This window comes from Schistocerca cancellata, chromosome 4, assembly GCF_023864275.1.
Source record: "Schistocerca cancellata isolate TAMUIC-IGC-003103 chromosome 4, iqSchCanc2.1, whole genome shotgun sequence".
Classification (NCBI taxonomy): domain Eukaryota; kingdom Metazoa; phylum Arthropoda; class Insecta; order Orthoptera; family Acrididae; genus Schistocerca; species Schistocerca cancellata.
Window position 1 is genome coordinate 494,841,065 of NC_064629.1, and position 144,179 is coordinate 494,985,243.

At 41.7% G+C, this 144,179-nt stretch overlaps 2 protein-coding genes across 2 annotated transcripts; one reads left to right on the top strand and one right to left on the bottom strand.

The window, feature by feature from the left end:
- Window positions 1–19,992: 19,992 nt before the first annotated feature.
- On the bottom strand, window positions 19,993–34,828 carry LOC126184281 (mucin-22-like). The gene is made up of 3 exons (XM_049926657.1): window positions 34,822–34,828; window positions 22,926–23,013; window positions 19,993–22,768 (listed from the first exon to the last, which is right to left on the bottom strand). The coding sequence occupies exons 1-3, from the start codon at window positions 34,826–34,828 to the stop codon at window positions 19,993–19,995; spliced, it is 2,871 nt and encodes a 956-aa protein (XP_049782614.1).
- Window positions 34,829–35,009: 181 nt separating this feature from the next.
- On the top strand, window positions 35,010–106,017 carry LOC126184282 (mucin-17-like). Its single transcript, XM_049926658.1, has 4 exons — window positions 35,010–35,082; window positions 61,358–61,621; window positions 103,198–103,285; window positions 103,443–106,017. The coding sequence occupies exons 1-4, from the start codon at window positions 35,010–35,012 to the stop codon at window positions 106,015–106,017; spliced, it is 3,000 nt and encodes a 999-aa protein (XP_049782615.1).
- The last annotated feature ends 38,162 nt before the right edge of the window (window positions 106,018–144,179 follow it).

A 144,179-nucleotide genomic window follows, 5' to 3' on the forward strand; every position in this document is an offset into this window, starting at 1 on the left:
TGCAGATCTTCCTGCATTTCGCTACAATTTTCTAATGCTGCAACTTCTCTGTATACTACAGCATCATCCGCGAAAAGCCGCATGGAACTTCCGACACTATCTACTAGGTCATTTATATATATTGTGAAAAGCAATGGTCCCATAACACTCCCCTGTGGCACGCCAGAGGTTACTTTAATGTCTGTAGACGTCTCTCCGATGATACCAACATGCTGTGTTCTGTTTGCTAAAAACTCTTCAATCCAGCCACACAGCTGGTCTGATATTCCGTAGGCTCTTACTTTGTTTATCAGGCGACAGTGCGGAACTGTATCGAACGCCTTCCGGAAGTCAAGAAAAATAGCATCTACCTGGGAGCCTGTATCTAATATTTTCTGGGTCTCATGAACAAATAAAGCGAGTTGGGTTTCACACGATCGCTGTTTCCGGAATCCATGTTGATTCCTACATAGTAGATTCTGAGTTTCCAAAAACGACATGATACTCGAGCAAAACACATGTTCTAAAATTCTACAACAGATCGACGTCAGAGATATAGGTCTATAGTTTTGCGCATCTGCGCGACGACCCTTCTTGAAGACTGGGACTACCTGTGCTCTTTTCCAATCGTTTGGAACCTTCTGTTCCTCTAGAGACTTGCGGTACACGGCTGTTAGAAGTTACTCAAGTAACTGGCCACTGACATTCGACCAGTTTAATTCCGATAAATTTACTTTTAGATTTTATTTACGTAATAGCATTGCAGTTATTCAGGTGGCATTAATTACTCCGTTTTCTAATTCATCGCAGTACCTGCTGAGCTCCCCGTTACCTTATGAGATCTCTGTCTCGGGCCAGTTACTTACATAGTAGGTGAGGTTCTTCACAGGTACACAGGCCGGTTTCAGCGTCCTGACGACACGATATTTCGAAGGTCGAGCTGGCCGCTATCTTCAGGTGGATTTGCAGGTGCACATCACGCCAGAAATGAGTTTACATCAGTTACGGCGTCTTCTTTATACCCCGAGAACAGGCCGCCGCGCGTGCTCGAGAAGCGAAAGGACTGTCCTGTGTGAAGCGAAGAATCGCAGCTCTGACGGCGGTAGAAACTAACAAAAGGGGTGAATCGCAAATAAAACTGCAGCCGGTTGGAATCCAGTCCATTTTTATTTTATGTTTGACAAAGTACGATTCCTCATCTTGCCTTTAAAGGGAAGCCTTTATGTCTGTTAATAATGTCATTGGATGATCGTATTTCTATCGATTCCTCAAGTATAAACCCTAGTAACGAGAAGCCAGAGCAATAATTTGTGTATCTCTAAATGTCATATAATGTGCCTCATTGAGACAGTGTTCAGCGATGACAAATTTTTCAGGCTGGAACAAAAGGTAGTGACGCTGAAGTTCCACACATCTGTCATGAACCGTACAATTGCCTGTCCAATGTATGCCTTACTGCGATGACAGCTAATTTTACGCACTCCAGACTTCCTCAACTCCAGATTATCTTTAACAGATCCAAGAAGGGCTCTAGCTTTGGCCAAAGGCAAAGAGACACTTTTAACATAATATTTTCTGAGGACATGCGAAACTTTAGAACGAATATTCTCCGAAAAGAGTTAGACAGCAATTGACTTACAAGTGTCCACTCGTCATTCTCACTATGGTACAAACTTAAACGCACCAACAATTTGATGAACAGGATATCTGTTTCGCCTGGAAACAACTTTAAGCTTCTAATAATTGGACACAGGATCTTCAGGTTGTTCACTTTGTCGAAAATTCAAAGATTCCCAGAAAAGTGTCCTTTTGCTTTTCGTCAAAACAAGTCCCCTTCCTGGATCTGTTAAAGATGATTTGGGATTGAGGAAGCCTGGAGTATATAAAATTTATCGTCATTGCGCAAACGCTTATACTCGGCAGACTTTTCGTAGAGTTTATGACTGATGTATTGAACATAAACGTCACATACGTCAGCCTAAAAAATCTGCCGTCGATGAACATTGTCTTAATGAAGGACATAATATGTCATTTAAAGAGACGCAAAATATTGCTCCTGCTTCCAGTTAATGGGATTATGTAATTAAGGAATTCATCAAAATACAATTATCAGATGACGTTATTAATAGAGATAAAGGTTTTCCTTTAAGCAAGATGTGAGGTCCCATTTTATCAGATATAAAAATACATCAGTATGGTTTTCGACCGGCTGCATCTTAATTTGCGATTCATCGCTATTGTTAGTTTCTACCGCATGCGACGCTGCACTTCTTGGCTTCGCAGAGGGCAGCCCTTTCGCATTTCTTTGCTTTTGTACCAATTTTGCTTGTTTGCCTTGTCTGTTTCTTTCATTTGTCTCTTCCAAAGTTCTCACCCAGCCGGCAGGTGTGGCCGTGCGGTTCTAGGCGCTTCAGTCTGGAACCGCGTGACCGCTACGGTCGCAGGTTCGAATCCTGCCTCGGGAATGGATGTTTGTGACGTCCTTAGGTTAATTAGGTTTAAGTAGTTCTAAGTTGTAGGGGACTGATGACCTCAGATGTTAATTCCCATAGTGCTCAGAGCCATTTTGAACCTAAGGGAACAGGCACCATCTACAACAACGCACGCTTTTATACCACCTTTTCGACAGTTTAGTGAACAAGACGAGGAAATGCTCGAATGGTTGTCCCAGTTTGAAGCACACATAGAGGTTCACAATGTACCGGGTACTGCGGGACTTCCATATCTGTTACCCACGTTAGGAAGTGCAGTCTTCCGCCTCATTCGAAAACTCATTCCAAACGTCGCTCCGAGTTAACTTGCGTATGAAAACGTTATCGAGTCAGTAACTAACTATTATGACCAACACTTGAATGTGGTAGCAGTTAGGTATCAATTCTTTAACTGTAAAAAACGGTCAGAATAAACTTATCGGGAGTGGGTAATAGATTTGCAGGGTATGACAAGGAAATGCAAATTAAAATGTGCTCGTGATGCTTTATATACAGATGTTATGTTACGTGATGCGATCGTGTACAGTATACCTGATGTCAAACTCAGAGAACAGATTTTGAAGCAGTCGGATCCATCATTTCAGCAGGTAGTGCAAATACCAGATCAGTACAATACCGTTGCTTTGTAGGCTTATACATTTGAGCAGCCTATTTGTGGAATTGAGTCCCTCGTTTCCGATCGGCCCCTTCAGCATCGGCAAGGGCTCGCCACTCTGAGTAAACAACCCTCCACGCCGGGTAAGCAGTTGACTAGACAGGCGGCTACATCGCGAGCAGTGACAGTACTACATTCGCGTGATTGTGAGAACATATTTGGTCTCGATTCAACTGATTAGATTGGCTTCAACAAGTCAGGATAATGTGTTGTCAGTGTCTGCTTTCCATGCAAAAGACGGTGTAGCTAGTTTGCTAAAAGAATTCCCAGAACTCTTATCCGAAGGTTTAGACAAAGCTAACAGTTTTGTTGCACATATTACGCTAAAATACAATGCTCAGAGGGAATTTTGCCGGGCCAGAACTGCCCCAATGCACGACGGGACAAATTCGTTGCTGAAATTAAGGAATTACAAGATAACGGAGATATTGCGCCCGTATCCCCTAGTCAGTCGGCAAGTTCACTGGTTTTCCTCCCCATTCTTTCTGGTCGCATTCGCCTGTGTTGACTTGAAGTCTATAGTCAACCTCTAATTGATACCTGTCCATTGCCACGCCGAGAGGTTCTTTTGGACAAATTAGGCGGTAGACGCTACTTTTCTAAGACTGATTTGCACGACGCGTATCTTCAAATACCACTTGATGAAGAATCTCAAAAAGTGTGTGGAGTTTATCCTCATTTGGGCTTGTTTAAGTATTTGCGGTTGCATTTTGGGCATTGCTTCCGCAGCCGCCGTTCTCCAACGGTATTTGGAACAGCTGACTGCACAAGTGCTAAACTGTTCAAACTATTTGGACGATATTGTCGTAACAGGTCGTACACCTGAAGAACATGTTGCAAATTTGCGTACTTTGTTTCGTGTGTTATCTGAGGCTCAACATCATAATGCGGACTCGCTATCACGGCTTCCGAGTGGCCCTAATACATACTTTGACACTTCTACTGCATCTTGTTGTCACATCGATGCCCGTGATTTTGAATTGCTTCAATCTTTTTGCTGAACTACAAGAAACTTGCACAGGCCACGGAAGCTGAACTGGATTTGAACGTTTGGCTATCATACGTTCGCACATCTTGATCTTGTTCCTTGCATAGCATTAGGAACTCAGCAGTGTGCCAATACTTTGCACGACGGCATAGCTATGCTGGACAGGAAGGTGTGATACTTGTTCAAAATTACAGTGGTCAGTCACTTGTGTTGATCCCTAAATCGTCGCAATAAAGAAGTGATGTAGTTACCTCACCAAGGACACTGGAGGGTTGTTAGTATGTAACAGTTAGCACGCCGACACTATACTTGTCATGGTATGGTTCAAATGGCTCTGAGCACTATGGGACGTAACATCTTAGGTCATCAGTCCCCTAGAACATAGAACTACTTAAACCTAACTAACCTGAGGACATCACACACATCCATATCCGATGCAGGATTCGAACCTGCGACCGTAGCAGTCCCGCGGTTCCGGACTGCAGCGCGTAGAACCGCACGGCCACCGCGGCCGGCTCAGTGTATGGACACCCAAGTAGAACAAATGACGTGACAGTCTCACGCATGTGAGGAAAATCCGTCCGCTCCACCACAGAAATTCTTTGCTAGGCCTAAGTCATGATCACCATGGCAACGTGTGCACATAGACTTCGCGGGACCATTTTGGATCACCCGACTGTTGGTTGTGATTGACTCGTATAGTTAGTTTCCTTTTGCGATAACAATGAACTCGACAAAGTCCCGTAGTACAATTTAGGTGTTGTCATCGATTTTTTCCCTCGAAGTTGTACCTGAAGTAATAGTGTCAGAGCCGCGTTGAGTTGCCGCGCGGTTTTAGGCGCTATGTCACGGACTGCGCCGTCCGTCTCGCCGGAGGTTGGAGTCCACCCTCGGGAATGGGTGTGTGTGTGCTGTCCTTGGCATAAATTAGTTTAAGTAATGTGTAACCATAGAGACCGATGACCTCAGCTGTTTGGTCCCTTAGGAATTTACACACACACAATAGTGTCAGATAATTGACCACAGTTCACGTCCGATGAATTTGCAACATGCTGTGAACGCAATGACATACACCATCTAACCAGAGCACCGTTCCATCCACAGTCAAACGGCAAAGCGTAACGTCATTCTGTCATCGTTCAATGTGTTGATGCAGCATGCTTTAAAATTAAAGGAACTTATATCTAACATGAATTGTGAATTGCGCTATATTAATTAAATGCCAAATAAATCCATACATTTATCAAAATCGACTGTCTACTGAAATGCCACAGAGATATAAGCGCCACTGCGCTCTCTTTCTCAGAACCTTTCTGTCACAACAAAGTCTCCAGCGGCGCTCCACACATTCGGAGTCGAGTACCACACCGAAATTCTGTAGGGCTGTGCATTTCATCGCCAACGTTTTTCAGGAACAAATCTGTTGACGTTCGAATCGGGTGTAGATTCCAGAAAACAAACCTTGTTCCAAAACCACTCAAGAACTGCACTGAACTCTTCCTCCAGTAGAATCGATACAGCCGGCCGTTGTGGCCGAGAGGTTCTAGGCGCTTCAGTCCGGCACCACGCTGTTGCTGCGGTCGCAGGTTCAAATCCTGCTTCGGGCATGGATGTGTGTGATGTCCGTAGGTTAGTTAGGTTTACGTAGTTGTAAGACTAGGGGACTGATGACCCCAGATGTTAAGTCCCATAGTTCTTACAGCCATTCCAACCATTTTTGGAATCGATACAAACAGATCTAAACTATACAGTAAACATTTGATTTACAGCGTTTGCAAGATCGTCGTAAATTCTACAATGATCCTGACACGTTATTCAAGTCGCACTAGATACATGCATTTCGCGACAGACTCCCAATCGACTTTATCGGCAAATTAATATTTCCTTTTAATTTAAATAACTCCCTTAGACTCAAAACTAACAACAAATATGAAGAAACCTCACCCCTCGTTTAATTCCGTGCAGTGAAGCTGCGTACGCAAATCGATACTCCATAGAACAATAAATTATTCCCCCAGAATGTTCTCAGATATGTAAGTAAACATACATCTGTCTTCCTAGTTAAGCATTATAATTTTTCATTTTCCAAATTTCTCCAACCACCATGCACCCAAATTGGTGCGACCATAACTTATAATTTGGAAACTACAACAAACTTGAAACCATTGAATAACTTAAACATAGCAACATACATACTCAAATAAAGCCGTTATATACCCCCAAAAAGTTATATGTGTTCTGCGCACTGATTTTTGACTAGATACCGTTCACCAAATAACTGAGTTCTCTGACCTCCTCGCACCCAAATGTGCGTCCTTCTCAAAGTACAGTCTCAGTTTTGTCACATTTCTTAATCCTAGAAGTCTTCCTGAAACAGTGTAGTCGAGTCGGTAGGCAATTGGGTGCGATCATTCTGCCACTACAAATGGCCCATAATATAGCTCAAAAAACTGTTTTTAATTCTCCATCCATTTCGCTGGACTTTTCTTTCGTATGTACTAGGACTTTGTCTTCTATTTTTTATTTAATTCGTTTGTACTGCCCATCCTGCTGTTTCTTCCTTTCCGCTGCCAACTTTCCCATACGGGATTTTACCGCCTGCTCCCCTCAGTGCCCTACTCAGCCAGGAGCTGCGGGAACTCCACAATTCCAGGTTCGAATCCGGCCTTGGGCATGGATGTGTGTGATGTCCTTAGGTTAGTTGGGTTTAATTATTTCTAAGTTCTAGGCGACTGATGATCTCAGAAGTTAAGTCGCATAGTCCTCAGAGCCATTTGAACTCCACCATTTCCTTCAATAGATATTTCGGTTTAACTTCCGTCATCACCTCCAAGGGCGAATATCCAGTTGCGTTACTTTTCACGCTGTTTAGAACGTCCTCAAACAACGTACGTATACCAGCCACTTTGAGGGTCTATCACTCCATCACTGACATAGTCATCCAACTTCTCGCATATACCACCCGCAAGGGTTACTCGACGGGTGATACACGGATATTTTAGAGCGTTTTATGCCCTCGTCGTTCATAAATTTGTTCCAAACGTTTCATGTTAACTGCGATCCGTTGTCAGATAACAGCCTTTGTGGTTTGATTATTATAAAGAAATCTTTTTCTAATTTTTCTTTCAGCGTCTTGCTGTTAGCTTTCCGTATCGGATAAAGCTTAGTAAATTTTGAAAAGAGGTCAACAACAACAAATATGTACTTCATACCGCCACGTCCTGTGGGCAGTGGGCCAAAATTGTCAACCGCCAGTAACTCTCATACCTTGGTTGGTATTATATTTTGCATTTCCCCTTGTTGATTTCTAGTGCAATATTTTACTCGTTGACATCGATCACAGGCGGCCAACTGTGGGTGTACTCGTCTGTCGAGGTAATTAATATGGATGTATTGCTCTATAAGTTCCGTACACTTCTGTTCCCCGTAATGACCGTGACTTACATGGACGTAATCTATCAGCTGTTCCACGTAAAAGTCTGGGAAGCACAGTCTCAGTGATCTGTCTTCTCGTCTCTTCTGCGAAACAGCCCACCCTTGTGGATCTTGAAATAGCGGGGTATTTATTCCTAGCCCTTGCTGTCAAAGTTGATATTGATGTTCTTCAGTTCAAAGTTATCGTTTGGCACTCTCTGCATATCCCTGCAGGCAGTGCGAATTTCCTTCTCCCCCGGTACTCCTTTCATGTACAGCAGCTGATTCTTCGTTCTTTGCCTCCTCGCCTTCATCGTCTTCCTCTCCAAAGGGAAGCCGCGACAGAGCATCGGCAATACAATTCTCGGTCCCTTTAGTTTAGAGAATCTGGTAACTAAATTGCTGCCAAAACATTGCCCAGTGCATCAAACGATCTTTTAGTGTTCTATAGTCTAGCAGAAAGCTAAGGGACTTATGGTCACCTAGTCCTGTTACCTCTCCACCTTCCAAATACATACGGAACTTTTTCAATACATACACGATTGCAAGCAGCTCCTTCGCTGATATGCTGTATCCGTGTTCGTGTTTGTTGAGTATGCGGCTGGCAAAAGCAACACGCCGGTGTTGTATCTTCCTGTCGATGTTGTTTTTCTTTCAAGATTTCGCAGCCTATCCCATAATCTGAACTGTCCGACGACAAACAGAATGGAAGTGTCATGTCGGAATAATAAAGCATCTTCCTCGCTCACAGTTTATCCTTTATGTTCTGAAATTCCTTTTCACATTCCTCGGCCCATTTCCAGGATGCGTTTTTCTTTAGTAATTTACATAAATTTTCGTTACTCATTCCTCCATCCCCCAAGAATTTCAATAAAACCAACATAATCCGAGGTATGATTTTAATTGCTCTCGGTTTGTTGGCCTTTCACTATCCTGATTGATTTTGGTTTCTGGGTACTCGGTAAAATTCCTTCAGATGTAAGGGTGTGTCCTAGAAACTGAATTTCCGCTAGGAAAGGTTCGCATTTGGCAATCTTTAATGCCATCCCTCCTATTCTTAAGACCACAAGCATATCCTCCAGCAGTTTACAGTGTTCTTACCAGGACTCCGTCGCTATCGAAATGTCAACCACATAGACATCCAACTTACTCATTAAGCGTTCTCCTAAAACATGGCTTAGCGCTCTCACAAATACTGCCACTGAAATTGTGAGTCCGAGCGGTACAACCTTAAAGCGGTAGCTTCGTCCTTCGAATAAGAACGCTGGGTAATGTCTGCTTTCTTCTGCCAATGAGATTTACCAAAATCCTAAGGTCAAGTCAACACTAGACATGAATTTTAGGTTCCTGAAGTTTTGCAGCAGTTTCTCCATATTACCAGGCTGGTCGAGTTTTCTCACAATTACCTTATTTATCTTACGTGCTTCTAACACGATTCTAATCTATTTGTCTTTTTTCAAAAAGTGGTTCAAATGGCCCTGACCACTATGTGACTTAACTTCTGAGATCATCAGTCCCCTAGAACTTAGAACACACACATCCATGCCCAAGGCAGGATTCGAACCTGCGACCGTAGCGGTCGCGCTGTTCCGGACTGTAGCGCCTAGAACCGCTTGGCCACCCCGGCCGGCATTTGTCGGTTTTCTTTACAATTACAATGGGATTACACTAATGGCACCTACACTGTCCTATAATATTCCATTCCAACATTTGCCTTAACCTGGCCCTGACGGCTTCCCGATCAATAATAGAAATTATATAAGGCTTGCACTTAGTCAGCCCGTACGGCTTCACTTAGAGTATTCGAAGTCTGTTACTTTACCGGGACGATCAGAAAATATGTTCTCATAACGGCACAACGTTTCACATTACTCCATTATCTCTACCTCCGATATGCCCTCCAACGCTTCTACCGTTGCCTTTATCTTGTCACACGTATTGTTCTCTTCATCCAAGCCAAGAGTAATTATGGTGTGCGCACTCTGGCTGTCCCCCGTCAAATGTTTCTCAAATTTTGGTTTCCTTTTTTCACCCTCAATTTCAAAATCCAAGCACCTTCACCTGCAGTGAAGCGAGGTTTTATATTTACATAAAAAATCCTTTCCCAGCACCACGTCTTTGACAACTCCATTTACTACAATGCATCCTATACTAAAACGACTCTCCTCGCACTTTAATTTTTGAGCGAACGGAAGATGATAATGTCCATAAACTACGCATTTTTGAAATAAGAATGAAAAGCTCTTTTCTATAGACCAAGAAGTTTTTTTTTATTTTTGGTAATTTTCACGAGCATGTCCCCTTAATGTCTACACAAGAGTTGTTACACTGTCTCACCGAACCGGTTACCATCCATCCTTCGAAGTAAGTGCATACAGTGCCGAAGTCTAGCGAGTTCGCGTTTCTTCGCTCTGAGAAGAGGAGCTGTGAAATGCCCGAAGAAAGTATTAATGGAGGAGGGTTAATACTCCCAGTGGGTAGGAAACCACAGGTTGTATTTGATGGCAGACCCAAAGAGTCGTTATTTGCACATGTTACAAGCAGGGAAAGTGAAATGGCACACAAAGTTTGCTTCTGCAGGGTCAAGAATTAATACTCAATGGAAGTCGTTGTGAGATATGTGAATCCACTTTCCGCTTACCTCGTACAAAACAGGAACCATAACCATCAGTAAGGTCCATTCCTTAATTTATATAACTTCCCTGTCTTCCTTGCTTTCGCCCCTGAACAATTTTATATCTTAATGATACCATTGACGAGCACCCAGTAACATCTCTGGATCAGATGATCGTCACACAACATGGTCGTGTTACCATGGTGCATCTCTTGCAGCATGTATAAAGCTACTGAAGTAAGTAGCGGTAGCAACTGGTAGTCAATGGTTCATCAACATCAGCCGTTTGTGTATTCCTTGTGCCGATCGGAATTATGTATTCCTTGTTCAAGAGAAGAACTGCCCCACCACTCCCAGCCTTCAGCATACAGATTCGAACCGCTCTGAATGGCAACCCCCCCCCCCCCCCCCCACCACACACACACACCCGGACAAGGCAGCATAATAAGTGAACATTCACGGAGGGAAAGACCAAGTCTGCACATCGACCATAACGAATAATGGTGTATAAGAGGGAGAGAACTGTGGTGTAATTAGTGGTGGCAAGTTACAAGATATAGTTTCAAAGGAAGGGAACAGTGTAAATACGTAAAAGTTCAGTACAGCTAGAGGGTTCAAAACCACATAAATGGAGTAACGTGTAAACAGATGTAGTGGCAGAATGCAGGGACTCATTCATTCCATAAAACTGATAAACGTAGAGCGTCGAATTATTTGCATGATTAAGTTAGTTAAAGGGAGGAGCTTTACAGTAATTAAGTTACTTAAAAAGTGAAGGAATGTTGGGAACCGGAAGTCATTCGCGTACTGCACTCTGTTGTGCTGTTTAGTGATATGGTACCGTGGCCAAAGTTCGTCGGCGGAGAGCCAAGTTAAGCAAGGCAAAGGAGAACACTGTGTGATCCACTAGCGGATGACGTGACACAGTGTAAACAGGCACGAGACTCCAGTGCCTACGGCCGAATTCGAACATGGGTTCTCTGCTGGGCGTTGTTGCTGGGGTCCGTCCTCGGATGGCTCCTGATGACAAAATAACCACATGTATTGATCAACTGCAATACATTGGTTGTTAGCCTGAAACGGTAGAGTAGTTTCCGCTCTATAAGCAGCAGGTTTCGATGCTCGCTCGCACGGGGAAACACAAACAGAGGAGGCTCCACCGCCAATTTTATTGCACGACGCGGCTGGCCGCGGTTGCAACTGAACCCATGTGGACGGGTGGAAAGAAATGTGTTAGACTTCATAATACTTATTTATATGTGTTGTTTATTATGCGTTTCTTGTACGTGAATGTGAATCTGCATATGAACTTTCCTAATCCTCCTCACACCTTTCCGTAAAGCGTGGCCAAATCTTAGTTGGGAAGTAGTTCTGTAGTATAGTAGTGCCAACCTCACTCCTGGGTAGGGGATCAGAGAGACAGCACAGGTAGGTAAGAGTCAAAGACGTTCCATTGTCACAAGATTTCGGGTGGAGAGGTTGCTCACGGCAAAGTGGATCGACCACCCCCTCCACCGGGGCCCAGGAACACCTCTGGGTGCCCGCCATATTCGTGGAGTGTTACAGAAGATGGGTAAGTGAGCAGACGTGCCCTCAGTGCGACTGTCTGAATGTTCACGCATGGAAGAGAGGTATTTGAATATTTGTGCTAATTCTTTTATTTCCTGCTTCGGATTGTGTGAGGAAATGAATGTTCTCGTTTAATTTCGGAAATTTGACCCCCTTTGTTAATGTATCTGGTCCCCAGTTTGCCCGTTATCCTCCACACATAGTGGATGTCCCATGGATAATATTGGGAGACTTTGGTGGTATACATTTGGCCAACGCAATTCCGTCTTGCCTGTAGAAATGTGCGTGCAGATTAGTATATAATATACCCGAGCTGTAAGTTGTAAAATTGTAATATCTGTGAACTGAAATAAATGCTGCAATCGCTGTAAAGTCGAGTGATAATGTTTAAAGTAAATAGGTAATCAATTGTCATCAATCTTTAACATACCTTAAAAATCACAAAGAAGTCAAGTTAAAGGAATTCATTTAAAATAAAAGATATAGAATGCAGGAAACCACACATGTGCCTGTAAGCCCTCCAGCCCTATGGCCTAGTATCATACAGAAAGGGCACGCTCTATAGGTAGTGCTCTCAAGCTCCCCTCGCCAGTTATCCGTTGCGAAATTTTCATTCTGGGCTTGACGACATCAACTTCCATCTGGCGTCCCTAGGCAAGGAGGTTAGACAGGAAGCTTTCATCTGGCCGACCCTTTCCCATGATTCTTGCGAATACGTTAAGACTCTGAGACACCAGTCAGTGATTAATGTTCAAATTGATTGTAGTACGCTAAAGATTGAGCGATTTTAGTAAGATAGTGTTGCATGTAAATTATAGCGTGACTACTCATTTAGCGAGTACAGCAAATCAGGATATGCGCACGATGCGCTCGCACTCACGTAGCTTAGCAATAATGGACCTCGGCTTGGCTGAATCCGGCAGCATGCCAGAGGCGGGAGCTGGAATGTCACAAAGCCTCGGCCGACCGGAAACCACTAGCGTGGGGAGAACTGGCCCCCGCACGCCGACAGTCTCGGAGAACAGCGGTGAAACCGCACCCTCGCACGTGCAACACAGAACGGGCTGTGCAAGCCTTATGACTGGTCAAGAACCGCTGAATAACACAGTCATAGGAACCGCAGAAAATACGCACGAAACTTCGAATAACAGCACAATGATAGACGCACTAGCGAAACTGCTCAATGAACGTTTCACTGAGCTCGAGGAACGCCAAGACAAACGTTTTGTTGAGATAGGAAACAAGGTCAAACAGGACTTGGAGGAACAGACAAAACGCCTCCAAGGAGCGTTCGACGCTCGATTTAACGAACACGAGACAAAACTGACCGAACAATCACGAAAGCTCCCAGAACTTGAAAGTCGAGTAGGATCACTGGTACTGGATATTCAAACCAGCAATGAAGTTCTACGAACTGAGGTTACGGAAGTGCGGAAAGGTGTGAACGAGGTCGCAGAAAGAACAGAGGCACGATTGTTCACTATTGAATACGATCTCGCGAAGAGGCAAGAAGTTGTAGTTGGCCCGGAGATCGTAAAGAATGTAGTAAATGGTGTTTGCGAAGAGCAGTAACAAGCACTCGAAGAGGTGTGAAAGCAGGTCACACATTGTGAGACAGCACTGCAGAATCAGATGGGCGATGTGCGAAAAAGACTAGGGGCGCTCGCATCAACAGTCGAAAATTGAACTTCACGCGTGGAAGAGATTTCGGGTAGCACGCTTTCCGTCGAGGTCGGCGAGAGCGACGAAGTGCAATCCTTGTTGCGGTTCAAACAAACGCAAACTGCAATAAATGAGCGGATCCTCAAGGAGATGCGGCTCCGATGTCAGGGCGAGACGGCAGGACGCGTAGCAAATGTCCAAAACAACATACGCGATTCGGAACCGAGTGCGAATGCAACAGACGAAGACGATGAATTGCGTGAACTACAGGACCGTTTATGCACTCTACGGAGAGGAGGTGGAGACTCTGCTGCCACGAACATTACCGCAAGCACGTCAGAGAATTACGAAGAGTGCAAGAAGCACTAGGTCTCGGTGTTGAAATATTCTACGTTCCTCGACCACTTAAATCAGCAACACGCAAAAGCTTGGGTTTCGCAATTTCACCACACACTACCGGATTCATGGGGAGACGCGCTCCGAATTCTTTTTGTGTACAATCATCTCAGAGATGAAGCAGCTATTTGGATGCAACCGTCGCTAGACTTACGTAAGACGTATGCGGATTTCCGTGCTGCGTTCATTAGAGAGTCCTGGTCTGTCACAGAACAAGAGAGAACGAAATTCTCGATATTAATATCACCAGATTACAACTATTGTACCCACCCTGATCCTGCTATCTTCTTCCGGGACATGGTGCGAAGGAACCAGTATCTTGACGCGCCATATACAGCGCCGGAATTAATCAGGATCTGCATGACAAAGTTACCTTCGAAACTTCGGCGGGAGATAACGATTGCAGGAATAGGATTGAACGACAATACCTCCTTCCTGCATCTCTTGCAAGAACTAGGCAAGCCTAGGATGCAACAAAATAACAATCAAAGTAGAAGAAACAAACCCCTGCCTCCAGCGGGAGGGGCGCAACAGTCATGGGCAGGCCAAAACGGATCACGTGGAAACACGGATCGTTGGGGACGGAATCGCGACCACGGCAAAGGGCGTAATAGTCCGTTTGCAAGGAACAGGCCGCGAAACGGGGAACGCACGGCGCCTGTACAAAACCACGAGTCGCGAGAGGTAGTCGAAGTACGCTCACCCGATCCTCGGCAAAATGAGGGAAGGCAAAGGGACAACATAAATGCGCAGCAAAAACTGACAGAAAGCACGGAGGGAAAAGAAACCGAAAGAACGGAAGTAGGAGGCAGTACGGGAATATTTTTTTATTAATTTTGAAGATATAAGGGAAGTACTACACGAAGAAGGGGACGAGATAGTATCCGTGAGGTGCCCAGTTCTGAACATTAACATAAATAACATCACCGTACCCTCTGTGCTAGACTAAGGCAGTCAGGCCTCAGTTATCCGAGAAAATATTTTACAAAGACGCACAGATCGCAAGTGTACGTCACTGCCGTTGCAACGTACGAAAGTACGTGGCGCGGTGCAAGGTAAATATGTAGATGTAAAGCGACAGGTACTGGTCGACTTTACCTGTCAGTCACGATTATTCACGGTAGTTTTCTTTGTGTTTCCGTCGCCTGCTGTGGAAGTAAACCTCGGCATCGACTTTCTGTGTGCACACCAAGCGTGCATAGATTTCCGCCTAAACTGCGTAACATTAACTCTCGAAGGAGAGAATGTGAGGCTAGATTTCGTACGTGGACCAGGCGAGACAGACGTTACTGATCTGTTCAATCTTGACAAGCTTTTTAATTTGTATGTGGGACCATTCCACCCGAACGCGGTGCAAATTGAAACAATATGAACGAGGAAGAGTCGTGGATTGCACTACATCGCGAACATTAAGCTGTGGATAGCACAAAAGTAATAGCGTAGGCAATAGGCAAGTTCAAACGTAAACAACGAAGGTCACAATTAATACAACATTCTGGTCATAAATAGTCCATCACTGGCAAGTAAACTGCTCCACTGAATCAATTGTTTCTTTGGTTGTGCTCCGACAAGATTTGTCGTAATAATTCCTCGGCCTCCAAGTTAAATCTAGACAGGCTTGCGATGGAAGTACTCTCAAATAGGTTGGAACCACGCAGAAACGGGATACACTGTCATAGATACTCTAATAGAGGGGAAACGGAGAAATGAACATATGTAGTGTGGTTTAGGTTATGCTGTAGATGCCCGTCTATAAAGACGCTGTACACTAGTCTAATGAGCATGAACAGCCCGTAGTGGAGGCTGTGTGCACCTAAGTGTGCCATGAATTTTACATTGCAATGTGATTTTGTAGAAGGGACCCTGATAGAAGGAAAGCCCTGCAGTGTGTGTTTCAGGAATGCGCTGAAGGCATCCGATGTATAGAGGAAGGATAAAAGCAAGACCGCAGTAAAAGAGGAATCGATGCAGGCGAGTAATAACGCCAATAATCTGCGCAAAGAAACCAGAAACTAATAAATGGAACAGGGAGTATACATACATCTTAAAGTAAATATCTTTTAAATGATGAGTGTAAGCTAATATACTGTTAGAACAGTGTGCTTTATATGTTGGTGATCTAATACACCTAATAAGAATACATATTTGTATGTGTGTGAACTATGCTTACAGAGCCAAAGGAATGAGCGAATAAATGAATCTAGGAGACCAAGACCTGCTAAAGAATCGATAAGTCATTCCCAACATCCCACTGACAAAATGAAGTAAGGGTAATCATGTAATTACAGGCTGGAAACCTTTAAGAGGCCAACACAAAACAACTGTGGTAAAGCTGGTATAGTATTGTGTCGTTCCATGACAATATATATATATATATTTTTTTGCCCTTAGCGTAAAACGGGCGCCCACTGAATTTTATGCTTAATTTATCCTTTAACAGTAACTCCATGTACGTATCTTAGACGCATGAAGAAGAGTTGGTGATTTGCATTAGATGTGCGTAGTAACACGATGAAGTTAGTCTAAGTTTTAAGCAGTGGCATTTTTCATGTAATCACGCCTAAATGCTATGTCGAGTAGAGTAGAAGTAGTTGGCTCAGTTCAATATTTCTTGGTAGTTGTGGTAGTAGCTTTGAACTAAACATAGAGTACATAGGTGATGGAATTTTTCCAAAACCACCTGACACCATTTGATCCCATTTCCAATTTATGTGTTGTAACTGTCAACAATGTCATGCTACATTGGCAGAAGTATTTTGTTTTATATGTCTTCAACGACGTATTTATTTTGTACATCAATGACACTGCTCACAACTAGAACCATTTAAACTTAATTATATTCATGACTGTTTGGTGTGTGACCAGCTGTGCTTATTGTCAATAGAGATATTAGTTCATATTTATGTTGGGTCAATGTTGTAGCTTTAGGAACCTAAGAATAGTCACATAATTTCGTCTTGCCTAGACGGCATTGTTATGTATAAATAATAATAATAAAAAATATATGTAATCTTTGTGGAAACATGTTACAAGTTTCTCCGCGGAGATAGTACGCCGCGAGTCCACGGCACCCCAGCTCACACCAGGCGTCTACGCCGAGCGTGCCGGGGCGGGAGCAGCGCAGGCTGTTACGGCCGGTTCCCACTAGGGCGCGGCAGCGCGTCGTGCGGCAACGGCACTGGCAAGCGTTTTCCGCTTTGACGCGGAGGCTCTCGGAATTGTCGTTCCCATCTGGAAGCGGCAGACGCTAGCGGTAGCCAACGACGGACAGCCACTGAGGTACGGGGCGGGACCCACTGAAACGCCCGGTGCGTTTGATTAACAATATCTTACACCTACATGAAGGAAAGACGAAGTTGGGTGAACACATACCAGTTTTTCATTTTCTGTACAATGTACTCTTTCACATATTTCATTATTCATGTTTTCTCATTTCACCATAAACAGATTTCATGACTACCGTTCACGATTGTTCACTATCTCTTAACACATTGAAACAATGTAAGACAAAAGATATAATTCAGAGTGTTAAGCGAGACAAAAATTTAAATTGTGATATGGTAGCAGGTACAGGAAAACACTAAGAACGCAAAGGCTTGGGGGAAAGGATGAAGCCATCCTGGGTGCCCGAGCGGTTCTAGGCGCTACAGTCTGGAACCGCGCGACCACTACGGTCGCAGGTTCGAATCCTGCCTCGGGCATGGATGTGTGTGATGTCCTTAGGTTAGTTAGGTTTAAGTAGTTCTAAGCTCTAGGGGACTGATGATCTCCGAAGTTAAGTCCCATAGTGCTCAGAGCTATTTGAACAATTTGAACCTCTTCAGGAACCACACGTTTGTCTGGCCTCTCAACAGATACCCCTCCGTTGTGGTTGTACCTACGGTACGGCTATCTGTATCGCTGAGGCACGCAAGCCTCCCCACCAACGGCAAGGTCCATGGGTCATGGGGGGGGGGGGGGGGGACGTTTGCTATATCTCGATAAATACTTCAGTTCTCTTTAGCTTTTGCCTGGTCCACAAAGATAATTTACTGATGCAGTGTTGTTAAAAGTAAGAAAACTAGCGTCAAAACTGTCCACGGAGAGATAAAATTTGATCTCAGTTATTTAAATAAACAACAATGTCAATATTTTGCCAAATGCAGCTGACTTAGCTAACCCATTTACACTTACTGATTAGACTATAACTTTTAATTCACCTTCGCATGCTTTTTTGGGCTGCGACTAATGATCTTTCCCATTGAATGGAGACAATTACATTATTTTCACGAGTTTCTGGTAGTTTGGTACGCATCTAACAAAAATTACGTTTCTATGCAACTAAATAATCAAGCTGAATTTCTGCTTTGCATAGAAAGCAGAAATTTAGTTTGATAACTGCCGTCAACAAACGATAGCTCTCATTTTGGGAACGTGGTTGTTTCAGACATTAAGTAAAATCCAATAAAGAATTATTCCCTTTGCTTTAATTAATTCAGAAAATGCCAAGCAGTGGCTACTGGAAGTATGCTCCAGGTCTATGTAGGATATTGTACCATCAGATTGAATATCATACAGTTAGTGTCAGCTCTGTACGAGCAATTTTCAGTTTTAGCATCGCTGTTCTTTCATCGGAACTCCGTAATTTTCGATAGTAACAATGCAGTCGGGAACAGTATCCCATCTCGGTCCATTTGTTCCTCTCAGCGCCCTGCTCTCATCTCAAGTTCTCCCCCCCCCCCCCCCCCCCCGCTCCACCGCACACACTTACTCATGTACACCACACTTACAAAATTTGTGTACTTTTCTCGTCTGAGTGCTATTAACAGTTTACCATTACCGATGACTCTTGTTCTTGCATTATATGCCCGTTATTCAGAAAGACATATAATTCGCTGTGGTTGTAGTACAGCATCACTGTTTCTTATCAGAATGATTTACTTCACTGCTGTTCTCTTACACATTAAAATAATTTCATTCTTTAATTAAGCCAATAAACAGAAATATGAAGTGAGCCTCGCCATTGGTCATTAAGTTTTTAAAATGTTTTCAGATTTATTTTCCTCCCATCACCTGGTGGTCTTACTAGCTCAGATTTTAATTTACTTACAAATTACAGCTTTAATTGAGTGTTGTCTTCGAATGTAGTTTAAAACTCTAACAAGGAGCAATTATGAAGCAGTTTGAATGTAACAAGAAGTATGTAATAAAAGCACTATTGTATATGAAGCTTCTTTTCAACACCAGTTTTGTTATTAACTGAAGGTTTATATCATTTATTTACATGTAACAACAACTTAATAAACATTTAAAAGGTATTTGTAATTGCCTGAAGAATGTTTCCTAACAACCTAGACGTGAAACTGTTCACAGATTCCATTATGACGAATTGTGGCAGTGTTTAGTCAATTTATATTCATCGACAGCTTACAAGATTATGTTCGACAGTAGCTGCAGCGAAACTCTTATTTAGATAGAATTTCAAGGAAGTGAATGATTGTATACTTCAGAAAGAATTTTAATGCTTTTTTATTTATTTTTTCTTACATGTACAATACATAAATTTAGCAAACAAAGACATTTTATTTTTATAGGTTTTGTGCGGTGTGCGATGCAAATATTTAGCCATTCAATACACTAGCAACTACAAATATCAAGCTTCAAAATATCTATGGTCCAATGGTTCAGTTGGCTTCACATAATAACACTTTTCATGTTGAGAATTGCAACACAAACTTAAAATGTGTCCATACTCATAACTATAGTTCAAAATGCAACAATAGACAGAAAATCAACACTTTAAATGCCAACTGTAAATTCAGAGTCACCACAAAAAGTCTTTATTTAACAACGCCCTGATAATTATCCCATCAATGCTCAGTGAATTCACTTAATATGCAACAACAGGAACGATGGAAATTTCGAAATTAAATTCATCAACATTTCAAATAAATCATCAGAAACTACATTCCGTAAGCAGACTCTCGAGGATGAAAGCTACACTACAGTGGACGTGTTCACCAGGACGTAGTTCAGATCGTAAACCTTGTATGTCCAGTTAACTGTTATCATAGTAAATAGTAAATGGTTATCACGAGTTACGCTACACTCATCAAAATTGCGAATGCTGTCACTGACATAACTGACTGTACTGAAATTGTTCAACTAACGGTGGTCGAGTCACTGAAAATAGTTATCACTTGAAGTGTTGACACCAGGTGCCCACATACTTGAGGACACCATACTAATTATTCTCTTCACGAGAGAGCAAATCTCGAAATCTTATAACGGGCTCTACGGAAGTAGAAGCCTGAGATGTGGAAGGTTGACCTGCTTCACGAGGTTCAGCAGTGTGAGGAGAAACTGCTGTGCGGTCGCCTCGTCTATGTTTCCTGCAGAATTTGAATCCAATGCTGATCAAAATGAGAGCTACTACCGCCCCTAAGGTGATAGACATTGTCTTGAGCATTCTAACGCGTAGTTTATACAACATTAGTAATTCGTCAGGAGAAGATCCAGTGTATGATGGATAATGGCTTTTAGTTTTGTTGCCATCCACTGCTTCGTCCTTAGAGATAGTTGTAGTGTCTTGTTTCGCTGTTGTGTTATATGAAGTCTCTTCATTAGTTGGCGGAGTCGTTGTGACATCTGGCTCGTCACACATCAGCGTGCGGTTATCATTAATACCAGCCAGTATTTTAAAAATCGCTAAAAATGACATCGTGGAGGGCTTTTCCTGGTTGGTACCAAGGTTGGTGCCCTTACATTTAACGATTTGCAATGTGATATTACTATCGTTAACAGGCTGTGGGAACGATGGTGTGGTAGTAGACTCATCTTTATTAGGTTCCGGACTTAAGGTGATATTTGGTCCACCACTGTGCTCTTTAATATTGCCACCATCCGCAGGTACGGTGACTGGCGTTAGTGGTGACATGGTGGTAAGGTTATCTTCCGGATACACAGCAACCGTGGTGTCAACGCAATCATATTCCTGCTGTGTGCAATTTTCATCATCTGCTTGCTCTGCCACTGGTACTGAGGGTAAGGTGCTGGTTGGTAAAATGTCGTGAGATGACGAAGGCATGTTAGTGTCGAGTTCACCAGCCTCGTCCATGAAATTCTTGGTGCCAGTGGGTGGTGTAAAGAGTTCAGCCGGGGGTGTAGTAGGTTCCATACCATCATAGTCGGTCTGCGGTGTTGTGGCGGAGGATTCAACATTCTTCTGCGTAAGACCCTCGCCATCATTAGGAATCGTCAATAGCTTTACTGGCGAGGTGGTGGTCATTCCAACACCACGGGCTGATGAGGCAGGTATAGCGCTGAAATCATCATCCTGCTCACTGGACTTCTCGGAAACAGTGCGGTGTATGAAGTCAACATACTGTGGTGTGGTGCTCACTTCAGCATCATTTTCGCTCTCGAATGCTGCTGTGGTGTTTTCTCCTTTCTCCTGCGTGTCACTCACATCGTTATTAGAAACAATGAACAACTTTGTTGGGGAGCTGGTAGTAGTCCAGATTTCTTGAGCTGACGAGACCGTGGTAGTGTTGAAATGATTGTCCTGCACTGTGGAATTCTTGGTACTAGTGCGCGATATGAAATCATCATTTTGTGGTGTTGTGGTCACTTCAGCATCATTTTCGCTCTCGAATGCTGCAGTGGTGTTTTCTCCTTCCTGCTGCGTGTGACTCACATCGATATTTGAAATAGTGAACAACTTTGTTGGGGAGGTGGTAGTAGTCACGATTTCTTGAGCTGACGAGACCGTGGCAGTGTTGAAATCATTGTCCTGTACTGTGGTACTAGTGCGCAGTATGAAATCATCATACTGTGGTGTGGTGGTCACTTTAGAATCATATTCGACCTCGAATGTTGTGACGGTGGGTTCCCCATTTTGTTGCGTGCCACTAACATCTTTATTCGGGATAACAGACAACGTTTCTTGAGCTGATGATTCAGTAGTAGTGATGAATTTCCCATCGTGTTCATTGGGATTATTAGTACTAGTGTGTGATGTGATGTGTTCATAGTGAGGTGTGGTTGACCCTGCAACATCATAGTTAGCCTCAAATGTTCCAGCAGTGGTTTCAACGTTCTTCTGCTTGAGTCCGTCTTCAGCACCAAGAACTGATGGTGAGATGGTGGGTGTTCCAGTTTTCTGAGACGACGAGGAATTAGTACCGTTGAATTCATCAACATCCTCCTTGAAATTATTTGTATCACTGCGTGGTATGTAGCCCACATCCTGGGTTGTAGTGGTCTCTGCATCATTGTGATTACTGGCCTCAACTTTTGTGCCGTTGTGCTCACCACTCTGCCACATCACCTCATTTTCATCTGGAGTCATGAATGATGTCGATGGTGATCTCATGGATGTCTCAACATCCTTAGCTGGTGAGGTTCCACCCTGCTCCTTGAAGTTTTTGATATTAGCAGGAGGTGTGAAGGGCACATATTGGGGAGTGGTGATACCTTCTTCATAGTTGTCCTGTAATGTGGTGGTCTGGTATTTGCCATCATGCTGTTCGTGATTCTCAACTTCTCCAGGTGTTGTGGGCGACGCTGATAGTGAGATAGTGGGTGCTTGACTATTGGTTTCAGTGTGAGGTACGAAGCTCACGTACGGATCTTCGTAATTTTTACTATCATTACGCTGCATTAACTCTCCTTGTTGCGATGGCAAGGTGTGCACGTGTCCATAATCAGTCCCAGTGTCTTCCGTATTCTGCTGCAGGAGGTTTTCATTGCCACTCGGTAGTGCAAACAGTGATGTGGAGGTTGGCTGTAACTCGGGGACCGATGGAACCGCTGTAGCGTCATTTGCGTCAGTCTTTCCATCATCACTGAGCTTCAGGGACCCTGAAAAAGCGCCAGTAGTCGATCTGTTTTGGATACTCGTTGGCGGTGTAGGAGTAGATTCACCGTTTTCAGGCGCAGAATTCCCGTTACTAACAAGACTTGTGAAATGTGACATCATCATGTAACCTTCATCTTCTTTAGCAGCTGTGGTCATGTCCCTGAAACAATGGAAACAAAAAATTATCAAATTTAGAATTTTTCTGCCTAGACTATTTTTCTCAGTTAACACAAAAATTAAATAAAAATAATAATTAGACGTGTTTCAAATGTAGGGGAGCAATAACATACAGTTACAAAGGCAAAAGCGACACTTACACTTTTCGTTGATTTGTTATCTCTTCTTGGACAGAATCAGCTGTACCTGTCGCATTTTCAGCTGACAGCTGACTTGTTATCGGTAGAGCTGAAACAAAAGAGTGATTATAAATCTAGTGTCCATCAGTGATATCTGTCCGGGTAAGCACATTTGGGACCCCTATAGAACTAGACAATTTCATAACTGAATCTCTGTGACAGATGCGTTACAATTACTCACAGGTTCGTGTAAAGATACTGAACATAAACAAATATACGACGAAATGAAATAACGATTCGTAGCTGAATGCAATATCAGAACCTACAAATACTTTCTGAGAAATTTACTACAATTCGTTGGCATTTGATGCACTGTGTAAGACATTTCTGTCATGAATGAAAAGAGATGCGGCGGACGTGTACCAAGTTCGCTCTGATATCGGACATAAATAATATGTAGTAGTTTTTCGAAGAATGTTGGTTATTTCTCCAGCGTGCACATCGAATCACAAGCCAACTGTATGGATTGGTGCATTATCGTCTTGGAAAATTGTGTCAGTGGTTGAGAAACAAATCGTAGCATTTACTTGTACAGCATTATCGCCTAAATCAAATCAGCTACAGAGATAGATGCATATTACATCGCTGTGTGCACTGAAGATAAACTTCTTCAACTGTAAAAACAAGTGACAGTCGCACAGGGCAGCTGATTAAATATTCAAAACAATCTCTTTTCCTGACAAAATATTTAATTATCTTATTAACCTTAACTGAAAATATGTCATAAAATTTATCATTTTTGCCTCCTAGAAATACGAGTCCAATTTCAGATAACGGTTTGATGAAATTGTTCTCGCAGGTGGCGTTCTTTCGTTGTCACCTTTAATACTGTAGAAAGTAGTTAACAACAGAGATGACTGAAGCCTTAAGATGCTGATTTATGGGCTCCTACACACGAAAGTATCTGTAAAACTTCATAACGTACCCCTATGTTTAATGATAATTTTAGATCATAAATTCCTGTTAATCATTTGAATATATACATCGTTAAATGCCGTTTAGCGTTGTTTATAGCAAGTACGTTCGACAAACGGTGAAACAAAAGCCCAGTACACAATATCTGTGTCATGTATCCTAAAAAAACGGAATAAGTGGACATTACGCATTGGAGGTGTCTATATCAATGTGTCTATACATGCAGAGAAATATACCCAATCTATATTCTGTCTCCAAACGAGAAACATATTGGTGAAGCTCTTATTATGCGCGGCATGCGTGACGAAATATACGATGTGTGACAGGTGAAAAATAAACAAGCTACGGTGATAACTGGAGGAAAAGACGATGCTTAAATGTGCAACAGAAACGTGCAAAGCGAGCTCAAAATAACAATGACGGTTCAACATCGAACGAAGTGCAAGGATTGTACCGTGAAGTTCGCCGAACATGAATGTCAAGATTGCAGCTGAAGTTACGAGTTGTATCCCAAGTTTATTGGATTTTTATTTAAAGAACAACTGACAGAGTGATTGTGTCAAGTGAAAGTAGGAATTAATTCGGTGCTATAAATCCTGACCCGTGAAGAATGTACTACAACATCAGCAGCGACACTATTCCGCACACATGGACGGTTCACCGTGCTACTGCTGAGTAAGAAACATGAAAAAGCTATGAGCAGCATAGAGATAGCGAAATATTTTATACATAGCGCCTTCACGTTGCACAGAGCTCAAAGTCAGTGGAAACGTTAAGGCGTTTGTTTCGATTGGTGAGTGTTTGTTTCAGATGAGGAGCGAACGTCTGTGGACGTTGACGATAACATGAATACATAGCTGAGAGAAATGAAATATCGTGACATAAACGATTAGGGAAATTAACCATATGCACGTTGAAACTTAATGATGTCACTGAAATTTCCCACACACAACGGCTTTTACTGACAGGTCATATATCATGAACGTAACAAGATTTACGAATGGGCGTCGTCTGCGAAACTATTTCACATTTCGATTGCACATTTCGAAAAATAACACAAACACTGGGCTAAGTTGAGCACATAACAAATCAGAACGAGTTGTAGTAGATCGCTGTAATGGTAGACGACAGTGAAACCAAGAGTTAAACAGACACTCAATATAGCAACAGTATATTTATACAGAAAACGAAGTACTGAAATCTGTTATCATTGCATCTTTGCATGCTAGATGTAAACCAAAATTTTATGAAATCAATAACAGAACATATAATATGATTAAGAACAGCACACGATGAAGGAGGGCCTGTTAATGTAATTTCAAGATTATTATTGTTGTTGCTATTATGAGTGGGTACGACGATACAGTATCTCTTAATTGTGAAACGAAAGTGGCAAAGAACCTGTTGGTTCCACTGGGAAGAAAGATTTATCGGAAAAACTGGCCTACCACATTCGAAACACACGAAAACTTTCCAACTGAGCAACTATTATTTTCCCAGAAATAAATTATTTCGTAACATGTCAACACAAAATGAAACAGAGACGAATTATCAACACTCTAAATTAATAAATAACGCAAAATTGGTAACCAAGTCCGTGGTGTAGTAGCATGGTTACGGAATTTAAACTCACCAACAATATATAGGATGACCGTCAAGCAAGTGATAATCTTCATGCTGGTAGTCCTAGTTGTCCTCGCGAGCACACGAAACACTATTCCGGTCACTAGCAAACTGAATCGGCCACCGCTCGTGTGGCGCGCTTAAATACATCCCGGAGCGTTGTGGAGGGGAGGTCTCCGCCTCCCGAATATGTCAGGAAATGGAATGCGAGCTTCGTAACACGTCACCGCTCGCTTCTCAACACCTCGCGCATGCCTCTGTCAGACGATAACCGTCACTGAGCATTTGATATGATGAGTCAAGGGGCTACGAGAGATAATGGTAGCGGAAGGGAGTGGTTACGGGAACGGCGGAGGGGGCACTGCACTAAATCTAAAGCCTTTTCTCCAAGTAAACCGAATATGAGATTTTTAAGGTGGTGTTCCTTACCTGTTATATTCAGCGACACCTTTGGGTCTTTATTTTTTATTTATTTGTCCTTTACATGAGGGTATTGATTACCTACTAAAACATTCCAGATTGATCGTCGAGAGTATAAAGGCAAGATGGAATGCTTTTGATCGTATGTTGAAAGATTGCGAGTTTTGAGTCAAAAACACGTTTAAACCTTTTAGGTTAATTAGCATTGTCCCACAATTTATAATGAATGGTGGTATTCAAGAATAACGATTTTGCTACGTATGCAAATTATAAATCTTTCTTAACCTCTTCACTGAACGCTAAATATTTCCTAACAATAGATTTGTGTAGATGGTACAGAATGGACGAACAAACATTTCATGGTTTCAAGGCCTCACGTAGCTCAATAGCTTAGCGCCCACTGCTTCGCTCGTGTAGTCTGTATGTGCTACAGAGATGTTTTTTTGTTTATTTTTAATAGAAGTTTTATGTTATTCACAAACTGAAATCCCTTCTAAGCTTTTCACACTTATTAAGGCATTATAAGCACTGTCTTTTCCGAATGTACTTCTGACCAAATAAACGATTCTGATAGCTGGAGTCTAAAATTTTTGTTAATCGAGCCTTCTGCGCTCTTTCACAGATATGTCTGTAGCAGCTCTAATCTCCTAGCAAATATTTCTTAATATCTAACCGAGATATGAAATACCAGTTTTCATAAATTTAGTTTCAAAATTTTTTAATATAATGAAATAATTTCTTACAAATTTTCATGCCATTTTACACTTCCTTAGGAACTAGATTTCCAGAAACATTGAAACATGTGAAACTTCCTGGCAGATTAAAACTGTGTGCCAGACCGAGACTCGAACTCGCGACCTTTGCCTTTCGCGGGCAAGTGCTCTACCAACTGAGCTACCCAAGCACGACTCACGCCCCGTCCTCACAGCCTTACTTCTGCCAACGCACACTCCGCTGCAGAGTGAAAATCTCATTCTGGAATGAAACATGTGTTTGTTTTATTTCTGACTGAGAAGTCAGATACTAATTGTCATAGATGTAGCCTTCAAAACCCTTCAGTAGTTCTTCAGTGATTATTTATTTTCAAAAAAACTACCACTCACTGTTTACTTCCTTAGTGTTTGAATTTCCGTAATTTATGAAACATTTATTTTTTATTTTCTGATTGAGAAACTAAATACCAGTTTTCGTAGTTCTAGCTTCAAAACACCTTAATATCGACATAGTTTCCAAAGGCCTTTCATCCTCTGTTTCATCCCCTTAGGAATGCAATTTTGGACAATACCTTCTTGAACGATGCTTACAGTATAAGATCCACGTACTGTCCAAACTTCCAGTTTGTATCCTTAGCAGTTTGGGCTGGGCGATTAGGAGTCAGTGGATAAGTATGACCTTATTTCACCACATTAGGAGTTGAATTTCCAAAAACACTGAAACACATTTTTTTCATTTGTAACCAAGGAGCCAAGAACCAACTTTCAAAGATTTCGCCTTAAAAATGATTTCACAATGAAATATTTTCCTAAAACGTTTCACCCCCAATTTCACTCTCTTGGCGTTTGAATTTTCAAAAACATTGACATGTGTGTGTTATACAGTGTCTCTAACAGTGAACCCAGATGGAAATTTTCATAGATTTAGCTACAAGAATGGTTGCACAATGAAATATTTCGATAAAAATTTTCATCTCCTGCTTCACCCCCTTAAGGTCTGAATTTCCAAAAACAATGGAACACGTTTTTTTTATTTCTAACTGAAAATCCGTATTTAACTTTTCGTAGCTTTACCTTTAGCAATGATTTCTTAATATAATACTTTCATAAAAAGTCAACCTATTTCACCCTCTTAGAGGTTCTGTTTCCAAAAACAGTGACATACGTATTTTTTATTTACCAGTGTTCATAGATGTAGCTTTAAAAATGCTTTCACCCACTGCTTCTCCCCCATAGCATTAAATTTCCAAAAATGCTGAAACACATATTTCTCTATTTCTGACCAAGAAATCAAATACCAATTTTCGTAGGTGTAGCTTCAAAATTGCCTTAATTGCGATGTTTTTCTAATAATGCTTCGTCCCCTATTTCACCCTATTAGATTTGTAATTTCGGAAAATCCCTTCATAGACGACGCCTACGGTATAAGATCCACACCTTCCATAAATTTCAAATCTCTGTCCTTAAGCGGTTTGGGCTGTGCGATGATGAGTCAGTCAGTCAGCATTCCCCCTTTTATACACAGAGATTGCCAGTGTATTCTCATAGTTATATCATCCCGTTCAATGAACATCACTGTACCGTAGGATGTATATCTCGTTACCTATTTAATATAACTGTAATCGACGATGGTATAGTTCGACATTGTTGCTGATTTCATGTGAGGTTAAAATTTTGTCACATGCTTGACAGGGATCTTCCAGTTAAATTACGTTTACGCTTAACTATCTAAAAGTATATAATGTACGGTTATGCAGTTTGAAAGGAACTCAACCACATTACTTGAAAAAGTTGTTTAATCCAGCGTATCCATCCAATCAGTTTGACTACTGAGTAAATTTATTGCTTATTTATACTAAAATAAAAATATTTCATTTATGTAGTGCCATCACTGTACTAGTGAGCGAGATTTTCATGCTGAATTCCAATAAAGAATGACTGTGAAGATGAGAAACAGAGAAGTAGATATGCTCGGTGCAGTAAAGCAGCCTAAATCACTGAATAAAGACAAGGACTCTGGTCCGAATTGTATACCAGCCAGGTTCCTTTCAGAGTATGCTGATGCAATAGCTCCATATTTAGCAATTATACACAACCGCTCGCTCACAGGAAGTTCCGTACCTAAAGACTGGAAAATTGCTCAAGTCACACCAATATCCAAAAAGGGAAATAGGAGTAATCCGCTCAATTACAGGCCCATATCACTAACGTCGTTTTACAGTAGGGTTTTGGATTATATACTGTATTCGAACATTATGAATTACCTCGAAGAAAACGATTTATTGACACAGAGTCAGCACGGATTCGGGAAACATCGTTCTTGCGAATCACCAATAGTTCTTTATACTCATGAAGTAATGAGTGCTATCGACAGGGTATGTCAAATTGATTCCATATTTTTAGATTTCCAGGAGGCTTTCGACACCGTTCCACACAGGCGTCTTCTAACCAAACTGCGTGCCTATGGAATATCGCCTCAGTTGTGAAACTGGATTCTGCGATTTCCTGTCAGGAAGGTCACAGTTCATAGTAACTGACGGAAAGTCATCGAGTAAAACAGAATTAATATCCGGCGTTCCCCGAGGAAGTGTCACAGTCCCTCTATTGTACCTGATCTGTATTAACGACATAGGAGACAATCTGATTAGCCCTCTTAGATTATTTACAGACGGTGCTGTCCATTACCGTCTTGTAAAGTCATCAGATGACCAAACAAAATAGCATAATGATATAGATAAGATACCTGCATGGTGCGAAAAGTGGCAATTTATCATGAATCAAGATAAGAGTGAATTTATTCACATGAGTACTAAAAGAAATCCGCTAAATTTCGATTACGCGGTATGGCACACAAATCTGAAGGCTGTAAATTCAACTGAATACTTAGGGATTACAATTACTAGTAATCTAAATTAGAACGATCACATAGATGATTTTGTGTGTAGAGCAAATCAAAGACTGCGATTCAGTGGCAGAACACTTAGAAGGTGCAACAGATCTACCAGAGAAACTGCTTACACCACACTTGTCCGCCCTATTCTGGAGTTTTCAGTTTTCTCCTCCGATTGCGAAAACATTCTATTGACACCTACCTACATAAGGAGAAATGATCATCACGGTAAAATAAGAGAAATCAGGCCTCGCATTGAAAAATTTAAGTCCTTGTTTTTCCCACGCGCCCTTCGAGAGTGGAACGGTAGAGACAGCTTGAAGGTGGTTCATTGAACCCTCTGCCCGACACCTAATTGTGAATAGCAGAGTAATCACGTAGATGTAGATGCGGTAGTGGACAGTTCAGGTCGTCATTCACATTGTTACTAAGCGTAAGCCCTTCGCTAACATGAATCGTGAATAGCTGAGTAATCACATAGATGTACACTCCTGGAAATGGAAAAAAGAACACATTGACACCGGTGTGTCAGACCCACCATACTTGCTCCGGACACTGCGAGAGGGCTGTACAAGCAATGATCACACGCACGGCACAGCGGACACACCAGGAACCGCGGTGTTGGCCGTCGAATGGCGCTAGCTGCGCAGCATTTGTGCATCGCCGCCGTCAGTGTCAGTCAGTTTGCCGTGGTATACGGAGCTCCATCGCAGTCTTTAACACTGGTAGCATGCCGCGACAGCGTGGACGTGAACCGTATGTGCAGTTGACGGACTTTGAGCGAGGGCGTATAGTGGGCATGCGGGAGGCCGGGTGGACGTACCGCCGAATTGCTCAACACGTGGGGCGTGAGGTCTCCACAGTACATCGATGTTGTCGCCAGTGGTCGGCGGAAGGTGCACGTGCCCGTCGACCTGGGACCGGACCGCAGCGACGCACGGATGCACGCCAAGACAGTAGGATCCTACGCAGTGCCGTAGGGGACCGCACCGCCACTTCCCAGCAAATTAGGGACACTGTTGCTCCTGGGGTATCGGCGAGGACCATTCGCAACAGTCTCCATGAAGCTGGGCTACGGTCCCGCACACCGTTAGGCCGTCTTCCGCTCACGCCCCAACATCGTGCAGCCCGCCTCCAGTGGTGTCGCGACAGGCGTGAATGGAGGGACGAATGGAGACGTGTCGTCTTCAGCGATGAGAGTCGCTTCTGCCTTGGTGCCAATGATGGTCGTATGCGTGTTTGGCGCCGTGCAGGTGAGCGCCACAATCAGGACTGCAGACGACCGAGGCACACAGGGCCAACACCCGGCATCATGGTGTGGGGAGCGATCTCCTACACTGGCCGTACACCACTGGTGATCGTCGAGGGGACACTGAATAGTGCACGGTACATCCAAACCGTCATCGAACCCATCGTTCTACCATTCCTAGACCGGCAAGGGAACTTGCTCTTCCAACAGGACAATGCACGGTCGCATGTATCCCGTGCCACCCAACGTGCTCTAGAAGGTGTAAGTCAACTACCCTGGCCAGCAAGATCTCCGGATCTGTCCCCCATTGAGCATGTTTGGGACTGGATGAAGCGTCGTCTCACGCGGTCTGCACGTCCAGCACGAACGCTGGTCCAACTGAGGCGCCAGGTGGAAATGGCATGGCAAGCCGTTCCACAGGACTACATCCAGCATCTCTACGATCGTCTCCATGGGAGAATAGCAGCCTGCATTGCTGCGAAAGGTGGATATACACTGTACTAGTGCCGACATTGTGCATGCTCGGTTGCCTGTGTCTATGTGCCTGTGGTTCTGTCAGTGTGATCATGTGATGTATCTGACCCCAGGAATGTGTCAATAAAGTTTCCCCTTCCTGGGACAATGAATTCACGGTGTTCTTATTTCAATTTCCAGGAGTGTAGGTGCTGTAGTGGACAGTTCAGGTCGTCATTCACATTGCTACTAAGCATAAGCCCTTTGCTAACATGAATCGTTACACTTGATGTCCTAGTCATCACTCCTGCTCTGTACTGCACATCGTGTCGAAAGAGGCGAAATTCAGTCGTTTTCTTGGAAATTCACTCTCAGGATTGACATTCTGTACATCATTCTCTAACTTAATTGAGCATTCTACATACACGTCAACAGTGACTCTCCAGAGACCACGTAATGGTGAGTGGCAGAAGTACTTGCTCTACATTCCCTCACTTCCTTCTTTCATTTGTGAATGGCGTGTTAGACGAAAGACCATCGATGAACCTCCGTATTGTCTGACACTCATGCCCATGCTCATTTCGAGAAATGTTTATGTAACGAAGTAATATTTGAGTAAGTTTTCGTGGATCGCACTTCCTCGAAATTTTTACTACAAACCTTTTCTCGTCGAAAAACAAACCTCATGTAATATCTGCCGCTTAGGTTCGACGAGCTTACTGTAACGATATCGCGCGTACTAAAAGAATATGTGCCAACACACTGATGCGCTATAGAACTTGTCTATTGTACCGATTAAGGGTCCCAGACTAACGAGAAAATACTTAAATATTGATCAGTAAGTGGTTCATAACCCATTACTTCCCTGGTTGAATTATATTTTCTTAGGAAAAATACACTGATTGGTGCCTAATTTCTACTTTTCCTACGAGCAGTTTTACGTTATGTTATGTTAACCTGGGACCTAGAAACGACGGAGAGGGTCTGTCCCCGCCGCAGCCGCAGTGGTCCGCAAACCCACGACGATTACCGCAGTCCACTTCACCCCTCCGCCGCCCCACACCGCACCCAGGGTTATTGTGCGGTTCGGCCCCCGATGGACCCCCCAGGGAACGTCTCACACCAGACGAGTGTAAACCCTCTATTTGCGTGGTAGTGTAGTGGTGGTGTACGCATACGTGGAGAACTTGTTTGTGCATCAATCGCCGACGTGGTGTAGCTGAGGCGGAATAAGGGTAACCAGCCCGCATTCGCCGAGGCAGATGGAAAACCGCCTAAAAACCATCCACAGACTGACCGGCTCACCGGACCTCGACACTAATCCGTTAGACCGCACGGCCAACCGGGCTGGCAAGCAATTTTAAGTGGGCGTTTCACATATGAACGGACACTCCTAAACGTTTTACAGTCGTTTCGGTTTCTATTGATTTGTCGCCAATATTGTAATCGAACTGCAGTCGGGCTTTTTGCCTATTAATGCGCCGTAAGTTACATTTATTTACATTAAGAGACATGACCAATAATGCACTAGCTTGTCTCGGAGGCCGTCATCCGTTGTGCGGTTTTTTTATGTTGTACTTGTGTAACGTCCCCTTTGAACAATTTTACATGACTGTGTTTAAACTGACACACAATATTTTTAGCGCAACGCAATCTGACTTTCAAAAATCCCTATAAAAGAATGGCCCTGACTAACATTAACCTATACGTTTCACAAATCACTTACCTCACCAAAAATCTTCGTTACTCGAACTACTGCAATACAGCGAGCGCCACTACTGCCAGCTAAATAAAAGATTCAAACTACGGAAGGCAGTAACTACTGATGGGCATAGTTAGCAAATGAAAGATTTTAATAGAGAACAAACAATGTATTTACCTTAATAATCATAATACTGTATTTCCAGTAAATTGTCCCGTTTGCATCAATTTAGTGTAGGAAACTCTTTCGCAACGACGCTTGTATCATTTGAAAATAGAAATTTGGTGATCATGTAATCAAGTGTAATGTCATACTCACATAAACCGAGTTCATTAAGGTCCTAGGATATATCACTCTTTAATCAGCACTCAAGTCTTTTTCAAATTCTTGACTGGGGATATTACGTTCATATTCGCCCAAATTACTGTATAGTATTTAAGAAAAATCCCGGAAACATCCCACCTTTAATGATCTTGTCACCGTTGGGACGGTTTTATTACTTTTCGTTTATCTCTTGTACACATAGTACCTTCCGGTTGTCGGAATTCAGCCTGAGGGACAAGAGGCAAGAGAAATATAGCTAAGGTATCAATAGCGATCTTACTGGAGCAGTGAAAAAGTTTCCAGGCCTGACAAGAAGTACATATTTCCCACATCAGCTCTGTTATTCAGGGATTATTCATACAGTACTGTTACAAAGAGAGGGAAACGTGTCATAAAATACTATGAAATCGATGCACTCAGCAGACAACATCCATCAACATGCCCAATCTACGAATACATACTCTACTTAGAGGTTGGGCAATCTGTGGCAAATAAACATCCTAAAATTTTGCTACTTGTTTAATTTTGCGTTCTTTGCAGGCTATACATATTTTCCTGTGACATGTTAGCTACAGTAAATTAACTGCCTTGAATTGTTCATTGCGCTGCTATTGATAGCTCTGTATTGACGAAAATATTTCACAGTAGACATCTGAACAGATACAGCTGTAGTAACTTGCTCAAAGATTTAGTTCCTTATTCTCTACGTAGACTGTTGGATAGATGGATAAATATTTATTGGCGCTCTTTATCTTGGTGTTTAGCAACTATTTTGTATGTTTCGCGAATGTCAAGACAATGAATTATGAGGCCTTCGTATGTCAGCTTACCAATGATTGCGAAGACACGACCTGGCAATACTTCATGAAAGACATTAGTCAGTCTAACGGGTAAGACGTATGGTTGTCAAGGTACGTGATATTTTCTGCTGCAAACACATTACAATACCATGTTATAAAATATGCGTACTATATTAATCATACCACTTTTAACTGAACATTCCACAGGAGCAGAAATAATTAATGGGAAGAAAGATATGTGACCAAGATACTCAAATTTCTAACTTTTATTTGTTTCTCTGAAACTCGAAGAACCTCGTCATACAATGTATTTTCTACCTCAAACAATGAAAATAAAATGATATACTACAGATTTTCGGATTTCATGACATACTCAGTTTTTCTTTGCTTTCTTATTGCTAAAACACGACTGGTTGCTGGTTCTTTGCCCTGGAGCTAGAGGAGATTTCCTTTTGTAATACGAGCCATTTGTCACATTTATTTCCCTTGATATATACTGAAGACAAGATGTCTTAATCTTAACTAGAGGAACAATATGATTCATCCCAGAAAACACAGTTTATAACCACTCCAGCAGATGACATAAACTTAGGCTTCTATGGTGTTAATATATCGCCTTAAAACAACTAGTTTTACTGCTGTTATTTTCTGCTGTCTCATTCGTAGTGACAAATAAGCGGCAAAAGTAATTTACATTACGTTTACAACGCTCCAAACACCACTGAATAAGTAGTTCGCATTTTATTTTGATAATCGTTTTTCACTTACGACACATGTCTTGCACAACCCTTGTCCCTGACCAAGATACTCAAATTTCAAACTATTATTTGTTTCTCTGATACTCGAAGAACCTCGTCATACAATGTATTTTCTACCTCAAACAAGACACCCAGATTCCGAGAACTGGGAGAAGGCAGGCCAACGCTGTGTCAGCTAACATCGTATCTCGCTGGCCAATGGGAAGCGTCGCTAAGCGCAACGGAGTGAGGCTGCTGCGTCACCGCCTCCATGCCGATGGCTCGTGCGGGGGTAAGTTGCAAGTATTTCGTTTAGCTGTAATCTCCTTATTATTCGATGTATATTTAGTGTACCATTTCTAGAAGTTTTCATATATGAATGAGTTCGGTCATCCATTGATTAACCGTTGGTAATGAAAGAATGGGTCCTTATAAGACTTCACAACCTTTGAATGTGTTTGAGGATGAAATGTTCAAAGCACATTTTACTAAAACAAGAAACAAAGAATTATGCGTACAGATTAAATAATTATAGAGAATATTTTTCAGCTTTACGTGTACAAGTTACACCGTCTCTTTAACTACTGAAAACTTTATATCTCTAGCAGGCCAAGTGCCCGCATTATCATAGCGTTACTGAATAATTTTCGAACATTATCATCACTACTGTTTCCCCACACGTCCTTCAATTGTGTGCACGCTGATCTCATTATCCATCAAAACTAGGGAGTGACTGCGATCCTTATTTTCAAAAAAATGGCCAATTTCGACCTACAGATATATTTCTTTTAATTTATACATTTTGATGTTTTGTTTGAAAATAAAGAAAGCGATCTGCATACTGAAACTATCATTTTGGTTCTACTAGTTCACTCAACTGACTGTGTAATCCTCATTGTTTTCGCCGGCCGCGGTGGTCTAGCGGTTCTGGCGCTGCAGTCCGGAACCGCGGGACTGCTACGGTCGCAGGTTCGAATCCTGCCTCGGGCATGGGTGTGTGTGATGTCCTTAGGTTAGTTAGGTTTAAGTAGTTCTAAGTTCTAGGGGACTTATGACCTAAGATGTTGAGTCCCATAGTGCTCAGAGCCATTTTTGAACCTCATTGTTTTCGACAGTCTTCAGGATGTTAGATGGAAGACCCCTCAAAGTAACTCATGTAAAATGGCTTATATCATTCATTTCAGTTTTAAAACGATCTAAAGTTGAAAAATTGAACAAACTTTACTTGTAGGCGTTTGGTGCGCAAAGTAATAATTTGAAAAACATTCTAAATTGTATAATGAAGACTTTATATCGTTGTTAGTCTGGATAGGGGCTGCGTTATGAACGTTCACGCTTTCGCACATGGATGACACGAACACCAGTTGTGGTGTACACAATGGCACACATTTGTCTAGAGTTTTTTCTTAGGTGCTGTATATCGCAGTGTATTCCGCGCTAAAAATAAAAATATCTTGTCTCAGTAATAAATCTGGGTCAATATTTCATTCGAACTTTCTGCTCTCTGACTTCTAGCATGTGGTCTAACTGCGCAGCATAGAAAGAGGATCACTGGAGTTGAAAGCAATGGAGAGGGAATACTTGGAAGATGAGTCTGTGAGGCGGTCGAAAACACGCGCTCGTTGCTGTTAGGAAGACACCCACATTCCGAGAACTGGGAGAAGGCAGGCCAACGCTGTGTCAGCTAACACCATATCTCGCTGGCCAATGGGAAGAGTCGCTAAGCGCAACGGAGTGAGGCTGCTGCGTCACCGCCTCCATGCCGATGGCTCGTGCGGGGGTAAGAGCGGCCAAGAACGTATTGCACAACTGCTGTAAGATCCACGTATTTACAACCACACCTTAGACAGCAATGATGGAACTTAGTGCTACACATGAGGTTGACGTCTACCAAAATTTCTCATTACATATTTCTTAATTTAGAGCCAATACATTTCGTTACATCTCTCCCGTAAACTTTCCCTGCTTCTCGATGAGTCTTTCGTACACTTATCCGTCCAAGTTTTTATCAATCCTGTTTATTCCATAAATTGGTGGCTGGCTGTTATAATTTTATTTCGTTTCTATCCTTTACAGTGTCCTCTGTGTAATATGTTTACTGAATTTTTATTAACTCCATGTAGACAGCTATTCTTCTGTTATCTAAGTGAAGAATACTTTCCGGCTGTTTACAATTGTTCACTTTTACAATTTGCCGAGATTATGTTAGCCATATCTCTCTGAACGTTCAGCTTAACTGTGATATTCTAATGCCTTTGTGTTGAATCCTCTTTGTTGTACGGTCTCTGCGTGATTCAAGAGGGTTTTGCCGTTTAAATATTCGCTCACTTCGTGAACTACACGATGAAGTCTTGAGTGTTGGATGCTTCTAGTTCTAAGGTAATTCATAATATTCACCGCAGGACTGTATCCCATCCTTAGCGCACTGAAGCAAATGACGGCAATCAAGGCAGGAATTTTCTACGCTGTTCCAATTTCCTCAATGCTCCATGAGGAGTTCAGTAAACGTACACAACAATGACAAATATTTGGACAATAGAGGGCTTACTTAGGAAAACTTAAGCTCTTGTCAACTCGTAGGTTGGCTTGACAATCGCAATGATGTCCTAGGCATGGTCCTATGTGGAGTGGTATGCACTTATCATCCTACAACCTCACTGACACTGCTAGTGCTAGTTATAAGGCGAGCTACAGTTTAACGCAGACGTCGGGCTAAGGTGCATTTTTGCATTTTTCACATTACAAAAGTCATTTCCAAATGTGAAAAAAGCGATAAGTAATCGAGTCCGAGACCCATATATTTCTAGTAAAAGGTAAGATCGTAGGTACCAGGGCATATTAAGATGTTAACAAGCAGATACTGTAGCCATGGAAGCAGAAGTGTAGTTTGCAGCTCCTATGTATGATGGTGCTTCACTATTTGTTGTGTAAGGGATCAACTGTGTGCTGCGAAACAACAAAGAAGTCGTACGGGATGTGTCAGTTTTAAACCAGTTCAGGATTTCAAGTGATCACAGGCTAGTTAGGTACGAAATAAAACAGTACATTAAGTTAGGGAGTACTAAGACATAAAGCATAAATCTTGTTTTAGTTTTTCAAATAGTTTAGGCATAAAAATAGAAAGACACCAGTTGCGTTTTACGAGAAAATATCAGTAAGTACAGTGAGACGAACAGAAGTTTGCAAAAAAAGTCACTTATAATGGACAGACATAATATAAAGTCATGCAGGATGTCAGATAACACTGTTTTGACGAGCAAGGAGGTCATACTATAAGAATGAGTGCATTCCAGAAGCACTCTCAGGTGAAGTAGCCAAAGCAATTCATTGCGTGAAAATAAAAGGGAAAGAACACACGAGAACGATGGGATAACTGTAGAAACAATAAAATCAAGGAGAGAGGTGGTGAAAGCTAAACTTGAGCAATTAAACACAAAAATATTTTTAATCGAGAATGAAGGAAGCAGAAGAAGTTTAAGAACTGCCGACCCGACAGTCTCGTGTCTGCGATGTATACTTACTTACAGGAATCCTTGATTTTCGTCTGGAAAAAGCTTAACACCTCATCCAAGGAAAAGAGCGAGCTGGCTTTAGAAGTGGGTATATACGTAAAATGGACGATCTAAACGTTTCAACGACGTTTTAGGCACAATCAACAACGAAAACTTGCTAGTTTGATTGGCGTAAACAGGTTACGAGAAAGCGTTAGAGGCCGGCCGCGGTGGTCTCGCGGTTCTAGGCGCGCAGTCCGGAACCGCGCGACTGCTTCGGTCGCAGGTTCGAATCCTGCCTCGGGTATGGATGTGTGTGATGTCCTTAGGTTAGTTAGGTTTAAGTAGTTCTAAGGGACTGATGACCACAGCTGTTAAGTCCCATAGCGCTCAGAGCCATTTGAACCATTTGAAAGCGTTAGACTCTGTCACAAAAAAGTCCGTGTGGCAATATTTGCGCGCCAAGGGACAGCAGCTACCTACATCAGTTTGTGGAACAATATGTACGAGGGGGAATTGAAAAGAAATGGTTGCGAGTATTTTATTCTTTTCTGTAAATCGGATGACGTTTTACATGTCATGCGTATTACTCGGTCGACCTCCCTATTCCGCTGAAGCAAGTGGTAGCCCTCTTCCGCCAGAGGGCTCCGAATTGTAGCGTGTTATGTTGCGGTGTGTAACGTATGGCGGTGCGTGAGACACCCTCAGAAAACCGAAAGCACGAATTCAAAGAGTTCGTCGATACATGGAGCACTCTGACCTTCAACATAACAATGCCAGACTACACACGAGAGTCATCTGCAACAATCCGACGTCTTTGGCTCAGTGTCACCGATCATTCTCCATACAGTCCCGACATGGCCACATTAGAGTTTCATCTGTTTTGAAAACTTAAAGAACCACTTCGAGGACTTCAATTTCATTGTGATGTAGCGGTGCAAGCAGAGGTGAGCTTCTGCCACCGTCAACTAAGTCAAACATTCTATATTGACGGTTTCAACAACCTCATCTCTCGTTGAAGAAATATGTTCGTCACCAGGGTGACTACACAGAGGAAGAAATATACAGAAATGAAGAATAAATATGTAGAACGTTAATTAAGTTTGTTCTACTTAAAAGGTCTTTGCATGAAAAAAAATCGGAGGCATTACTTTCCAGCACGCCTTCATGCAGCAGAGATATAGCTTTCAGTCACAGTAGATTGTTATGTCCTTTTTAGTCTTGTAATTAATTTAATAGTACAATACAAATAAGAACTGTTCATAGTATTTACGGAAGTGTACCCTCCCTTGTGTTACACAAAAATGTCATCAAATAAAAGTAACAACAATTTCTGTCATCAACATAATCAGATGAATTTACGCTAGTGTGCAACTTTTTATGCACCATCTCGTTGTTTAAGGCTATGCATGTGAAATATTTCGTTGTAAAACAGTTGTGTTGTTTTCCCACGTCTGTCCATGTGGGATATTTTATTACTGAAATTTTCCCTTGAGCTACCAGCTCATACTTCATGTCCTACATTCCTCTGAACTCGAATGTATAGATCTCGCTTCCTCTAAAAAAACTAAAGGCTGGCATTCTGCCTTTAGTTTTTTTTAAGGAAGCGAGCTCAGAGGAAATGGAACATGAAGTACGAACTCGTGAGCAGTTGACACTATCTGACGATAGAAACGCGATTGACCGTCTGCAGGTCGACAGAGGTGTAACACGGCGACAAAGAATAATCATACCACTACGCAGTGACGTAATAAACAGAGCAGCGCTGCAAAGTAATACACAGCATAGGTTGACATTGACAGCAGGTACAAGCAGTGCAATACGTTTCAGATTCTGTCGCTGTTCAGTGGAGAAGTGGGAGATCTAGTGATGAAGAAAAAGACTATAAACTGTCAGTCTTGTCGGCTTAATTTCTTGGTCACAAATGCAACGCAGTCACAAGGTAATAAAAGAAAAACACATGCTCTTTTCGTTAAACACCTATTAACTTATTACATGCAATGTTACTGTGAGAAGGGGTAAGTTCAGAGTTCGTACATGGCTTACTACTTATGAAAAATAAAGAAAATCCTTGTTCGGCACTCTGCAATTGGTTTAAATATTTTTCCCACTAATATGTCGATGTTTGGAGTGAGATTCTTGGTCATTAAACGCATTGCCCCAGTCAGATGAACGTCAGTAAGACTGCGCCAAAGCTTCAGTTTAGTTAATTTCATTGTTCAGACAAGACATTCACACAAATGTGTGGTCCCAAACGTACTGCAGATTCAAGCAGCTGTTGGAAAGAATTGTGGAAACTTTTCTGGAGTGAAGATTTGGTAAACTACATCAATGTTATCTGCAGTGCGTAACCTCTGCCTGATCCCAGCGCTATACTGAAAGTCGGTGAGTTCTAACTGAATTCCAGGAGGCACACTTTCAGCGTCCACTGCAAAAGGAGCTGCAAGTCCAAATCAATTTAAGTCATTAAATCTACTATCAAAGTCTCCCAACAAAGTATGTAGCACTGGCACAAATTCATAAAAATTTTCTCTCAGTGTCTCTTTTTCAAGATTTAGTTCATTTATAGTTAGTGCAACATTCAAAAAGTTCGCTAGTGACCATAGCCTTATCAACTACAGCAGCTATCTTTTAACGATCTACACGGTGTCAAAAACTTCATTACTGTGTGTCTACAGTGCAAAGTTGTATCAAGACGATGAGATGCTTTGTAAGGTCAGTTAGAAATGCAAGACGTAATATCTGCTTCGGCTCATTGAACCTTTTTACTGGTGTTCCTTTCATGAATAATAGGCCCTCTGGCCCAGCAGCTGTTGTGGCTGAGCACGTGAAGGATAATTTGGAAAATATTTCGAGTAGATTTCCCCACCATGCTATAATTCTGGGTGGAGATTTTAATTTGCCAGATACAGACTGGGAGACTCAATAGTTCATAACGGGTGGCAGGGACAAAGAATCCATTGAAATTGTTTTAAGGGCTTTATCTGAAAACTACCTTGAGCAGTTAAACAGAGAACCGACTCGTGGCGATAACATATTAGACTTTCTGATGACAAACAGACCCGAACTATTTGAAACAGTTAACGCTGAACAGGGAATCAGCGATCATAAAGCGGTTACTGCATCGATGATTTCAGCCGTAATTAGAAATATTAAAAAAGGTAGGAAGATTTTTCTGTTTAGCAAAAGTGACAAAAAGCAGATTACAGAGTACCAGACGGCTCAACACAAAAGTTTTGTCTCAAGTACAGATAGTGTTGAGGATCAGTGGACAAAATTCAAAACGATCGTACAATATGCGTTAGATGAGTATGTACCAAGCAAGATCGTAAGAGATGGAAAAGAGCCACACTGGTACAACAACCGAGTTAGGAAACTGCTACGGGAGCAAAGGGTACTTCACAGCAAACATAAACATAGCCAAAGCCTTGCAGACAAATAAAAATTACGCGAAGTGAAACGTAGTGTGAGGAGGGATACAAGACAGGCGTTCAATGATTTCGAAAGTAAAGTTCTATGCACTGACTTGGCAGAAACTCGTAAGAAATTTTGGTCTTATTTCAAAGCGGTAGGCGGATCATAACAAAATGTCAAGACACCCTGTGACCAGAATGGTACTGAGACGGAGGATGACAGATTAAAGGCCGAAATACTAAATGTCTTTTTCCAAAGCTGTTTCACAGAGGAAGACTGCACTGTATTTCCTTCTCTAGATTGTCGCACAGAAGACAAAATGGTAGATATCGAAATAGACGACAGAGGGATGTAGAAACAATTAAAATCGCTCAAAAGAGGAAAGGCCGCTAGACCTGATGGGATACCGGTTCGATTTTACACAGAGTACGCGAAGGAACTTGCCCCCCTTCTTGCAGCGGTGTACCGTAGGTCTCTAGAAGAGCGTAGTGTTCCAAATGATTGGAAAAGGGAACAGGTCATTCCAGTTTTCAAGAAGGGACGTCGAACAGATGTGCAGAACTATAGACCTATAGCTCTAACGTCGATCAGTTGTTGAATTTTGGAACACGTATTATGTTCGAGTATAATGACTTTTCTGGAGACTAGAAATCTACTCTGCAGGAATCAGCATGGGTTTCGAAAAAGACGGTCGTGCGAAACCCAGCTCGTGCTATTTGTCCACGAGACTCAGAGAGCCATAGACACGGGTTCACAGGTAGATGCCGTGTTATGTGACTTCCGCAAGGCGTTAGATACAGTTCCCCACAGTCGTTTAATGAACGAAGTAAGAGCATACGGACTATCAGACCGATTTTGTGATTGGATTGAAGAGGTCCTAGATAACAGAACGCAACATGTCATTCTCAATAGAGAGAAGTCTTCCGAAGTAAGAGTGTGCCGCAGGGGAGTGTCATAGGACCTTTGCTATTCACAAAATACATAAATGACCTTGTGAATGACATCGGAAGTTCACTGAGTGTTTTTGCAGATGATCCTATGGTGTATCGAGAGGTTGTAACAATGGAAAATTGTACTGAAATGCAGGAGGACCTGTAGCGAATTGACGCAAGGTCCAGGGAATGGCAATTGAATCTCTATGTAGACAAGTGTAACGTGCTGCGAAAACATAGAAAGGTAGTTCCCTTATCATTTAGCTACAAAATAGCAGGTCAGCAACTGGAAGCAGTTAATTCCATAATTTATCTGCAAGTACGCATTAGGAGTGATTTAAAATGGAATGATCACATAAAGTTGATCGTCGGTAAAGCAGATGCCACACTGAGATTCACCGGAAGACTCATAAGGAAATGCAATCCGAAAACAAAGGAAGTAGGTTACAAAACGCTTGTTCTCCCACTGCTTGAATACTGACTGCTCAACAGTGTGGGATCCGTACCAGATGGGGTTGATGGAAGAGGTAGAGAAGATCCAACGGAGAGCAGCGCGCTTCGTTACAGGATGACTTAGTAATCGCGAAAGCGTTACGGAGATGATACATAAACGCCAGTGGAAGACTCTGCAGGAGAGAAGCTCAGTAGCTCGGTACGGGCTTTTGTTTCGAGAACATACCTTCACCGAAGAGTCAAGCAGTATATTGCTCCCTCCTACGTATATCTCGCGAACAGACTATGAGGATAAAATAAGAGAGATTACAGCCCACACAGAATCATACCGACAATCCTTCTTTCCACGAACAATACGAGACTGGAATAGAAAGGAGAACCGATAGAGGTACTCAGGGTACCCTCCGCCGCACACCGTCAGGTGGCTTGCGGAGTATGGATGTAGATGTAGATGTAGAATACGCTATGTCTTTCTGCAAGTTGAAAAAAACTTTCTCAAACACCTTGATTCCAGCAGGGTACTTCACAAAACTACGGCACATGGACACAGATACACTCTATCTCTTCCATTAAGGACTTAAACTGTCGATATCCCAAGCAGTACGATCTCAGGTTAGTAACGGTCTTTACAGCAACGTCCATGATGGCAGTTATTTTCGCACATTACCAGCAGATTAACACAATGCAGGGTGCAGTGTATCGCTGTATTTCCCTGTATATACCAATGTTTCCCCATTTATTTCTTAAAAAACTGTACCTCAGTCGTTTCAGGAGCTCCATCTGAATATCGACGTAAGTTTTTCCCAGCTAAGCCATACTATTTCTGCACAACACCCCAGACGCCAGTTTTCAGCAAGACATACAGGACCACAAGTTGCTGCACGAAGACGTGCCATCTTGGTATCACAAGATGTCAGCCTATTGCCCTGGTCCGCTAGATCACCAGACTTGTCGCCTATCGAAAATGTGTGAGATATAGTAAAAGGACGGCTGCAGTACTGTGACTCAATGCCAACCACCACAGATGAACTCAGGACCCAGGAATTGGAGCACGGATGACTATACTACAGGATGCCATTCGTGCCTTATACGCAACCATGACATCATGCATAAAACAAGTTATAAGGACCCTTGGCAGACCCTGTGCCTACTAGGCAACAGGACACATGCTGAACCGAGGTGACTGAAATGCTAATCATTTCTGCAGAACATACCAATGTAGATGCCCTATGAATATGAACGTCCCTTCTCTCGTCATTCATGGTGTTCTATTTTTTCTGATCATGAGTGTATTATACTGACGACTGTAGCTAGATAGGTGAAATATATCAAGTATTAATCATTAAAAAAGTATTCAACAGCTTGCTTACTTTCATTTTGGGAGATACTAGGTCTGTACACCGGTCTGTTCTTGTTACTTGTGTTTGTCTGTTCTGAATGTCAGGATTCGGTCACTCTAATGGAGATATCGCCTTCAGTTCAATTTTTAATCGAATATAGAAATTGTGGTTACATTTCATATGCAGGAAACTGTTAAGTAAAATAAGATATAAACTAGATGGAAATAATTCTTTCCACTTACTAATGTCTGGGTTACCTGCCGTTGATTGTCTGCAATCAAATCACCTTCCCGATTCTGGCCAGTTATGAAATAATAACTAGATTATTATCGAGCTATATTGTTAGATCCTGCCACGTGAAATGATCAGACTTACGAGGTAGCTGCCTCTAAACCGCGTGAGACAGACTGTGTTGTGTAGAAACTTTTCAACCAGTAAACCGTGAAAATGAGTAATTGATATCTATGAGTTAATGCTGTTGTTACTCGATACATAAACCCAATTTGAACCGTTTTTCCGTTTGGAAGCGATAAGATTTCTAGACGTTATAGTCTCAATAGTGGAAGAGTAGCGCAATCTTAAACGTATGACCAGCATAGAAACAGTGTTACCAGGGCATATGAGGAACACCTTGACTGAATAAAGAATTAACGAAATTCAAATCAAAAAAGCACCATCAAATCGATAAGTTTGTAGCTGCCTGAGAAGTACACGATTTTTATTGTATTAAACGTTGTAAACTCAATAAAAAACCAATGAACATGCCCAGTTCTCTGGATGGGGCAGTAATACAGTTTAGAGTACAAGAATCAAGAAATATATTTTAGATTTCCTTTACACGCTTGAAACGACATTCCATACTTGGACTGCGTCGTATGTTATCCAGAGACGCTCTACATGAAAGTGAATTCTACATTTAACCCTATTTTAAACATAGTTTTGTATTAAGGACATTAGTAATAGTATAGTGAGGTATGTAGCACAATTTTGATATCAAACTGATACGCAAATTATTGAAATTGATCAATTAATAACCTCAACCCACGCCCATCCAGGCCCACCCCCGCCTTCAGCCACGCCCACCCCCACCCCAGATGACATCACAGGTTTTTCTCAGCTGCAGGAGTGCCCCAGTCCCCTCCTACCCCTACCCCGCCTACACCCCGCCCCGTCCACCAATCTACCTTATTGGCGGGAATTTCAAATGTTGGCGGTAATTTCGAATGTTGGCGGTAATATCGAATTTTCGTGAGAATATCCTTGTCCCAGTGCTGTGCTTAAATCCCACCCCATCCCACACCTGGGAAATTAAAAATGGCTGTGTCCTTTCCAGGAGTCGAATCCTGATTCTACTGAATGGAAAGCCCAAGTCCACAACCAAACACGGAAACTGTCCAGAAGTGGGAGGGGGACGTTAGGTAAGTATACTTTATTTATTTTTGTCGGGAAACTGACGCAAGGATCGATCCTATCAACATAATTAATCACAAAGATTGGGCCTAATTACACAACCATATGCAAAATGAGTTACTGTTCTAATTACGTTTCGAAATTGTCATGAAAAAAACCAGCACTCGTAATGAACAGGTCATAATACAACACATGTCCTAAAAGACTGCAGGGTGCAGAGGGGGTGGTAGTTCAACGTGCAATCTTCTTGATGTATAATCACCAACAGCCGAAAACCAAAGCCTCCTCACCTTCCCTGACGGCTCCCTCTTCCCCCCTCTAGGATGCACAATAGAGCGTCTCGCGCCCCCGCTACCACCATCTAAGCCTCTAAGGCCTTTGCCCGCACTCGGCTTTCCACCATCTGGCCGCCGCCTTAAGGCTACGCTCCTATCCATGCACAATAGCGTGATTAGTCAACTAAACAATATGAGATAAAAGGACGACCACCTCAAGACCAACTTGTTTTTCTAAAATATAGCGACAGAGCGGCTGTGTCCGGTGACCACCACAGCAGACACGCCTCCTCGCCCTCTCGCCCAAGGGCAGCCCGCTGTTCGGTGATGGAGAACAATTGTATCTGACGTCAACGTATCTACAATCAAGCATCTATTAAAAAAAGGAAAACACATTTGCGACCATAATAAGTGTCCTCTTTCCACGAAAATTGGTACATTCAATTTTCTTTTAGTTTTATGAGAAAAATCGTTATAGTTTTTACGTTCCAATGCAGTCGCAGCTCATTATTTTGTGATATGCAGCGAAGTGTACCACCACCCTTCACAAATGATGAGCAGAGACATGCCCACCCTGTGTAAAATGAGGAAAAAAATTTCAAATACTTTGATGCGAGAACTACCGATCACCATAGAAGATCCTCGTTATTTGGAAACTGTCATCAGACTGAAGAGAAAGCTAGAATTTAAACTCCAAAGGAAAATAACTCTACATTAAGCAATTTCTTCGAGCTTGTTGAACAAATTACGAAACCTGAGAGCGTCTCTCTCGTTCAGTGTCTGCGAATAAACTGAGATGCTCTTGAATTATAAACATTGCAGGCAATCTTTCACGCCATTGGCACACATATCGGAAAAAAACACATTCATTTAGCGTTTGATAACAAGAAGCTATAATTCAAGAGAACCTAGCTCTTAAGTACACTATGACAAGTACCCTTTTACCAATTCGATGCTATATCCCATAGCGTTTACGAAGCAGATCGTGAGAGCTGTGTGTAGGGGGCGATTGGAATTTCGGTAAAAGATAGCCGCAAAAAAATAAAAAAAAACCGCTTGTGAAGCGTTCAGTGAATTCGAAAGTAAAATACTAGGTACCGACTTGACAGAAAATCCTAGGAAGTTCTGGTCTTACGTTAAATCAGTAAGTGGCTCGAAACATCATGTCCAGACACTCCGGGATGATGATGGCATTGAAACAGAGGATGACAAGCGTAAAGCTGAAATACTAAACACCTTTTTCCAAAGCTGTTTCACAGAGGAAGACCGCACAGCAGTTCCTTCTCTAAATCCTCGCACCAACGAAAAAATGGCTGACATTGAAATAAGTGTCCAAGGAATAGAAAAGCAACTGGAATCACTCAACAGAGGAAAGTCCACTGGACCTGACGGGATACCAATTCGATTCTACACAGAGTACGCGAAAGAACTTGCCCCCCTTCTAACAGCTGTGTACCGCAAGTCTCTAGAGGAACAGAAGGTTCCAAATGATTGGAAAAGAGCACAGGTAGTCCCAGTCTTCAAGAAGGGTCGTCGAGCAGATGCGCAAAACTATAGACCTATCTCTCTGACGTCGATCTGTTGTAGAATTTTAGAACATGTCTTTTGCTCGAGTATCATGTCGTTTTTGGAAACTCAGAATCTACTATGTAGGAATCAACATGGATTCCGGAAACAGCGATCGTGTGAAACCCAACTCGCATTATTTGTTCATGAAACCCAGAAAATATTAGATACAGGCTCCCAGGTAGATGCCATTTTCCTTGACTTCCGGAAGGCGTTCGATACAGTTCCGCACTGTCGCCTGATAAACAAAGTAAGAGCCTACGGAATATCAGACCAGCTGTGTGGCTGGATTGAAGAGTTTTTAGCAAACAGAACACAGCATGTTGTTCTCAATGGAGAGACATCTACAGACGTTAAAGTAACCTCTGGCGTGCCACAGGGGAGTGTTATGGGACCATTGCTTTTCACAATATATATAAATGACCTAGTAGATAGTGTCGGAAGTTCCATGCGGCTTTTCGCGGATGATGCTGTAGTATACAGAGAAGTTGCAGCATTAGAAAATTGTAGCGAAATGCAGGAAGATCTGCAGCGGATAGGCACTTGGTGCAGGGAGTGGCAACTGACCCTTAACATAGACATATGTAATGTATTGCGAATACATAGAAAGAAGGATCCTTTATTGTATGATTATATGATAGCGGAACAAACACTGGTAGCAGTTACTTCTGTAAAATATCTGGGAGTATGCGTGCGGAACGATTTGAAGTGGAATGATCATATAAAATTAATTGTTGGTAAGGCGGGTACCAGGTTGAGATTCATTGGGAGAGTCCTTAGAAAATGTAGTCCATCAACAAAGGAGGTGGCTTACAAAACACTCGTTCGACCTATACTTGAGTATTGCTCATCAGTGTGGGATCCGTACCAGATCGGGTTGACGGAGGAGATAGAGAAGATCCAAAGAAGAGCGGCGCGTTTCGTCACAGGGTTATTTGGTAACCGTGATAGCGTTACGGAGATGTTTAACAAACTCAAGTGGCAGACTCTGCAAGAGAGGCGCTCTGCATCGCGGTGTAGCTTGCTCGCCAGGTTTCGAGAGGGTGCGTTTCTGGATGAGGTATCGAATATATTGCTTCCCCCTACTTATACCTCCCGAGGAGATCACGAATGTAAAATTAGAGAGATTAGAGCGCGCACAGAGGCTTTCAGACAGTCGTTCTTCCCGCGAACCATACGCGACTGGAACAGGAAAGGGAGATAATGACAGTGGCACGTAAAGTGCCCTCCGCCACACACCGTTGGGTGGCTTGCGGAGTATAAATGTAAATGTAGATGTAGATAATTCTGTGGTGCCCTAGCCATCTCTTCCAAATGCGAGGTGGCACGTCATTGATATCAATTTGATAGGCTAATTAATTAAATTGGCCATGAGAGTCACTTCGTATGGCGAGTAACTTTTTTTCAGCAACCGGATTATACTTGACAAGCAAGATAACTTGGAATCCACGGAGGGAACACGATGTTCTTTTCAAGGAACACTATCGAGAAATGACATCTGAAGCTGATCACAGAGGGATTTTACAACACACAACATACATTTCGGGTAAGGACCGCGATATTGAAGAACACGATCAGAACGCCTAAGTTACCATCACGCTGCATAAAAAGTGGTTTTGGCTAAGGCACACATGGTTTCAGGCAGAATTGCTGTCCGCTATTTGGAATGAATTCTATCCATTCAACCAAAAAAAATTTGCGTGGGATCCTGCAGAGACGTCTTTTAATAAATACAGTCACTGGTGAATCATATTCCTGCCACTCTCGTATCTCTAAACTAGTCACATACGTTTCTCTTTTTTTTCGAACCTATGTTCTAAGGATGCCATACACACCACAACTGTTTTTAGAGAGTCGCTCTGCGTTTTGTAACTGCTCCTAACTCTCTGCTCGCCCTCTCCGCAGCTTAATCCATATGATAGTCCGAATTTAAGTCTGACCTGTACGCAAGTCAGAGAGCGCTATATCTAAACCCCCTGCATCCTGTGGGAAAACAGGACGAGTTGAGTTAATGAGACAGTAGCGTTTATGACCACTCTGTGGAAATGGGAACATGGCCTCATTGCTCTGACAACCATATACAATGTGTACTGCCAGCGTCAAAGGAAGCTTTCCCCTACAACACGAGGTAGCTGAAGAGATAGTACGAGAAGTTAGGGTGGTGTTTTTTGTTGGGAAAATTAGGAAGACTACACATCATAAATGGCATAGACGAAGGACGAAGACTTTGTGACACATCTGCAAACTACATACAGGTTGTCCGAAGGAGATCTATGTCTCTCAGGGTGCATTCATGTCTATCACCCAATCAAATGTAGCGATCCTATTAATTATACAGCTATTGGTTCATTGGAGTAGGTTGTTCGTGATCAAATTCGCTTCCACAGACAGGTGTATAATTTCATCACCTGTACTGTATTTTGAGGATATCGAACAGAACATCAATCACACAGGAATGTTCTTGACTTGCTCCTTCATAAGCAGTCAAATACAGTGTTTTTTCTCGGTTGTAACACACCCAATAAGTGTACACCGCCACACACTTTGTTTTCTGTACGATGCCTTAGAGACCCATGTCAGCTGTTACTAAACCGACATCAACACGTTTTGATCCCCTGGCTCTCACAGAAAAGTGAACATCGCACGGCATAAACTATACAGTTACCATACCAGAGACTGGTAGAAATAAAACACAGACGTAATGTTTCTCATTGACAAAAATGAGGAAGAGATAGCAAGGTGTGGAAACTGGAAGAGTTTGCAGTATTGTAGTGCGGTTCCAGCAATTATTCGAAAGATATTACCTGTATAGCTAATCTCATCTTCCCACGAAAGGCTAGCGGATGTCTTGGTGCTAACACTTGTCAGACAGCACAAATAAAAAGAGGTACTTTTATATTATTGGTGAAACAAAATAAAAAATAAAAATAAAAATATGTGTATGGTATCGCAGCATATGGAAATAGGAAGCATCTGTAGCAATGAGGAACGCTTCCAAACCACTTAATTCAGGTGATGACCTCTACATTTAATCCCACGGTCCACATCAACAAGGAGCAAGTATACAGTGTTCGTCAAGGTTCCCTCCATCTCAACGGAGTGGTGTCAGTCTATCTTTATGCAGTAATCAACAGTATACCCAGTGGTCAGTTGGGATTGGAAAGATGCCATTGATATGGAGCGATGTGCAGATATACATACTGCTATTGATAGTGAGATCAGTTTTAGAAATTTTACCCAGACGTCAGAGGGAGCAATATCCACCACATTTTGCAACCCGTGTAGAAACGGAGTGAACTGAGTTAATGCTATAGGAGCGTGTTTTGACCACTGGTTGGAAGTGGGAACATGTTGTCATATCTCCGCCACCCATGTACGACATGTAATGTCAGCACCAGATGAAGCCTTTTCTTGCAAGATTGGAGCAGGTGGCCAGTGATCGACGTCGCATGCACAGACCCGTGTAAGTTTCGTTGTCTGTACCTTATTCCACATATTATCAGTCGCAGGAGAGGGACGTTGTTTTGCTGTTTGATACACCGCTTTTTCTTCTGTAATACGCTTTGTACACTGCCATACATTTTTTTCCGCCACGACTTCGATGTCTGTGTCACATTCTAAACTGTCATTAACACGTTTGGTCCACTGACTCCCTCAGGAAACTAGATACCGCACGGTGTAAATCACATTATGTGGTAATCAACCACGTACCTGGACTGTTGGGATGGAAAAGACATCATCGATGCACTGGAATAGTTCGCATCATAGTTGATAGTGCGATCAATTTTAGTAATTTTATCACAATTTCAACACCGACCAATGACGCGGTAGCATGCTCACCAATTTCTGTATCATCGCTAAACAGCCCCTCCACTACCTTGCGAGTACCATCGTGAATGTAAGAAGATGACTGTGCAGTATGTTCATCAAATGTTAATTCTCGAACATATACCAGACAGCTACCTACAAATCTCTAGCACTTCGATCATAGTGCATGACTTACGATCTTTCTCTATGTGGATAGGAGTCACAGGACATTCTCGCATTCTTAGGATAAGGTTAGAGACCGAAAGAGCTCCTCTCATTGTCTTTGACGAACGCTCCCTGCAGCTGACCAGAAGTAGAACGCTACGTTCTACGTTTCGTGTAGAAACAGTGGAAACAGAGGCTGTAACTGCTGTCCCACGCCGAATCAAGAGCACAAGATATCTCCAGATGCACGAATTTCGAGGAGGTTAGCACCCCTTATCAGTGTAAAGCAGAAATGAAACTGTTGTGATGATACAACAGACGGTTAAGAAGAAGAAAGGGGTGGTTTTTATGCATTATGGAGCTCCAGACGGACGTTTTTTGCTGCGTTTTATGTAACTCAACTGCGCTAGCAATTCTAAAGTATTGTTTTAGTGTGTGAGGTCATTACCAAGAAGGTATAAGTAAGAGAGAACATAAAGACATACACTCCTATGGCTAAAGTGTTCTTCACTTAAAACACGCTATAATGTAGGATAGTTGTTGTTTCCAACCTTTTAGTCGTAAGGAATGCAACGGTGTTATTATCCCAATGTAGGAAATATACTTCCAGTACATGACATACATTCTCCTTGCAGATATCTCTGCGACATACTATGGTAATAAATTGTAAAATTAAAACCTACTTCCTCGAAACATCGATTCCTTACGATACACGTACAATATAGCTTTCCAGAGGTGTATAGCCCCCACTACTCACATCCGATCACGGTTCAGAAATTATACTATGCTCGCCTCAGTCCTATAAAAATGATCGTTAGTAATGGGGAATGCCTCTTACAAAAAAGGGACACACGCATAGCAGTCGTGTTCCATATGTGAATTTACACGTCATTTCGCCCTAGCTCTGTAAACAGGAATCTGTCAAGCAGATGTATACACGGACATTGTAGTACCTCACAAACACCTGCCACTTACTTTGAATCACCGTAGTTATGAAACTGAAGAGTCGATTTTATGCCTAAGATGCGGCAGGGGGAATGGAGTACGTCGCATAAATCTTCGTTCGTCTAGAGGAATGTGTAGAAACAGGATAAAAGTCCCCTGAAGACCGAGAGGTTTGCTGTTAACGATCGGAAGTAGACAGAACACGTAGTTGTATGAGAGTCGAACGCAGGTCATGTCACACAACCGATACATCCCGACAGAGCAACGGAAAGAAATGGTCAAATGACCTTCAGCAACATGTTCCTCTCTCTCTAGAATGCATAATCAGTCTACCATTAAATCCTACCCCGTTACAGCTCAGTCTCACCCTATCACTCCACCCACTCTCTGTCATACTTCAACGCAAATGCAAGTATGTTTAGAGGCACATGGTTCTCTTTTTTCCAGGAAAGCATCGAAGACAGCAGTCAACTCGCGTGTGTCACTGTTACCTCAGCAGCATACTGTAGAATGTTGCTTCGATGAAAAATTAAAGATTGTATTCCCGTTTCCCGGTGCTTCCATCTCCCCATTTTCCCGCATTCCTCTTGCTGTCGTATACTCGTTCCCATGTACAAGAATTGTTCTGCATCAATTATTACAGTACATTGATGGTATCTCTTCTATCCCAACAGTCCAGGTACGCGGTTGATTACCACATAATGTGATTTACACCGTGCGATGTCTAGTTTTCTGGCGGAGTCAGTGGAACAAACGTGTTAATGTTACTTTAGAATCTGACACAGACGCCGAAGTCATGGCGGTAAAAGTGTATGACAGTGTACAAAGCGTGTTTCAGCAGAAAAAGCGGTGTCTCAGACAACGAAACAGCCTCTCTCTCCTGCGACAGATAGCATGTGTGATAAGGTTCTCATACAGTACAGGTGACAAAACTTTTACACCGGTCTGTGCAAGCGACCTCGATCACTGGCCACCTGCTCCAATGGATAATTATCTGTATGTTTAATACGTTCGCCACATATGCCAAATGCCGGCACCTAGACGGTATTCGTTTTCGACATATCGGAAGAGAGAGATACGGAAAAATCTATCGGATGAAATTAAGGGAGCTTTTATAGATCGTAATTTTTCTGTGCTGAATGACACAGAATAACGCTGATAGAATGTTTGGGTGATAGATGTGAATGGATCCTGAGGGACCCGGATCTGTTTCGATGTTGAGAGTTACTAATTTTCCTAGCAACAAACACCACCGTAACTGTTCATTCTGTGGTCGTGTTGTAGAAGCAGGCTTCATTTGACGCTGACCTTACACATCGTACATGGGTGGCTCTGAGAACAATGGGACTGAACATCTGAGGTCATCAGTCCCCTATAACTTAGAACTACCTAAACCTAACTAACCAAAGGACATCACACACATCCATGCCCGAGGCAGGATTCGAACCTGCGACGCAGCGGTCACGCGGTTCTAGACTGAAGCGCCTAGAACCGCTCGGCCGACCCGGCCAGCTAATCATGTACATGACTGTAAAATTAAGGAACAATACTGTTCGAAACGGAGCTCCGAGACATCCGCCAGCCTTTCGATGGGAAGATGAGATTAACTGTACAGGTAATCACCTTCGAATAATTGCTGGAACCGCTTTTCAATACTGCAAACTCTTCCAGTTGCCTTAGGTTGCGATCTGTTCCACATTTTTGTCAATGAGGAACATTGCGTCTGTGTTTTATTTCTACTAGCTTGTGGTGTGGTAGCTGTACAGTTTTCTGTGAGAGCCAGAGTATCTAAACGTGTTAATGTTTGTTTAGCAGCAGCTGACATGGGTCTCTAAGTCAAGTAGGAAAAGAAATGTACGGTGGTGTACACTGATTGAGTGTGTTACAAATGAGAAAAAAAACCATGTATTTAATTGCTTGTGAATGAGCAACATGGGAACCCTCTCGTGTGACTTATAGTCTGTTGGATATGGTCATCCTAAAGTACAGTTGATGAAATTATATACCGGTCTGTAGAAGCGACTTCGATCACGAACCAATTGCTCCAGTTAATTAATGCCTGTATATTTATCAGGATCATCACAGATGTTTGGATGATAGACATGAATGCACGCTGAGCGACACACATCTCCTTCGGACTACCTGTACGTGGTGTGGAGATGTGTCACAAAGTCTCCGTCCTTCCTCTAAGCCATTAATGATGTGTAGTCTTGCTAATTTTGACAAGAAGAAACACCTCCATGACTGCTAATACTATCTGTTCTATTACTTCGTGTTGCAGGGGCGTTCGTTTGGCGCTGGCCGGACACACTGTATACGGTTGGCACAGCTATAACACTATGTTCCCATTATCGCCAGATGGTCAAACACCCTCCTGTCGCGTTAACTCAATTCGTCCTGTTTCCCCACAGGATGCAGGAGGTCTTAGATATAGCGCTCTCCGACTTCCGTACAGCTCAGACTTACATTGGGACGATCACATGGACAAAGCTGCAGGGATGGCGGGGCAGAGATTCAGAAGCAGTTGTACAAGATGCAGAGGGACTGTCTATAAACAGCTCTGGAGTTCTCTGTGAATGAAATCCTAGCAGTTAGGGTCGAAAAGAAAAACAAGAAAGGCGACACGTTTTGAGATACTAGAGTGGCACGAATATAATTCGCCAGTGGCTGTAATCATTAAAAGACATGTCTACAGGATAAAACGCAAATATGGGGTTGAATGGATCGAATTGATTCCAAATAGCAGACAGCATTTTGGACAGGATTTCTGCCTGAAAGCGTAACATTATCTGCGACCTTGTGTGCCTGTAAACTCAAGACCGCTTTTTTAGCTGGGTGAAGGTAATTTAGTTGTTATGATCGTGTTCTTTAATAGCGCGGATCTTACGCGAAATATATGTTGTGGGTTTTAGCATCCCTCTGTGGTTAGCCTCAGATGTCATTTGTCAATTGTGTTGCTCGAAAAGAACATCGTGTTCCCTCCATGGATTCAAATTTGTCCTACTTCGCGAGTGTAATCTGAATGCTGAAAAAGTGAACATTCCTCGCCATACAAAACGACTCTTATGATTAATTTCATTATTTAGCCTCTGAAATTGATAGCAATGATGTGCCGCCTAGCGGTTGGAAGACATGGTTAGGGTAACACGGATTGATTCTTCACAAGTGTTTCTTTTTTTTTTTTTTTTTCGTTGCGGCGATATCTTGTGATGAAATTTCAATCTCCCACCTTCACAGGTCGAGATAAGCTCTCACGATTTGTTTCGTTAGGCTGGAAAGCCAAGTTTTGAGGGCCATCAGGACCCTTCTCAGGATGGGCGGGGTTATGATATTTTCTTTCTAGGACTGTCGTCTGAAGGCAATCCACGTATCGCAAGTGACGCAGAGGGGGTGCGTCTACTGCGAGTGTTCGCCAGACACTGCCGCTCTCTGCCCAGGTATGGTACTTCAAATGGTTCAAATGGCTCTGAGCACTATGGTGCTTAACATCTGAGGTCATCAGTCCCCTAGAACTCAGAACTACTTAAACCTAACCAACTTAATGACATCACACACACACATGCTCGAGGCAAGATTCGAACCTGCGACCGTATCGGTTGTGCGGTTCCCGACTGAAGCGCCTAGAACCGCTTGGCCACAACGGCCGGCAGGGGTGGTGCATGGGGCTCTGTCACTATATTTTAGACGAACAAGCTGCGCTTGAGGGGGCCGTCCTTTTATCTCCTATTGTTTGGTTGACTACACATGCTGTTTTCTAGGGGTAGAAGCATCGCCTTTGGGCGGCGGCCAGATGGTGGAAAGCCGAGTGCGGGCAGTGGAACTTGAAGGTGGTAGTGGGGGCAAAGAGACCCTTGGTGGAACATCGTAGTGGGTGGGGGGAGGGGTTGGAGGAGGCGTGAGGGGAAGTGAGAAGGCCTTGGTTTTTGGCTGTTTGCAGGGGCGGCCCAAATGGCCTGCGCAGGTCGGCGAATATTTCGTCGTTCTGCGCATGACGTCAGCATAGGAGCACGTTGTGTCGAGACGCCAAAAGAGCTGTTTTACCGGTGTCGTTGTTTTGCTTTAGTTTGTGGTGTTGTTGCGGTGATTTGTAAAAGTGTTGCGTTAAAATGCCTGGGTGTGCTGTAACAGGGTGTCTGTCGTACAGCCAAAAGACAAAAGGCACGGATATAATATAATATTCGTTCCCAAATTAGATCAAACGACGAATAACATTAATAGAAATCACATCAAAATTTTAATTGGAGACTTCAATGCCCAGTTAGGAAGGGAAAAGAGATATAGAGACATAATAGGGGAATGGACAGCACAAAGAAGAACAAACAAAAATGGCACAAGACTAGTGGAATTTTGCAGAAACCATGACATGATCTCAAAGTCGACGTATTTTAAGAGAAGACCAAGTAAACTAAAAACCTGGAAACATCCAGACTGGAAAAAAGGAGAATGGCAACTGGACCATGTCTGCATGGACAAGAATTACCACAAGGAAATTTACAATGTGAAAGTACTGAGAGGGACAGATACCAGATCAGATCATTACATGATAAAAATTAAAATTAAATTAACCCCATTAGCAAAGAAAAAGTCCCACCAGAAGAAGAAGAGAACCTATGACCCTCATAAACTGATACAAAATGAGGATTATGAAGCACAATCCAGGGATACAAAAATAACAGATGATCTGCAAGAAATAATTCCCAAATTGAAACAAATAGCTGAACAAGTTGCCCCTATAAATCCAAGGAAAAAACACCAGTGGTGGAACGATGAATGTGATGAAGCAGTGTTGGATCGACACCAAGCCTGGTTAAGGCATCAAAATGAAAAAAACAGAAAAATCATATTTGGAACTCACAAAACAAAGGAAGACAACGCAAAAAATAATAAGGAGAGTTAAACGTCAGTACCAAAAAGATATACTTCTAATGATAGAAACAAATAGTGAAAAAACAAACTCAAGAGACTATTACAAAATATTTGGCAGACAGTTACAAAGATATGATCCTCCAACATTAATGTTAAAAGATAAAAATAATAACCTAGCCCATAGCAATAGTAAAAATACAGAAATTCTAGCAGAAACATTTAACAAGTTACTAAATTGTGAAGATCCCCCAGAACTTCTTCAGATAAACACAGAAACCCCAATTAAAACACCAGCAGGAAATATAAATCCACCTACAATTAATGAGGTCTACAGAGCTTTGAAAGAACTCAAAAACTACAAAGCAAGTGGAGAAGATCAAACGTTTGCTGAACTTTGGAAAAATGCAGCAGAACCAGTAAAGATAGCATTACACCAATGCATAGTAAAAATCTGGAATGAGGAGAAATTACCAGAAAATTGGACTACTGCTATAATACATCCATTACATAAGAAAGGAGAAAAATCAAATCCAGACAACTATAGAGGAATTTCCCTTTTGGACTGGACGTATAAGATCATGGCAAGAATACTATACAACCGCTGTAAAGATCAACTAGAACTGGAACTGGGAGAATATCAACGAGGATTTAGATCCTGGAGAAGCTGCCCAGAACAGATAATCACCTTGAAGTTAGTTATGGATATCTACAAAAGAAGGCAAAAACAACTAGTCCTAACCTTTGTAGATTTCAAAAAGGCGTATGATTGCATCCATAGATCTTCAATGATGAAAATATTAAGGAATTTTGGACTTCATCCTAAATTAATAAATATGATACAGTTAACCTTAACAAACACCAAATCCAAAGTAAAATTTAGAGGAGAAATATCTGAACCATTTACGATTAAAACAGGGTTGAGACAGGGAGATTGTTTATCACCATTGCTATTCAATTGTGCTCTTGAATATGTAATGAGAGAATGGTACAAGAAAAATCCTATGAATATTAAAATTGGAACTAAGAAAGATAAAATAAACCTAAATTGCTTGGGATTTGCTGATGACCTAGCATTACTAGCTAATAATATTCAGGAAGCCACGAAACAAATTACATGCTTACAAAATATAGCACAAAAATTAGGACTCCAGATATCATTTGAAAAGACTGAAATAATGGTAATGGATCCACTTGTAATAGATCACATCACAGTGAACAATAGGGAAATTAAAATAGTGAAACAATTTAAATACCTGGGTGAAATTATAACACATAAATTGGACGAGAAACCTGCATGGCGAGCAAGAACTAATAAAATGATAAAAGCTCAAAAACTAACATGGTCTACGTACAATAAAAAATGTCTATCAATTAAAACAAAATTAAAACATTACAAGACGGTGGTTCAACCAGAGGTTACATACGGAAGTGAAACTCTTTTTAAAGTCACCCAGAAAAACAGAATTGACAAAATTTTAAAAGTAGAGAGAAGAATTGGTAGAACATGCATAAATAAGAAATATCAAAAAGCTGGGCAATGGCGGATAGTTCCAAATGAAGTGGTATACAGAGAACTGGAGCCCATCACCGGTACTATACGAAAGGAAAGGATCTCTTTTTGTGGTCACATTCTGAGGACACCAGAAACCAGACTATCAAGGAAAATTATTGAGAAACTCTGGAATTTGAAACAACAAGGAGGATGGCTTAAGGAAATAAGAGAGGATATGGAAGAACTGGAAATAACTCTGGATGATTTGCAGAACAAAACGCCAAATTTAAAGAAGTTGAGGGACACAGAAATAAGATTTAAACCAAAAATTGACAAACGACATACAATGAAAAGGGTATTTACAGATGAGGAACGACTAAAAGCATCGGAACGAATGAAGAGATACTGGGCCACTCGGAAGGGGAAAATACCAAAGAAGAGGACCAGAAATGATTGACTGAAGTGGTCCAATGAGGCCGTAATAGCAGAAGAAGAAGAAGATTCGTTCCCAAAAGACGTTAAAGTGCAGAAGGCCTGGATTATGAAGTGCCACCGAAAAGATCGCTTCAATATTGCGGCGTCAACTGTTTGTTCATTGCATTTCACATACGATGATTATCTACGTGACTTGCGAGCAGAACTTCTCAATCTACCACCGAAGAAAACACTTAAACCAGATGCAGTGCCGAGTGTGAATATACCAGGAAGTGCTCCCAGTGTTAGTGGAAATTCAGGCCCTGATGACACAGTTTCTCCGAATAGGGCAGACAGGTTGCAGGCAAGAAAGATGAAGAAAAATGCAATTGAGCACCTGGTTAGTGTCTCCGAAAAAAAGAAAAATAGGCCAGTCAAGAGCGACAGATGACTGTGACACTGATAGTAAACAGATCAGCGAACTCTGTAAACGTATAGAAGAATTAGAATACAGGAACCGCAGACTGACAGCTATGTGTGCAAATCTCAGGTGTAGTGAGAAGCGTTTGAAACTCAAAGTGAAAGCTTGTGGTGAGAAAATAAAATATCAACAAAAGTGTCAAAAGAAGCAAGTGCAGGAGAAAGTGACTCAAATATTAGGCAAATTGTTTTCAAAAACACAGATAAACTGCTTGTTAAGTGGAAAGAAACGAGCAAAATGGCAAAGGGAAGATATTTGTAAAGCGGTTACACTTCGTGCTGTGTCTAGGAAGTGTTATTTGTTTTTAAGAAATCAGGTCGGTTTCCCACTTCCAGGACTGTCATCACTTAAGAGATGGACGTCACGCTCTTTCAAATGCTTTCCTGGTGTGCTGAAAGACGTTTTGCAACTAATGAAAGCCCACTCATCGGTATTGACAAAAACTGAACGTGTGTGTGTGCTATCATTCGACGAAATGAATGTAGACAATAATATTATTTATGATCCTGTTGAAGATCGTGTTGTAGGGCCACACAGTAACGTGCTATTTGTTATGGTACGTGGTTTGTTTTCTGGATGGAAGCAACCCATTTACTATGATTTTGACACACAAATAACAGCTGATCGGTTAATCAGTATTATATGCTCTGTACAAGATGTTGGTTACGATGTTGTTGCGGTAGTGTGCGACCTTGGAACAAAAAATCGATCTGTGTGGAAAGATTTTAATGTGACAGAAACAAATTCCTGCTTTTCCAATTCCCAGTATGAAAAGAAACGAATCTGGGTGTTTTCAGATGTTCCGCATTTGTTTAAATTAATGGGGAACCACTTTCTGGATGACGGACTAAAGCTTCCAAGTGGGAAAATTGTTAATAAATCTATTGTAGAAAGACTGCTCGCACTAGATAGGAGTGAAATGAAGTTGTGTCCTAAACTGTGACAGCTTCATCTCACTGTCAAGGGGAGGGAGCGTCAAAGGGTTTATATGGCAATGCAACTTTTTTCGAGTACCACAGCGAAAGCCATGAAGTGCCTAATACCTGAAGAAGAGGAAGCATAAAATTTTTTTCAGTTAGCAAACGACGCATTTGACTTTATGAATGCTCGGAGGTACAATAAGAATGTGTTATCATGTGGTTATGGGATACATAAGGATGTTCAAGAAAGAATATTGAGAGAACTGTATACGTGTGCCGAAAAAATGCGCGTAAGCAATGCAAATCACTTGCTCCCATTCCAGAAAGGCATTATGACAACTGTTAGGTCATTATTTGGACTGTTTTCAGATCTTCAGCCACTACAAATAACATATTTTAACTGCAAGATTGAACCAGAATTTTTTCTCACAGATCAGAGGAATTGGTCATATCCATTTGAACCCTTCTCCATCAGAAGTAAAATATCGATTACGGCTGTTACTGCTGGGACACAATGCTCATGACATTCCTCTGTCAAGTGACACATCAGTAGAGGCATGAGTGTGACGGATTTTTGACGTCACATCTGTTCACAGGAATTTTGCCTGACATGTGCGAAGCACTGCAAATGATAGATGGTGAAAAAGAGCTACGAGATATTAACTTTCCTGTTCAACCTGCACCAGAAGAATCTGCTGTCAAAGAGGGATGTGACTGCTCTGCAGAAGGATTCCGTTACCTGGCTGGCTACATAGCATATCGTGCAAAGAACTGTGACAAGACACTGGGAACGCCGTCTGCTGATATTTTAAATCCTCCAACAATTGAAAATTATGGTTGGATTGAATTTCTATGTCGCGGTGGGTTTATAGTTCCAACAGATGAGTGGCTACATAAGGTGTCTCAGTTTGAACTAATTTTTAATGAATTTGATGGATTGGATAGTATTTCCAAGGAAAAAAATGTAGTGAAAACAATATGCACAGCTGTCCAAACTAAATTTCCGGAATTTTCGTCACACGTTATAATTCATTCGTATGCGGTTCCTCAATACGAAGCATAAAATGCAGAAAGCAGCAGCAGCACAGAAGCGGAAATCAAGACAGTGGCACTCTTCTTCTACTGCAAACTTCTAAACAGGTAAATCAACTGTTTTGAATAATATCCTGAGAACTTATTGGTGTTATAAGTAGTTGCTTGTCCTTAGTAAGAGTCGCGTGCTGCGCCAGCCGCTGCCTCGCTTTGCTCCTACAGTGACGTCACTGCGCCAACCTCCCTTTTAAATAACCTTGGCTGTTTGTGACTGCATGTCGAGAAGAACGCACGTTCAACTATTACTACCTCTGTACTCTGCAGTCTTTTAGGACGACGATTTTCCTCATACATGTGCCGCTTTATGACCCATTCATTGCAAGTGATGATTTTTCCATGACACTTTAGAAGTTTAATTACAAGTGTGACACATTTGTTTTCCATCAGTGGTAGCGTGTACTGGCTTCGATTACCTGAGCTGCAGGATAGTTTTTGAGCAGGAATCTGTAGCGAACTCTGACGTGAAACAGTAGTTGCTCCTCTCTGTTCAATACATGCATCGTCAGCTGATCGTATTTCGTACCAAAAAGGATAAAGATAGTACCTTACTCCCCTTCCTTTTTCCTTCCAGATTGTAGGTGTAGCGTTTCTCTGAGTGTGTCTGTAGCTACTTTCGAGTGGTATTGCGAATTTGTCTCCCAGTAGGGTAACACCAGTTGTATGGTATCATCAGTTTTTAAGCTCTATTGTGATTTTATGCCATCCTTGTGTGGCACAATGCCTATGGTTTTTCAATTAAGCCCGATCTTTGTGATTACTTACATAATTAGGATTAATCTTTGTGTCAGTTTCCTGACCAAAAATAAATAAAGTAGGCTAACCCAACCTTCCTCTCCCGCAAGTGTTGAGGGTGCACTTGAGCTTTCATCCAGTAGAATCAGGGTTACAGTCCCGAAAAAGTGCACAGTGATTTTTAATTTTCTGTCAGTTCCAAACGCCTCTTGTAGTTTAATTGTGTTAGATGGGTGCACTTAGGTTTTCCACCCAGGAGAACCAGGGTTCGAGTCTCGGAAAAGGAACTGCCGATTTTAATTTTCGATCAATTCCCGGGCGGGAGGTGGAGTGGGATGTCAGTACACCACTGGGACAAGGAAATTCCCAAGAAAATTCGAAATTCCTGCCAAAATTCGAAATTCCCGCCTAAATTTGAAGTTCCCGGCAATACGGCAGGTTGGAGGGATGGAGTGGAGGAGGAGGTAGGGGGAGGATGGGGCTGTGACCAACGTGCAGCTGAGAAAAACACGTGTCGTCATCCGGGGGCGGGGGAAAGCGTGGTCGGAGGCGGGGGTGGGGACGGGTTGGGCGAGTGCGGGTAGATTAATTAAATTAATTTTCATAAAAATTTGATATCGAAATTGCGCTACAAACCCCATTATACTACTAGTGACATTATATAATATTTGAATATCTTTTGTATGTTTAATTCCTTACAAACTACACTCCTGGAAATGGAAAAAAGAACACATTGACACCGGTGTGTCAGACCCACCATACTTGCTCCGGACATTGCGAGAGGGCTGTACAAGCAATGATCACACGCACGGCACAGCGGACACACCAGGAACCGCGGTGTTGGCTGTCGAATGGCGCTAGCTGCGCAGCATTTGTGCACCGCCGCCGTCAGTGTCAGCCAGTTTGCCGTGGCATACGGAGCTCCATCGCAGTCTTTAACACTGGTAGCATGCCGCGACAGCGTGGACGTGAACCGTATGTGCAGTTGACGGACTTTGAGCGAGGGCGTATAGTGGGCATGCGGGAGGCCGGATGGACGTACCGCCGAATTGCTCAACACGTGGGGCGTGAGGTCTCCACAGTACATCGATGTTGTCGCCAGTGGTCGGCGGAAGGTGCACGTGCCCGTCGACCTGGGACCGGACCGCAGCGACGCACGGATGCACGCCAAGACCGTAGGATCCTACGCAGTGCCGTAGGGGACCGCACCGCCACTTCCCAGCAAATTAGGGACACTGTTGCTCCTGGGGTATCGGCGAGGACCATTCGCAACCGTCTCCATGAAGCTGGGCTACGGTCCCGCACACCGGTAGGCCGTCTTCCGCTCACGCCCCAACATCGTGCAGCCCGCCTCCAGTGGTGTCGCGACAGGCGTGAATGGAGGGACGAATGGAGACGTGTCGTCTTCAGCGATGAGAGTCGCTTCTGCCTTGGTGCCAATGATGGTCGTATGCGTGTTTGGCGCCGTGCAGGTGAGCGCCACAATCAGGACTGCATACGACCGAGGCACACAGGGCCAACACCCGGCATCATGGTGTGGGGAGCGATCTCCTACACTGGCCGTACACCACTGGTGATCGTCGAGGGGACACTGAATAGTGCACGGTACATCCAAACCGTCATCGAACCCATCGTTCTACCATTCCTAGACCGGCAAGGGAACTTGCTGTTCCATCAGGACAATGCACGTCCCCATGTATCCCGTGCCACCCAACGTGCTCTAGAAGGTGTAAGTCAACTACCCTGGCCAGCAAGATCTCCGGATCTGTCCCCCATTGAGCATGTTTGGGACTGGATGAAGCGTCGTCTCACGCGGTCTGCACGTCCAGCACGAACGCTGGTCCAACTGAGGCGCCAGGTGAAAATGGCATGGCAAGCCGTTCCACAGGACTACATCCAGCATCTCTACGATCGTCTCCATGGGAGAATAGCAGCCTGCATTGCTGCGAAAGATGGATATACACTGTACTAGTGCCGACATTGTGCATGCTCTGTTGCCTGTGTCTATGTGCCTGTGGTTCTGTCAGTGTGATCATGTGATGTATCTGACCCCAGGAATGTGTCTATAAAGTTTCCCCTTCCTGGGACAATGAATTCACGGTGTTCTTATTTCAATTTCCAGGAGTGTATATTCGAATATTGTCAAAACACTATGTACAGGTAAATACTTGCCCATCTTACTGCATTGTTTTAATTATTAAAGTTGTGGAAACACCACATAATCACTTTATAATTAATAAAATGTAGTACATTTAGTATTATCTAGTATAGGTTACAGACGATTTGTGGCGTCATTAGTGTCGAAACGCACAAGAAACAATCCTCATACGATTACAGTTTATGAGATTGTTTAAGGTAACCATCTCAGTTATCCAAGAGTTCTACATCGACTGTACATGCAGTGTTTAGCTTTGGATTGCGGCTATAATATTACACATAAATGAATTATCTACAGTACGAAATGTCACAAAAGGATTAGTTTTGTAATCGCTTCAGCTGTTCAAACAATATCTTACACTGCTGTCATTTTTCCTGGCATAGAACGTAAACCAGCTAATCAGTATCTTGTCAGACATATTCAACACTAAGTACAAACTATTTGACAAAGCTGTAACAAGAAATGGCTACGTATAGCAGTTACAACCTCATATAGTGGTTGTTGTTCTCTCATACTGCGAACAGAAACTTGTACACGGAAAAATTTTTACGCTGTCAGGTATTTCCAAATAGGAAAAGAGGGACACGATGACAAGAGGATTTGAATCGAAGAAACACAGTAAACATGCTAGAGCAAATACATGAATGTACTATTAGGCAGGTATTTCTATGAAATTATGAAGACCAGAACAGGACATTAACTATGCGAAAACGTCACTATTTTGGCGAAAAGTGTTAGTATTTAAGACAAACTAAGAGAGTCTTCAAAAAAATATTTTTTCTAGGGGATTAGGTTTTAAAATAGTCATATTAAGCGACCGATAAGAGGAATGAGCAAATTTAATTACGAAGAGAGGGCACTAAAATATATTTTTATGAAAAAAGAATTTTTTGAAATCAAATGGCCTGTAGTTTATTTAAATGAAACATGGATTTGCACACATTGCATTGTTAATAAATTCTGTAAAAGATAGACTACAAATAAAAGTGCTGATGAGTATATGATGGTTAACGCTAGAGAGAGTTCCACGTGAAAAAATATTGGAGAGAATGTTGTTCTTACGTCGGTCTCTCTCTTTCTCAGTCATGAATACGTCGGTGCTGGTGATATGAACATAACTTCCGTTTGCCCCGTTTTGCAGCAGAACGTCACGACCCACATTTATTTAATTTGAGGTTTCTGCTTAGATGATATATTCTTCTTGTTTTCTCACGTGAGTTGTCCACTTTACGTGAGGATAGTTTTAAGATTTCGTGTATTTTAAACGGATAGATGAATTCTGCAGTGGACGCCACATTTTGCTCTCTTTATAGCACTAATAAGACGCCACTTAATGGCGAAGAATGAAGGAAGGCTAGAGTAATCAATAAAGAGACGGCACTACCGAAGTTGGACAATTATTGGGGATGAAACTCGGAATTTTCTAATCACACAAACGATGGAGGGTTTCGTAAAATGTGATTTTGGGAGATCAGGCGGGGATTAGACATTCCTTCTTCCGAACACGGGTCTACGGTCTTATCTGTCCTACTTTGCCCCCATGATCGGCACGTAGTACAGATGTATCATCATCGCAAGTATTGCGTCTTTGACACTTGGGAGCTATGTCTGAGGAAGGCTCGGCGATACGCGTCCTTCCAGTGTATTCGTAGAAGACAGGCTGAACGCTGTGTCAGCTGATAACGGAAGGAAAGACATAGCTGGGTAATTGGACGTGTCTCCGTCTGAGGCCTGGTTACACGCTCGCTACTGCGTCATCTTCTCCCTCCAAATGATTCATAGTGGGAGAGGAGCTGTTGGTGTTTTATGCATGACAACATATAGATAAATGTCTTTGCTTTCATAACTTCTGGGTAACGAAAATCATACGGGTATAATTACGGAATCAGGGCAGTCACTATTACACAGATCTTCGGCATCAAACATCAACTGTCATTTAATCTTAAATAACTATGCATTCTGATGAAACTAAGAACAACAGTCGCTTCATTGAAATTCCTTTCTTTATTGAAAACATGGGTCATTTCGGACACCTGTGTTTTTATACTCACGATCTACACAGTTCGGGGTGTTGTTTTGCAATATACTGTCTCTTTTCGCCGATGTTCACACACGGCTAATCAACTAATGGTGAAGTTTCGCTTCATCCCCACATTTTCTTAGCATAGTCACGCATGCGAAAAACTAATACTAATTATTATATTAATATGAATTCTCTATGAAGAAAATCGATGTGCGACGGAAAATAATTGACGTTGAATAAATGAAGGAAGATTGGAGGTTATTCTCCCTTCTACAGGAAGGCCATAAGAAACAGTGTATTGTCTTGGCTAGAAAAAGGAAAAAGGGATGGAAATAGCTTACGTCCTTTCCAGCGAAACTTCTAGACTTCTGTCTTAACCGATTTAGTGAGTTCACGTAATACGTAAATCTGGCTTATCGGATAGTGATTTGGTATTCCTCATTGCTATATAAACTACGAGACATTTCTTGCCAAAATATTTATTGTTACCTGATACTACCACAAGTATAGTAAAAGTTCTTGCCACATAATGAACGTTTTATTAAGACAAGGATATATTATGGTGATATCTTAGACACGATATCTATGTGCATAAAAAATGACAAGTTACACGCCTGACTAAAATAGTAAAACATTATTTAGCCACCTCCAGTCACAAACCGCTTAGCTGAAAAACATCCCAGGCAATATAGTCGTACGTTTTGTAAAATTTGGTAAACAATAGCAGCCGTTTATATACACATGTGGTGTATTTTCTTTCGAACATGTCCGAAAGAACAGATACCACTTTGATACAGCTGCCATTGTGAATTAAGATACAAAGGGATTAGAGACACTGGCTGCGAGCTGGCATTGATTGAAATCAATGGGGAAAGTTAAAAATTTTAGCCGGACCGAAAGTCTAACCTTGTTTAGTGGTCAGAGCATCTGCCAGTAAGCAGGAGACCCGGGTATGAATCCCGGTCTGGCATGAATTTTCAGCTTTCCCCATTGATTACAATTAATTCCCGCTCGCAGCCAATGTCTGTGTTTCCTTAGTGTCTTAGAAGTTGATTAATACGATTTATGGTAATATAATAATTTGTTGTTGCTTATTCTGAAAATTTAAATAAAAGTTTAACGTCATTATAAATCATTGGTTAACTTCTCGTAGTTGGGATTTACAGTCCTGTTAAAAGACTGTAAGGCTGTAACGTAGATAAAAAAAACTCAGATGCAAGGTGACACATACACAGATCAGAAGACCTTTAGGGTTTGATTCATGCTAAAGCACAGTCTCCCACATATCACTGATAAATGCCATAAGGCCAAAACTGCAGTAAGTAAAATAAATATATTTAAGCCAACTGCGACTATTACATCTTTCCAAAAATTATAAACCATTGTTTTATTACTCGCAAGTATTCACTGTACGCTAAGTTTAATAGCATACAGAACTTCATAGAATTTTCTAATTCGTACATCAGGTATTATTTAACCAAGACAACTCAAAAGATCACAGTACTATCTAAAAGTATACGTATGGTTAATACAGTAAGTCTTTGTGAAACATTTTATACCACAGAATTTGTAAACTAAGCTTTGGTTGACGTTGTATTTATTTTCTACGAGTAATAAATATATTCTAAAACAAAGACCTTGACTTAATTCTGCTCTTGAAGTTGGTGCACACTTCTGATGAACATGTGACAATATTAAACTGTAGATTTTGCATCATCCAAATAATATGAATACTTTTTTCAGATTTACAGATATTATCCTGATGTAATGCTTATTCCAAAGGATAAGGGACAGATGAAGTGTCACCAGGACATCTCACACTGAATGCACTTATTCACTTCTCATGTAGTGAGTAACATATTAACCATGAACAAATGTTGAGCTTTAATACACTCCTGGAAATTGAAATAAGATCACCGTGAATTCATTGTCCCAGGAAGGGGAAACTTTATTGACACATTCCTGGGGTCAGATACATCACATGATCACACTGACAGAACCACAGGCACATAGACACAGGCAACAGAGCATGCACAATGTCGGCACTAGTACAGTGTATATCCACATTTCGCAGCAATGCAGGCTGCTATTCTCCCATGGAGACGATCGTAGAGATGCTGGATGTAGTCCTGTGGAACGGCTTGCCATGCCATTTCCACCTGGCGCCTCAGTTGGACCAGCGTTCGTGCTGGACGTGCAGACCGCGTGAGACGACGCTTCATCCAGTCCCAAACATGCTCAATGGGGGACAGATCCGGAGATCTTGCTGGCCAGGGTGGTTGACTTACACCTTCTAGAGCGCGTTGGGTGGCACGGGATACATGCGGACGTGCATTGTCCTGTTGGAACAGCAAGTTCCCTTGCCGGTCTAGGAATGGTAGAACGATGGGTTCGATGACGGTTTGGATGTACCGTGCACTATTCAGTGTCCCCTCGACGATCACCAGTGGTGTACGGCCAGTGTAGGAGATCGCTCCCCACACCATGATGCCGGGTGTTGGCCCTGTGTGCCTCGGTCGTATGCAGTCCTGATTGTGGCGCTCACCTGCACGGCGCCAAACACGCATACGACCATCATTGGCACCAAGGCAGAAGCGACTCTCATCGCTGAAGACGACACGTCTCCATTCGTCCCTCCATTCACGCCTGTCGCGACACCACTGGAGGCGGGCTGCACGATGTTGGGGCGTGAGCGGAAGACGGCCTAACGGTGTGCGGGACCGTAGCCCAGCTTCATGGAGACGGTTGCGAATGGTCCTCGCCGATACCCCAGAAGCAACAGTGTCCCTAATTTGCTGGGAAGTGGCGGTGCGGTCCCCTACGGCACTGCGTAGGATCCTACGGTCTTGGCGTGCATCCGTGCGTCGCTGCGGTCCGGTCCCAGGTCGACGGGCACGTGCACCTTCCGCCGACCACTGGCGACAACATCGATGTACTGTGGAGACCTCACGCCCCATGTGTTGAGCAATTCGGCGGTACGTCCACCCGGCCTCCCGCATGCCCACTATACGCCCTCGCTCAAAGTCCGTCAACTGCACATACGGTTCACGTCCACGCTGTCGCGGCATGCTACCAGTGTTAAAGATTGCGATGGAGCTCCGTATGCCACGGCAAACTGGCTGACACTGACGGCGGCGGTGCACAAATGCTGCGCAGCTAGCGCCATTCGACGGCCAACACCGCGGTTCCTGGTGTGTCCGCTGTGCCGTGCGTGTGATCATTGCTTGTACAGCCCTCTCGCAGTGTCCGGAACAAGTATGGTGGGTCTGACACACCGGTGTCAATGTGTTCTTTTTTTCATTTCCAGGAGTGTATAATATTAGTACTTATGCAGTACGTTCTTCGAGAGTAAATTGTACAACATTAGTGGTGATGTATCTGAAATCGTGTGTAGAAGATCCGTCACTCTTCGGTTGATCGCATATTTAGGTTATTGGACAGCCGAGAGCCACTCCACATGAAGCTTCACGTCTTCATTTACGTGATGAAAAGTGATTATGGAGAACTTCCGCGATGTAATGACCTTTGGAATGGATAACTCTTCGACCCTTCAAACATTTGCTCGTATCACGTTACTTTTCCTAGCGAAACCGTTGCATGCCCATTGAACAGAGCTATCATTGTCTCAAGCTTATTTGTCAAGTTCCAAATGTTAGATTATTCTGGCAATGTCTCCCTTCGGAATTCTGTCTGCTGTTACTAGGTTTTCCTGTGTTGACCCTTCACGTCAGGAACTGGGTCTGTTTCGCATTTAATTACAAGACTTTGAATAACTCTCATCCTTTTATTTCAGTGAGTATAATAAATTCACTGCGTCTCGCTGCAAGAGATATATTTTTTCGTATTATCAGAGGTACACAAGTACTGTAACATTCGGCAAACTAAAAATATGGCAGGTAAATAGCAGTACCAAAAAATAAAATTACAAAGAAAATGAAAACATCGTTTTAGAGTCAAGTATCGTAAACAGTGAAAGAGTGTGTACTGCGAACAGCAAAACTGCAGATGTCCACTGTGTTGGTACACCCGCTATCGTGCAGAATACACGTACCGATATCGGCAACAAAATATGCAGTTAAGCAGAATAAATGAAAATCCGCTTATGATTGAGAAAAACCTCATAAATATAAATTGAAAAAAAAAGACAACAAGGAATGTGCCTTACCGAATACGGAATACTCAAAATATATTTATTGCTCAGTTTTTCCCTTGCAGCAGAACGACACCAACAGACGACGTAGCAACTTTTTGACGAGTCATCTGACCCGGACGCTACAGCCTAAACTACCAACGTTGGCCAATTTACCACTCTACGACTATAGTTCAGTCAAGGAAGTGAAATAACGGGAAAAATTCGTGTAGTAAAAAGTGTCTCCAAAACCGAGGCTACCTAAAAAATGTTTCCCAATACAAAACAAAACTACAGTAGACTTCCTACAAAAAATATCATATTCATGTTTTCCACAAAATGTGTTTGCACCAAACTGATTACAAATTATGAGCTGCTAATAATATAAATACAAGAAAAGCATATGGGCAGATTATATGTAATTCTCTGCAGCCTGTCCTTTACTTCTAGAGGAGAAATTGGTTCTTAGTCGTCCTGTACGGCAGCACTAGTGTTCTTCCGTGAAAGGAGATTTCCTCTGCCACCAGAGCTGATCACATTTCAGTTTACACAATATAGTTATCGACACAGTATAATTATCTCCCCAGAATATCCTGTCCATTTATCGTGCGTAAGTTCTGGAGAAGGAAGACTGACCAGGTTACAAAATCAGAAACTGGGGCTATCATTTCCTAATTTTAAGTCTGGGGTACATCTTTATATTGCATTGCCAAACTCTCTACATGTGGCTGAAACATATCCCACTCGCTTTCAGTTTTTGTACATACATTCTTATATGTTCGAAGTAACATCTTGAACATATATTAGGAACTGAACATGTGGGTAAAGGAATTTGTAGAGTACATGGTCTTTTAGCCGATTTGGGGGGATACTAAGAACAATGACCGATAAAGGTGTTCCTCACCACGTACCTTTGGAACAAAGAAACCACCATCACAGCAATGTTTTGTGAGCATGAAACGGGAAAACAGAGAGAACGAGCACTATACTTTTTCTTTTGTTACATGGACAGAAAATCATGATTTTATCAAAAGAACCACACCGAATATAATGTAGCTTAGGACGCCCATGTTATCACCATTGAAACAGTTGCATCACCAACAGCCGTCCTTGAGAGCTTTAGATACATATATTACACTGTTGACATCCAACGTCTGACAAACATTCGAAATCACTGAGCTCTTCTAGACGACCAATTCTGCAGTTCCTGCTCCCGAAATCACGGAAAACCTAAATCAGGATGAACGAACGCGGCTTTGAACCGTCACCCTACCGAATGCGAGGAGAGTGTATTAACCACTGCGCTGCACTGTTCCGGGCGCGGCTGCAAATAATATGACGATCTCTCCCTTCAGAAACCGGGCAGCAGATTATTCGGTCCCAGAGCACTGCCACACGACGCCGCCAGTGAGTGGAATCGGCAGGAGTTGGACATAAATATGGAAACACTGTGATGATTGCATGCTTCAACATATATGCAGATGATATCCAAGCCCTGTAGGTTGCGCTGTTGTATTTGACCACAAACGGCATCTGAGTAATGTCCTCCGTATGGCGCACGTGTCAGTCGTGGTAGGAACAGCGTTATGTGTAGCTGTAAGTGCATTATATCGGATCCAAGTGAATTCGGACGTACGCAATTTGTTGGTGGTCGAATGGTGGAAGCTTCCGTAACCAAGATGGATGAAATGTCTGGTGTTTCAAGAGGCATCGTATCGAAGATTTATACCGCCTACACGGAAACCAGAAAAAAGTCATAATCTAAGTGAGAACGTGGATTAAGGTGTGTGTTAAGTAATCGCAACGGACGGTCATTGCAGAGATTTGTAACGAAAAATAAAAGGACAGCAGGTGAATAAGTTCCTGTGAATTGAATGTTCCCCTCGGGAACCCAGTCACCGCCAAAAGTACACAAAGGGATATCCAAAGGCATGAACTTGTATGGCGAGCTGGATATCCAAAACCATTTATCAGCAATGAAAATGCCCGTAGCAGGAAATTTGGTCGGATGAGTGTTGTTTCACACTATTTTAAACATCTGCCAGCGTTTAGCAAACTTCCCGCCAGGTTTCAGTCTTCCGACGTAACGATTTAGCCAACCATTTCGTCGTATTTAATGGGACCCGTGGTTACTCTGAAAGGTCGAATTACCGTCGAGAATCTGTGACCTATCTGGCCGATTAGATCTACCCCATGGTTCAATGTTTGTTACTAAAGTGTGATGCTGTGTTCGAAAATGGCAGAGCCTCTGCTCACATTGCTCGCATCGTCCCGGACTCGTTTTTCGAGCATTAGGGTGAATTTTCGCATCTTCCTGGCCAATGCAGTCAAAGAAGTTAAAATTTTTGCGCACTTGTTGTGTGCTTGGAGAGAAGTGTGCGTGATCACTGTCCCCCTTCATCATCGTTACCTGAACTTGCCACTATACTATGCTACTGTGAAACACGTATCTTCTACTGAAGAAGTGCTCGTAGTTCTTAAGGTATGCCACTGACAGACCAAGTTTAATAGACAATTTTTTTAAGGTTTGGTCCCTACTACACGCTCCCAAAATATGGAAAGCACAGTGATTGCAATGGAAGAGGTTTATTTCACAGTACTGAATACGAAGAAATGCTCATATCTCCCAAGGTATGCAATTTAGACCCCATAATTGCTAGCTATTTTTGCTGCGAAAAATTGTTCCTGTGATACCCCCCATACTCATCATTCCTCATGGGTCACCATGTATAATTATTGTAAGTGAAGCTAGGTAGAGTACCTGCCATGGGGTTGTTAGTGCAGGAAAGTACCCTACATCTTTGTGTAGTGTTACTTGTTGAAAGGCTTCTTTCAATACATTAATTTTTTTTCTAAATAAAAGATGGATCTACTCTGCGGGAGACATTGTATACAACGTAACAATATGAAAAGTAACAAAATAATGTGAAGAGACTTGTTTCCTTGTAGTGCTACTTTTGCTAAATAGGTTTCTCCGTCACGTATCTATATTATGTAGTCAAAAAATTTTTATGAGAAAGAAGCACTTTCTTATTGAGAATAACAACTGCCAATTTCTAGTTAATTTCATTTCTTCCAGTTATAGTGCATGGTCTCCATAAGACCAAAACCACTAAGAAGAGAAACGTGTCATATACAGTTGTTTTAACAATGACCGATTTTAAGTCGACAATAGATTTACGAGTCGTTCAGTAGCGTAAACAGCGGTTGGAGTTACGAGTGAGGCCAATGACGCGCAGAAAGCAAAGTAAAGCGCGACTCTGCTCGTTGTCAGGATTAAACGAGTGGCCGTTAGTGCATACACAGGAAGGGTGCGAAATTTGCAAGAAGGAACTTTTCTATTTCTCCTCCTAATAACGTGGCCTCCAGTAGATATACAGGGCGATTCAAACGTAACTCTGAATACTTAGTGGATGTAATGTATGGATCAAAATAAGAGTTAATTGTTGTTTGAAATTGCTTTTTTCTCAAGTTACGATGCATTATGTCATTTGGGGTAGGCGTTACACCATGGGCCAGTACAGGCTTTTGGCATATCGAGTTTGCCTACATATCGACTGATGTTGCCTTGTTGACGAACCCCTGCAAATTTCAGTCGGGAGGTAAGAGAGCATCTCAAAGTTGCTTGTCGCGATAGTTGCTTGGCCCGCTAGATCCCCGGATATGAAACCCTGAACTTCTTCCTTTGGGGCCGTCTCAACGAGCTCGTATATGTTGTTCCAGTTGAGAATGTAGATGAATTATAAAACCGAATTTAAAATAGCTGTGCAGCTGTACAGAATGAGATGAACGGAGCCTGCAACATTCCAAGAGCCATATGAAGTTGAGCATATCACTGTCTTCGTTTACACCGACATCATTTCGAACATGTTCTGGGGTAAACGTACCGTACGTAGTGGAGTTCGTGTCATTGATTTGTGAGAAGAATTAATATGGTGTCGTATGTGTTGCATTATTGATCTCTCCTCTTCTGTATAACTCTGAAATAAAGCAATTTCAGACAAAGAAGTCTTACTCTTATTTTGATGCACACTCTACACGCACGAAGTGTGTACAGTTAATTTTGAATCACCCTGTATATTAGTACTCTTATCCAGTTACCCGAAAAATACAAAAAGAAAGAAAAATATTAAATGTGCAAATTACAGGCTTTTCTTGATTACGATTCTTTTCCGCACACGGCAGGACAAATACCCGAACCAAAACAAGTCGAAACTTCGAATTTTTCTTGTATGAGGTCGGCCATCTCGTCTTTTGGAATGGCAAAAATAAATTTTCGATGGTTTAAACTTTATCTCCCACAGTATGTCATTAATAAATTCACGGTCCGACGAAGAAAGTGACACCCCAAGAAAGATGGAGGGGGGGGGGGGAGTGACGAAATGAATCTTCACGAATTGTAGGGAATACTGATGTTATTTCAGAGATTACAAAACAGAGTCAAATTTGCAAGGAAGCTAGCAGCATGAGTGCAGTTCGAGGTATGACATTGCAGCCCCTGTGACTTGATTGCATCACTTTGTTCGGTAGGAAGAGATGTCATAATGCCTTTGTACCCTCTCCTGAGGCGAGATAGCCTACAGCTATTGGATACTGGCAATGGGTCGGAACTGATGTCTGAGTTGGTGTCGCACAGGTTCTGTTGAGAACGGATCTTACGATCTTGCTGGCTACAAGAGTAGCTCTACATGACGTATAGAGACACTGTGGACACGCGTTGTCCTGTTGAAAAATCGCACCACGGTAGTGTCACACAAGAAGTAACGCATGAGTGCGCAGTATGTCCGTGACGTAATGCTGTGCCATCAGAACTGCCACATTCACTGCTAGCCGGGTCCTGAAGTCATAGCTGATGGCACCATGACGCCAGGAGTAACACGTAACACCTCGGTGCCTTTCCAAAACACTTTAGAAACGCGGTATCACCCCAATTCGCCAAAATACTTGACGTAATTGTCATCCGGGGTGGGGCAGGACCACAACTCATCGCTGAGCACAGTGAAGTGGCACTCACAGCAGTCCAGTTCAAACGTAGCCAGTTGTATTTCTGACGACATCCAACGCGAGGGTAATAACTCCCTAATCTGGTTTATACTCGTCTCTGACCACTGGTGTGAGATGACAATAAATGTTGCAGGGAGTCCATTACTTTTCTCGAGTCGCAGGGGCAGATGTGTTGGAGTTACGATGGGCTTGGACACAACACATCGATCCTCCATTGTCGTGGTCAGAAGTGGCAGATCGGAACCTTGACAACGAGTATGCCTCCACTCATGTTCCTATGCAGTCCAACATCAGACCACTATCACACCTCAATGCCCCACAAATCTGATTACTGCACGATTCGGCTAGCCGGCCTATTTAAGACCCCGCAACGAGTCCCATTTCAAAACCTGTCAGGTGTTCAGAACGCTGTCGCTCATGAGTACAAGGTATCTCTGAGTATTTAGCAGTGGTCACTTAACATCCAACATTGTTCAAAAAAATGGTTCAAATATCTCTGAGCACTATGGGACTTAACATCTGAGGTCATCAGTCCCCTGGAACTTAGAACCACTTAAACCGAACTAACCTAAGGACATCACACACATCCATGCCCGAGGCAGGATTCGAACCTGCGACCGTAGAGGTCGTGCGGTTCCAGGCTGAAGCGCCTAGAACCACTCGGACACCCTGGCCAGCTAACATTGCTCACTACCCTTGTGTATCCTAGCACATATGTATGTTTTTGGATAGGGTCCGCCTTTAGCAAAATAAATTTTTTGTTTTTTAACCCAAACATGTTTCACTGCAGTTGCAGCATCTTCAGTGGGCTTTTATTTTCCAACTGTTAAACATAAAGAGTGTTCTTTGCTGTTTGTATTCATGTAGCTACTAGTTTTTAAATCGTAATTACAGATATTTGAAACAAACCACATAAATTACGAATTCATACCTTTTTACCACATGATGTGGTTTTTCCGATGTGTTATGTTTCTACAGTGACCGTTATTTTGCACAGTTTGTCATCAGCAACCACTTATACCTTAAAGTAGACAAATTGTTTAAGCCAAAATTACGATTTGAAAACTTGTTATTTCTGTGTCTGAAGTTATTTAATTCTATGTGTCTATTTACATAATGTTTCACTTACGTTTTCCTTTGAATCATCTTCATCACTGTCGAGCACTATATATTGAGTTGTCACTGTCACTGTCACTGTAACTGTTTCACTGCTTTACCAGCTGTAAAAACAAACATGGAGGGCAGTGGAACAATTGAAGGTGTAAAAACAAGATGGCTGACAGTGGAACAGTTGAAGGTGTTCCAGGCGGTCGTTTGAATCTCTCAGAGGTGTTAGTCATTAATTTTTCCTTTGTGTGTGTGTGTGTGTGTGTGTGTGTGTGTGTGTATGTGTGAAAAGGGAGAGAGAGAGAGAGGAGAAAGAGGGAGAGAGCGAATGAGGGTGGCATTAGGTTTAGTGATTTTGTGTGTGTGTGTGTGTGTGTGTGTGTGTGTGTGTGTGTGTGTGTGTGTTTGTGTGTGTGTGGAGAGGGGGAGTGGAATGGTTTGGGTTAAAAAACAAAAAAATGTGTTTTGCTAAAGGCGGGCCCTATCCAAAAACATACATATTGTTCAAGCAAAAGGAAGAAAAGAGCTTCAACCCCAAGATGATTATCCTAGCACATGGTAACAGTCATAAACACAAATAAAATTAATATACCCTGTTGTGTGTTCTATCCTTCTCATTCGTTTTTGGTGGAACTTTAAACACCTTTCCACCTTTCTCCCTGGTGGCTTTTCTAAGTGCAACAGAGAATTGCAACTCTTCATCACATTTCTGCCGATGATATGTATGTGTATGAAGTCACATAGACATCTGACCAATTCATCCAGATGCTTAATTTTTTATACTAGTTGAAGAACCCAGACGACATGTTCGGACGTGAGTGTTACGCCGTACATGTACTCACCCTCTGCGTTATGTGAAAGTTTAGAGCTGACATTCTCTGTGAAGGTAACAGAGAGAAGTGTAGAAAAGTGTTTAACGTCCCATCCAAGAAGCAATAATTAAAGCTGGAAAAAAATTTATGATTAGACAGTGGTGCAGCAAGAAATCGGCTGAGGCACCTTCGAAGGTAAACCCCGAAATTTGTCTAAACTTCAAACCTTAGAGAAATATAAATCGTAATGGGTGATACGAATCTCAGTGTAGCGTGGTGCTGTTTATAGGATGCTGTTAAACTTGTGCTTCGGAAGAAAACAGGCAGTTACTCTGGCGAAAGAAAACAGTCTGCCACCATACCCCGTAGGAATCAACCCTCAATGATATGCACCCTTTGACATGGTACGCACCATCCTGAGTCGTATGAAGGGGCGTGAACTCTTTCGTACACTGTGCTAAGCACTAATCAGTCAAAAGGAAATTAAGAATCGTCAAAAATGTATGTCATTTTTAAATAGTAGCACAATGTATTAGCAGCTGCAACTGACGAGAGAGGAACACGGAGGGGACACAATCCGCACCCGAAAATAGAGCACACAAATGTTATTGCGGTAACAACAACATTAACTGGAAAAGAAAGCAAAACACTACAGCCTATACAACCAATGACTGGTTTGAGAAGAGAGCTAGACAGAGATGAGGCACAGGAGACAAAAGAGAGGTTATAACAGTCAACGTTCACAGAATCCAGCTTCCTATTAAGGGATGACGTGCTGAGCAAGACACATTAAATGACAGCGATGATGGAGCAGGTGCAGACATCAGATGCACTGATGCCACTGGCGACTGCACTGTCTGACGTTATGTCGGTGGTACCACAGTAGTGCAATCCCTAGATGCGTGTCTGAAAGTAACACCGCCACCGACCAGAGTGGCCGAGTGGTTCTAGGCGCTACAGTCTGGAACTGAGCGACCGCTACAGTCGTAGGTTCGAATCCTGCCCCGGGCATGGATGTGTGCGATGTCTTAGGTTAGTTAGGTGTAAGTAGTTCAAAGTTCTAGGAGACTGAGGACCTCAAAAGTTAAGTCCCATAGTGCTCAGAGCCATTTTGAACACCGCCAGATATCATAGAAACTATGTAGAAACTATTTACACATGGTGATGGTTCAAATGGCTGTGAGCACTATTGGAACTGCTGTGGTCATCAGTCCCCTAGAACTTAGAACTACTTAAACCTAACTAGCCTAAGGACATCACACACACCCATTCCCGAGGCAGGATTCGAACCTGCGACCGTAGCAGCAACGCGGCTCCGGTCTGGAGTGCCTAGAACCGCACTGCCACCGCGGCCGGATACACATGGTGATCCTGTGGCCATCAGCGACTGTTAACACAGCGTATGTGACAAAGAGGTACACAGCATTGCGAATAAGCACATGGATAAAAGACAACGAAGAGAGTTAATTCATAATAGCTCTGTCCTGGTTCTAATGTTGCGATGACAGTGAGCTTTATATCGTTCTTTCACAAATGTGGGATTGTCTGCAAGCAATATACCTAAACGACATCACAGATAGCGGTTCACATTACTGCTAATAATTTTGGAAGTTTAGGCAGCTATAGGTTACATTTTATAAAAAAATTATGTTTCAACCTTTCTCTTTATTTAAGTATGAATGACCGGTTTTTGAAATTAATTAATTATGTATATATGTTTTAGATATCTGCCAAGTATTTTTTGATTAAGCTTATCACTTCTGTAGCCTTTCTATGCCCTGTCCAAACAATATACTTGATTATGATTAACTGTGAGACGCTAGTGGAGAACACTAAAATACAATAGCTTCCTGCAACATGTTGAATGGTTTCGAATAATACACTGCCGGAAAAAATTGCAACACCATAAAATAATTGATGTTGAGTAATGAAACTTCACGGATACATTTGTCTAAGTAACATATTTAAGTGATTAACATTGCGGGATGAATTGTCAATGTTGGTGCAAGATAAGCAAGCTACTGACAATTTAAAATACTGGTGCATTACTAACCGGTTTAACTGCAGGAATGCTGACTGCAAGCATGCCAACGTGCAGGCATTGTGTTCACAGGTGCCGGATGTCATTTTGTGGGATGGAGTTGAATTTCTGTAGCATTTGGTCTTTCAATACAATGACGGTGAATGATGTTTGGGGATAACTCTGGAGTTGTCGTTCGATGATGTACCATATGCGCTCGATTGGAGTCACATATGGTGATCGAGCAGGCCAAGACAACATGTCGACACTCTGTATAGCATGTTGGGTTACAACAGCGGTATGTGGGAGAGCGTTATCCTGTTGGAAAACACGCCCAGAATGCAATTTATTAATGGCAGCACAACAGGTCAAATCACCTGATTGACGTACAGATTTTCAGTCAGGGTGCCTGAGATAAACATGAGAGTGTTCCTGCTGTCATACAAAATCGCACCCCAGTCCACAGTCCGCAGCTCGTGGTCGTGCGGTAGCGTTCTCGCTTCCCACGCCCGGGTTCCCGGATTCGATTCCCGGCGGGGTCAGCGATTTTCTCTGCCTCGTGATGACTGGGTGTTGTGTGCTGTCCTTAGGTTAGTTAGTTTAAGTGGTTCTAAGTTCTAGGGGACTGATGACCATAGATGTTAAGTCCCATAGTGCTCAGAGCCATTTTTGAACCCCAGTCCATAAGTCCTGGTGTAGGTCCTAGGTGTCTCCTACGTAGACAAGTTGGTGGCATTCCCACAATTGGCCTCCTTCAAACCAATACATGGACATCTCTGGCACCGAGAAAGAACCACCGTTCATCAGAAAACACAATAGACCTCCACCCTGCCTCCTGTGAGCTCTGGCTTGGCACCACTGAAGTAGAAAATAGCAGTGGTTTGGTGTCAGAGGAAAGTGCGCTACAACGCGTCTGGCTCTGAGCTGTCCATGAAGTAGCCGATTTGTAACAGTTCGTTGTGTCACTGTGGTGCCAACTGCTGCTCAAATTGCAGCTGAAGATACAGTACGATGCACCAGAACCACATCCCCAAATCGTTGGTCTTCCATCTCGGTCTTGGAACGTGGCCGTCTAAAGCCCTGTATCCTACCGTACATTCTCATAACCGCTGCTGCTAGGAATCTGTATGGTGACTGCACTCCAGCCACGTCCTACTGCAATATTACGGAAGGAACATCCACCTTCCAGTAACCCTAATAAACGACTTCGTTGAAATTCAGTGTGGCGTTGATTATAGCGTCTTTTTCGCCTTAAAGGTATTATGGACTAACATCAACTCAACACGTCCAATCTCAAAGATAAGTTGGGCAATCACAGTGTGTATTTAAAGCAAACATGATTTACGTCCTCACACTAACTCCATTCGGAGGCGACTGGCACGAAAACTTAACAGAAATGATCTTTCGATGTAGAAAGACGCCTCTCAACTCCTGCTTTGTGTTGCGATTTTTTTATTCCGTCGGTGTATAAGTACGAGTAATAATGTGGTGTGACAGTCATTTCTATTACTCAGCCTCACACTAACATGAAGTATATCTTTTGTATAGAAAAACCAACTACTGATGATATTCACATCGGGTTGCCATCTTCATGTCAGTAAGCCGTCCTACTAACTCGTCGCAACTGAAACCAAACATGCCGCAGCGGCTCCTTCATACACCGCCTGGAGGTCCACATCACGTGCGCGAACACAACTGACCTCTAGTGCAAAGCACAACAGCACACCAGTGCTGAAAACTCGAGAAAACGATTAATCGGGCTCAAACACTAACTACACCTTTTGATGACCGAAACACAGACCGTTTCTTTAATGTCAAACAAAACGGGGTTGCAGAGTTTACTTAAAGGATGCCCCGTATCTCAGTCTATAATATAGTCAGATAGCTGGATTTCGATAGCTTCTTTCACTACACAGTCTCAATAACGCGACGCAGGGGCAACCACTTGGGTCCTATCATACAACAGTTTATGTCCTTCAGTAAGAAAATATTCCGCAACCGCCGAATTTTCTGGCTGAAATAAACATGTCTAGGGATCGTGCTCCACGCATCGATCGCGGACCGTACGAATCGTTTGTCCAATATATACTTTCCCGCAATGACAGTGAATTTTCTAGACAACGGGCTTCATAAAAACCAAATTATCCTTCATTGAGCCGAGCAGCGCTCTAATCTTAGCTGACGAACGGAATATACTTTTAATATGAAATGTAAAATACTTCCAATTTTTGAATAGCGCTTCCAGCGACAACTAGGAACGCCACCAATTTGCTTGTACCTTCGGCTGATTCACACGAAGGTGCAGTCTGTAAAGCACGACGAATCTGCTTCTCGCTATATCCATTCTGCTTGAACACATGTTTTAGATGATCCAGTTCTTGTGTCAAACTACCTGTATCTGAGATGGCATAAGCTCTTTTCACCAACGTACCTAGGACCCCTTTGCGTTCCATGAAGATATCGGTCCGTATGTAAGGGATTACGATAAACAGTCCTGACATGCATCATCCCTCCTGCAGACCAATCAATCCAAAACCGAAAATTTTCCGTCGCTTTCAGCTACCATCGCGAACTTAATATTGGGATGCAGACAATTAAAATGATCTAGGAAACGACACCGAGTATCTTTACCTTGTGGCCAAACCAAAAACATATTGTAGGCGTATCTCCAAAAACAGTTGGTTTTAAGAACACCGTCTTCAGTCTGTGTCCTCAAAATCTTGCTCAAAGAAATTGGTAACTATGGGGGATAATGGACTCCCATTGTTCAATTAACTGCAAAGAATCTTCAAGAGGAGTTCTAGTGGACCGCCAAAACATTGTGTCAAGATGTTTTTCATTCACTGACTCTTACCGTCTTCCTTTCGTTCATATTTTCTTAACTCGAACGTTCTATGACGTCTTATCGGTTAAACCATCGTTAAATAAAAAATTAGCTGAGTGACCGACATTGCTTGGGTATGTATTCCTTCCTATCATTTATTGGTCCTTCTCCTCCTTTCTCCTCTCTCTGTCCATCTCACCATTCACCCCCTTTCTGTCCATCTCTTCTTCCCACGTCTCACTGTTAATCTCCTTCTCCCCCCTCCCTGTCCATTCTCTGTCCATCTCCTCATTTCACGTCTCTGTATCCATCTCCTCCTTTTACCTTCCTCTGTACATTTCGTCCTCTCCCTCTCTCAGTTCATCTCCTCCTTCCCTCTCTCTCATTCCGTCTGTTCCTCCTCCTGTCTCTGTCCATTTCCTGCATTTACTTTCTCTGTCCATCTCTTCTCTCGCTGTGCGTTGGTCCCTCTCCCTCTCACTGTCTCTCCATCTCCGCCTGCCCCTTCTCTCCCCGTGTTATCACTCTCACCCCAATAGGAACGTGGTGGTTCTTACACCCACAAAGTTTCTTTCCAGATCGTAGCTAACATGTGTTCCAAATTTGGTTGAAGTCGTTCCATGGGATGGCTTTGCCCGCGCATGGGTATGTCAGATATATTTCACTTGTATTTAACTCATTTCATACGTATTTGTTCATATATTTCACCTGTATCTCTAGTTTATTCCGCCCTCCAGTTAAATGTTGATGCAGCGTAACGCTGATGACGTCGTAACTCCTGAATTATGTTATGGACAGTCATATAATTTGTAGATAGATTCACAGGTATACGTGGCTACAGCTTGCGAAATGTGTTGTGATTACAGTTAATAGTAAGGAAGTGATAAATTAAAACGTCATACATGATATGGCTGTTTTTCACGCATCTGAGTGTTCAGTACGCCATATATCCAGAAGTACGAGGCGCACAACGATATAATTTTGCTGGAACATTTAGTAGTATATGTGAATAGTCTGAAAAATGTGTCGAGAATAAATTTAGTAGCAAAGAAGTAATAAATTAAAACTTTATGCTTTATACTGCAGTTTTACTAATCTACAGCGAAAATGTAGTAAGTGATCAACTTATTTCGTTTCATCATTTTTTGAGGGTTATCAGCGAGAAGAAGTTTCAGAAAGGATGATAATTATGTATAAAGCTTGTTGCAAGTCACTACGTGCTCTCATTCTCAAATACTCTATGACTGAAGTATGTTTATCCACTCGTCTTGGGCTAAACTGCTTTTCATGTGTCATTCCCACCCTTCTGATAGGTAGTTGGCTCTTACCCCACAGCGATGATTTACAACGGTAAGTGGTATGTGTATCATGTTTGGATGATATCTCTCTAATGGTTTACGAGAAGATGTGGAACATACAACCATACATACCTATGTACGCCAATTTTTGTAAAACGTATGGATGTATGACACGTACATCACACCAGTAAAATTTCCTTCCTTTGCAACAACGTGATAACTCTATTAATCGTTTTGGTATAATAACCTATTCTTAGACACACGGACGTTGAAATCTGTAATATAGCAAAATTACTATCGCCAAGTCGTCAGCCACAATCGCTTCTTAGAAACTCTTTACCAATGTAAGATATCGTCCAAGATTCTACTGGTCATTAATTATTATTATTTAATTAATATTATTAACTAATATGCCACTTATAAAACTCTGTATTTTCATACTTCTTCCTAGAGCCTCACACTGCTGGTACATAATATGTGAACACCAAAGGACAACCAGAAAAACGAACTTGTATCAATCACAAAATTTACAGCACTCTACAAATAACATATATTATCTACAAAGTGTTAGAACCTAACATTTATAACACATAGTTGATTGGAACGGAATTTCTATGAACTTTAAGTCTGATTTTAACTAAATAACTGCAAATACACAATAGCCAGACGTAGTACGTTTCACCCTGCCCCCTCCCCCCTACCAATGACTTTGGTTGTGGTACCACCATCTAAAGAAGTTAGTATCTTCACAGTCAGAATACTCAATGTAATAAAATGATGCTCATTGAATCGGACGCCATCGAACAGCTCATTACAAAACTTTAACTTCATTCAAATAACAATTCTGTTAATGACTTACTGAAAATATTCTCATTTGTTGTTGATTCTAACGGCCGTGACTGGCGGCTTCGCAGTAGTTGATTTCTTTTCCTGACTATAGTTCAATAAATTCTGGGGAAATACCGCCAGCCCGTCTCAGCTTCAGCATCGTCAGCGCTTGGACTAGGAAACAAACCAAACAAATACCAGTTTTAGTTAACAAACCTGACCATTCCTAAGAATAAAAGAAATTATAGTATCTATTGTATCTTCACACCAACGACTTAGAGGACTCCAACATTGCTACAAAAATGTGTTTAATTATAATAAATATTTGAACACATGAGACTTGTATTTTGCAAAACCTTAGCTTCACATTAACGACCCTCCTGATAATGAAATATTCGTGAACAACGCTCTGTTACAGAGTAGTGAAAATGAAATTAACGCCTTTCGTTAAGGATGAAACTAGCGATAATGGCAGTTGCTCGGATCATAGAAAATCCCCTTACAAAACTCACACAACACTTACATCTATACAAACGTACATGTGCATAAAGCTATATCATTATAAACAAATGGATGCTTCCTGAACGTTGATTAATAACTCACAGTATAAGGAAACACTAGCAAATGCAGACCTATTAAGTCAGTCTTAAATAAACACAAATCACTAAAATATATACGTCTCCGAGATCTATATAAACACATTTTACAAAACAGTCCTTTTCAGTCCTTCTAGCAATGCCAGTTTCGTTACTCACAGCCTTTCCACCTTATTCACTACGTGCCGAAATCACAGACATTCAGTTCACTTACCTATAATTTACCTTCGCTAACATATTCGTTTAAGTATTACAACTACATAGCCTTTATTGTCAAACAGGCCTGGGAACGACCCCATTCTGGTGAAGAACGTCATGAAAAATTTTTTGTGTATGATTCATCTCTCTTGTTGCAGTTTCAGTAGAGCTTCTCTTTGCAAGAATTAGGTTCATTGGCTATTAAATTCAGTCCTCCAGTCTACCAGTTCATACTATATACCTCGTTACTGCAGCTTCCATGCAGACGACTTATTATTTAATGAGTCAAATCAGACAAAGCACGTACTGTCAGACGTATTACATCTTTCATTTGGTGTAGGATAATGTTTACATCTTAAATTTGTCACACAACCTAGTTCAGCTGCGAGATAACTCTTTGCTGCATGGCATTCTTATCAATATTTCACTTTATTAAAATCCTCAGAAACAATTCTGAAAGTAACTGAGCACAAATACCCACAAAACAGTCAATTATCTTCCTACTCTATTACATAGCAGTACAACATGAACACTGTTATGTAAGTACTACTACTACTACTACGATTTACTACTCACTTACAATACTATACAAAGAACTTCGTTCGATAATTCATCTTCTAAAATGTAAGAGCCATTGATTCAGGTTCATCATAGCAGCTTAGGTAAAATGCCTGTTAGATAGGGTTTATAAGAGAAGGACAAATATTATCGATCACTATAGAGCCACCTGGTAGGTGGAAGTCAAATCGGCAGACCGAATTCCTGTTGCGCTTTTAACGACGATGTATTATGAACCTTTCGTAAAACATATGGAATATCACTTATGCTACTGTCCTCACTTTGCAGTACAGTTGTATCAATCTATCAGTAAAACGTAAATATCACACAACGGACGTCTGAAATGCATAGGCTACAACTCACGTATCAAAACATTTGGAACTAATAATAATTTACCAACAACAACACAGTCTTTTGACTATAGTTGGCACAGTGTGAGCAAACCATTTGTAGCTCTGAATTAACATAAACATTCCCACCTTGATAATGCTCACTACTACCTCTGCAATAAGTATACCTCCAAGAAAATACAGCTTCACATTCACTCCCCTTCTTCAGTCAGGCACTAAATTTCACTGTCGTGACAATTACATTAAGTCACGTTCAGTTCTCGACGAACATTATACCATCTTCTCTCATAATTCTGATCATACCCTAACTAAAGAGACAGACCAAGAATTGAAATAGCACCCACATCATACACAGGACAGTAGAAAGAATGAGACTCCAGATTAAGAAAAGGAAGAAATCCCACAGCCAACTCCAGAATTCCATACTTGCTGATTACATTTCTGTATAGAGTAGCAAATTATCTAGGAACTGTAACTGTTTCTCTTAATGTAAGGCTTCAAATCTCTTATGTTTCTGAGATTAGTCTCTTCCACCAATTTGTTATACATCAGCGTATAGTCATTGTCATGCTGTTTACCATTCACATCCAACAGACCATGATAAACCACTCAGATATATTTCGTTATTTCAACATTTATTCGCTTGGGTTTTTCTTTGATCTTTAATATAACTAAGTCTCCTACTTCAAAATTGAATGTTTTGCCTTTCTCATAAAGTTTCCTTTTTCCCTCTGCGGGCTTTCACAATTCGTCACAATTCGCCCATTACCTCACACCTCTCACACTTTCTTGTCATCCTTTGCTTAGATAGTTTCTTCGTTTGTCCAAGGAACAGTTATCCATTCACAGGAGACTCTATCTTCTCACCAACAACATTACATGCTTTTCAATTAAACGTACTTTCACATGGAGTAATTCAATGTCATCATGACACCATTCATTAATACATTTCTCAGATACATGAATATAGCTAAATCAGGCTGAATGCCATTGGGAACAGTATGCTCTGCATATCCAGTTTAATTCCGTCATTATTGTTTCATGCATGTAGCTTTGTCGGAAGTACACAGACATACGGATACCTTCTTTTCAAATACTTCTCACACTTTGTAGAAACACATTGTGCTCCTTACGGGAGGAAAATGCCACTGGACACTCTTGTATTGGAATATACCTAATGAGATACGACTGGTATCCCTTTAACTAATACTTCAAAAGAAATTTATCTTCACACTCCTTAACTGTTTCACGTGCCTCTATGGCTACTAACCTCACGTAAAAGCATCGCCAATGAGGTTACTATTGATGAACGATATCTTCTTCTTTTCTGTTCCAATAACTAGGTAAGATACCTCTAAAAACTTTCAAAAATCTACAGAGTAAAATGATCACATTCAGCCAAACATTAAGAAATTTTCACACCTAACCAGAACATACTCCATACTTGGAGTACATGACGACGACTCCAATACACTGACACACTGCTCTCTAATTCGCGTATTTTCTCTCAGCTCTTCAGTATATTTGAATTATAGACCTTCATCGACTGCAGCACATCGAGCCTGCACATGAATCAACCAGTTATCCAGAGATGACTTAAAATCGGTGCACTGTTCCTTTGATTTTTGTATGCGCTACCACAATCAGAGCCAGCCTTTCTCATATACTTATGACAATGAATCTCCATTAGTTGAACCCTAACGTTAAAGTCACTTTTCAGCTTTTCTGCATCAAACTCTAGCACATCACCTCAAAAATTAACGCTTTTATTAAGTTACTTTGACTAAAAAAATAAACTCCAGTTCAGATTCTCGCTTAAATCAAGAAAACTTTTGATCTGAATCTTGCTTGTTGCTGAAAACTCTTATGTAAGTAGTCGGAATCTTGCTTAGTGCAAGAATCATCTTCTCTAATCCCAGTAAACATTTGCTTCCAAGCTAATAGGACTGATTGAAATTTCATGTCCTTGATGGCCATACCCGCACTGTCTATGCTTGATTTCCCCACCTCTTTCATTGTCTCTGCTTCTGCTTTAAGTTACTGCTCACCACAATTATATGATGCGGATCCCGACTCCCTTTTAGAATCATGGACTGGCACACCAGAGGGATGCCCCACTGTGTTTGACATCAGTTCAGGTTTCGAAAACTATCTACTCATACACACAGCAGGCTCCATACTTTCTACACACACAACAGAGATAGCTTAAAGATATACGAAAAGTTCATATTCTTTTACCTTTGTCCTAATTTCAGAGCCCGAAACAGCTAATTCATTTTTCAACCCAGAATCAATTCGCCTTATTTTGTATCTTTCACGCCGTACACCAAGAAGTTACGAACGTGAGAGGTGCTATACTCTCGGGTTGTAGCAGTCTAGTTTTATTGCTTAAATGCTGGTCTCGAGAAATGGTGCTATGTTTTTGTGACACTTCGACGCGTAAGCACATTGCTGCATGCTCCTTTCTATTTTTAGGCTGCATGTACCAAAACTGCAACAAGGCGATAATTTGACGCCATTGGTGTTGGTACAATAAGTTATTCAGTTATTCTTAGACACGTGGACATTGAAGCCAGTAATGTAGCAAAATTTCTTCCACCACGTAGTCAGTCACAATTGGCTCTTGGTTTTGATAACCGCCTCTTGAAAACTAGTTATTTATATCATTGTTATCATCAAAGGTTCTTCTGATCACTAAACTAAATTAATATTCCCTTTAGATAACCCTGTGTTTTCATACATCTTCCTAGCTCCACCACAATGTTACTGTAAGTATATAATATCAAAACAACTAACTACCACCAGAAAACTAAACATACGCCAACCACAGAGTTCGCAGGACTCTACAAATTACAGATGTTACCTCACAGAGCTAAAAAGGTACATTTATTACACGTAGTTGATTGTAATGAGTACATATTATAAAAATAAGTGTACAGTGTGCGTCCCGTTAAAACCCAGAGACGAGTCCCGGTACGATCAAGGGAGTTACATGGCGTGGTAGCCGTCTATCCCCTATCCATGAAAAAGGTTTCTGTTTGTATCTGAAAGACGTGCTTTTCAAGATATAAGGGCTGGTAAGTTTCGGAAGTATGTGAGTATTCAAAGTGATACAGTGACTGAATATAAATCGAAAATAAAGTGTGAGATTTGTGTAAACTTTACTTAGTGTCTATCTTAATAAAAAAAAAGTTGATTTGATTTATATTTCTGAAACAGAAGAAAAGCGTGAAGCACGTTAAGTTCCCAGCAAACGAGAATGACCACCGCCAGAAGCAGAGAAACCAAAGAACAACGAAATGAACGGATTGAAGAATTAAGAATAGCTGCACAATCTTATAATAATAGGCTATGAACTGAAGCCAGCCATGAAAATATAACCCTACGGGAAGCGCGGCCGAGGACTAGCAAACAGTACAACCTAACAAATGAAGCATTCCACTATGACCCGATGAAAGAATATAACAAACACAAACAAGCAGTAATCGGAAAAATGGAAAACGTCAGGCAATTTTGCAACACAAAAAAATTCACCTTAGGGAAAGACCAGGAGTCTGTTGCATGAATGGAAAAATTCGATTACTACCACTGGAAGTACCTCCGCCCGAATTTTTACATTACATAATCGGGGAAGCACCAGAATCAAGACACTTCCATCCAAATATACAAGCGTACAACGCCTGCTTCCAAATGACTTAGATCAACACTAACAGAGATGAAATATATATATATATATATATATATATATATATATATATATACTTTTTTCATCCACGGACAAACCTATCACAACATAGGATCATTGCTATCAGTACCCAACGAAGATCGTAAATTTCTGGAAGCATTTTTCATCGGACATGAAGGACAGGAATTGATCAACGGAGCATAAGTATCAGTGGATTGAGACGAGAATTAGTTCAAGACGTACAGAGGACCTCATACAAATACAATAATCTGATTCGCATATTCAAAACAGCACGAGACCGAATGATTTGATAACCATAAAGTTGTAATTCGAGCCCAAAAAAACACAAAACATATTGAAAACAGCACTAGACCTAATGATTTCTGAAGACTATAAAGTTGTAATTCGAGCCCACAAAACACCATTTGGAGACGATCGATTTAATACACTTTAGATAGACGAAGTTATCTTAGTAATCGTGGAAAATGAAAACACAGGCAGTTACAATTGTACAACGAAGAAGACAAGGAACACAACTCATTGCAGAGACGCACCAATCACAAGATGCCCTCCAGTATCCATTATTACTTCCGCACGGAGAGGAACGACATCATTTTAATGTGAAACAAATCCGAACTGAAACAGGCGTAGATAAAAAGAAAAAAGTCACTTCCAAGGTGTTATGTGCTTACCGCCTAATGATCGAAGACAATGAAACGTGCAACCACTCTCTCAACAGGCGCCGTTTATATCGACAATCTCTGATAGACACGTATGCAAAAATAGAAGCGGAGCGGATGTTTTACATAAGACTGAATCAGAAGAAACTAGGAACGGAAGAGTATATCCATCAACTAGACGCAATCATACATGACGGCTGCGCTGACGACATTGGAACAATGGTAATCTTACCCACATCACACATAGAAAGTCCAAGACACATGCACTAATATCTACTACATCTACATCTACATTTATACTCCGCAAGCCACCCAACGGTGTGTGGCGGAGGGCACTTTACGTGCCACTGTCATTATCTCCCTTTCCTGTTCCAGTCGCGTATGGTTCGCGGGAAGAACGACTGTCTGAAAGCCTCTGTGCGCGCTCTAATCTCTCTAATTTTACATTCGTGATCTCCTCGGGAGGTATAAGTAGGGGGAAGCAATATATTCGATACCTCATCCAGAAACGCACCCTCTCGAAACCTGGCGAGCAAGCTACACCGCGATGCAGAGCGCCTCTCTTGCAGAGTCTGCCACTTGAGTTTGTTAAACATCTCCGTAACGCTATCACGGTTACCAAATAACCCTGTGACGAAACGCGCCGCTCTTCTTTGGATCTTCTCTATCTCCTCCGTCAACCCGATCTGGTACGGATCCCACACTGATGAGCAATACTCAAGTATAGGTCGAACGAGTGTTTTGTAAGCCACCTCCTTTGTTGATGGACTACATTTTCTAAGGACTCTCCCAATGAATCTCAACCTGGTACCCGCCTTACCAACAATTAATTTTTTATGATCATTCCACTTCAAATCGTTCCGCACGCATACTCCCAGATATTTTACAGAAGTAACTGCTACCAGTGTTTGTTCCGCTATCATATAATCATACAATAAAGGATCCTTCTTTCTATGTATTCGCAATACATTACATTTGTCTATGTTAAGGGTCAGTTGCCACTCCCTGCACCAAGTGCCTATCCGCTGCAGATCTTCCTGCATTTCGCAACAATTTTCTAATGCTGCAACTTCTCTGTATACTACAGCATCATCCGCGAAAAGCCGCATGGAACTTCCGACACTATCTACTAGGTCATTTATATATATTGTGAAAAGCAATGGTCCCATAACACTCCCCTGTGGCACGCCAGAGGTTACTTTAACGTCTGTAGATGTCTCTCCATTGAGAACAACATGCTGTGTTCTGTTTGCTAAAAACTCTTCAATCCAGCCACACAGCTGGTCTGATATTCCGTAGGCTCTTACTTTGTTTATCAGACGACAGTGCGGAACTGTATCGAACGCCTTCCGGAAGTCAAGGAAAATGGCATCTACCTGGGAGCCTGTATCTAATATTTTCTGGGTTTCATGAACAAATAATGCGAGTTGGGTTTCACACGATCGCTGTTTCCGGAATCCATGTTGATTCCTACATAGTAGATTCTGAGTTTCCAAAAACGACATGATACTCGAGCAAAAGACATGTTCTAAAATTCTACAACAGATCGACGTCAGAGAGATAGGTCTATAGTTTTGCGCATCTGCTCGACGACCCTTCTTGAAGACTGGGACTACCTGTGCTCTTTTCCAATCATTTGGAACCTTCTGTTCCTCTAGAGACTTGCGGTACACGGCTGTTAGAAGGGGGGCAAGTTCTTTCGCGTACTCTGTGTAGAATCGAATTGGTATCCCGTCAGGTCCAGTGGACTTTCCTCTGTTGAGTGATTCCAGTTGCTTTTCTATTCCTTGGACACTTATTTCAATGTCAGCCATTTTTTCGTTGGTGCGAGGATTTAGAGAAGGAACTGCAGTGCGGTCTTCCTCTGTGAAACAGCTTTGGAAAAAGGTGTTTAGTATTTCAGCTTTACGCTTGTCATCCTCTGTTTCAATGCCATCATCATCCCAGAGTGTCTGGACATGATGTTTCGAGCCACTTACTGATTTAACGTAAGACCAGAACTTCCTAGGATTTTCTGTCAAGTCGGTACCTAGTATTTTACTTTCGAATTCACTGAACGCTTCACGCATAGCCCTCCTTACGCTAACTTTGACATCGTTTAGCTTCTGTTTGTCTGAGAGGTTTTGGCTGCGTTTAAACTTGGAGTGAAGCTCTCTTTGCTTTCGCAGTAGTTTCCTAACTTTGTTGTTGTACCACGGTGGGTTTTTCCCGTCCCTGACAGTTTTGCTCGGCACGTACCTGTCTAAAACGCATTTAACGGTTGCCTTGAACTTTTTCCATAAACACTCAACATTGTCAGTGTCGGAACAGAAATTTTCGTTTTGATCTGTTAGGTAGTCTGAAATCTGCCTTCTATTACTCTTGCTAAACAGATAAACCTTCCTCCCTTTTTTTATATTCCTATTAACTTCCATATTCAGGGATGCTGCAACGGCCTTATGATCACTGATTCCCTGTTCTGCACTTACAGAGTCGAAAAGTTCGGGTCTGTTTGTTATCAGTAGGTCCAAGATGTTATCTCCACGAGTCGGTTCTCTGTTTAATTGCTCGAGGTAATTTTCGGATAGTGCACTCAGTATAATGTCACTCGATGCTCTGTCCCTACCACCCGTCCTAAACATCTGAGTGTCCCAGTCTATATCTGGTAAATTGAAATCTCCACCTAAGACCATAACATGCTGAGAAAATTTATGTGAAATGTATTCCAAATTTTCTCTCAGTTGTTCTGCCACTAATGCTGCTGAGTCGGGGTGTCGGTAAAAGGAGCCAATTATTAACCTTGCTCGGTTGTTGAGTGTAACCTCCACCCATAATAATTCACAGGAACTATCCACTTCTACTTCACTACAGGATAAACTACTACTAACAGCGACGAACACTCCGCCACCGGTTGCATGCAATCTATCCTTTCTAAACACCGTCTGTGCCTTTGTAAAAATTTCGGCAGAATTTATCTCTGGCTTCAGCCAGCTTTCTGTACCTATAACGATTTCAGCTTCGGTGCTTTCTATCAGCGCTTGAAGTTCCGGTACTTTACCAACGCAGCTTCGACAGTTTACAATTACAATACCGATTGCTGATTGCTAATACACCAAAGATGCTATGACCTACATAAGAAAATATGGAGGACCTGACCTCTTCATAACATTCACATACAACTTGTCGTGGCAAGAAATCAAAGAACAACTAAGATACGAACAAGCTCCATCCATCGACACGACATCATAGCCCGAGTTTTATGACAAAAACAAATCAGATTTATTGAAGTCATCATAAAATACAACATCTTTGGGACCGTTAGATGCTAGATGTACACACTGGGATGACAAAAACGAGGACAGTTTCACTCACACAATAAAGGAAATTTGAAAAATTTGTACATACATATATCGCGGATAACAAAATCTTCTTTATAAACAAGTTTTGCAAATAGTGAGAATACATTTTCAGTAATTTTTTTATGTCTTATACCTTAAAGTTTATTCTTTTATTCCAACTGCCACACAATCTCATATCATCTCCCTGAGCGAAGCCGGGCGTCCCAGCTAGTATAATTAATAAAATATTACGTCCCATTTTTAACAAAAAAAGAAATAAACTGCAGATATCATATTGCTATACTTGGTACATTTCACCTTTAACTTCAACAGAAAACTAGGTATGGACTCGGGTGTGAAGTGCCGAAACATGTTTCTAAGAAAATTTCCGAGAGAAATATAATGAGCTGCTCATAGCTTTCGATTCATACATGACGCTCGACGACTAATGCAAAAGCGATCGACAGTATAACTGTGACATTAAGCTGTTACGACAGTGCGACAATAAACGATTTAATACGGCAGACGTAAAAGTAGCAAAGAATCCAATCGGTTATAGGAAGGTAATTATTTACATATGGCACAGAACCCTATGACTGAGTGCATAATATGTAAGCGCACAGTCTGGAGGGGCAGTGTCAATTCGTTGCCAGCTGCTACTACGTTGGTAGTAGTTGTGCGTGTCGTGCATTTGTTCCTTCAGTGCACCAGTTAGGTTCGGCTGTGAAGCTACGATACGACAGCTATTACCTTTTTCAGAAAATAGTGGGTTAAATAGTCGTCTTTCACAGTTTTCCCGATCAGCCATTTATGGCAAACTTTCAGTTCCTCTAACTACAATTACAACAAGTACATCATCAAAAAACCGCACAACGGATGACGGCCTCCGAGACAAGCTAGTGCATTATTGGTCATGTCTCTTAATGTAAATAAATGTAACTTACGGCGCATTAATAGGCAGAAAGCCCAACTGCAGTTCGATTACAATATTGGCGACAAATCAATAGAAACCGAAACAACTGTAAAACGTCTAGGAGTGTCCGTTCATATGTGAAACGCCCACTTAAAATTGCTTGTCAGCGCGGTTGGCCGTGAGGTCTAACGGATTTGTGTCGAGGTCCAGTGAGCCGGTCAGTCTGTGGACGGTTTTTCGGCGGTTTTCCATCTGCCTCGGCGAATGCGGGCTGGTTACCCTTATTCCGCCTCAGCTACACCACGTCGGCGATTGATGCACAAACAAGTTCTCCACGTACGCGTACACCACCACTACTCTACCACGCAAACAGAGGGTTTAACTCGTCTGGTGTGAGACGTTCCCTGGGGGGTCCATCGGGGGCCGAACCGCACAATAACCCTGGGTGCGGTGTGGGGCGGCGGAGGGGTGAAGTGGACTGCGGTAATCGTCGTGGGTTTGCGGACCACTGCGGCTGCGGCGGGGACGGACCCTCTCCGTCGTTTCTAGGTCCCAGGTTAACATAACATAACATAAAACTGCTCGTAGGAAAAGTAGTAATTAGGCACCAATCAGTGTATTTTTCCTAAGAAAATATAATTCAACCAGGGAAGTAATGGGTTATGAACCACTTACTGATCAATATTTAAGTATTTTCTCGTTAGTCTGGGACCCTTAATCGGTACAATAGAGAAGTTCTATAGCACATCAGTGTGTTGGCACATATTCTTTTAGTACGCGCGATATCGTTACGGTAAGCTCGTCGAACCTAAGGGGCAGATATTACATGAGGTTTGTTTTTCGACGAGAAAAGGTTTGTAGTAAAAATTTCGAGGATGTGCGATCCACGAAAACTTACTCAAATATTACTTCGTTACATAAACATTTCGCGAAATGAGCATGGGCATGAGTATCAGACAAATTAGAGTTCATACGGAGGTTCATCGATGGTCTTTCGTCTCACACACCATTCACAAATGAAAGAAGGCAGTGAGGGAGTGTAGAGCAAGTACTACTGCCACTCAACATTACGTGGTCTCTGGAGAGTCACTGTTGACGTGTATATAGAATGCTCAATTAAGTTAGAGAATGATGAACAGAATGTCCATCCTGAGAGTGAATTTCCAAGAAAACGACTGAATTTCGCCTATTTCGACACGATGTGCAGTACAGAGCAGGAGTGAGGACTAGGACATCAAGTGTAACGATTCATGTTAGCAAAGGGCTTATGCTTAGTAGCAATGTGAATGACGACCTGAACTGTCCACTACAGCATCTACATCTACGTGATTACTCAGCTATTCACGATTCATGTTAGCGAAGGGCTTACGCTTAGTAACAATGTGAATGACGACCTGAACTGTCCACTACAGCATCTACATCTACGTGTGCCATACCGCGTAATCGAAATTTAGCGGTTTCTTTTAGTACTCATGTGAATAAATTCACTCTTTTCTTCATTCATGATCAATTGCCACTTTTCGTACCACGCGGTTTCTTATCTATATCATTATGCAATTCTTTTTGGTCATCTGATGACTTTACAAGACGGTAATGGACAGCACCGTCTGTAAATAATCTAAGAGGGCTACTCAGATTGTCTCCTATGTTGTTAATACAGATCAGGTACAATAGAGGGACTGTGACACTTCCTCGGGGAACGCCGGATATTAATTCTGTTTTACTCGATGACTTTCCGTCAGTTACTATGAACTGTGACCTTCCTGACAGGAAATCGCAGAATCCAGTTTCACAACTGAGGCGATATTCCATAGACACGCAGTTTGGTTAGAAGACGCCTGTGAGGAGCGGTGTCGAAAGCCTCCTGGAAATCTAAAAATATGGAATCAATTTGACATACCCTGTCGATAGCACTCATTACTTCATGAGTATAAAGAACTATTGGTGATTCGCAAGAACGATGTTTCCCGAATCCGTGCTGACTCTGTGTCAATAAATCGTTTTCTTCGAGGTAATCCATAATGTTCGAATACAGTATATGTTCCAAAATCCTACTGTAAGACGACGTTAGTGATATGGGCCTGTAATTGAGCGGATTACTCCTATTTCCCTTTTTGGATATTGGTGTGACTTGAGCAATTTTCCAGTCTTTAGGTACGGAACTTCCTGTGAGCGAGCGGTTGTGTATAATTGCTAAATATGGAGCTATTGCATCAGCATACTCTGAAAGGAACCTGGCTGGTATACAATTCGGACCAGAGTCCTTGTCTTTATTCAGTGATTTAGGCTGCTTTACTGCACCGAGGATATCTACTTCTCTGTTTCTCATCTTCACAGTCGTTCTTTATTGGAATTCAGCATGAAAATCTCGCTCACTAGTACAGTGATGGCACTACATAAATGAAATATTTTTATTTCAGTATAAATAAGCAATAAATTTACTCAGTAGTCAAACTGATTGGATGGATACGCTGGATTAAACAACTTTTTCAAGTAATGTGGTTGAGTTCCTTTCAAACTGCATAACCGTACATTATATACTTTTAGATAGTTAAGCGTAAACGTAATTTAACTGGAAGATCCCTGTCAAGCATGTGACAAAATTTTAACCTCACATGAAATCAGCAACAATGTCGAACTATACCATCGTCGATTACAGTTATATTAAATAGGTAACGAGATATACATCCTACGGTACAGTGATGTTCATTGAACGGGATGATATAACTATGAGAATACACTGGCAATCTCTGTGTATAAAAGGGGGAATGCTGACTGACTGACTCATCATCGCACAGCCCAAACCGCTTAAGGACAGAGATTTGAAATTTATGGAAGGTGTGGATCTTGTACCGTAGGCGTCGTCTATGAAGGGATTTTCCGAAATTACAAATCTAATAGGTTGAAATAGGGGACGAAGCATTATTAGAAAAACATCGCTATTAATGCAATTTTGAAGCTACACCTACGAAAATTGGTATTTGATTTCTTGGTCAGAAATAGAGAAATATGTGTTTCAGCATTTTTGGAAATTTAATGCTATGGGGGAGAAGCAGTGGTCGAAAGAACTTTTTTTTGGAAATATACTGTTTTTAAAGTTACATCTATGAACACTGGTATCTGGCTTCTCGGTTACAAATAAAAAAATACATATGTCACTGTTTTTGGAAACAGAACCTCTAAGAGGGTGAAATAGGTTGACTTTTTATGAAAGTACTATATTAAGAAATCATTTTTAAAGGTAAAGCTACGAAAAGTTAAATACGGATTTTCAGTTGGAAATAAAAAAAAAAACGTGTTCCATTGTTTTTGGAAATTCAGACCTTAAGGGGGTGAAACAGAAGATGAACATTTTTATCGAAATATTTCATTCTGCAACCATTCTTGTAGCTAAATCTATGAAAATTTCCCTCTGGGTTCTCTGTTAGAGATAAAACATACGCATGTCACTGTTTTTGAAAATTCAAACGCCAAGAGGGTGAAATTGGGGGTGAAACGTTTTAGGAAAATATTTCATTGTGAAATCATTTTTAAGGCGAAATCTTTGAAAGTTGGTTCTTGGCTCCTTGGTTACAAATGAAAAAAATGTGTTTCAGTGTTTTTGGAAATTCAACTCCTAATGTGGTGAAATAAGGTCATACTTATCCACTGACTCCTAATCGCCCAGCCCAAACTGCTAAGGATACAAACTGGAAGTTTGGACTGGACGTGGATCTTACACTGTAAGCATCGTTCAAGAAGGTATTGTCCAAAATTGCATTCCTAAGGGGATGAAACAGAGGATGAAAGGCCTTTGGAAACTATGTCGATACTAAGGTGTTTTGAAGCTAGAACTACGAAAACTGGTATTTAGTTTCTCAATCAGAAAATAAAAAATAAATGTTTCATAAATTACGGAAATTCAAACACTAAGGAGGAAAACAGTGAGTGGAAGTTTTTTTTTGAAAATAAATAATCACTGAAGAACTACTGAAGGGTTTTTGTGACAATTAGTATCTGACTTCTCAGTCAGAAATAAAACAAACACATGTGTCATTCCAGAATGAGATTTTCACTCTGCAGCGGAGTGTGCGTTGGCAGAAGTAAGGCTGTGAGGACGGGGCGTGAGTCGTGCTTGGGTAGCTCAGTTGGTAGAGCACTTGCCCGCGAAAGGCAAAGGTCGCGAGTTCGAGTCTCGGTCTGGCACACAGTTTTAATCTGCCAGGAAGTTTCACATGTTTCAATGTTTCTGGAAATCTAGTTCCTAAGGAAGTGTAAAATGGGATGAAAATTTGTAAGAAATTATTTCATTATATTAAAAAATTTTGAAACTAAATTTATGAAAACTGGTATTTCATATCTCGGTTAGATATTAAGAAATATTTGCTAGGAGATTAGAGCTGCTACAGACATATCTGTGAAAGAGCGCAGAAGGCTCGATTAACAAAAATTTTAGACTCCAGCTATCAGAATCGTTTATTTGGTCAGAAGTACATTCGGAAAAGACAGTGCTTATAATGCCTTAATAAGTGTGAAAAGCTTAGAAGGGATTTCAGTTTGTGAATAACATAAAACTTCTATTAAAAATAAACAAAAAAACATCTCTGTAGCACATACAGACTACACGAGCGAAGCAGTGGGCGCTAAGCTATTGAGCTACGTGAGGCCTTGAAACCATGAAATGTTTGTTCGTCCATTCTGTACCATCTACACAAATCTATTGTTAGGAAATATTTAGCGTTCAGTGAAGAGGTTAAGAAAGATTTATAATTTGCATACGTAGCAAAATCGTTATTCTTGAATACCACCATTCATTATAAATTATGGGACAATGCTAATTAACATAAAAGGTTTAAACGTGTTTTTGACTCAAATCTCGCAATCTTTCAATATACGATCGAGAGCATTCCACCTTGCCTTTATACTCTCGACGATCAATCTGGAATGTTTTAGTAGGTAATCAATATCCTCATGTAAAGGACAAATAAATAAAATATAAAGACCCAAAGGTGCCCTTGAATATAACAGGTAAGGAACACCATCTGAAAAATCTCATATTCGGTTTATTTGGAGAAAAGGCTTTAGATTTAGTGCAGTGCCCCCTCCGCCGTTCCCGTAACCACTCCCTTCCGCTACCATTATCACTCGTAGCCCCTTGACTCATCATATCAAATGCTCGGTGACGGTTATCGCCTGACAGAGGCATGCGCGAGGTGTTGAGAAGCGAGCGGTGACGTGTTACGAAGCTCGCATTCCATTTCCTGACATATTCGGTGGGCGGAGTCCTCCCCTCCACAGCGCTCCGTGATGTATTTAGGCGCGCCACACGAGTGGTGGCCGATTCAGTTTGCTAGTTCAAAAATGGCTCTGAGCACTATGGGACTTAACAGCTGTGGTCATCAGGCCCCTAGAACTTAGAACTACTTAAACCTAACTAACCTAAGAACATCACACACATCCATGCCCGAGGCAGGATTCGAACCTGCGACCGTAGCAGTCGCGCGGTTCCGGACTGCGCGCCTAGAACCGCGAGACCACCGCGGCCGGCCCAGTTTGCTAGTGACCGGAGTAGTGTTTCGTGTGCTCGAGAGGACAACTAGGACTACCAGCATGAAGATTATCACTTGCTTGACGGTCATCCTATATATTGTTGGTGAGTTTCAATTCCGTAACCATGCTACTTCACCACTGACTTGGTTACCAATTTTGCGTTGTTTATTAATTTAGAGTGTTGATAATTCGTCTCTGTTTCATTTTGTGTTGACATGTTACGAAATAATTTATTTCTGGGAAAATAATAGTTGGTCAGTTGGAAAGTTTTCGTGTGTTTCAGATAAATCTTTCTTCCCAGTGGAACCAACAGGTTCTTTGCCACTTTCGTTTCACAATTAAGAGATATTGTATCGTCGTACCCACTCATAATAGCAACAACAATAATAATCTTGAAATTACATTAACAGGCCCTCCTTCATCGTATGCTGTTCTTAAACATATTATATGTTCTGTTATTGATTTCATAAAATTTTGGTTTACATCTAGCATGCAAAGATGCAATGATAACAGATTTCAGTACTTCGTTTTCTGTATAAATATACTGTTGCTATATTGAGTGTCTATTTAACCCTTGGTTTCACTGTCGTCTACCATTACAGCGATCTACTACAACTCGTTCTGATTTGTTATGTGCTCAACTTAGCCCAGTGTTTGTGTTATTTTTTGAAATGTGCAATCGAAATGTGAAATGGTTTCGCAGACGACGCCCATTCGTAAATCTAGTTACGTTCATGATATATGACCTGTCAGTAAAAGCAGTTGTGTGTGGGAAATTTCAGTGACATCATTAAGTTTCAACGTGCATATGATTAATTTCCATAATCGTTTATGTCACGATCTTTCATTTCTCTCAGCTATGTATTCATGTTATCGTCAACGTCCACAGACGTTCGCTCCTCATCTGAAACACACACTCACCAATCGAAACAAACGCCTTAACGTTTCCACTGACTTTGAGCTCTGTGCAACGTGAAGGCACTATGTATAAAATATTTCGCTATCTCTATGCTGCTCATAGCTTTTTCATGTTTCTTACTCAGCAGTAACACGGTGAATCGTCCACCTGTGCGGAATAGTGTCGCTGCTGATGTTGTAGTACATTCTTCACGGGTCAGGATTTATAGCACCGAATTAATTCCTACTTTCACTTGACACAATCACTCTGTCAGTTGTTCTTTAAATAAAAATCCAATAAACTTTGGATACAACCCGTAACTTCAGCTGCAATCTTGACATTCATGTTCGGCGAACTTCACGGTACAATCCTTGCACTTCGTTCGATGTTGAACCGTCATTGTTATTTTGAGCTCGCTTTGCACGTTTCTGTTGCACATTTAAGCATCGTCTTTCCCTCCAGTTATCACCGTAGCTTGTTTATTTTTCACCTGTCACACATCGTGTATTTCTTCACGCATGCCGCGCATAATAAGAGCTTCACCAATATGTTTCTCGTTTGGAGACAGAATATAGATTAGGGTATATTTCTCTGCATGTATAGACACATTGATATAGACACCTCCAATGCGTAATGTCCACTTATTCCGTTTTTTTAGGATACATGACACAGATATTGTGTACTGGGCTTTTGTTTCACCGTTTGTCGAACGTACTTGCTATAAACAACGCAAAACGGCATTTAACGATATATATATATTCAAATGATTAACAGGAATTTATGATCTAAAATAATCATTAATCATAGGGGTACGTTATGAAGTTTTACAGATACTCTCGTGTGTAGGAGCCAATAAATCAGCATCTTAAGGCTTCAGTCATCTCTGTTGTTAACTACTTTCTACAGTATTAAAGGTGACAACGAAAGAACGCCACTTGCGAGAACAATTTCATCAAACCGCTATCTGAAATTGGACTCGTATTTCTAGGAGGCAAAAATGATAAATTTTATGACATATTTTCAGTTAAGGTTAATAAGATAATTAAATTTTTTGTCAGGAAACAAGATTGTTTTGAATCTTTAATCAGTTGCCCTATGCGACTGTCACTTGTTTTTACAGTTGAAGAAGTTTATATTCAGTGCACACACCGTTGTAATATGCATCTATCTCTGTAGCTGATTTGATTTAGGCGATAATGCTATACAAGTAAATGCTACGATTTGTTTCTCAAACACTGACACAATTTTCCAAGACGATAATGCACCAATCCATACAGTTGGCTTGTGATTCGATGTGCACGCTGGAGAAATAACTAACATTCTTCGAAAAACTACTACAAAATATTGATGTCCGATATCAGAGCGAACTTGGTACACGTCTGCCGCATCTCTTTTCATTCATGACAAAAATGTCTTACACAGTGCATCAAATGCCAACGAATTGTAGTAAATTTCTCAGAAAGTATTTGTAGGTTCTGATATGGCATTCAGCTATGAATCGTTATTTCATTTCGTCGTATATTTGTTTATGTTCAGTAACTTTACACTAACATGTGAGTAAATGTAACGCATCTGTCACAGAGATTCAGTTATGAAATTGTCTAGTTGTATAGTGGTCCCAAATGTGCTTACCCGGACAGATATCACTGATGGACACTAGATTTATAATCACTCTTTTGTTTCAGCTTTACCGATAACAAGTCAGCTGTCAGCTGAAAATGCGACAGGTACAGCTGATTCTGTCCAAGAAGAGATAACAAATCAACGCAAAGTGTAAGTTTCGCTTTTGCCTTTGTAACTCTATGTTATTGCTCTCCTACATTTGAAACACGTCTAATTATTATTTTTATTTAATTTTTGTGTTAACTGAGAAAAAGAGTCTAGGCAGAAAAATTCAAAATTTGATAATTTTTTGTTTCCATTGTTTCAGGGACATGACCACAGCTGCTAAAGAAGATGAAGGTTACATGATGATGTCACATTTCACAAGTCTTGTTAGTAACGAGAATTCTGCGCCTGAACGCGGTGAATCTACTCCTACACCGCCAACGAGTATCCAATACAGATCGACTACTGGCGCTTTTTCAGGGTCCCTGAAGCTCGGTGATGATGGAAAGACTGACGCTACAGCGGTTCCATCGGTCCCCGAGTTACAGCCAACCTCCACATCACCGTTTGCACTACCGAGTGGCAATGAAAACCTCCTGCAGCAGAATACGGAAGACACTGGGACTGATTATGGACACGTGCACACCTTGCCATCGCAACAAGGAGAGTTAATGCAGCGTAATGATAGTAAAAATTACGAAGATCCGTACGTGAGCTTCGTACCTCATAATGAAACCAATAGTCAAGCACCCACTATCTCACCATCAGCGTCGCCCACAACACCTGGAGAAGTTGAGAATCACGAACAGCATGATGGCAAATCCCAGACCGCCACATTACAGGACAACTATGAAGATGGTATCACCACTCCCCAATATGTGCCCTTCACACCTCCTGCTAATATCAAAAACTTCAAGGAGCAGGGTGGAACCTCACCAGCTAAGGATGTTGAGACATCCATGAGATCACCATCGACATCATTCATGACTCCAGATGAAAATGAGGTGATGTGGCAGAATGGTGAGCCCAACGGCACAAAAGTTGAGGCCAGTAATCACAGTGGTGCAGAGACCACTACAACCCAGGATGTGGACTACATACCACGCAGTGATACAAATAATTTCAAGGAGGATGTTGATGAATTCAACGGTACTAATTCCTCGTCGTCTCAGAAAACTGGAACACCCACCATCTCACCATCAGTTCTTGGTGCTGAAGACGGACTCAAGCAGAAGAACGTTGAAACCACTGCTGGAACATTTGAGGCTAACTATGATGTTGCACGGTCAACCACACCTCACTATGAACACATCACATCACACACTAGTACTAATAATCCCAATGAACACGATGGGAAATTTATCACTACTACTGAATCTTCAGCTCAAGAAACTGGAATAATGGCCACTTCACCATCAACGTTGTCTGTTATCCCGAATAAAGATGTTAGTGGCACGCAACAAAATGGGGAACCCACCGTCACAACATTCGAGGTCGAATATGATTCTAAAGTGACCACCACACCACAGTATGATGATTTCATACTGCCCACTAGTACCAAGAATTCCACAGTACAGGACAATGATTTCAACACTGCCACGGTCTCGTCAGCACAAGAAATCGTGACTACTACCACCTCCCCAACAAAGTTTTTCACTGTTTCTAATAACGATGTGAATGACACGCAGGAAAAAGGAGAAAACACCACAGCAGCATTCGAGAGCGAAAATGATGCTGAAGTGAGCACCACACCACAGTATGTTGACTTCATACACCGCACTGTTTCCGAGAAGTCCAGTGAGCAGGATGATGATTTTACCGCTATACCTGCCTCATCAGCTCGTGGTGTTGGAATGACCACCACCTCGCCAGTAAAGCTATTGACGATTCCTAATGATGGCGAGGATCTTACGCAGAAGAATGTTGAATCCTACGCCACAACACCGCAGACCGACTATGATGATATGGAACCTACTACACCCCCGGCTGAACTCTTTACACCACCCACTGGCACCAAGAATTTCATGGAAGAGGCTGGTGAACTCGATACTAACATGCCTTCGTCATCTCACGACATTTTACCAACCAGCACCTTACCCTCAGTGCCAGTGGCAGAGCAAGCAGATGATGAAAATTGCACACAGCAGGATTGTGATTGCGTTGGCACCACAGTTGCTGTGTATCCGGAACATAACCTTACCACCATGTCACCACTAACGCCAGTCACCGTGCCTGCGGATGGTGGCAATATTATAGAGCACAGTGGTGGACCAAATATCACCTTGAGTCCGGAACCTAATAAAGATGAGTCTACTACCACACCATCGTTCCCACAGCCTGCTAACGATAGTAATATCACATTGCAAATCATTAAATGTAAGGGCACCAACCTTGGTACCAACCAGGAAAAGCCCTCCACGATGTCATTTCTAGCGATTTTTAAAATACTGGCAGGTATTAATGATGACCGCACGCTGATGTGTGACGAGCCAGATGTCACAACGACTCCGCCAACTAATGAAAAGACTTCATATAACACAACAGCGAAACAAGACACTACAACTATCTCTAAGGACGAAGCAGTGGATGGCAACAAAACTAAAAGCCATTATCCATCATACACTGGATCTTCTCCTGACGAATTACTAATGTTGTATAAACTACGCGTTAGAATGCTCAAGACAATGTCTATCACCTTAGGGGCGGTAGTAGCTCTCATTTTGATCAGCATTGGATTCAAATTCTGCAGGAAACATAGGCGAGGCGACCGCACAGCAGTTTCTCCTCACACTGCTGAACCTCGTGAAGCAGGTCAGCCTTCCACATCTCAGGCTTCTACTTCCGAAGAGCCCGTTATAAGATTTCGAGATTTGCTCTCTCGTGAAGAGAATAATTAGTATGGTGTCCTCAAGTATGTGGGCACCTGGTGTCAACACTTCAAGTGATAACTATTTTCAGTGTCTCGACCACCGTTAGTTGAACAATTTCAGTACAGTCAGTTATGTCAGTGACAGCATTCGCAATTTTGATGAGTGTAGCGTAACTCGTGATAACCATTTACTATTTACTATGTTATCAGTTAACTGGACATACAAGGTTTACGATCTGAACTACGTCCTGGTGAACACGTCCACTGTAGTGTAGTTTTCATCCTCGAGAGTATGTTTACGGAATGTAGTTTCTGATGATGTATTTGAAATGTTAAGGAATTTAATTTCGAAATTTCCATCGTTCCTGTTGTTGCATATTAAGTGAATTCACTGAGCATTGATGGGATAATTATCAGGGCGTTGTTAAATAAAGACTTTTTGTGGTGATTCTGAATTTACAGTTGGCATTTACAGTGTTGATTTTCTGTCTATTGTTGCATTTTGAACTATAGTTATGAGTATGGACAACATTTTAAGTTTGTGTTGCAATTCTCAACATGAAATGTGTTATTATGTGAAGCCAACTGAACCTTTGGACCATAGATATTTTGAAGCTTGATATTTGTAGTTGCTAGTGTATTGAATGGCTAAATATTTGCATCACACACCGCACAGAACCTATAAAAATAAAATGTCTTTGTTTGCTAAATTTATGTATTGTACATGTAAGAAAAAAAAAATAAAAAAGCATTAAAATTCTTTCTGAAGTATACAATCATTCACTTCCTTGAAATTCTATCTAAATAAGAGTTCCGCTGCAGCTACTGTCGAACATAATCTTGTAAGCTGTCGATGAATTTAAATTGACTAAACACTGCCACAATTCGTCATAATGGAATCTGTGAACAGTTTCACGTCTAGGTTGTTAGGAAACATTCTTCAGGCAATTACAAATACCTTTTAAATGTTTATTAAGTTGTTGTTACATGTAAATAAATGATATAAACCTTCAGTTAATAACAAAACTGGTGTTGAAAAGAAGCTTCATATACAATAGTGCTTTTATTACATACTTCTTGTTACATTCAAACTGCTTCATAATTGCTCCTTGTTAGAGTTTTAAACTACATTCGAAGACAACACTCAATTAAAGCTGTAATTTGTAAGTAAATTAAAATCTGAGCTAGTAAGACCACCAGGTGATGGGAGGAAAATAAATCTGAAAACATTTTAAAAACTTAATGACCAATGGCGAGGCTCACTTCATATTTCTGTTTATTGGCTTAATTAAAGAATGAAATTATTTTAATGTGTAAGAGAACAGCAGTGAAGTAAATCATTCTGATAAGAAACAGTGATGCTGTACTACAACCACAGCGAATTATATGTCTTTCTGAATAACGGGCATATAATGCAAGAACAAGAGTCATCGGTAATGGTAAACTGTTAATAGCACTCAGACGAGAAAAGTACACAAATTTTGTAAGTGTGGTGTACATGAGTAAGTGTGTGCGGTGGAGCGGGGGGGGGGGGGGGGGGGGAGAACTTGAGATGAGAGCAGGGCGCTGAGAGGAACAAATGGACCGAGATGGGTTACTGTTCCCGACTGCATTGTTACTATCGAAAATTACGGAGTTCCGATGAAAGAACAGCGATGCTAAAACTGAAAATTGCTCGTACAGAGCTGACACTAACTGTATGATATTCAATCTGATGGTACAATATCCTACATAGACCAGGAGCATACTTCCAATAGCCACTGCTTGGCATTTTCTGAATTAATTAAAGCAAAGGGAATAATTCTTTATTGCATTTTACTTAATGTCTGAAACAACCACGTTCCCAAAATGAGAGCTATCGTTTGTTGACGGCAGTTATCAAACTAAATTTCTGCTTTCTATGCAAAGCAGAAATTCAGCTTGATTATTTAGTTGCATAGAGACGTAATTTTTGCTAGATGCGTACCAAACTAGCAAAAACTCGTGAAAATAATGTAATTGTCTCCATTCGATGGGAAAGATCATTAGTCGCAACCCAAAGAAGCATGCGAAGGCGAATTAAAAGTAATAGTCTAATCAGTAAGTGTAAATGGGTTAGCTAAGTCAGCGGCATTTGGCAAAATATTGACATTGTTGTTTATTTAAATAACTGAGATCAAATTTTATCTCTCGGTGGACAATTTTGTCGCTAGTTTTCTTAGTTTTAACAACACTCCATCAGTAAATTATCTTTGCGGACCAGGCAAAAGCTAAAAACAACTGAAGTATTTATCGAGATATAGCAAACGTAGTACATCTTGTTAATCTACGCCAGACATCTTCCTTTATTTTGGAGTGGAATCACTGAGTCTTAAATCAATCTTGAGAATCCGAGACAAGGCAGTTGTAGACTTGTGGCCATACTGGCTCAAAGAGTAGTTGCTCTCGTTATGTATTCCACTTAGTGTAGCGTCCTTACGTAAATAAACCAAATACTTTACTACCCTAATGTAAATAAACGGTTAACTTGTTCTCTCAGTTTTGTTGACATTTGCGTTACGTAATGGCCAAGTCCTTTTAGCCTAATCTCGTAACTACACTCCTGGAAATTGAAATAAGAACACCGTGAATTCATTGTCCCAGGTAGGGGAAACTTTATTGACACATTCCTGGGGTCAGATACATCACATGATCACACTGACAGAACCACAGGCACATAGACACAGGCAACAGAGCATGCACAATGTCGGCACTAGTACAGTGTATATCCACCTTTCGCAGCAATGCAGGCTGCTATTCTCCCATGGAGACGATCGTAGTGATGCTGGATGTAGTCCTGTGGAACGGCTTGCCATGCCATTTCCACCTGGCGCCTCAGTTGGACCAGCGTTCGTGCTGGATGTGCAGACCGCGTGAGACGACGCTTCATCCAGTCCCAAACATGCACAATGGGGGACAGATCCGGAGATCTTGCTGGCCAGGGTAGTTGACTTACACCTTCTAGAGCACGTTGGGTGGCACGGGATACATGCAGACGTGCATTGTCCTGTTGGAACAGCAAGTTCCCTTGCCGGTCTAGGAACGGTTGAACGATGGGTTCGATGACGGTTTGGATGTACCGTGCACTATTCAGTGTCCCCTCGACGATCACCAGTGGTGTACGGCCAGTGTAGGAGATCGCTCCCCACACCATGATGCCGGGTGTTGGCCCTGTGTGCCTCGGTCGTATGCAGTCCTGATTGTGGCGCTCACCTGCACGGCGCCAAACACGCATACGACCATCATTGGCACCAAGGCAGAAGCGACTCTCATCGCTGAAGACGACACGTCTCCATTCGTCCCTCCATTCACGCCTGTCGCGACACCACTGGATGCGGGCTGCACGATGTTGGGGCGTGAGCGGAAAACGTCCTAACGGTGTGCAGGACCGTAGCCCAGCTTCATGGAGACGGTTGCGAATGGTCCTCGCCGATACCCCAGGAGCAACAGTGTCCCTAATTTGCTGGGAAGTGGCGGTGCGGTCCCCTACGGCACTGCGTAGGATCCTACGGTCTTGGCGTGCATCCGTGCGTCGCTGCGGTCCGGTCCAGGTCGACGGGCACGTGCACCTTCCGCCGACCACTGGCGACAACATCGATGTACTGTGGAGACCTCACGCCCCTCGTGTTGAGCAATTCGGCGGTACGTCCACCCGGCCTCCCGCATGCCCACTATACGCCCTCGCTCAAAGTCCGTCAACTGCACATACGGTTCACGTCCACGCTGTCGCGGCATGCTACCAGTGTTAAAGACTGCGATGGAGCTCCGTATGCCACGGGAAACTGGCTGACACTGACGGCGGCGGTGCACAAATGCTGCGCAGCTAGCGCCATTCGACGGCCAACACCGCGGTTCCTGGTGTGTCTGCCGTGCCGTGCGTGTGATCATTGCTTGTACAGCCCTCCGCAGTGTCCGGAGCAAGTATGGTGGGTCTGACACACCGGTGTCAATGTGTTCTTTTTTCCATTTCCAGAAGTGTATTACATTAATGACCATAATTTATGATCCAAAATGGCTGCCACCATTCCTTTTTTGTTTATGAAAGTTTAATTTTAATTAAAATAATTTTTGAGTTTGAAATGACAGGCTCCCCTCTCTGAGTCATGTTGCGCATTCCTATTGGCCCCAACCACCACCAAACCTCCCCCCTTCCCCAACACACTACCACCACTGCTTTGAATATTCAACATGATGAGATGGAGTTAACATCTGTGCTTTGTACCTACATCTACATACACACTCCACAAGCCAAGATATGGTGCATGGCTGAGGGTTCCTTGTACCACTGCTAGTAATTTCCTCTTCTTTTTTTATTACCAAAAAGAGTGAAGGAAAAACGACTTATTAAATATATGCATGTGTGTCCAAGTCTTTCTAATTTTATCCTCATGGTCCTTACGTGAAATGTACGTTGGTGGCGGTAGAATCGTTCTGCAGGCAGCGTCAAAAGCCGGTTCTTTAAATTTCTCAATAGTACTCTTCCAAAAGAGTATCACCTTCCCTATAACGCTTCCCATTTGATCTCCTGAAGCATCTCCATAATATGAGTTGCTAGAACCTACCAGTAACAATTCTGGCATTCCGCTTCACTGTCTTCCATTAATCCAATCTGTTGCTGATCCCAAACACTCCAAAAGTACTCAAGAACGGATTACACTAGTTTTCTATTTGTGGTGTCCTTTACACATGAAACACACTTTCCTAAAACTCTCCCAATCATTCGAGATCGACAATTTGGCTTCCCCTACTGCTGTTGTTACATGCTAAATTCGTTTCATATTGCTTTGCAGCGTTATGCTTGGATATTTAGTCGATGCGGCTGTGTCAAGCAGCACACTACTATTACTATATTTGAACATTATGAGTTTGATATTCCTACCCATCTGCATTAACTTACATTTTTCTATTTTTAGAGCTACCTGCCATTCATTACACTAACTAGAAATTTGGTCTAACTCATATTGCATCCTCCTACACTCTTTCTACGATTATACCTTCCCATACATCGCAGAATCATCAGTAAACAGCAGCAGACTTCGGCTTCCCTCTGTCTGCCAGAGCATTTATATATATAGAAAACAACAGGTGTCCTGTCACATTTCCCTGCTGCACTCCTGATGGTACGCTTGTTTCTGATGAAAAACCGCCAACCAGAGCAGCATACTGTGTTCTGTTGCTTAAGAGGTTGCAAGCCACTCACCTATTTTGCATGCTTATGCCATAGTTAGCAGCCGGGAGTGTGGCACAGCGTCAATCGTTTTACAGAAAGTTAAGAATATAGAATCTACCGGTTGCCTTTCATCAAATGCTCACAGGATCACAGGTGAGAAAAGGGCCGTTGCACGAGAGATGCTTTCTAAATCAGTAATGATTTGGGGACAGAAGCTTTTCCCTCTCAAGGAAATTTATTATGTTAGAAATGAGACTTGGCACTTTGTCCTTGGTGAGAGATTCTCGATAAATCCAAGCTAAGTAAGAGACCATTGCTGTCAAGTAATCTTTGTAAAACGGAACTGGGATTCCATCAGGACCTGGTTACTTATTTCCTTTCAACTCATTCAGTTGTTTCTCTACACCAACGATGCTACTTACTGTATCATTCATAGCGGAGTGTGTGGGATGGTCAAAGAACGGTAGGTTCGTACACCGATTGACCAGCACCAGAAAGTGTCAGCTGCAGCAGTAACAAACGCAGGAGCAAAGGACCTGAGCCACTGTTGCCTGGAAGGACAGAAAAAAGGAGACTGTTATTCGACTTTTAGTATAATCATTCCATCTTCTCTCATTACTCATTACTATTATTATAACTTATATCTGTTTCTGATTTGTTATTATTTCTCCCAGAGTGCAGTTGAACCTTGATGATTACGATCCCACAAGATTTATGGGAGCCAATTGAGCTTCCCCAGCACCTGTCTCATTTATCATGCCTCAGATTTCTAACACCTGATACTTCGTTCAACTCTGAGTCTGCGACACAGGAGTGCACTGGTGATATATCAGAGCAACAGGTCATAAAACAACTCTTTTTCCAGAATTATAAGGTCCTGAGCTCCTGTTGCACCGACACTGGCACCACTCATTTCGGGGGTGGGGTGGGGGAGGGGGAATTTCAAATGGCATAACTCACCTAATAAAGCGATGGTATACTCAGTAACGTGCAGTGTGAAATTCACATATAATGTGAGTGGGTGAGGATGTTCTCTAGTAAAGGGTTCAATGCGGTCTTATTGACTGAAAACCCGGAATTTAGTGCCATGAAGGCTGTGAATTTTTCATTGAATGGAGCTACCAATTTTTGACCTATTCTTTAACAAAAAGAAAGGAATTTGAAATTAGAAATGGCTATATCTGATAACCAATTAATTTCTTGTTTATTCGCTAGCTATATTTTTACTATAATTCTTCTTTTCTACAGACACTCGTAACATTTATTAGGAAACACAGAGATATATTCACCTCTGGTAGGAACTACAACAATAATGACTTAATACTTTTCACACCAATGCTATTTAATAATCACTGGAAACTCTTTGACACTAAAACTAGTATGACCCTTGGTCAATCTTTTCTAAAATCTGTTATAGTTAACATTCTTTGATGTAACTATTTCAATAGAAACGTTTTTACTGTTATCATTTGTGACATTGCTGACTCAATACTTTTTTCACATTTTTAATGCAGATGATTGGATATTAAATATGGATGCCTCATTCTTCTTTAATAACTGATGTTTTTTATGTGTGAGACGAATAAAAATGTATCTAGCACTAATAATGCTGGAACAGCTTGCAGTGAAATAAAAGTAAGTAGTTTTTCAGTACATACTCACATACGCACATCCTGAGATTGTAGCCAGCCCACACATACACACACACACACACACACACACACACACATACACACACACACACACACACAACACACGCACACATAAATGCACACCTACTTACACGACGGCAAATAGTTCAAAAGCTATTCGACATACATTCATGCACGTGCAAAATATTGTCTACCACATGGTCTCGTGAGCCAATGCTTTTTTGGAGCACTATATACAGAGCATCTGCTCCAAAACACAGGCAAGCCTTGTAGTCAGCAATAGTGAGAGCCACTGAGGCCACACAATGCACACCCTTCACCTGTCATCAGGTGGCACCTCTTGCTGTAAAGTAACTGAACATTTTCGATATGGCTCCTACAAACTCCAAAACCGCCACACCTTCGCCTGGTCTTTCCTTAGGGCGATAACGTCCACGTTAGCACTTCAGGTCTGAGAAGTAACATTTAACAAATTCATAATGAAACTGGTACATGCGAAGTTTTGAAAAGTCTAATATGCACTAACCTCTGTGCTGTAACGCCCGTCCCAGAGATAAGCTATGTAGAATTCACTATGATTTCTTAAATTCTCTATTGTATTTCCGAAAATAGCATTATTCATAAACTTAAAAAGAATTCTAAGTTACACATCACAAGAGACCTCTGTTCAGTATTTACATTACTATAGTCATCCAACCAGTGTGATTCTAATCAGTATCACTTGAGAAACTGACACACTGTTGGAGATTTCTGTAGTGCATAGTATATTTCTGTTTCACCCCTAAGTCGTCATCAGTTTCGGGATGGAATTGTTGTGTGGAACTAGGTGCTCCAGACATAGTGGCAATTACCATGCAATGCAAACTATTGGGATATCTCAATTCTGCTTCCACGACTTATGCTACACCACAGTCCAGTCTCACATACATGAATTTATCTAGTCTGACCGTTTTAGTATCGGACAGCCAAAGAAACCCTCCAACAGGCAAAGAATATTGCATAGCATGCTCGAATAAGTTGATAACATCCACATACAACATGTAACTTAAACTGTCAAATAAATTAAAATGCTCACTTACTTGTGGGTTATTTGCCTTGGCATGGCTATGGACAAATTGGCGAAGTGCCCCATAGATCCTATCATTGAAAAAGAGCTGCATGTCGACATCGGTAAGTAATTCGATGTTGTTACATGTCATCTCCAAGATGGCGCCCAAGTAAATCCCATGCAAACTGTGATAGAAACAGGATCTAGTATATATTTGCTCATGCATTCATTCCAGAATGTCTCCAAAATATCTGCTAGCAAATGTACAGTATCACTTGAGAAACTAAGACACTGCAGGAGATTTCTGTAGTGCATAGTATATTTCTGTTTCACCCCAAGGTCGTCATCAGTTGCCAACATGCCTTACAGGAGATATCGACGTCGTCGTCGTACAACAGTTTACAGAACCATAGACAACGTCGAACTTACTACAACAGCTGGGGACAAGAACAATCTCATTCCAGTGAAGAGTGTTGCAGCCCACGCTCTCGTCGATGGACCATGTGTATTTCACGGATGTTCTCTTAATTTTAGCTTGGATTTTAACGATACATTCTCACATGGAAATGGGTGGTTCACCGTTGCCATAGCAAAAGGTGTTAGTGGAGTGTCAAGTGTTCCTGGACTTGAAAGTCTTAATGATAGAGATGTCATTGCCTATCGTACCTACCATATGTTCGAACTTGCTAATAAAGACTATGGTAAATCTGCTTGTGATTCGACGTCTCCCCTTGTATTGTATACACGTAACAAAAGAAAACTCAATCCTAATGAATCTGTATTTATTTGGATTAAAGGTAAAGGTGTTTGTGAATATGTAAAGTTTGTTGGTGATTGTACTATATATTTTCATAAATAAAGATCTTATATGTGCTCAGATGCAACTGCATTTTTGCTGTAAATTCTTTTGCAATCCAGTATCGACCATGGAAAGCACAAACATTGTTTGAAACTCTGGACCTTCATAAATCCTTCGTAATGGCTGTATAATTTGAAAACTTGACATAGCTAGACGCCCATTGCGTGCTTCCATAAATTAGAGATTCTGAAATCCTATCAAATATCCACAATATGCCCATACTCTGACCTGTTATGACATTGCTTGTAAAGTTACTCGTAAATGTGACTGTCATATATGGTACACAACACACTGTAAAAGTTGTATGGGAGGCAATGAGTTGACCCTCACGTTGTGCAACAGGAGTGAGGAAGCTCTCGAAATCAGCTTTTAGAAAAAGGGGCACAGCTCCTGCTGGTGGAAATACTAAGTTTTCAAGAATTTGTTTTCCGCAGTGGGCATTTCGACAAGTACAGGTTCCAGGCTAGAGCAGTCTAAAAGATACATTACCAAAAACTCACTCGAAGTAAACGAGATGACGCATCTAGTACTACAATGCTGTGTACCATGATGTTTACACTTTAGAGAGAAGCATAAGGAGGGCATATTCTTGACCCATACGTGGTGTTGTTTGTCCCTCTTGGAGAATAACAACAAACCTACGTATATTTTTTTCATGCCTACTGGGGAATTTGGTAAAGCACAGCGGTATGTGAGTTAATGTTCCACTTCTTACTTCTGCGCATCATCAACGTACTTTTCTTCTTCTGACATGTATTCATCTCTCTTCAAGCTGTAAATGAGAAATGAACTATGCAGGCTCTGCCGCTCAAATTTAGGTACATCCTGCAACTTGACTGGAAGTCAATGGTGTCCAACTTATAAAGTCCACAAATATCATCCGCCTTCTATGTGCTCAGATACAACTGCAGTTTTGCTGTAATTTCTTTTGCAAGCCAGTATCGACCATGGAAAGCACAATCATTGTTTGAAATTCTGGACCTTAATAAATCCTTCGTATTGGCTGTATAATTTGATAACTTGACATAGCTAGACCCCCATTAATGAGTCATAGACTTATGAGGGCAAAACTGAGTTGAAGTACAGGGTGTTTACAAATGAATATCGGGATTTTAATGGTTTATAATATTTACTACATTAAACTTACAGTTATAAATGATATGTCAAATGAAAGAGCAACTCAAATACTTTTACCATGAACCTTATAAATGTTCAATGTGAGCACCATTTGTCACACGGCACTTGAACTTTACTGTACCCAAGCGCTGGATAGGCCGCAAGGGGCTCAATGAGAGGGCTATCTTTGCATGGCCTCCACGTTCACCCGACCTAACGCGATGCGATTTTTTTCCTTTGGGGCTTCATCGAGGACCGTGTGTACGTGCCTCCGCTACAAGCAGACCTCCCTGACTTATGAAACCGGATTGAAGCACCTGTTGCAACAATCACTGAAGACACACTTATCAACGTTTAGGAAGAACTTGGCTATAGACTTGATGTGTGCCGAGTGACAAGTGGTGCTCACATTGAAGATTTATAAGGTTCTTGGTAAAACTGTTTGAGCTGCTATTTCATTTGACATATCATTCATAACTGTAAGTTTAATATAATAAATATTATAAAGTGTTAAAACCCCGATATTCATTTATAAACAACTTGTATACGGCAGAGTGCCTTACCAGACCATCTTTCCTGAATTTTGGAAAAATGACCTAGTATGCCACTAGGAATAGTCACACAACTCATCGACTGAGTCGGCCAGCGATATCAAGCCATTTTCTACGCAAATGTAGAGATTTTATTTATCTTGCTCGCCATTACCGTCTTCTTTATATGGTATATTATTTGACAGCATAGTATTGCACCACACATAATGGCAGCGTACTATGGATCGTACAGAACTTTCGGGAGTTCACTTTCCAGGACAGGTAGACACATGTTTTGGAAAAGTTGTGTCTCAGTCGCCTGCATTAGCGTTGGCTTTGTGAACAAACGAAATCCGGTACCCAAATGCGCCTGCAAACGTGGATGACTAAATCAAGTCAGACCTCAAATTTAAAAAAAAATTGAATTTAGTATTTTGTAGTGTATTTCAACTTAAAAAAGTACTGATGAATAATTTTATTAATAAAGTCATGTATACAGACTTTAATATATTTTTTAAATAATTCGCACCAAATATTGTTAGAGGTGTACCTTATTAGGTGATAATCAAGAGAAAAGCTGTCTCCATAGGCCTCTGTGTACAAGGAACTAAGACGGGTCAAGTGGCAGTATGAAGGTAGCAGCTTCCATGGCTATTTTTCGTCACTAACAGTCTGAACGAGGAGTTCGTTATATAAAATTCGTATGAAATGGAGACTGCAAATCCTTCCAAGCTGTTATAAAAATCAAACCCTACGATAAATCTATCACAAGCTTCAACGTGTAGGCCATTAAAAAAATTATGGGAGCTCGCGTTCGTCAGCTGAAATAGACATTTAGTAACACCAAAGTATCGGATTTTAAATACGCTGGAAAGCTTACTGCTAAAGTTACTGATGAATTTGAGCAATCCTGTGGCAAACAGTAATAGAGAAAACATATGATTTGGGATACATGAGAAGAGTAACGTGGGAAACATATTTTCACAGGATGTCCACAGACATTAACCCTGTATGTTAATTTCGACCACCTGCACCAGATAAATGGTGCAAGTATAGAATAGCAGACGCAGCTGGTAAACTAGATGCACTAAGATATAAACATTCACTACCAGAAACAGTAACAGAGGTCATTAAGACAATGTTCAGACATTTATCAAATCCTTTTTGCAAAAGAAATAATTTCATGGGAAAATATAAAATAATATCGAGGACTTCAACAAAATTTTGTGTACTCAGAATCAAAAAATATTTTATAATCACAGAAACTTTAAGATAATTGTGTGTGAAGCAGTGGTTGTGATTATGGAAGGATACAAATCCTGGATCAGCTGGGAATAAATGTAGGACAAAATACAGCAAGAACATTGGAAACTTAGGACCAGTTAACAGCGCAGACTGCTGAAATATCTGCTCATCAAATGAGCTTGAAGACAAGGGAGAAGAGAAGAAGAAAGAAGTTAGGGAAAAACGAAGGATCAGACTACTACGCTGGATGATTTTAACCAGTTTTTGATGAAGATGTATGCGTTTCAATAGATTTTCTGTTCTAATATGAATTATCTCAAAACTGAATTTTCTCACGGTATATTACACATATAAAGGTAAAACACATCAAAAATTATTCATATAGTGAGGCTGATTATATGGGTATGCAATTAGTGTTTTGAGAGTGACGTAATTGATATTGTGTTGTATACAACGCGGTTCTTTTCTTTTTCGAACAGATGTATGGATATAAAAAAACTCAACCTCTAATATGTATACCGTCTCCATTATAGATCAATGCAATAAATACATCCAGAGGTTAATTTGGTAAAAATTTGGTAGTGGTATCGTCAGTAGTTCCAGAAATAGAAGTTTAAATGTTGACAGAAATTAACGTTATCTGTATAGTGGGCCTAATTTCACCTTATCAGGGGTTCAGCTAACCTAGTGCGGTCCTAAAATGATGGAATGGGCAAGGGAGCTGCCTCCAGAATGAGATTTTCATTCTGCAGCGGAGTGTGCGCTGATATGAAACTTCCTGGTAGATTAAAACTGTGTGCCGGTCCAAGACTCGAAATCGAGACCTTTGCCTTTCGCGGGCAAGTGCTCTACCAAATGAGCTACACAAGCACGACTCACCCACGGTCCTCACAGCTTTACTTCCGGCGGTACCTCGTCTCCTACCTTCGAAACTTTACAGAAGTTCTCCTGAGAACCTTGCAGGACTAGCACTTCTGAAAGAAAGGATATTGCGGAAACATGGCTTAGCCACAGCCTGGGGGATGTTTACAGAACGAGATTTTCACTCTGCAGCGGAGTGTGGAAGGTTCACAGGAGTGCTTCTGTAAAGTTTGGAAGGTAGGAGACGAGGTACTGGAGGAAGTAAAGCTGTGAGGACGGGGTGTGTGTCGCGCTTGAGTAGCTCAGTTGGTAGAGCACATGCCCGCGAAAGGCAAAGGTCCCGAGTTTGAGTCTCGATCCGGCACACAGTTTTAATCTGCCAGGGAATTTCAGGGGAGCTGTTGTTAGTCGGTTGGTGACTAGCTAGCTGGTGACAGTTGAGGTGAAGGTGGCGTTGATTGCCCCAATCTCATGGAATGCAGCATTGATGGTCCCAGGGGAGGTTGAGGCTCTGGATGTGGAAAGCACAGCATTGACAGCCCAAGATGTGGTGAAGGTACAGTACCTGGAGATGTTGATGGACCTGGTCGTGGCATTTGTGGCCCAGGACACATCACTGACGCGATAGAGTACACTGTTGTTGCCATCACAAAGTTGCCTCCAGACAGCACGCAGCTAAGACGAAACGACATTGATAAGTGTCTTGTGTGTGTGTGTGTGTGTGTGTGTGTGTGTGTGTGTGTGTGTGTCTGTACGTAAAGATTTCGAAAACAAGAATCTTATGCAAGTTTCAACAGCAATAACTTCTGTTACTTATGCAGAAATTCATCTGTGCTCACATTGCTCAATACGAATGTGCTGCCTCTTAGCAACGTATCTATATCCTCCTCCTCCTTCCCTACGACGATATCATTATCAAGGGCGCAGAGGAAACAGAAACCTCTCACAAGTAGTGAATGCTACGGTAAAAGCTATTATACAATAAGAATAAATTACTTACACTTCTCCCCTTTCTGATGATGAAGTCCCATCCCCGTCAGCTGACAGAAGGATGTGGTGTTATGGCCTGGTATGGGTCATTCCACTCAATTGATGATGATGATGATGTTTGGTTTGTGCGGCGCTCAACTGCGTGGTTATCAGCGCCCGTACAATTTCCCAACCTTTGCTCAGTCCAATTTCGCCACTTTCCTGGATGATGATGAAATGATGAGGAGAACACAAACACCCAGTCATCTCGAGGCAGGTGAAAATCCCTGACCGGGCCGGGAATCGAACCCGGGACCCCGTGCTCGGTCCACTCAATTTCCACTGCCACAGCCTTTAACCATTCCCCATGGCTACGCCGTTATCAATAGCGTGAATTGTTATTACCATAGAAGAAAAAAAATCAATAGTTAGTACTACTCGTGAATGTGATCATCTAAGTTGGAAAACCAGCAATGTGAGTTGTGGATGAAAAATGACCAAAAGTATATCAATGTCCTGAACTGTGTTCCATGCAGTCCACATAACGTAAATCTCTTGCAGATATTCCAATATCGTTTCAGTACAGTCATCTGACGGTAAAAAATTGTACTACAAGTGACCACTAGAAGACACTCCTCTGTACGGCAATAGTTCCATATATAAATCAATACCATGGTCATAAAAATGTCAGGGAAGATCTGCAACAGACCTTAATGCTTCTTAACTCAAATTTATTACATTAATTGACATTCGAAATGTGTTACTACTCTCATTAGTATCTGACACAGCTAATACCCGTAGCCCCAACACATCAACCGTTGATGTACGTATTCTTGCTACCTGGAAGACGTTTCAATAATCCATTAACGATCGTTCACATCGCGGGTGCTTCTTCATGCACTTATTAATGAACTAACCATTTAGAAAAACCATGATTAAGAGCATCAGCTGCTTTGTCGAGTCCTCGCCATCAGCTAACCGCTCTCTAGGAATTTCACTGTACTCATGATGGTACGTTGATCTACGTGCACTTCGAAAACCACCTATCGCACATGTTACTTAACACAAAATGACATTAAAAATATTTGTGCGTGACCGAGATTTGACTACAGCGCTGATCGTCATTGCTGACTATTCTTTAAGTGATGTGATATAACACCTTTTCAGCCAATATCAGTTAGCAAATCAGAACTTCATATTTCATGATGTCCTTCCATGGACATCTTGCGAAGTTTGAAATATTGAACAAACAAAGAATTAATAGCACTCTGTCGTCAAGATGGAACCAAATCCCGCGAAAGGGAAGATCCAACTTCGAATCACAACCTAGAACTCATATGTGCAATATTTGAAGCTGAAATAAAAGGTAGAATAAGTGCCTTGTAACCTTATGTTGTTTGGCTCTTAAACTAAACTAAAAATTCTAGTGTTAGTAAGATTAGTGGTGATGGAGTGTCTACATGCTGTTCTATCATAACCCAACCTAATCTGTAGTCGTTAGCGAACCTGTGCCGTACATATACATGCATTGTTACTGTCAGTGGTATACATTGGAACTTTTGTACATCAAGCGCAAATAATCCATTACTCTGTGATCTTTGCACTGTAATCATGCCTCTGTAGTTGTGCTTATTCTTTATACTACTTTGTGGTAATTCCTACGCATATATTAACTTCTTACTGTACACTGGGTTTCTTGTTGCTGGGACTTTAATTAGCAACCCCATCCAGAATTTCATTATATATCTATTGGTTCTGAAAGGAACCTGAAACCGAATCTATTTGACAACGAATAATTAACGCTACTGTACCCCAAAACCAACACATTCAGTGCTGATGGCGATAACTGTTTGCTTTATCATGTCTCTAGCAGTGGTGTTATTTGCTTTTGTTCCGTTAAAGCTTTAATAATTCGTCCTGCAGTTCGCTTTCACTCCATATTTCTAATCAATCTTTGCAGTGGCGTTCAATACAATCAGTATGCAGTAAGGAAAGGGCGTGCTGATCTGCTTATATCTGTCTCAAAACGTAGGTTCCTCATAATTATCTACATTTATTGGTCTAAAACACTGCCTTCAGCAACCCTAGTTCTTGTTATTATAACCACGTTTCAACTAACAACAGCAGTCACAAATTTTACCTCGTATGGTATCCTGCGTATGAAAGGACCTTCAATCACACAATACCGTAAGTGCATGGATTAAATTTCATGTTCTTCCACGTAGCAGCAAACCTATATAACATTCATACAGGTACCTGTAAGAGTTGCAGTACGAGGGATGGGGAGAGGGGGGGGGGGCTGGAGTGATACACTATAATTTCGACTAATTGCGTCAGCTTGCATTGTCGGAAAGCGAGGTATGTGAGGGGCTTTGTATAACTGCGCGAATAAACAAATTATATTATACACAGTGATTATGGGGGCCGTATTTGATATAGCTTAGTAAAGCGAGCAGATATGGATTGGCTCAACAAATAATATCGCAAAGTTAAAAGAAATTGATGTAAATTAATTAATTTAGTTTCGATGGTTTATTATTCCATACGAAGTGGTTGAAACCAGCGGCGTAGACAGACATTGGGTAACGAACACCCTATGGTGGTTACACATGGAGGCCGTTAGTATTCACTAAAGCACATCACGGAAAAATTACTAAATTATTACGTAACATACGGTTGATGGCCATCAAAATCATTATACCGTAGTCCCAGATATTAATGAACATCTGAATCACTCTCGATTTAGGTACAACGAGAATTACAGTTACACACGTGGCCAGACCTCACAAACAAAGAAACAACTTAAAACCGTAAGAAAATTCACACAAAAAGTGACATACGTGGCGTGTTTTTTAAGTAAGTACCGTTTTGAAATTAAAAAAAGACGTGCTAAGATATCTCAATAATTTTATTTTTACATGAAAACCTATACCTTAATCTACGCACTGCCGCCATTATAGTCTGATTCTTCCTTGTTTACGTTGTGTACTGAGTGTTTAAGAATCCTCCGATAATCGTGAGTTCCACCGACTGTGAAGTACGTGCTGTTATAAGATTTCTTAGTGCTAAAGGCCTAAAAGCGATTGATATTCATCGTGAGATCTGTTTAGTTTAGGGAGAAAATATTAAGAGTGATGGAATGGTAAGAAAGTTGGTGAGAGCATTTAAAGATGGCCACACAAATGTGCATGATGAACAACAGAGTGGGCGTCCTTCGGTCGTTAATGAAAGTCCGGTGCAGGAAGTGGACAATAAGGCGAGAGAAAACAGACGCTGTACGATTTCCTCCTTGCGGGATGACTTTCCTAATGTTTCTCATAGTGTTTTGTTTGGCACTGAAGAGATGATGTTTGGTTTGTGGGGCGCTCAACTGCGTGGTTATCAGCGCCCGTACAGTTTCCCAATCTTTGCTCAGTCCAATTGCGCCACTTTCCTGGATGATGATGAAAGGAGGAGGACAACACAAACACCCAGTCATCTCGAGGCAGGTGAAAATCCCCGACCCCGCCGGGAATCGAACCCGGGACCCCGTGCTCGGGAAGCGAGAACGCTACCGCGAGACCACGAGCGGCGGACTTGTATGGCACTGTGAGCGAGCACTTGAATTACCGAAAATTGTGAGCACGTTGGGTACCGAAAATGTTGACGGATGCGCACAAAACCAAACGTTCAGGCAGTGCATTGACTTTCCTTGAGCGTTACCACAACGACGGTGCTGATTTATTAAGCGAAATTGTTACGGGCAATGAAACATGGGCGGCGTACGTCACACCAGAGTTAAAGCAACAGTCCATGGAAGTTGAGGAAAGGCATCGTTTTCCTGCAAGACAATGCCCGTCCGCATGTGGCGTATCAGACCAAAGATCTCATCACATCTTTTCGATGGGAAACTCTAGATCACCCTCCGTACAGCCCCGATCTTGCGCCCAGTGACTACCATCTGTTCCTGCACTTGAAGAAACACCTGGACTGTCAGCGTCTTCAAGACGATGACGAAGTCAAAACAGTGGTGATGCAGTGGTTAACAAGTCAGACGGCAAACTTCTATGTGGAGTGTATTCAAAAACTGGTACAACGTTATGACAAGTGCCTCAGTATTGACGGAAATTTTGTAGAAAAGTAGATTAAGGTACAGGCTTTCATGTAAAAATTAAATTATTGAGATATCTTAGCACGTCTTTTCTTAATTTCAAAACGGTTTTTACTTAAATAACACGCCTTGTAAAATTTCACAGAATCACCTTAATGAAACATTAAGACATTTTAGCACACTCTGGTACTCCACGTGGACTCAGAACAGATTCCACTCACCCGCATGGCGAACACTGTAGCTCCAGTACAAGTTACAAGAAAAATGGCTGAATTTTATAAAATACCTGAATGAGAATAATCTGTCCATCTTAAAGATAATTAATCGCCAGAAAAACTCTACATTTCTACTTGTTAACCTTGACACAATGAGTCGGAGCGAAAATGTGCTTATGACCATGGTACAAAGAAACTATTTAATATTTCAGCTTTACCCCACAAATTTTTTTAATTATGCAAGAGCTCGACACGTTTTCTCAAATGAACATGTTTTACTAGCAGTTATTTCCCAAATAGAGTGCAGAGATGATGGCCCAATGGTCACCCTCACAATTTACCAACATGATTTTCTAACACTTCCCTGAATAAACTGGCTCTAAAGGACTCATTACGAGAGTTATCTTTGATGATGTAACTCATATTTGTACCTTATACTCGTCATATCAACAAGAACTCCACAGCAGTGTCCGCACCTCAGGCCTGCTCATCTAGTAGTGCTCCAGCACGGTGGACTTCGCCGGCCGGGTGGCAGAGAAGTTCTAGGCGCTACAGTCTGGATCCGCGCGACCGCTACGGTCGCAGGTTCGAATCCTGCCTCGGGCAAGGATGTGTGTGATGTACTTAGGTTAGTTAGATTTAAGTAGTTCTAAGCTCTAGGGGATTGATGCCCTTAGAAGTTAAGTCCCATAGTGTTCAGAGCCATTTTGCGGTGGACTTCCGGAGACGTCTCCTTTTCCAGTTGCACGGAGGGAACCTTTACTATCGGCTGTAGCCAACAGCCACTCTCTACTCTCGATTCTGTCGATCGTTTCCGAAGCCTGCAAGCAATCTCTTTGCATAGCTTTCCTACAGTTTATACTCTGTCAAAGCCAACTACACTCTATGCTAGGTACTTCCTCGCCTTTCTGTATCCCATCACCTTCAAACTACATGCAATCTCAAAAGCATGGAGGGGTAAAAACAGGCAATGAGAGGTGTGACACATTAAAATAAAACACAGATGGGTTAAATCTTGTGTCAAAAGGACATATTTCATAAGTATAAATTCTTAACATACCACAGAGAACAAGGACAATCAGTCTAGTGATACTGTAATATGACTGGCATTCACGTGGTGTACATGGAGCGTACCGACAGTAGCGCTTCTGTCAACCTAGTATCAAGCCGCCATACCACGGAACTCCACATATGGCTGAGTCATGATTTTGTCGTAGCACAGGGGCGTTACAATGGATGGGAATACTGACTTTCTGACTTCCTGGAGTGGCTAACACTTTGTTCAGTTGGTTCATTTCTTGCTCGATCGAATCGCCATTTCCCAGCTGCCTCAGCTACCCAGAGCGTACATTCAACTTGTTTTTTTTTTAATCACTGAAGAAAATCACATAAGCGTCATATAAACAAATTCAATGCGCAAGCTTCCACAGGAAACGTTGTGCCTGCTGCGGCTAGTCTACTGCACTGACAGTTCATAGTAAATATCGCGTAGTGCAAAAAGACAAACAAAAAAGAGTTGTTGAATGCAACTCTTCCGTAATTCAGTGTACTTAAAGTCGGCAGTCTGCTAACAGCATCAATCTGTTCGAAGCTCGGAAATAATATACTTCATTTTATAAACCACCAGTTACAGTAAAACCTTGGGAAACCGTTTCCGTGAAGGGCTCATGCTGCCTGTTGTGATCTGAACAATTTCTACTTCACCGACTTCGGCCGGCTGACGCTAGCTGGCTTCAGCCCAGGTGATTGCGACGGATCGCACCTTGTACCTATGATCTGCAGTGGACGTTTCTATAATCACACTGACAAGCATAAATCTATTTAATGTTGTGGTAGGATTTTTCAGTATGAAGTACTTCCTGTAAGCTTTGTGTACACCATGTAGTAGCAACAACGTTGTGACCACGATTTCACATCATATGACGTGAGGAGTACTTGGTATGTAATCTACTAATTCCAGGAAAATTGTAAGTTAAACAGGAGGTTGATGCATGAGAGGCTCCATGCCCTCTTTTGCATGTCTCCTCTCATTTTCATCAATTTTATTAATGTTCTATGTCATTGCACGGTAGTAACAGACCGAACAAGGTTATTGTAATGAGAGTATTTGTACTGCATGCAAAATTCGTCTGAATTAAAGAGGTACAAACTCTTCCCCGCCACGACAGCTCGCATAATATGGCGACCCTTGCCTCGGTTCTTTCCTGTGACTGCTGAGACTCTGTCAGGACTTGATCGATAATTTTTCTCATTAAACAAAAACACTTTAATTAGTTTTCTTTGCTGTAATCAGAGTTCGCGATAGAAATATTTTGAGGCTATCGTATAATAGCCATTGATTTTGTTCGTTTATTTAGTAATTTCATGTTGTTTTATTTTGTGTGTGTTGGTTGATGTTTGTGGGTTCTGTACCACATCACATTCCGCTGAAACTGACAGCCTTACTTCAGCGTTGAATTTGTTTTGGAGGGGTTGTTTTATCGACATTTGTACTTGTGAGTTAATTTTTTTTTTAGTATTCGGAGTCGGTTAGTGCAATTTTTGTGTCAAGTGTTATATGGGGTTTTCGCTGTTATACTTTTGTTGTTGATGATGTTCCGTGAATGAATATCACTCGTAGCAGGGCGCGACTGTAGTCGAACGCATCTCGAATAAATAGACTGCACAAGATGGAGCAGGATCAGGGTAGTATCAGGGTTGAGCCAGATGAAGAATTCTTAAGTTTTCCTACGGGACGGGAGATGTGGAACACGGACGTTAGACGCGAATCGTAAGCAGATCGAGAACAGGAGGGTCTGGACGGTGAAATCAGTGAGAAAGAATGGGACGTAGAAGTGAACAGGCATGTGGAGGTTCTTGTTTATATAAATAAGAACACAAATGAGAACATACCGAGGAAAATTCGGCCTCGACAGTATAACAGTGTTCAAGTATCTACAGTAACATCACCAACTGGTGAAGAGGGGCCTCGTCAGCCGAAAGGATTTATTGTTAGAGATTTTGGGGGTGGTAAAGAACATAAAGCAGGGCCTAGAAAAGGCAATGGATGAAGTAGAGAATAAGGTACTTGCGGTTGTGAACGAAGTGAAGAGTGAAGTAGCCAAAGTCGGTAAGACGAGTGTCGAGGCGAAGAAAAGGGCCGTTCAAGCCAAGAAGGAAGCAGAGTTAGCAAGGGTTGAAGCAGCTGGCGACAAAAAAATGGCAAAAGTCGCAAATAACCGTGCAAGAATCGCTAGGCGAATTGGACACGTGAATGCGGTAGGAATTGATGCAATAAAAGCCCGGGGGAAGGAAGCACTGGCGAGTACAACGCAAAGAATGGAAAGCGTGGAAGAACGCGTTGCGGGTACCACCCAAAGGTGTGAAAGTGTAGAAGAATGTGTAGCACACCTGGAATGCCAAGTACAAATTGGTACACCGCGTCCAGAGGCGACGACTGGCGGACATGGAAGTGTGGCGCCGGACGGCGGCCCACCGTGCATCGGTTTGGCGCAAGATAGTGGACTACTAAGCGCGCATAGCAGCCCAAAGAGCGAACGGACGCAGAATTACAGCCCGATCGGAGTAAGAAACGCTCAGTTCTAGTGTCATTATGGGGCAGGACTATGTGGTCACAGCACGCACCAGGAGATGTCAACTCGTGTCGAACGGGCGGGTGCGTTTGATACTAGAAGCAATAGAAATGCGCAAGAGGGACCTGAGTCTTGATTACAAACACTTTTTATCGGTCCTGAAATTCCAAACTTTTTGGGAAAATGGAAGCTCACTTCACCCAAAAATTTGGCTGTCATAGTTTTCTAACACGCTATCAATATCTTGGCCATTGACAGCAGCATTAGAATATATCTGCGGGCACATCGAGGGCACGGCAGCTAAGAAAATGTACGGTGTTGCGGGTACCTGCCGAACGTACCAGGAATTCACCGACGCGTTTCTCGGAACGTATTGGTCACGCGAAATGCAAGACCGAAAAAACAAGAAATCATTTTGTATCAAGATCTGGATGCGTCAGGATACAAAAGCCCCACGAAGCTCTTTCAGTCTCTAATTTGAAAGAATCAGTTTCTTGATGTGCCACATAGTAATGGTGAAGTAATTAAGTTCTGTTTCACGAAACTGCCAAGCATCTACCAGCAAGCGCTTGTAGGAAAGTACGGAGCGAATATCAAAACATTCAAAAGCCTTCTGCGCGAGTTGGAGTTAATTTTTGAAAAAGAAGCAGCACATGATCGAAGGAAAGGGCAAAATAACTATTACAATGACGACTTTCGTGGAGCACCGTACAATAACAACAACAATGACAGGAGGAATGAGCGTGATGGAACATACTGGAGGCAGAACTAAGGGAGACAAAATTCAGGACGGCAGAGTAACTTGCAGAGACAAAACGATACCCGCCAGTACGACACGAACTGGAGGCGCAGAGATTCAGATGAACAGCAGAATGAGTCAATCGAAACATATGGTCCTAACCCGAGTTTCAATCACAGAAACAGAAATGAAGAGCGAGATTGAAGCCAGGACCGTGCGGATTCGGCTGGGGGAAAATCGCACAAATACTCGGACAGAGCCGTTAACATACGTTGAAAAGTAAGGAGCGCGAAAGCGTTTTTTGTATTGGAAAAAAAGGTGTTGCTGTGTGTGGAACCAAATGGAAACATTTGTAAAATAGACTCGGTTAGAATGCATCTTTCTGTTGTGTACATATTAGACATTAAGTGTGGTAATTACTTTTTATTTTATATTCTTTAACATGTACATGTGTAACTTGTGTGGGTTACGAAGCAACATATGATGCTGCACGATAATGGTTAACTCAGAAAGCAAAGTGTCGGTCTAACTCACTTTTCCGGACTTTCCGTTACACCGGGGAGCCACCACTCTTCCGAGTCATTGGTAACACAGACTGGCTCTTCATGTGTGTTTTGGCTTTACACCATACCTATTAGCGTGTCTTTTTTGAGGAAGAGCCACTGGGTGCATATCGACAGTGTTCTGGGCACGCATTACAGCGTTGCACCATTTGTTTGATTTCGCAGTATTTGTCACTGGTGTTATGGGCACACAGTAGCAGTGTTGCACCTATTTTCAGTGAGGTTTTTTTTCGTTGGCGTGTTGGGCACGCCACAGCGCGTTGCACCATACTCTTAGGGTTTCGAGGCGGATATACAAAGGTGGCCATTGTGCCCGCCCATGATGCTGCTGCTGGGCGCAACCTTTCTAGAGTGTGGCGAGTTTCTCGTAAGATGGTACGTCACGTCTCTGAACGTGTGCGGTCGTAGGGATTTTTCATATGAGCGGTGTAATGCAGTAGGTATTATGTTCCTCAACAAGTCCGGTTAAGTGGTGTCTTGGTGTGAGACATATCACGCAAGAGAAGTCTAAAAGGATGGTATTTAGAAGAACTTGTTTACAGAGGTAGAGTCTTTGCACTGTATATTGCGAAGTCTGCCGTGTTTTTTGTGTAAATTTTCCCCCGTAAGTTTCAGGACATCCAGTTCCATCTCAGATGAGTAGCGACCAACTCAGCGTATCGGCCACACCAGAGACAGCAACATCCATCGAGGTGTCTCAGCGGGGCAGGACGGGTGAGTATGTATGGTAAACGGGTGTAGCCGATAAGTTATATATAATATTTTTATTAATTTCCATTACTAATGCAATTGCAGCTAATTTTATCTCGTCTAATATGTGTTCATTCTGTATTTGTGTTCGGCAGCCATATCTTGAGCAGTTTCAGGGATCCTTCGAGGCCTCTGGGATCAGATGTGGCGAGGGACGTGCAGTGGTGACTGTAGATTGCGTAGTTAGCGTAGTTAGGGAGGTTAAAGAGTCACTGGTAGTTGTGAGCATGCTCCAGTGATGGGTAGGGCATAGTCGGTATTACATATAGTATTTTAGGGTTATAGGTAGCGTACTTCAGCTTTTATTTATCTTAATGAATCCATAATTACACACACACACACACACATATACATACACACCAGTATTAACAGTGGGCCCACATGTTAAGTCACTATTCCTTATAAGTAAGACTATGGTAAATACTGTCAGCAGAGTATAAGACTTTTTATATTGAAGTAGCGTAACAGTTTTATTCGTGTAAATATTCATTTCTATTAATTATTTTATTGAATATACAAAATACTACGTGAGACAATTGTATGAAATTTTAAATGCTGTATTTGCAAAAAGTTTTGGGGAGGCACGCTTTATAAAAGTATTTCAGTATGTAAGTAGGCTGTTTAGGTTTTTATATTGGTAACGCCACGTAGCGCTCTGTATGAAAATCACTGGCTGTGCTGTGTGCAGTCTGTGGCTAGTTTGCATTGTTGTCTGCCATTGTAGTGTTGGGCAGTTGGCTGTGAACAGCGTGTAGCGTTGGTAGTTGGAGGTGAGCCGCCAGCAGCGGTGAATGTGGGGAGAGAAATGGCGGAGTTTTGAAATTTGTAAGACTGGATGTCATGAACTGCTATATATATTATGACTATTAAGGTGAATACATTGTTTGTTCTCTATTAAAATCTTTCAATTGCTAACTATGCCTATCAGTAGTTAGTGCCTTCCGTAGTTTGAATCTTTTATTTAGCTGCCAGTAGTGGCGCTCCCTGTATTGCAGTAGTTCGAGTAATGTAGATTTTTGTGAGGTAAGTGATTTGTGAAAGGTATAGGTTAATGTTAGTCAGGGCCATTCTTTTGTAGGGATTTTTGAAAGTCAGATTGCGTTGCGCTAAAAATATTGTATGTCAGTTTAAGCACAGTCGTGTATAATTTTTCTAAGGGGACGTTTCATATGTCGACCGTTAGCCGAGGATACCTCACTGGAATATACTGATTTTTTCTTGTAGTTTGTGTAATTAGTGTAGCTTTTGTTTATTGCTAGCGCGTATTTATAGAGAGAATTTCCTTTGTAGTTGTAGTTTTTCATTGTTGTACAGTAAAACAGTTATGGTATGCATGTAGATTTGCAGCAAGTATTTCGCAGCTGCGCTTGCAATTAACTAGATATTATTTTCGGGGCCATGTTAATGTGTTCCCTTATTTTTGCTCTTCAAATTGTGTTTTTCTGTGTTGTCGTGTGAAATATTGTGTGAAAAACTTAATACTAGGCTCCAAAGTAAACTGAGAAATGACAGTGAAGGCGAAAGCAGTGTGTTAGCGCCACCGTGTAATGAATTAACTAATGTTCAACATAGTCATTTGGTAATTGTGCATAGGGAAATGGAGCGGGCGGCAAACAATGGCGTAGGCAGTGAAACAATTAGTGAACAGGGAAGCATTATCGATCGATCGCTCGGCAACAGCTCGCCTCAGGAATCCGAAATGACAGGACACAATTTTGCAAATACTGTAGATTCAGGTTTTTCGTCCTCACCGTTTTCGCAAATAAGTCAAGACACATTTTCTGCTTGTCAAAATGTGAATGTTGCCGGTGCAAATGCACTGCCGAAAAGCGTAGAGGAACAGATTCCAGACACTAATGCATCGTTATTACAGCTAATGCAACAAATGGAACAAAATCAGAGACAAACACAGCAAAAGCTTCAAAAATTAGACACAATGGAACAAAATCTTCAAAAGTTATACACAATGGAACAACACCAGAGACAATCACAGCAAAAGCTTCAAAAGTTAGACACAATGGAACAACAGCAGAGACAAACACAGCAACAGTTAGACGCAATGCAACAAAATCTTCAAAAGTTAGACACCACACTTGAACAAACACGTGAAGATTTAACTACTGAGTTACATAAAATCGAATCGAAATGTCAAAAAGTCTGTAATGACGTAAAAACACAAGTTTGTGAGCATTTTCAACCTATTTTTTCGCGTCATGAAAATGCATTACATAATCACGAAGCAGAAATTAAAGAACTGCAAACTACTGTTCATGAAAATCATGAGACCTTGCAAGCTAAAATTGACTCAGTTGCATCTACCGATTCGGTTATGCAACTTGCAAAAACTCAGGAAAACTTAAAGGACACAGTTGATACGATTTTAACACAAATGGACACTCTGAAACTTGGTTCAGAAAAACACACAGAGAAAATAATTTCACTAACGGATAAAGTAGCCGAACTTTCAGATCAGTTCACTAACTTATCTACAAAGGTAGATGATGATCTGAATGACACAAGACCTGTAGCCATCACTGACACAGAAGAGTATGAACAAATTAAGAAATTCAAACAAAATCAGAATCAAATTAATACGCAACACAAAAGAGAAATCTGGGAGGTACAAGATCAGTTGGCACAAGTGATACAAAAATTACATATTTCAGAGGACACTCGCCCTCCAACACGGGAAGATGGACTTAGAAATACGGAACAACCACAAAATAATAACACAGGACACTTCGGAAATTATGAAAGAAATTGGCAAGGCACACCGAATTTTGAGATGGAACCACCGAAACGACGTGACAGTGACCGACATGTGACTCGCCGACATGATGATTTTGACTATAAGCTGTTCATTACTACACGTAAATTCAAAACATTTAAGAATTCGGGCAACGACATTCATCCACAAGCATGGCTCCATCAATTCTCTCATTGTTTTCCTCCCAACTGGTCGTTAGAGCACAGATTTGAATTTATGTGTGGCTACTTAGAGAATGAACCAGCTGAAAAAAATGCAATCGGTCGTTCACGATTGTCACAGTGGAGGAGAATTTTACCATGCGTTCCTCTCAGCATATTGGTCTCAAGCTACACAAGACCGAGTAAAACATAGCATCATGAAACATTTTGAACAATCTGAATTTTCCAGTCTTGTCATATACACTCCTGGAAATTGAAATAAGAACACCGTGAATTCATTGTCCCAGGAAGGGGAAACTTTATTGACACATTCCTGGGGTCAGATACATCACATGATCACACTGACAGAACCACAGGCACATAGACACAGGCAACAGAGCATGCACAATGTCGGCATTAGTACAGTGTATATCCACCTTTCGCAGCAATGCAGGCTGCTATTCTCCCATGGAGACGATCGTAGAGATGCTGGATGTAGTCCTGTGGAATGGCTTGCCATGCCATTTCCACCTGGCGCCTCAGTTGGACCAGCGTTCGTGCTGGACGTGCAGACCGCGTGAGACGACGCTTCATCCAGTACCAAACATGCTCAATGGGGGACAGATCCGGAGATCTTGCTGGCCAGGGTAGTTGACTTACACCTTCTAGAGCACGTTGGGTGGCACGGGATACATGCGGACGTGCATTGTCCTGTTGGAACAGCAAGTTCCCTTGCCGGTCTAGGAATGGTAGAACGATGGGTTCGATGACGGTTTGGATGTACTGTGCACTATTCAGTGTCCCCTCGACGATCACCAGTGGTATACGGCCAGTGTGGGAGGTCGCTCCCCACACCATGATGCCGGGTGTTGGCCCTGTGTGCCTCGGTCGTATGCAGTCCTGATTGTGGCGCTCACCTGCACGGCGCCAATCACGCATACAACCATCATTGGCACCAAGGCAGAAGCGACTCTCATCGCTGAAGACGACACGTCTCCATTCGTCCCTCCATTCACGCCTGTCGCGACACCACTTGAGGCGGGCTGCACGATGTTGGGGCGTGAGCGGAAGACGGCCTAACGGTGCGCAGGACCGTAGCCCAGCTTCATGGAGACGGTTGCGAATGGTCCTCGCCGATACCCCAGGAGCTACAGTGTCCCTAATTTGCTGGGAAGTGGCGGTGCGGTCCCCTACGGCACTGCGTAGGATCCTACGGTCTTGGCGTGCATCCGTGCGTCGATGCGGTCCGGTCCCAGGTCGACGGGCACGTGCACCTTCCGCCGACCACTGGCGACAACATCGATGTACTGTGGAGACCTCACGCCCCACGTGTTGAGCAATTCGGCGGTACGTCCACCTGCCTCCCGCATGCCCACTACACGCCCTCGCTCAATGTCCGTCAACTGCACATACGGTTCACGTCCACGCTGTCGCGGCATGCTACCAGTGTTAAAGACTGCGATGGAGCTCCGTATGCCATGGCAAACTGGCTGACACTGACGGCGGCGGTGCACAAATGCTGCGCAGCTAGCGCCATTCGACGGCCAACACCGCGATTCCTGGTGTGTCCGCTGTGCCGTGTGTGTGATCATTGCTTGTACAGCCCTCTCGCAGTGTCTGGAGCAAGTATGGTGGGTCTGACACACCTGTGTCAATGTGTTCTTTTTTCCATTTCTAGGGGTGTATTTTGAAGACATGTTGCACAAGAATCAGTACCTGTCAAACCCATACAGCCCCTCAGAACTCATCCGCATTTGATTAATCAAATTACCTGAATATTTACGACATATTATTTTGGCAGGACGTTGCAAAGACGACACTGAAGCTTTTCAGGGGCTCTTACAAGAACTGGAAATTGACACTGACAATCGCGGAACACGAAAACAGGAGCACAACAATTACAGGTCACATCCGTCACAATCCCGCGATGACAGAAATAATAACTGGACGCGACAAGGCTATTCTCACAACACAAATCGTGACCAAAACAGAGACCACCCATATGACAACCGTTGGCAGAGTAGTAATAATTACAGGGAAAGATCACCTCTCCGCGGTAATGACTATGACAGAGACAATCAGAGAAGCAGACAAGATGGGAACCAAAACAATTATTATTACAGGAGACAGAATAACTTTAGACGCAATGGTCCAGCGTGCAGTTACGATTCAGGGAGAAGTTCTCCACCACTTAAGCAACAAGAAAGAAACTACAGGAACTACCAATATGACGACAGACGATATGATCGTAACGACAGACCTGAATTGCATCAGAACTGGTGGGATTTAAACAGGGCAGGGCCCTCTCGACAAGGTGAATTTGTAGAAGTTAGGTCTCCAAACCCCAATAACGACGCACGCCAACAAAGAGACAATAGGCAATGACTCATACCGCTGGCAGCCACAAAACGTACATATGAAACTAACGACGCAGCTGCCGTAGCTAGTAATTACTTAAATATGGAAGACATTAGGGACACTTTACCCCAAGAACACGACGTAAAACATAACAACATTGAATATCCTGTGATTCACATTACAGTAAATGACGTAAAATTTATGGCAGTACTTGACTCTGGCAGTCCCATTTCAGTAATTAGTGAAACAGCCTTTAGCAAATGCAACAAATCGAACGATTGCCCCACACTTCCGTTAGGTAAGATTAAATTACAAGGTGCAATCTTTGGAAAAAGTGTAGATGTACACCAACAAACCAACTTAGAATTCTTTTGTCAAAGCCACAGCTTCTCTATGAACTGTCTTATTGTTCAATTATTGTCGACGGAAAATATACTGGGAGTAGACTTTTTGAGTGAATACAAAGCTATCTTAAGCTTTCACGATGCTGAAATAAGTTTAGAAAAAGAAGGTAAGTCAGTAGCTTTGAAATTCGAAGATTGGCTCTCAAACCATTACGAAGAAACTACTCAGGAGGACGTCGTTATCAGGAGAAAGAAAACTGGCGTTCTACGGATCGGAGCGTGGAATGTCAGATCCCTTAATCGGGCAGGTAGGTTAGAAAATTTAAAAAGGGAAATGGATAGGTTAAAGTTAGATATAGTGGGAATTAGTGAAGTTCGGTGGCAGGAGGAACAAGACTTTTGGTCAGGTGATTACAGGGTTATAAATACAAAATCAAATAGGGGTAATGCAGGAGTAGGTTTAATAATGAATAAAAAAATAGGAGTGCGGGTTAGCTACTACAGACAGCATAGTGAACGCATTATTGTGGCCAAGATAGACACAAAGCCCATGCCTACTACAGTAGTACAATTTTATATGCCAACTACCTCTGCAGATGATGAAGAAATAGATGAAATGTATGACGAGATAAAAGAAATTATTCAGGTAGTGAAGGGAGACGAAAATTTAATAGTCATGGGTGACTGGAATTCGTCAGTAGGAAAAGGGAGAGAAGGAAACATAGTAGGTGAATATGGATTGGGGGGAAGGAATGAAAGAGGAAGCCCCCTTGTAGAATTTTGCACAGAGCATAACTTAATCATAGCCAACACTTGGTTCAAGAATCATAAAAGAAGGTTGTATACATGGAAGAATCCTGGAGATACTAAAAGGTATCAGATAGATTATATAATGGTAAGACAGAGATTTAGGAACCAGGTTTTAAATTGTAAGACATTTCCTGGGGCAGATGTGGATTCTGACCACAATCTATTGGTTATGAACTGCAGATTGAAACTGAAGAAACTGCAAAAAGGTGGGAATTTAAGGAGATGCGACCTGGATAAACTGAAAGAACCAGAGGTTGTAGAGAGTTTCAGGGAGAGCATAAGGGAACAATTGACAGGAATGGGGGAAAGAAATACAGTAGAAGAAGAATGGGTAGCTCTGAGGGATGAAGTAGTGAAGGCAGCAGAGGATCAAGTAGGTAAAAAGACGAGGGCTAATAGAAATCCCTGGGTAACAGAAGAAATATTGAATTTAATTGATGAAAGGAGAAAATATAAAAATGCAGTAAATGAAGCAGGCAAAAAGGAATACAAACGTCTCAAAAATGAGATCGACAGGAAGTGCAAAATGGCTAAGCAGGGATGGCTAGAGGACAAATGTAAGGATGTAGAGGCTTATCTCACTAGGGGTAAGATAGATACTGCCTACAGAAAAATTAAAGAGACCTTTGGAGAGAAGAGAACCACTTGTATGAATATCAAGAGCTCAGACGGCAACCCAGTTCTAAGCAAGGAAGGGAAGGCAGAAAGGTGGAAGGAGTATATAGGGGGTTTATACAAGGGCGATGTACTTGAGGACAATATTATGGAAATGGAAGAGGATGTAGATGAAGACGAAATGGGAGATAAGATACTGCGTGAAGAGTTTGATAGAGCGCTGAAAGACCTGAGTCGAAACAAGGCCCCGGGAGTAGACAACATTCCATTTGAACTACTGATGGCCTCGGGAGAGCCAGTCATGAAAAAACTTTACCATCTGGTGAGCACGATGTATGAGACAGGCGAAATACCCTCAGACTTCAACAAGAATATAATAATTCCAATCCCAAAGAAAGCAGGTGTTGACAGATGTGAAAATTACCGAACTATCAGTTTAATAAGTCACAGCTGCAAAATACTAACGCGAATTCTTTACAGACGAATGGAAAAACTGGTAGAAGCCGACCTCTGGGAAGATCAGTTTGGATTCCGTAGAAATGTTGGAACACGTGAGGCAATACTGACCTTACGACTTATCTTAGAAGAAAGATTAAGAAAAGGCAAACCTACGTTTCTAGCATTTGTAGACTTAGAGAAAACTTTTGACAATGTTAACTGGAATACTCTCTTTCAAATTCTGAAGGTGGCAGGGGTAAAATACAGGGAGCGAAAGGCTATTTACAGTTTGTACAGAAACCAGATGGCAGTTATAAGAGTCGAGGGGCATGAAATGGAAGCAGTGGTTGGGAAAGGAGTAAGACAGGGTTGTAGCCTCTCCCCGATGTTATTCAATCTGTATATTGAGTAAGCAGTAAAGGAAACAAAAGAAAAATTCGGAGTAGGTATTAAAATTCATGGAGAAGAAGTAAAAACTTTGAGGTTCGCCGATGACACTGTAATTCTGTCAGAGACAGCAAAGGACTTGGAAGAGCAGTTGAACGGAATGGACAGTGTCTTGAAAGGAGGATATACGATGAACATCAACAAAAGCAAAACGAGGATAATGGAATGTAGTCAAATTAAGTCGGGTGATGCTGAGGGAATTAGATTAGGAAATGAGACACTTAAAGTAGTAAAGGAGTTTTGCTATTTAGGGAGTAAAATAACCGATGATGGTCGAAGTAGAGAGGATATAAAATGTAGACTGGCAGTGGCAAGGAAAGCGTTTCTCAAGAAGAGGAATTTGTTAACATCGAGTATAGATTTAAGTGTCAGAAAGTCGTTTCTGAAAGTATTTGTATGGAGTGTAGCCATGTATGGAAGTGAAACATGGACGATAACTAGTTTGGACAAGAAGAGAATAGAAGCTTTCGAAATGTGGTGCTACAGAAGAATGCAGAAGATAAGGTGGGTAGATCACGTAACTAATGAGGAGGTATTGAATAGGATTGAGGAGAAGAGAAGTTTGTGGCACAACTTGACTAGAAGAAGGGATCGGTTGGTAGGACATGTTTTGAGGCATCAAGGGATCACAAATTTAGCATTGGAGGGCAGTGTGGAGGGTAAAAATCGTAGAGGGAGACCAAGAGATGAATACACTAAGCAGATTCAGAAGGATGTAGGTTGCAGTAGATACTGGGAGATGAAAAAGCTTGCACAGGATAGAGTAGCATGGAGAGCTGCATCAAACCAGTCTCAGGACTGAAGACCACAACAACAACAACACAAGCACATTCCACAGTTTTTACTCACAAAACAGGAACAATCGAGGGATTTCAATACCAATTTCGTGTTCGTGAGCATACTAAATTTTGTGTTAGACCATACGTAATTCCGGCGCATTATAGGGACCGTGTTAGAACAGAAGTACAATCTACGCTTGACGAGGGCATTATTGAGCCAGCAGTAAGCTCATACAACAATCCATTACATGTTGTTGAGAAGAAAAATGGATCGATCAGGCTTGTCTTAGATTCGAGACAAATCAATACTATCATCATTCCTGAAACAGACAGGCCACAAACGTTGGAAGAACTTCAACAAAATTTTAATGGTGTAAAAGTGTTGTCTTCCATTGATCTCAGATCCAGCTTTTATCAGATCGAACATCGTCCAGAATGTAGAAAATACACAGCGTTCCTTTGTTTCGGCGTTTGTTATCAGTTTCGGTAACTTCCTTTTGGTTTGAACATTTCTTCGGCAGCATTCATTCCCGGGCTAAATTTCATATTACCTGAGTTCTTAAAACGTCACATCACCTTATATGTGGACGATATTCTAATAGCAGAAGCTTCATGGGAACAACATAATCGCATCCTCGACAGTTTCTTACGTATTTTTGCAGAATCTGGAATTACAGTTAACTAGGAAAAGTCTGAATTCAGTAGGTCAAAGGTGAGGTTTTTGGGACATATTATTTCTTCTGAAGGCATTCAGCCGGATCCTGAAAAGTTTGAAGCAGTCAGAGCCATTCCAGTTCCATCCACAAAAAGACAAGTCCGCAGTTTTCTAGGTCTCGTAAATTTTTACCGTCGTTTTCTGAATATGCAAATTCTAGTTACACCAAAACTTTGTTCTCTCACTGGAAAAAATACTATTTGGAACTGGGACGAACAAGCACAGTTGGAATTCAATTCTTTGAAAGAATCGCTACTTAACGCGCCAATACTAGCTCATCCAGATCTGTCACAAGATTTCTGCCTTAGCACGGATTCTTCTAAAGTCGGTCTTGGTGCCCATTTATTTCAAGAAGCCACAGAAAATGACACTACTGTTCAGAAAACCATTGCTTTTGCCAGCCGAGTGCTAACAAAATCTGAAAAAAATTATTCCGTTACTGAATTAGAAGCTTTAGCTATCGTTTGGGCATTTAACAAATTCCGTTTCTTTCTTCCTGGTAAGCACGTAAAAGTATACAGTGATCGTCGTGCATTACAATTTCTTATTTCTTAAAAATTAAATCATGACAGGTTAAAACGTTGGGCATTGTTTCTGCAAGAATTCCACTTCACAATAGTCTACATTCCCGGCAAGGAGAACATTGTTGCGGACGCACTGTCACGCGCACCGGCTGGGCTTGAGAAAAGTAAGACAGAAGGCAACCTCGAGAAAAATTTCAGTATTCTTTCCATTCAGAAAGTCGCCTTTGAAAACTTCATCACCACATCTTTAAAGGACATTGCTCATGAACAAGATAAAGATCCGATTTGGAAAGACATCAAACGTAAATGGCATGAAAAGCCGCACACTCAGATTCGGCATTATTATCTGGTTAGAAACAACATACTGTTCAAACGCTGCACTGTTGATGACAAGCTATGGGTACTTTGCATTCCTGACGATTTTGTTAATAAGCTCATTTGGTACATTCATTTCAGCTATGCACATTTTGGTCCACGAAAATGTTATCATATTCTTCGGACGACTTGTTATTTTAACAATATGGAAAAGAGAATTCGAAGAGTCTTGTCTACTTGTAAACTTTGTCAAAAGGCGAAACCATCTACTATCTCACATCGTGCTCCGTTGTTTCCTATTATTCCTTCTAAATTAAAAGAATTTGCTGCTGTTGATCTCCTGGGACCCCTTGTCAGAACATCGAATGGATTTTCGTACGTTCTAGTCGCTGTTGAACTTACTTCAAAATTTGTTTCTTTCACTCCGTTACGTAAAGCCACTGGACGGTCTGTATCCACCGCCTTTGTTAAAAATTTCTTATGTGAAGTTGGACACGTTAGTAAAGTCATTTCAGATAACGGACCGCAATTCAGATCTGCTGTTTGGTCACGCATGCTTCGGAATCATAAAATCAAACCTGTTTTCATTTCATTGTACTCACCACATTGTAACCCGTCTGAAAGGATTATGAAAGACATCAATAAGCTTTGCAGACTTTATTGTCACAGAAAGCATCAGCATTGGGACAGATATTTAGACTTATTTCAAAATGTGCTGAATGAAATGCCACATGATTCCACTGCTTTACCACCTACGCTTGTACTGAAGAATGAAGAACCACCGAACAGAATCAGAGAGCTTGTACCTTTCCCGAATACACGTAAACTTCGACACAAGGACATAATTGATTTGGCTATTAAAAATGTAAAATCTGCAGCAGACAAAAGGAGAAAACAACACGGTAAAGCAAATGCAAAGAAATTACATATTGGTCAGAAAGTTCTCATTAAAGCTCATTCATTGTCACATAAGAAGAAACACTTGAGTCACAAATTCTTTCTAGTTTACAATGGACCTTACAGAATCCGACGTATACCACATGATAATTGCGTTGAAGTTGAAACCCTGCGTACTAGGAAGCGTAAAGGATTGCACCACATTTCACATGTAAAACCGTTTATTGAAAGATAATCTGTTTTTTAACTTTGTCCTTGCCATATAACTTTTCACTTTACATCGCTAGTATGCTTTGTCAGACTTAGAATCTGTTAACATGCAACAATGTTTGAAGTTAAATATCCAGTCAAGAACCAAGAGAACTTATTTAAACAGAAATTACGAGTGCACTGTTATTGTGAACAGACGACACAGTGTTATTGTGTGTGTGCATTTTTGCTTGTTAGTTGCACGATTACGTAACGATTATAAGGCTCACATACTTAGAACATTTACCAGTACTGCTAATGGGATTTTAATGCAAGATTTTGGTTTACTTGAAAATACATTCCGGATTTAAAGTACTTTCTGTGAGATACCAGATGACACAGTGGTTAGTTTATGTGACAGCTACACGATTTTATCACGACGCTACTAATGAGTGACAATTTACAATGTTGCTTTTGCGGTGTTTCTGTTTTATATCTGCACAGTTTTTCTGAATTATTCTGGAAAGTAAAACATGTATTAGTAGTAACTTTTGTGGTATAGCTACAATGAGACAGACTCTTTCGTAGCACAACAATACGTTACATTCGTTACATTATAGTACTTTCTTGATCACGGTAAGGTACGTAATAACTACGATATCTATGCGCAAAGCATTTCACTTTCGTTTATGATGAGGTAAGTGTTGTGTCGGCAGATTAGCCAACACAACGCACACTAATTGAGAGAGGAGGCCGAAATGCACGCGTCAACTCACGCAGGCTGGCGATAGGTCTGAAACAGGATACGTAATGAATGCTATAAAGAAAAGTACGTAGCTGCTGGAATACTTAACTTTAATCCATCATTTGTATACAGCGTTCTTGATGATACAAGTGAGACTCTCTCTTGAAATGGTTAATGGCGCCTTGCTAGGTCGTAGCCATGGACTTAGCTGAAGGCTATTCTAACTATCTCTCGGCAAATGAGAGAAAGGCTTCGTCAGTGTCGTCGCTAGCTAAGTCGTCCGTACAACTTTGGCGAGTGGTAGTAAGTCTCTCAAGACCTGCCGTGTGGTGGCGCTCGGTCTGCGAACACTGACAGTGGCGACACGCGGGTGCGACATATACTAATGGACCGCGGCCGATTTAAAGCTACCACCTAGCAAGTGTGGTGTCTGGCGGTGACACCACTGTAAGTACATTGACTTCAGCAGAACTTTGCTTACAGAGGACGATAACTACGACACTTCCACAGAATTATCTTACAGCAAGACGCACATTTACCGCTACAGGACACGCATTTGAGTGCTTAATTTTGTACTTAAGCCATTTATTTTTTAAGATTTTTGAATTACAAAGAAAGTTTTCCGTGATACATTTCATTCCACTGCTGTAATCTGTAACACCTGAGGGTATAATTACATTAATCCTCAGGGGTGTACACGCCTACTTTGTGTACCATATGTTTGGCAAGCACAGGGAGCCCTAGCCAATATGGTATTTGCTTATACAACTTTACACATCGGTACCATATTTCTCTAACACATAAAATACACAGCTATCTGATCATTTAACTGAGAGACACAAACATTTTTTTACTATGTCAGTGACACATGTTTACACAATTACACACTTGGGTAACTTCACACTTATAAAATTGTATTTTGTCTGTACTTTGTGAACTGTTCATATTTTTTAGGAACCATTGTGATACTATGAGAGCTTTGAATGATGTATTTGGTATGGGATCATGATTTTTAAAGTACGTTTGAGGTAGATGACACTTTTGAAACGAGCAGAGAATTTTTTGTAGGTTTTAAAATATTCAGAAAGCTATGAGGATTTTGAGATGTGATTGATCTGTTATGATATTATTATTATGTCGACGATGTGTATTATGCTGTTGAGATATGTTTATGATCAATGAGATGATGCTATATGAGGAATTTGATTATGCTACATATTTATTATGATGAAATATTGAAGAATGTCTACGAATATGTATATGTGTATTAAGGTAAGGAATAATGAGTAGTGGTTAGGGACTCTGGTTTGTGAAAAAGGTTGTTGGAAACCAAGAATCGTACTTTAAGAGTTATGAAATATAATGCGTGAACGTATTACAATGCCGACGATAATTTTTTGGACACTGCTATATCAATAGGATTTCGTTTCTACAGATTTGTAACGCAAATTCTTGACCTTTGAAATATTATTATATGAGACTGTCTCTGTAGCGGAAACTGCTGTCGTAAATATTTCCGCAAGAAAGTTTAGTGACCACCTGCACGTAATGCGTCGTGGGCACCCAGCTGTGTCAGACACCTGGAGGAAAAGCCATTAGTGTGTGCCTTTTCAGAGGCACAGGTAGAAAAGGGAGGCCATTATTCTCGCTATTGACATTCCTTTGTAGAAAGCATAGCAAATACGACACACTCAAACTTGAAAACATATGATTATACTGTGGAGCTCTTAATTTATGATATTTACTAAAATGCCTAATGAAACGATGAGAAACTTTTCACGGGTATTGTCTTGCTAGTTGAGAGAAATGCCATATGGCTTGCTTTATGTATTTATTTACTCATTTTGTTTAATATCAAGTTTCTAATTGCAGCAGCATTGGTTAAAATAAAATTTAATAGATGTACTAATATAAATATTTGATGCCTACAGATCCAGTAAATAATTTTATGATCTATTAAAAAAAACGAAGGAGCATAAAAAGACATTTCCCTTCACAGGAATTGCATACGGAATTTTCTTTTCAACTACTTGGTAATTTTTTTGGTAGAATAACTTCTTGTGGTGCACCACTTTAATTACATAGACATTAAGATGTGAATATACATTTCCCTTGTCTGCATTGTTGTCTTTAATGTAATATTTTTTCTGCTTGAGCTATGTCATGTTCAGATATAAGTTATTGCATTTGCTGCTGCTGTTTGCCAGGTATAGTGCTACTAAATTTCACTTTGTATTACTCTGTTAAGCTAGTTTTACTACTGTTTTATTTTTCTTGTTGCTGCACATTGGCTCATATTTGTTGTAATGTTGCATTACTTGGTAATTTAGATTTACTGTAGCTTGCTTTGCAATTTTCCATTTTTTTTTGGTCATTGCTGTTTGTGTTAATTGTTTTGTGCTGCTGCATTGCCTCGTCCCTTAGTTTAGCATCTTAGCTCAGTAGATTTAAGTTAGCTTAAGAGGGGCTAGCCTATAAGAGAATGAGTTGCGATGAATTTGAAGAAATGCACTGAGAGGCTATATGTGAAAAGTACAGAAAGCAGGTATAGATAGGAGTTTTGGAAATAATGAAGAACGAAGGGAGATCTCCGAGAAGTAAAGAAAGTTTTGTTTGCAAAATACTGCAGTAAAATAAAACCCTGTCCTTTCCTTGTATTATTCCACTATATGTTTGTGTAACCTTGTGTATCTATGTTCTTCCTGTCTTT

Coding starts and splice junctions, on each gene's coding strand:
- LOC126184281 (XM_049926657.1), bottom strand. Junction 22,769..22,925: donor ATAACAAATCAACGAAAAGT/GTAAGTGTCGCT, acceptor CCATTGTTTCAG/GGACATGACCACAGCTGCTA.
- LOC126184282 (XM_049926658.1), top strand. CDS start 35,010: ATGGGAAGCGTCGCTAAGCGCAACGGAGTGAGGCTGCTGCGTCACCGC. Junction 35,083..61,357: donor TGCCGATGGCTCGTGCGGGG/GTAAGTTGCAAG, acceptor ATCTGTTCACAG/GAATTTTGCCTGACATGTGC. Junction 103,286..103,442: donor ATAACAAATCAACGCAAAGT/GTAAGTTTCGCT, acceptor CCATTGTTTCAG/GGACATGACCACAGCTGCTA.